The 105,784-nt window shown below is 39.4% G+C and overlaps 4 protein-coding genes and 1 non-coding gene across 9 annotated transcripts; 3 read left to right on the plus strand and 2 right to left on the minus strand.

The window, feature by feature from the left end:
• Positions 1-1,899: 1,899 nt before the first annotated feature.
• Positions 1,900-27,184, minus strand: LOC117306925 (sortilin-like). The gene is made up of 21 exons (XM_033791503.1): positions 26,822-27,184; positions 23,414-23,473; positions 21,917-21,981; positions 21,103-21,205; positions 19,903-20,076; positions 18,926-19,070; positions 17,876-17,929; positions 17,689-17,759; positions 16,808-16,894; positions 16,021-16,081; positions 14,933-15,006; positions 13,700-13,879; positions 13,076-13,181; positions 11,418-11,586; positions 10,051-10,235; positions 8,451-8,634; positions 7,784-7,900; positions 6,995-7,097; positions 6,251-6,366; positions 5,763-5,862; positions 1,900-4,762 (listed from the first exon to the last, which is right to left on the minus strand). The coding sequence occupies exons 1-21, from the start codon at positions 27,134-27,136 to the stop codon at positions 4,748-4,750; spliced, it is 2,484 nt and encodes an 827-aa protein (XP_033647394.1). The 5' UTR covers positions 27,137-27,184; the 3' UTR covers positions 1,900-4,747.
• A 2,008-nt stretch (positions 27,185-29,192) lies between these two features.
• LOC117307230 (ATP-binding cassette sub-family C member 9-like) lies at positions 29,193-76,484 on the plus strand. The gene is made up of 32 exons (XM_033791915.1): positions 29,193-29,237; positions 31,350-32,022; positions 33,172-33,417; positions 33,814-33,987; positions 35,308-35,469; positions 37,265-37,420; positions 37,951-38,085; positions 39,060-39,222; positions 40,454-40,494; positions 40,990-41,262; positions 42,532-42,642; positions 43,536-43,614; positions 43,827-43,932; positions 45,074-45,172; positions 46,220-46,385; positions 47,260-47,397; positions 48,254-48,485; positions 52,637-52,848; positions 53,963-54,123; positions 58,619-58,688; positions 59,215-59,372; positions 60,521-60,613; positions 61,371-61,473; positions 62,303-62,416; positions 63,732-63,843; positions 68,034-68,161; positions 68,952-69,030; positions 69,799-69,907; positions 70,375-70,478; positions 72,999-73,132; positions 74,604-74,666; positions 75,548-76,484. The coding sequence occupies exons 2-32, from the start codon at positions 31,381-31,383 to the stop codon at positions 75,683-75,685; spliced, it is 4,701 nt and encodes a 1,566-aa protein (XP_033647806.1). The 5' UTR covers positions 29,193-29,237; positions 31,350-31,380; the 3' UTR covers positions 75,686-76,484.
• Trnas-aga lies at positions 75,159-75,231 on the plus strand. The gene has a single exon. It is a non-coding gene; the product is annotated as a tRNA-Ser (tRNA).
• A 1,711-nt stretch (positions 76,485-78,195) lies between the features above and the next one.
• Positions 78,196-82,085, minus strand: LOC117307231 (28S ribosomal protein S33, mitochondrial-like). Its single transcript, XM_033791916.1, has 3 exons — positions 82,006-82,085; positions 80,805-81,033; positions 78,196-79,161 (listed from the first exon to the last, which is right to left on the minus strand). Exons 2-3 carry the CDS (start codon positions 81,011-81,013, stop codon positions 79,056-79,058), a joined length of 315 nt encoding a protein of 104 aa, XP_033647807.1. The 5' UTR covers positions 81,014-81,033; positions 82,006-82,085; the 3' UTR covers positions 78,196-79,055.
• A 426-nt stretch (positions 82,086-82,511) lies between these two features.
• On the plus strand, positions 82,512-100,021 carry LOC117307232 (8-oxo-dGDP phosphatase NUDT18-like). 5 transcript variants are annotated; one of them, XM_033791919.1, is made up of 8 exons: positions 82,512-82,650; positions 88,240-88,307; positions 92,841-93,110; positions 94,295-94,421; positions 97,076-97,175; positions 98,004-98,144; positions 99,254-99,353; positions 99,684-100,021. In XM_033791919.1, exons 3-8 carry the CDS (start codon positions 92,847-92,849, stop codon positions 99,912-99,914), a joined length of 963 nt encoding a protein of 320 aa, XP_033647810.1. In that variant the 5' UTR covers positions 82,512-82,650; positions 88,240-88,307; positions 92,841-92,846; the 3' UTR covers positions 99,915-100,021. The 5 variants fall into 5 exon arrangements, with proteins under 5 accessions (XP_033647810.1, XP_033647813.1, XP_033647808.1 ...); XM_033791922.1 differs by lacking the exons at positions 82,512-82,650; positions 88,240-88,307 and adding an exon at positions 89,600-89,623; XM_033791917.1 differs by lacking the exons at positions 82,512-82,650; positions 88,240-88,307 and adding an exon at positions 90,993-91,019.
• The last annotated feature ends 5,763 nt before the right edge of the window (positions 100,022-105,784 follow it).

The following is a 105,784-nucleotide window of genomic DNA, read 5'->3' on the forward strand; positions in this document are numbered from 1 at the left end:
TATACTGCATTAATCAAAAATCTTGAATTAAAAACAATCTTAATTGTTAGAATAATTTACGTTAAAACAAGTAGAGAGCAAATGTATGCTAGAGACATTGGAACTAACAGATGCATTCTACGAACCATGTTGGAACTAGGACACACTATTGGTTGGTACCCTTACTTAGGGTGCGTTCGATAAGTGTCCATGTGTTGACATGTTGACCCCACGGTGCTCACTTTGTTGAGCCCCTGACAAGAGCTAAATGAACTATCACTCACCCTCTCATAGTGACGTCATGCACCTGGGGCCAGCCCCAAGTGACCCACTCCATAAGCAGGGCACTTGGGACTGACCGGGGTGAGCCCCTGGAATGACGTCAAAGCTATTTGAACGTACCGGGAGCAGACCGAGGTCGACCCAGGGAAGCTAATCTAACGCACCATTAGTGTGCATGGTGGCAAGTTGTCATCAACAAGCTAATAATAATATGAATCAAGCATATTAAAGGCAGTGGACACTATTGGTAATTACTCAAAATAATTATTAGCATAAAACCTTTCTTGGTGACGAGTAATGGGGAGAGGGTGGTGGTATAAAACATTGTGAGAAACAGCTCCCTCTGAAGTGACCTAGTTTTTGAGAAAGGAGTAATTTTCCACGAATTTGATTTCGAGACCTCAAGTTTAGAACTAGAGGTCTCGAAATCAACCATCTAAACGCACACAACTTCGTGTGACAAGGGTGTTTTTTTCTTTCATAGTCATCTTGCAACTCCGTTGACCAATCGAGCTCAAATTTTCACAGGTTTGTTATTTTATGCATGTGTTGAGATACACCAAGTGAGAAGACTGATCTTTGATAATTACCAATAGTGTACACTGTCTTTAAGTGAACTTGTGTCAATTGAGATAATTTCTTGACATTACATGCATCATTACTTGAATATATGGGTAAACAGTTTTTGACAACTCAAATAAAATTTGTAACCCAAAACACTCCCAACAATCGTACAGTTCCAAAATCCAAAATGTATAGCCTTTCAGTAAGCAGTTACATGCAAGTCTTAGTAAAATATTTTACACATGTTCTTGAATAAATAATGATTACAGAACCAATGCCTAACAATGAGTTTGGTTGGTTGGTTGCCACATTTTACTATTTACTATTATTATATAAACAAAGGATGTCTCATAAGTGAATTCGTAATCACTGTAGCTCACAAGCCTGACATTGCCTGAGGAAACCTGTAAACAAGGGTGCTTGCTATCGCTATGTGAACCAGAAACACCTGGGTTAACTCCTACTCTTCCACGCCAAGTGTCCTGGGTTCCTTTCCTAGTACATTGGACCTATGGCTTAAAGGCAGTGGACACTATTGGTAATTACTCAAAATAATTATTAGCATAAAACCTCAATTGGTAACGAGTAATGGGGAGAGGTTGATAGTATAAAACATTGTGAGAAACGGCTCCCTCATCTGAAGTAACGTAGTTGTTAGAGAAAGAAGTAATTTTCAACGAATTTGATTTCGAGACCTCTGAAATACATTTTGAGGTCTCAAAATGAAGTATCTAAAAGCACACAACTTCGTGTGACAAGGGTGTTTTTTCTTTCATTAATATCTCGCAACTTTGAAGATACACCAAGTGAGATACACCAAGTGAGAAGACTAGTCTTTGACAATTACCAATAGTGTCCAGTGTCTTTAATGTCCTATGAAAGTCTCAGGAAATAAACTTAAATGCACATTTCCTGCTAGATAAATACATATCTCCACTTTTGTTTTTACATAGTTGACACTTTCTGAAGCAGATAAAAACTGAACAAATTCAATTTATTTTTAGAGCATTTTGTTGGATCGACGTTAAACCAATGTTGGTATGAGAGAGATTGGCTGTTGCCAGCTTGGTGTTTATACAGTTATATCCCTTTGTGGGAGTTCCCTTGATGGGAAGATCATTCCAACAAACAAACAAACAAACAAATGGTTAGTTACAGGATCAATGCTCGAAGCAAATATTGCGTTCTACTCAATTATTACTAAATATTTGCCCTTCACCGACACAGCTATTTAAAAACATTACATTCTTTATGAATTTTTCTAAATGAATTTCAATTAGTAAATGTATATTGTCCCCAAACCAAAATGGAAGAAACTTTAAATAAATAGTGAACTTGCGGGTACAACCATGCGTAAACTTCTTTTGAGGGAGTGTCGACTCTGAAAAGAGCCGGTGTGGTCATGGCGTTTCAAATAGTATACTCGTTTTCAGGAGAAATAGTTTCTTCCTATGTATCCACACCATGCAAAGCCTCAATCAAACAATATGGAAGCGACTGATCCCATCGACAAACTTAACTGTCTCAGACAATTAAAATAAAACTGTGAAATTGATGTACATAAATTAAGAAACACATGCAGTGAGCTACAACCAATACCAAACATTCAAGCATTTCAATTTGAAGACCTGTATTTCAACACAAGCTAAAAAAACAAATGAACTTAAGGATTATTGATGTAATGCTAAGCATCTTCCTAAAGTGTTTAAAAAAGAGAGAACAAAAATTGTATTAAAATTGTATTAAGTTAAAGCCGATTCCACCTTCAGACCTACAAGAATTGCTGTATCAGTTTATTACATGTATTTACAAACTATATCCTTCAAAATGTTTAAACACGCCCTTATTAGATAAAAAAAAAAACCAATGAATTCAAAATAAAATCGATTGAAAATATTTTTGACTGAGTGAGGGTGCTTTCCGCAGTGAAATTGCTTGCATCACATTCTATATTGACTGCCTGTATGTTACTTTCTTGTATCAATGGCCAAATAGATAATATTGACAAAACCAATGAAAAAACAGTTGATTTGTTTGATGTGCATCATATAAATTCAATCACGCTCTCACAAGGTCATAATAACTGCGAATTCATCACTTTTTAAACTCCCAATCGCAAAACCACAAAATGATTGAAGTTGAACAATCTAGAGCCATGTCCATACCCCATACATGTATATGGAACACAACAAGGTGCACAGTATTGATGAACTGTGTTAATATTAACAAGTGAGAAAAAAAAACCTGCTTACCAACCAAAAGGACCAACGTGGTTTGAATGCAAAAAATAGGTAATAGCCTAATGCGTTACGACCCTAGCAAAGTCCTCCTCGGAGGCTTACTGACAACACAACAAACAAGAACAGGTCACTAAGTGAAACAAAAGCAGTGAAGTGGAAACACATGAATGGAGAGAGGGAGAGTCAGAAAGCCCCCAGAAAGCGAGGGCTTTGCTCTTTTTTTTAAAGACTCTGCTTGGAGAAAGACTCTGCTAGGGTCGAAACATCAGGCCATTAACTATTGTTTTTATAAAAGCAAGTAACGCACTCCCCCCTTTCAAAATGGCCGACTACTCCACTATTAATCTAGTAGGCCTAGGGCCTGTAATATTTGAACACAACTATAATACAAGTGCAATAAGTGATATTCACATTCGGTTATCATGCATTTATTCAAATGACTTGTGCTGAGCACCCTCCATAGTTGTCTCTGATATTCTGTTAAAGGAGCAAACCATCTGTGATGAGTTCCCAGTCCGACATGAAGCCACTAGTGTAGTGACGAAATGTCAATGAACAATTTGTGAGTTTTTTCTCCATTTTTCATCCATAAATTGGAATTGGTAAAGTGAACATCTTCACTGAAGTGAGTATGCCTTATTCTTGTTCTGAGTGTATTGTTCTCAGGTCATGCCCTCATAGTTTGGGCGTGAGAACAGTGAACTTTGGTCAAGAACACAGCGCTCCAACTCAACCAATAAGTACAGATATTAACAATACATTTCATCCTCGCTGAGTCTTGAATTGTGACAGCCGGCCATTTCAAAACCCAAATACATTTCTATAATTTTATGTCTATAGCTGGTAATAATTTTGGGAAAAGTCAGTTTTCTTTGTTCGACACAAAATTAGTAAAAAATTTACCCAGTTATTTTCCCATGTAGGTTTATACCTTGATACCTCTAAGTTTCTGTTAGACTAATCATTGCACCATACATACATTAGAAAAGGCACATTGATTTTGTGTGCAAACTCTTCCATTATTTGATATTACACCCCTCACACACCAACAGAATTGCACAAAAATATAATCATTAGATTCAGTGAATAAGTAAAGGTTATCCATGGGGTAATGTGGTAATCCACTAACCTACCGAAGCGGCCTCAACCTTTAGGCAACTAGTTTGATATTTACTTTCAAAAATAGGCCACCAAGTTTCTTTAGCATATTAGAAAGAGAAAAGGCACAAATTGTTTACTTGTTAAAAAAAAAAAAAAAAAACATTATAAATTTACGGCCAATAGTAATGCAACAGTGTTACTTTGTTTTGCATTTAATTTAACCAGAACTGACCATTTTAGCTTCAACATTGATAAATAAGTCCAAACTCACGATGATGATCATGAGTCTATTGTAAGTGGTGGGTAGCGGTTTTATGAGTCTTGAGTAGCGATAGATATCTTGGAGTTGCTCAATGAGTACTACATGTTGTGTTGATAACACCCTGAGTTCCTCTGAGTGTTTTGAGTATTGATGAATACCAGATATTAACAATACGTTTGAGTTTCTCACTGGGCCTTGACAGATACCTTATTTTAACGAGTCTTGAGTTTTGAGTTGTACCTAGTGCAGTGAGCGTTGGAAGGCACTCATCCACTCATCTCATCTTGCAGAGCAGAACGACTACTCAATATAAAACCAGCTACTCGAGCATTTCCTGTTGAGAAATCAAGCAAAATGGATGTTATTGCATACTTCGTTATTTTTTAGTGCGAAATTTAAAGACCTGCTTGAACGAACATGTCAAGTCGTGAACGTTGCTGAAAATGTTTTCAATGAATAAGGAAATCAAGTCATTCGATTATAAATAGGTTTTAATTGTGTAAAAAAAAATCATTTTGAATGCCCTTATCCAGAGCTTTTCTGAGAGATTTGCAAATCCCCTTTACGTAATCACTCTCAAAACATCATATTTAAGAGCTCCAATTTGCAAAGCCACTTTGTTGCAGCGTGGAGGTACAGCAAAGTAAACTCCCAGACATGACGTCAGCAGCATTGTCCTTTGACTTGCGCCGTCAACGGTAGAAGTGTTTTTAGTTGTTCAAAACCTTTATGTTGGGGCCTAATTTCTTAATCGATAATTACTAAAAATTCAGAAGTGTACACATATCAAAATTACATTAAAATGGTTAACAAGTGCATTATAAACATGTTAAAATACCATTTCCGGTGAAAACAATCCGCCCAGGTAGCTGTTTAAGATCGTTATTTTGTGCCTGCAGCTCAAAATGTACGCAATGCATCCTTCAAGTTGTGTCCTCTTGTAACAGCTGCCTGTTTTCAGAGGTAATTTAGCCAGTCCCAGCGACCTTGATAATTCTTCAGAGACCACAAGGTTTGACCATGGACCAGGTAACATAGTGACTGGCTTCTAAGTTCTATGTTGCATTAGATTGCCTGGCCGCTCAAGTCTACGCTCAGCATCCGACACTACTCGCCTCATGGAACCTAACTCAATCACATTTTGCTCCTCACACCTGGAACTCTCCACCTCAATTTGGAAATCTGACTCTCTTCAAACATTTAAGAAGTGTATAAAACATTCTCTATATCCTATTTAATGCGCTGCGTTCTTGACGTAGTGGCGCTATAAAAATGCCCTGTGTGTATGTACAGTATGTATGTATGTAATGAAGTTAATATGAGTTTGTTCGTACCTCATCTGATGAGTCATGGAATGTAGGTTGAGTTTCTAAATCAATAATCTTGTCCAGGGCATCTCCTTGACTGAGCTGAGAGTAGCGATACGACTCCAAGCTGTGGAAGTAAATAAATTGAATCAAATGTTTTCGATTTGAATTGAAACAGTTCATTCACAATTAAAAAATGTATTCATGGGCAGAGGCGGAATTAACACATCTGTTCTTGTACACATTTAATACAAATGTTTTTTTGTTTTTTTTATTAACGGGGGAAGTAAAAATAGCAAATCAAAATTGCACTTTGTAAACCCTTATAAGGTGCTAAATAATTGGGTCTCAGAATTCATCACTGCAATAACCTATATTTAAGCGCCTTGGGTACCTTGTTTGGTGCTATATAAGATGTATAAGACTTCAATATTATTATTATTATTATAAACAAGACAAGGTGATACCGCAGAATGTCAAGAAGTGAAATGTTTGTGATCAACTGTGAAACTTACTTTTGTTTATGGCAGGGCAGCTTATTATGTCTGTGTAGAAGAAAGAGCAGACCTCCGGAGAACAGAACAAGAACCAGTAGAATCATCACAATGGCTGCTGTCTTAGGTGCACCCTCCTGATTGGTGGAAAAATGGATTAATTATCAGATATTTTATCAGTTCAACATCCATTTAATATAAATGTTCGTGAGATTTGGCATTAAACTGTTTCCATCTTGTTAAACTATTTCTGTGACGCCACTCTATTGGTGAAAGTTTAGATTTTTTTCACGAATCTACACTTTGTTACGAATCTACAGTTGAGTGTAGATTCATGACAAACTTTAGAAAATAGTTCAACTTGAAAGTTACTGTCTTTTCAAATTAAAAGATAGCATGAAGTGCAACCAAAACACAGCTGAAAATATGTTATTACTTTAGTGAAACCATTTATCGTTAGCTGAGCAAACTGATGTTGATATTTAAAAAATGTGACCAATTGTCGTTTGACAACGTACGCTAGTGTTGTAACTATTGAGAAATCCAATTCATTGAAACTGTTATATAACCAATGGGGGGAATAGTTGAAGTCAGAGAATAAACTCTAAAGTGTAGATTCGTGAATACAATGTACTCGTCTTCGGCTCATACATTCCATTCACGAATCTACACTTTCTCGTCCATTCTCCTTAACCGAACTTTCTAGCATTTGTCTTATTCTTCATGTTCTTAGGAAACCACTAAACTATTCCTTAGTTATCTTACCTGGTTAGCTGAACTAACGTTTTTACATTTCTCTTGAAGTTTATTAAAGCTCCGCTCTGGCTCAAAGCCGTAGACACACACATCGCCAGGAATCTTACGATACCTACCACAAATAGAAACCAAAAAATTGCAAATAACTTGTATTGAAATTCTAGTGTAGTTAAATACTTTAGACGCCCTTCGGTGTGAAAAGCGCTATATAAAAAAAAATTGTTATTTTTATTATTGTATTATTAATTGTACTGCATTAGAGACACTGGACACTATTGTTAATTGTCAAAGACCAGTCTTCTCACTTGGTGTATCTCAACATATGTGGAAGTGTCGTGGCCGAGCGGTTAAGAGCACCGAATTCAAACTCTGGTGTTTCTGATCAGCAGAGTGTGGGTTCGAATCCCCAGCCGTGACACTTGTGTCCTTAAGCAAGACACTTAACAAATGCTTCGTCCTTCGGATGGGACGTAAAGCCGTTGGTCTCATGTTTTGTGTAACGCATGTACAAGAACCCAGTGCACTTATCGAAAAGAGCAGGGGTTCGACCCGGTGTTCCTGGCTGTGGCTGCTGGATGCGCCATAGCACCTTGTAAACCCTTAGAAGGTGCTAAATAATTGGGTCTCAGAATTCATCACTGCAATAACCTATCTTTCTGAAAGTTTGTATATATGCTTGGCGCCTTGAGTACCTTGTTTGGTACATACTTGCGCTATATAAGACTTCGATATTTTTATATTTTTAATAACCAGCTCTGTTTCACATTAATCTCAGGTATTACAAGCAAACTATCTTACCCCCATGTAGTGATTTGCTCCTCCACTCCATTTATGCAGATATCAAGGTTTGAAGGATCTATACCAGGGCTGACTTCACATTCATCACTGGCAATGTCACGACTGAACCCAAAGTCACTACATATCAACAAAACATACAAGTAATTAGTGTCAATTATGTGTTCTGGTAATGGATATATGTAGACGCATTGCACAATGCACATCGCATTTGCACGCGCGTTTCTTTGGGGTTCAAAACATGCACAAAAGGATGTTACATGTGTTTACACGCGCAATGGTTCGTAAACATGTGGACTATCCTTTTGTGCACATTTTGACCCCCAAAATTGTGAACAGGAGATATGCGTGTGTGCGCCTGCGCGTTGTGCCGTTGTTCTATACATTAATAAGGGAATCAATGTGTGGTGAAGAGGTTTTCAACTAGTGGTTTAATCCCAACGAGGCCTGGTTCTTGATAATTTTACCGAGACGAAGTCAAGGTAAATTATAAAGAACCAGGCCTCGGGGGGGTTTAAACCACTAGTTGAAAACCGATTCAACACACTTTATGGGAAATACTCATTTATATAGTGATTTAGTTCGCCTAGGCTGCCGTGTAATTTTTGTATAACATTTTTCTGTTGAATGAATGAATGAATGAATGAATGAATGAATGAATGCTAGTTACCATTCATAGTCATCTTTATTGCAGAGACACGGCTCAGAGCGCTTGGGTGTGTTTTGATGAGAATAGCTCAGACGACATCTTGAATCTGGCTTCACTCTCTCAAAGGTTTCTTTCAATCCAAGAAGGCAGCCTTTTTGGTTATTGGACTCATGGGGAACCCATTCTATCAAGTTTGATGCTTTACCTGCAAAAAGATAAGGATTGTGAGGAAATCAAAAACTTTGGTAACAGTGCATTATTCTTTAGTTGCAGAAAGACACACAAATAAACAGAATATAGATTACATGTAATACTTTAAAATAGGTTGGTACTGAGATGTTAATGATATCTGATACAACTGATCGGTTGTGACATTTGTGTCCTTGAGCAAGATACTAACTATAATTGCTTCTCTTCACCCAGGAGTATAAATGGGTACCTGCGAGGGTAGAGGTTGATATTGTAAATGAAAAAACATTCGGAGCGCCACGGCAGCTCAGGGCTGTATACTCCCTATTGGGAGCTGAGAAAGATTAAAGGAATGTTATTGACCCAATGACCAGGGCACAAATGTAAAGCACATTGATACGGTTATTGTAAAATGCGCTATATAAAAATTTGTTACTATTATTATTATTATTACTGATGACTTTATCATCTTAAAGGCACTGGACACTAATGGTTACTTAAAATAGTTGTTAGCACACAAAAAACTTACTTGGTAACAAGCAATGGGGAGCTGTTGATAGTATAAAACATTGTGAGAAACGGCTCCCTCTGAAATAGCGTAGTATTCAAGTAAGAAGTAATTTTCCACTAATTTGATTTAGAGACCTCAGAATTAGATTTTGAGGTCCCGAAATCCAGCATCTGAAAGCACACAACTTCGTGTGACAAGGCTGTTTTTTCTCCCATACATGTAATTATCTCGCAACTTCGACGACCAATTGAGTTCAAATTTTCACAGGTTTGTTATTTGGTGCATATGTTGAGATACACTAAGTGAGAAGACTGGTCATTGACAATTACCAATAGTGTCCACTGTCTTTAATTACCATAGCTTACAATATCTGATCTTGTGCCTAGATATCACAGTTTACGGGGTACTTAATGTTAATTAACTATTACAGGAGCAAAGCTTTGTTTAGGTCAGGAATCCATGTCCTTCATGCATTGTGCCTAATACATAGTGCACAATCCTTCTAGATAACGCAGAATGCGATACAGATTATGAAACTACATGTATGTGCTTTGCTTGGCATGTATTTTCATCTATAAGAAATTGTATCAGGAATACATTCGCTACAATTCCAATTTTTGAGGATAAATAGGTTACCAGTAGGCTATATTTCTGACTGACAGTGGGCATTTGGTGTGAGTTATTCTATTGACCCCTTGCACGCGCGTCACACGCGGCGACTGATGCCACGCTCACCATGTTGGTGGGCAGTTAGGTTTACATGTATTATCGTCGCGTCGCCTAAAATGTGCACTTCACTGCATAAAACAGCATAGAGTTATATATGAAAACGCACCGTGAAATTGCCCACCAGTATGGCGCGCACATTCAACATTTTTCTGATGATGACATCAGGTGAGTTGGGTCAATACATGTACTTACATTCTGTTGTTAATATAGCACTAAAATCCACAGTGATTACTCTCCATTTGCGATCTTGAGGTCCGAATCCCCAGATGCTGATGTTAAGTGACTTGGCGCTTGGTTCGGGTAGTAGTCCAGTGATGGTCAATGGTTCAGAATAAAACTCATATTCATTCCAACAATGACCCTCATCATAAGAAAACCTACAAGATAACAAATAACATAAGTGATGTTTGAAGCTTTGAATAAGGGAATAAGAGTGGTGAGGTTATATACATGTAGTTGGTTTGCAGTAAGCTTGGGCGATATCGATTTATTTTATTCACGATATATAGCCGACATTATATCGCGATATTCGATATAATCGCGATTAATTAAATTTGACATCATCAGTCTTCAAACTCCAAGTGAAAGTTGTAGAAGAGACAGTCATAGCATAAGAGAGGTGTTCTAATGACCTATTCTTCTGGTTTTACTCCAAACCTATGGGGTGCAAGATGTCTCAGCTAGCAAATACATCGCTATATTTAATCGATATCGCGATATATCGCAAGTATCGCGATATAATCGCGATATATCGATATTTCGATTAAAACCAAATCCATCCGATATCGCAATCGTTTCCAAATTAATATCGCGATATTCGATAATATCATGATATCGCCCAAGCTTAGTTTGCAGTAACACCATGTGCGTATCTACTTGCCAGGTAAAGTTGTTCTTTAGAGAACAGTCTTTCTTTATTCTACTACTGCGGAGTAGATTGTTCGGGTGTTCGGGTGTAAAAAAGAAAATAGGCTGGGACTACTACATGTACTTTAGCTTATGGATCGTAATTAACTGTACCTACGTGGAGTCAGTTCTTAAATTGGTCTCAACGTTTCGACTAGCTTGCTCTAGTCATCATCAGGAGACTGACGATGACCTCACCATGCAATGCCTCAAATCCTATATAGTGGTGCTGCTCATTTAAAACCTTGCAGGGTTGTGGCTGTGTGAGAGAGATCTTTTATCGCATATGGCCAAGACTCTGCAAGGTTTTAATAGAACGTTCAAGACCGAGTCGTCACCCTTTTATTCCCATTCATAAATGCCCTTAGCAAAAAAAAGTTGGAAAATCTATTAAAAATTTGTTGTAAATTTCCAGTTCTTATCACGATCTCATGCTCCGTTTCGTATTAAGTTATAATAGTTTGTGAATTCCATACAAAATTAAACAAATTTTCAAAAAGATAACCCTATTTAAATATTGTTTTACTTTGTTCAACATGTTCAAGAATTTTCTGTGAACCTTTAATGTTAAAAAAAAAAAACATAAACCATCTTCAGTTTAATAAAAAATGACCGGACAAATTAATGTTATGTTGCAATAACCATTTTCTTACTTGATAGTGTTTGTAGAATCCTTTTCAGCAGGTATAGCAAGTAGCAGGCCTCCATGGTTGGTTATTGTGTAATGATGGGGTCCCACTAAAGCTCTAGTCCAATTATAACCCCCATCGTTGGATACAAATACATCTGGTGCATGGGTCTCCAAAGAATCAGCTACGTTTCCTGTAAACAACCAATAAACAGTAACTAATAATAATAATAACTAGTTCTTACATTGTGCATTTTACCTCAATGTGCTTTACATTAGTGCCCTGGTCATTGGGCCAATAAAATTCTTTTAATCTTTCTCAGCTCCCTGGCATGCCTGGGTAGTATACAACCAGAGCTGTCGGGCGCTCAGAAGGCTTATTCAAACACAATATCAACCTCTACCCTCGCAGTTACCCATTTATACCCCTGGGTGAATAGTATACACATAATGAATGTTTATGAGTGCAATGGTGCAAATATGTTCATGAGTTGAAAGATGGAATGTTCTATTCAACGAGGCGGAGCCGAGTTGAATGGAACATTCCAGCTTTCAACGAATGAACATATTCGCACCATTGCACGAATGAAAAACATTCATTATTTGTTTTATATAACATCCAAGTAGATCTTTGTCATTTTGATTGAAAGATACAACTTTCAAAACAAACAAAGCGTAGGCCTCCAATTTTTAATTGTAGAAGACGAATGCTAGTAATTTTACTTATATGCCTTGCTGCGTTACCGAAGACAACGCGCACGCAGTGATGTTTTTACTCAGCTTTTTCGTTCCATCCGAAAAGTACCATTGCACGCTGGCAGCGTGCAATGGTACTTTTCGGATGGAACGAAAAAGCACGGTGAGTGACTCAGCGTGCAATGGTACTTTTATTTGCTATCACGTGACGGACAATCCTCCAATCAAATGGAAAGGATCTGCTTGGGTGTTATATAAAAGCAATTATAGTAAAGTATCTTGCTCAAGGACACAAGTGTCACGACCGGGATTCAAAGCCACAATCAGATGACTTAACCAGCAGAACTTGAATTTGATTGCTCTTAAAGGCAGTGGACACTATTGGTAATTACTCAAAATAATTATTAGCACAAAACCTTTCTTGGTAACTAGTAATTGGGAGAGGTTGATAGTATAAAACATTGTGAGAAACGGCTCCCTCTGAAGTAATGTAGTTTTCGAGAACGGAGTAATTGTCCAAGAATTTGATTTTGAGACCTCAGATTTAGAATTTGAGGTCTCGAAATCAAGCAACTTCGAGTGACAAGGGTGTTTTTTTCTATCAATATTATCTTGTAACTTCGATGACCGATTGAGCTCAAATTTTCACAGGTTAGTTATTTTATGCATAGGTTGAGATATAACAACTGTGAAGACTAGTCTTTGACAATTACCAATAGTGTCCTGTGTCTTTAACTGCCTGGCCATGACACCCTAGTTAAAATGTCAGCATTCAAACTTCCTCTAGCTACCAGGATAGCTCGGTGATCTAGCAATATGCAAAGGTTGTGGGTTCGAATCCCAACTGAGTGATTTGCCTGTGGAATTTTCACAGAACTCAGGAAAGTACTGAGTAAACAGTGGTTAATATACGTCGGTGTAGGGTAAAAGCAAATTATGTTCTTTATCCCCGATGCAAAACTAAAATCTATTAGATTGGCAGCTTACCATGAGCTAGTATGAGTCCAGTTGCATTAGGCTGGCTGAGTGGAGCAGACGGAGCATTCACTCCTTTGAACTGACTGTAGTGATTATGAATCTGGAGATTACAAGACTGTAAAGAAAAATAACAACATGTAAGCCATCAACTTAAAATACTAACAACTCAAATACAACATAAATTAAACTAAAACTACAAATTAGCTAGTTGGTTTAGTTTTCTATCCCCTTCCCCTATACTTTTGAAAACTGGTCCCCCTCCCTCCTTTTTGTTTTAGGTCAAACATATTTAACGAATAAGCAGAGAATTTTTGCTTGTGCTCCTGCGTACTCCATGTTATAAACTAGGCATTAGTCGCTTGCACAGCTAGCGCAGATATTCGGCACTTGCACAGTAAACGGAAAATTCGGCGGTAAGCAGAGCCATGGAATTGGGCCTTGGTCTAAAACAGCACCAGCTATGGCTTTAAAAGATGTTTAATACCGGGTAAAGATGGTCATATGACACCTTACAATCAAGGACTGCCTAAACTGTCGGGGAGGGGGGTATGTAGAAATAATAAATAACAAACTAAATAGATACATTTTAAATATTTTTTACAAAAACAAAATGATTAAGCAGCATGAGCTCACCGTAGCAGAATCTTTACACTTGGAACCTTTGGGAGCCTTGACTGGTTGCCACACCCCACCTCGGTCAAACGTAATGACTGTATGTACACTCTGGTCGGTACTCTCTACTTGACTAGCTAGGTAAACACCACGAACTGACGTCACTCGGTAAAAATCAGTAATTGTAGAACCTTCAGGGAACTAAACAAAACAAGAAATACAACAGTTAATCTTATATAGGATTTGAGGCATTGCATGATGAGATTATTTGGTTCGCAGTAACACCATGTGTGTATCTACTTGCCAGGTAGAGTTTGTTCTTAGAGAAATGTCTTGCTTAATTCTACTCCCGCGGAGTAGATGTTCGGGGGTTCGGGAGACTTCTCAGTTCTAAAAAAAACTGTCCTGCTTTTTTAACTATTACCGGGCGGATGGTAAAGAAAATAGGCTGGGACTACTTTAGCTTATAGGATCGTAGTTAACTGTACTACCGCGGCGTCAGTTCTTACATTGGTCTCAACGTTTCGACTAGCTTGCTCTAGTCATTGTCAGGAGACTGAAGAGGTAAGAGAAGAGTGGGCTTAATCTTGTTGCTACTGGTTTGCAAAACTTTGTATTAAACATATTGGTGTAAATACGATTTGTAAAATGGGTCAAAATGGATCATACTCTATAATAGGGGGTATCTTCAGGCTTTTGTCATCTCGTTTAAACATCTGCACCATGACGGAGGTGGAATAATCTTTGAATATATACATTTTTTTCCCCTGATTTTATCAATGTTGGGAACACCCTTTAAATGAAATGGTCACAATGAATGCGTTCTTGCTTACACAGAGCTATGGGGACTTTGACACGATGAAACAAGGTCCCCAAAACCCCTATTCTTTGTTAAACTGGATCCCCACAATAAGATTCTTTAAAAAAAGGAATAATAGAACACCAATAGCGAGTCCCATGAACTCTGTGTACAAAACTTTTAGTGTGATGACATACATACAAATAATGGAATACAGAAATGATGTGCAATCGTACAAATTGTCTATAGACCGCATTGAATATGAAGTCACCGTTCAAATATATGCCCTACAACACTGTGAGCATGTGCGTGGGTGTGTGCGTGTATGTGCCGTAGAAATAAAACCAGGAATGCTGCGTGCTGTGTACATTGATGTACACGTTTGGACACGCACGCGGTTATTCAATATGGTCTATAGATTGATTGTACATGTAGTTGTGTAAAAGGCTTCCTACCAGATGTTGTTCCAGTGAGACTGAAAAAACAATCCCATCTGCATCAGATGTGTAGAGAGTTCCAGCACCAGTATCTATAGGAGATATTCCAATATTAATTATCAAGGTGTTAACAATAACAATATAGGACAGGTAGATGTCAAACAAATCTCGATGACAAATTTTTATTAGATTTTTGCTGGTCTGTATTTCTATGAATGGTACACAGTTCTTCAGATGCACTAAAGACATGCCAATGCAACCCACTGAGTGCTCTGTGGTGTACATAAGTGGCTGGTTAAATATCATGGTTTCTCCGACACCCAATCTCAAACGAGGTAAATTAACGGCGGGTTAAACAAAAACTTGTCCCGGACGGTACCTGCTGGTTCAAACTACAAAGCTGGTCATATTAACTCCATGGTTAAAGGCAAGTTGGTCTTTAGAACCGTTCGATCGTTTTAACCCTAAATAAATGTAGATGTACAGTATACTATAAAACTAACCTGTACAAATTTAAAGGAACACATTGCCTTGGATAGGTAGAGTTGGTCTTTGAAAAGCGTTTGTAACCGTTTGTTAAAAAATGCATATGGGTAGAAAGATGTTGTAAAAGTAGAATACAATGATCCACACAAACATGCTTCTAAATTGCATAGTTTTCCATTTACCTCGTCGACTAACACGGTCGGCCATTTATGGGAGTCAAATGTTTGACTCCCATAAATGGCCGACCGTGTTAGTTTGCACAGTAAAAGGAAAACCCCGCAATTTGAGGCAAATTTGTGTGGATCATTGTATTCTACTTTTGAAACATCTTTCCAACCATATGCATTTTTATAAAAAACGGTTACAAACGCTTTTCAAAGACCAACTCGACCGATCCAAGGCAACGTGTTCCTTTAATTTAAAAAGGTCACGTTTTTCACATGTCGCCAAAAACCTGTGCATAAAAACTGACATCTTTTTACGTAACCACATTCCTTTGACAGTTGGAAGTGAAATGTTTCTTAAAATGCTTTATACTATTGAAAGCTGCTGTAGGCTTCTAACCCAAAGTTTTGATTGTCATTATTTTAAAGAGTGATAACCAACATGACCAAACTTACCTCCCTCGTTGTCCACATGCATAAATACCATGCCTTCATTCATGTCCAACACAGAAAAGAACTACAGAATAAATGCATAGAGAAGTGTTAGTTATGTGAACATGCTAGTTAGAGCCCTTTAGGAATATCCAAACTGTAGGTTTCTAATCTTGTCAACTTCATTCCAAGCCAATAATGAAACAAATCTCACACAAAAACCATCGCCCTAAGCCCACCCGTCCTTAACCCCATCACCCCAAACCCACCCGCCCTAAACCCCATCGCCCTAAACCCAACTGACCTAAAGCCCTTAAAACCCTAAGCCGGACTGCCCAAACCCAATGGCCATAAACCCCAACTGACTTACCCGTTCATTGTTAACTACAGGTAGTTGTGTTGTGTTCCATGTACTGCCATCATCCTTAGACACATACAGCAGTCTACTGTTATCACCACCACCCTAAACCCACCCGCCCTAAACCCCAACGCCCTAGACCCCACCGCCCTAATACCGACAGACTTACCCTAGCATTGTTAACTATAGGTAGTTGTGTTGGGTTCCATGTACTGCCATCATCCTTAGACACATACAGCAGTCTACTGTTATCACCACCGCCCTAAACCCCATTGCCCTAGACCCCACCGCCCTAATACAGACAGACTTACCCTATCATTGTTAACTATAGGTAGTTGTGTTGGGTTCCATGTACTGCCATCATCCTTAGACACATACAGCAGTCTACTGTTATCACCACCGCCCTAAACCCCATTGCCCTAGACCCCACCGCCCTAATACAGACAGACTTACCCTATCATTGTTAACTATAGGTAGTTGTGTTGGGTTCCATGTACTGCCATCATCCTTAGACACATACAGCAGTCTACTGTTATCACCCTGTGGATTGAATACATGGTCAATGTTACAGATCTGCAGGATTTGAAACTTTGCATGGTGGAAGTAAGAGAGATCTGCGGTAATATGCCATGTGAATATCTCTTTTGGGTAGTGTTGGTTCTGAAAACCGCCGATTCTTTTCAAAACCAACACTACTCTAAAGAGATATTCACATGGCATTACCGCAAACCTCTCCCTGATGTTATAGATCTAGTGATCTGTAAAATAAAAGGCTCCACTTACTCTATTTGATGAAGAAGAACTGAGTGAGTTGTGTCAAGTGTAAACTAACTACTTCTGTTGATTAGTATACAAATACTGACTGCTTCCAGTGCTATGATTAGTTATAATAACCGTATTTATAACGCACCTTTTTCAAAAGGATGCAAAGCGCCAGGTATTTACTGCAAAGTTTGAATGATTAGACCTAACCCTTAGCACCATGTAATGGTTTACTAGGTGCTGTGGCGCAATATGCTGCCAATCCAGCCAGGAACACCGGCGTGAACCCCTTTTTGTTCGATAAGTGCACTGGGCTCTTTTATGTGCGTCCACAACACACAGGACCAACGGCTTTACGCCCCATCAGAAGGACGAAGCAATGGTTAAGTGTCATGACTGGGACTCGAACCAACACTCTGCTGAGATCCCACATCCGACACTTTGTTATGACATCAGTCAACCTGGATCAATACAGTGTTATTTGTGTTCTGATTGGGAAGTGCTTATTAATGCACAGATCTACGCTTAGAATTCAATAAATAACAATGACTATCCAAATACAAATATCTGACCTGCAACCCATCCATTGCTGCAAACACAAATTTTCCCTGCACTCCAAAGCTGTAAATGTCATCCTTTATTTCTGAAGATAAAAAAATAGTATTTAAAATAAGAATTTAGAAAGTAACATTACGTTAATGGATTATCTATATCGCATATTCTTTTCTTGAAAATCAATTTTTTTTTTATGACACTTACTTTTGAAAGACTTGCCATAGTCTGTTGACCTCAACATCGTGTATGAAGGAGATTCTAACAAAGAAAAAACAAAGAAATCATTCATTATTGGACAGTGTCTTATAACGCAATACTTTTGTATGTCTAGAAACAGTTTCAGAATGTTCCTTATGGTTGGGTCAGTTCACCAGTAAACCAAATTTGACCCTAGGCGTTCCAATGTGTAGCATGCCCAGGTAGGCACTTACTGTCTGACTGTGCCAATATTTTTTCTCCCATACAAAGAGGGATAAGAGGTACTGGAACTCATGCTCCAAATTGTTCTTTTTGTGCACACACAAGGATTAGCAGAGTACAATGGGAGACTTTGAGGCGCTAGGTGGCAGCAGACTTACCAGGTAAATTTCCATTGCTGACGTAGTTCTGAGCATGCGCACATTACCAAGAACAATGGATTTTACCTGGTAAGTCTGCTGCCACCAAGCGTCCCAAAAGTCCCCCATTGTTTAACATTGTTTGGCAAGGCCCAGGTTCCATCATACCATGGCCGATATTGGCATGATATTTGGCCCTAGAAAAAAAGTAGGAACATTTTATCTAAAACAAAAGCTGATGAACATGTACACATACACATGTACAGTGGGTGCATTAAATTAGCTTCCCTGGGCGACCCCGCGGTGCTCATTCGTGTGAGCCCCTAACAAGAGCTAATCAAACGACCACTAACCCTCTCGTGGTGACGTTATGCACCTGGGGCCAGCCCCAAGTGACCCACTGCACAAGCAGGGCACTTGGGGCTGACCCGGGTGAGCCCCTGAATGACGTCAAAGCTATTCGAACATACCGTGGGCAGACTGGGGTTGACCCAGGGAAGCTAATCGAATGCTAACCCTTTATCTAACTGTAGGTTTTGATGAGTTTTTCAGGCTATTTAATAACAATTTCCCTGATTTTTTCCGATGAAAAAACCCAATCTGATATCAGATTAAAGAAAGAGGGATATCATGCCTGAATAATTCCAAAATTCTCATTATTTTAATTCAGTCTTCTCACCTGTTATTCCAAACTTACCATCATTCTGTTTCTCTGCATTGTCCAATGTTGCAACAAACAGAGTGCCTGGTTCCATGTCTACTGTTCCCCATGAGTAAATCATCACATTCTTTCGTACTGATGTCCAACTTTTACCAAAGTCATCAGAAATCCAAACCGAAAACTGGAGAAAATGATGTACAGATTTATATTACAGTAAATTGTAATCCAAGTGCTATGCAACACACAGTAAAGATACGACTGAATAATACTAGAGTTCCGACTCTAGCACGTATTGATACATCTGTATAGTATACTGCCCTAGTAGAGTTTTTACTTTCAACCACAAAGTTATACGTAAAAAGTATGATTAATTAAAGTAGAATAACCAGGACACTTTGATACAAATGGAACAGTTATTACTCACAACTGGGAAACATGAATATCAATTATAAGCACAATAATCATCAAATATTGTATTGTATTTATTGACCAAACCCACAACGGACGAGCCGCCAGTTACACGAAAGGATGTCACAATTAAAAATATTCATATAGCCTATATAAAATAATATGTACAAAGTTAACAATTCATATAAAAACTAATTCAATCAGCATGATGATGCAGACACCTAGGTGTAGCCCTATAGACCCCTTGCAATTTGCACAGCGTACTCACATGTGCCTATCCTTGGTGTCATTTTGGGTGTTAAAATTGTATACAAACATGCACAAAAGAGAGTTGACACGCAAAATTACGTGCATTGTTTGTAGGCCCGTTCTCTATTGTGTAAGAAATCAATAGCTCCCCTTGCATAACGTGAAACGCTACAGGTACATGTACGCTGAGGTCACGCGCATGTATTTACACACAGAGAACAGCTATTGTCCAATGATCTGCCTCCTTTTTGAGAGTGTGACGTCGAATGCAATGGGTCTATAGCCAGATAGCTGTAGCAGCCAATTTGGACAAAGCCTAAGCAAGGATTGAGTGATTATTGAGGGTAGTAACTCACCTCTTGATATGGCGAATGTGCCAATAGCTTATTGGGGTCTGTAGCATGGAATATGATAGCTCCATCTAAGTAGAATGAAGCAACCTTTTTCTGGAATGTTTGTCCACCATCTTCTGTGATGTACAAGCGAGTCTGAGTCTGCGCCATATCCTCCATGTACGATACTAGAATAATCTACAAATAAATTAGAAAATGTAGCAAATTTTCTCATCATGTTATTCAATTATGTTATATTATACAGTGAGGCTATTAACTGCTCAAGTGAACCTTAACGACAGTGGACACTATTGGTAATTATTCAAAATAACTATTAGCTAACAACCTTACTTGGTAACGAGTAATAGGGAGAGGTTGATAGTATAAAACATTGTGAGAAACGGCCCCTCTGAAGTGGAGTAGATTTGGAAGAAGAACAAATTTTCCACAAATTTGTTTTTGAGACCTCAGAATTAGATTTTGAGGTCTCAAAATCAAGCATCTGAAAGCACATAACTTCAGGTGACAAGGGTGTTTTTTCTTTTATTATTATCTCGCAACTTTGATGACTGATTGAGCTCCAATTTTCACAGGTTTGTTATTTTATGTATATGTTGAGATACACAAAGTGAGAAGACACGTCTTTGACAATTACCAATAGTGTCCAGTGTCTTTAACTGCTCAACTTCATTATGAGATTACATGAAGTCTTAGAGTAATAAGAAGAGGAAATCAGCTGATCTGAGAAAAAGTTGCATGCCTGTAGACCATCAAGATTGCCCGGTAGCTAGAGGCAGTTCAAATCCTAAAGGTCCTGGGTTCCAATCCCATCCGAGTAATATGCCTGTGATTTTTTTTCACAGAGCTCAGGAAAGTACTGATTATACAGTGCTAACAAACGTGGGTGTTGATGGCTAAAACAAAAGATAATATTCTGTTTCCCTTAGATACAAATTTGTATCTATTAAGTCTTAGAGTTTTTTTACTCTTCTATAAATTCAAACCTATACATGAATGACTCACTTAAAAAAATGTACTAAAATACCCGCTTATGAATTCAGCACAGGCCCAAATGACCAAGACACAATTTCATGGCTCTGCTTACCGCTGAATACTGCGCTTACGATCACCATTACTGTGCAATCGTCGAACTTCTGCCCTAGCTGTGTAAGCGTAGAATGACATAAAGAAATAAGGTGGTTTCACTAGTGTGGAACTACTTACTTTCTGGGGGTCGAGAGAACTCTTAAAGATTCCATTGGAAGATCTTATAATGGCTCCGTCTATCAGATCATTGATGCTATGGAAGGTTACACCAAAGTCTTTACTGCAATACAATGAAAATAATAACATCTTAATTACAAGTATTAATTAGCACTGCATCTTGTGTATCACTCACATCTCAGCTCACACTGCACAAATTTAAACAAAAAACTTTTTCCAAAGGAAATAATATTGCTTTGTCCTCAACTACATGTAGGTCTTCTTGATCTTAAATGTCTTATCATCTCCTGAAATTACAACACATCAAAACACTAAGACCATGAAGACAACCAACTTTAAGGGTCTGGGTACTTATTGTAGAGCACAAAACACAATGTCCACAGATTTGCATTAAACTTACACAGTTTGAAGATAATGATGGTAGAAAGCTAACCTTCAAATATTACTTGCTGAGGTGCTGTAGTTTTTGTGAAATGAGTAAAACAATGTCAAGGAAATAATGTTTTTCTCAATGAGACGAAGAATTATTTTTGTGACTTGTTTTGCTCATTTCTAAAAGACTACAGCACCTCAGCATGTAATATATTCTGGGAAGCTGTCTACCATCATTATCTTCAAACCGTGTACGTTTAATGTAAATCTGTGGACATTGTGTTTTGTGCCCTACAAAAAGTACCCAGACCCTTTAAATTGTATTACATTCTGAATAAAACAATACTGAAAGAATGGATACCAACAGCATGCATGTGTTTAAGTAAGTACAGAGATTCAAAATAATGGAATAACTTATAAGGAGAGAAAACAGTTAGCCAACCTTATCCACAGCTTGGACTGGGCTGCAAAAAATCCATACTCCATTGTAGTTAGGGCCAATAGCTCCTGTTACACATCAATATAAGAACATTGCATTGTCAGACAACTTGCATTCCTATTTAAGCTGTGAGAAACTTGTAAAAACCCAAGAACATTAAAAACCCAAGAACATTAAAAACCCAAGAAAGAACAACCTTCTTTGAAACCAGGTCATTATTTGACAAACACCCAACTGTATGCCTGATGGACAGACAAACACACAATTGTATGCCTGATGGACAAACACACAATTGTATGCCTGATGGACAAACAAACAATTGTATACCTGATGGACATACACAAAACTGTATGCATGATGGACAAACAAACACACAACTGTATGCCTGATGGACAAACACACAACTCAATGCCTGATTGACAAACAAACAACTGTATGCCTGATGGACAAACAAATACACAACTGTATGCCTGATGGACAAACACACAACTGTATGCATGATGGACAAACAAACAACTGTATGCCTGATAGACAAACAAACACACAACTGTATGCCTGATGGACAAACAAACACACAACTGTATGCCTGATGGACAAACACACAACTGTATGCATGATGGACAAACAAACAACTGTATGCCTGATGGACAAACAAACACACAACTGTATGCCTGATGGACAAACAAACACACAACTGTATGCCTGATGGACAGAAAAACACACAACTGTATGCCTGATGGACAAACAAACACACAACTGTATGCCTGATGGACAAACACACAACTGTATGCATGATGGACAAACAAACAACTGTATGCCTGATGGACAAACAAACACACAACTGTATGCCTGATGGACAAACAAACACACAACTGTATGCCTGATGGACAGAAAAACACACAACTGTATGCCTGATGGACAGACAAACACACAACTGTATGCCTGATGGACAGACAAACAAACAACTGTATGCCTGATGGACAAACACACAACTGTATGCCTGATGGACAGACAAACACACAACTGTATGCCTGATGGACAAACAAACACACAACTGTATGCCTGATGGACAGACAAACACACAACTGTATGCCTGATGGACAGACAAACAAACAACTGTATAGGCCTACCTGATGGACAGACAAACACACAACTGTATGCCTGATGGACAGACAAACACACAACTGTATGCCTGATGGACAAACACACAACTGTATGCCTGATGGAAAGACAAACACACAACTGTATGCCTGATGGACAGACAAACACACGGCCGTGACAACAAGAACAAGAACACAAATAGTAAATCCAGAGTGACAAAACACCAGGAAATGGCTCAGAGATGGCATCAAACGATAGCAGGCGCCATTAGGAAAACTTGATTTCTTTCATCACACGTAAAACTTGTCCCTGGTTTGTAACTCCTGCAGTGTTGATCAATAGCAAGAACCTAACGTCTTACACTTAGACTACCAATGTAAGCTTACATGTACGCCATACCTTGCCATCAGTTCCAGTCCATATCATTGCCAAGTTGAAGTTACTGTCATTAAACTGATACTGCAAACAAACAAACAGAACAAAAAATTAGCATCTTTACCCCACTTAAAGACACTGGACACTATTGGTAATTGTCAAAGACCAGTCTTCTCACTTGGTGTATCTCAACATGCATAAAATAACAAACCTGTGAAAATTTGAGCTCAATTGGTCGTCGGAGTTGCGAGATAACTATGAAAGAAAAACACCCTTGTCGCACGAAATTGTGTGCCTTCAGATGCTTGACTTCGGGACTTTAAATTCTAAACTTGAGGTCTCAAAATCAAATTCGTGGAAAATTAATTCTTTCTCGAAAACGACATCACTTCAGAGGTAGCCGTTTCTCACAATGTTTTATATAATCATTCTCTCCCCAATGATTGCTACAAAGTGAGGTTTTATGCTCATAATTATTTTGAGTAATTACCAATAGTATCCACTGCCTTTAATAAACTATAAATAAATCTACAACTACATGTTTCTTTTCCAATGCTGTGCAGTTTATTTTTATAGTGTAGCAAGTACAATGGAAATTATGAGTGGGTTTTTATTCTTGATCAACCCCAAGTTGGTAAAACCACAGAGCAATGCACTAGTTAATTGCTCCATAGCAATAAGCCTCTTTGAGGTATGGCGGACAACACTGTAAAGTTGTGGTTGTGCGTATTGACCATAAAAAAAGAACGTATGTTATTCAGTGAAGTGCGCATTTTAGGCGACGCAGCGTTTACACGTAAACCTAATGACCACCAACATGGTGAGCGTGGCATCAGTCGCGGCAATTGACGTGCGCGTATCACGTCCGCCATACCTCAAAAAGGCTTATACAAACCCTTACAGCATGGGGCTACTAAGGGCTCTACCGCTCTATGCTTGACCTGAATTCATGGCTGTACATTGTTATAGTAATTTGGATTGAACAGAGAAAAGTTGACAAGAGCGAGACTTGAACCTGTGACCCCAAACAAAGATATTGAACAAATAGGGCGACCGCTCACATAGATACCTCAGTCAGTGGGTAGAGCACCAGTACGTAATCTGGAAGTTGCAGTTGAAGTCCCACTCTAGTAATTTTTCTTTTTTCAACCCAAATTTTTAAAATAATTACCCAGCCAGTTTCATTTGTGGTTTATTACTTGACATTTTGATCAAACTCCAGTTTCCTCTTCTTGAACAGGCGCAAGTCAACCACTTCCTTTGTTCATAGAGATTCAAATTACATTTTGAGTTAATAACAATTCTTTTCCTGTTTTGTTTAATGTTTCGTTTCCTTTTCTAAACTTGCCAAAATGAAAGGGTGAACTGAAATCACGAGTGTCCAACTTGAGGGCTGAGATGCATTTTTACAATGCAACAACTGTAAACTGTAAACCAGTCAGTGCTGGAATAATTATAACAATACTACATGGGCCCCAATCATTTTTTTTAATTTGACGTTTTGCACACCCGAGGGGCGTCTCAAAGCGCTTTCAACAGTGTTACCTGTTAAACCCATCTCACATGTCTCAGCCCCCTTGGGTGGGTACAGCCTGTGCAGCCAATATGCCCTACTGCTAAGCTAAATTAGTCACAAGAACCATTTCTGCCCTCAAGAGTCACAGGTACCAATACTCCGGGGCATGCTGGGTGGAGAAGCAATTTTTATTTAATTAAGTGTCACGACCGGGACTTGAACCCCACACTTGATCCTAACCCTACAATGTAAGCCTGCCCTACTATCAGTCGGTCCTACTTCTTGCCGTCAACTCGCCGACTTGCCGTCAACTCGCCGTCAACTAATTTTCATGCCATCAACTCATTAAATTTACATGAAAAATCCATAAAAAGGGGCACGGAAGTGTTAAGTCTAGGCTAAACTACATATTTCTCATTGTTTCTCATTGTTTTTCGGTATAAAAATTCATTCACAAAAACGACTTTGTGTTGATAAAAAAAAAGTTCCAATCATTGACATCTTGGGCCAAGACTAATCCATATGAAAAAGCGGCGACGGTTTTGCTGCTTCGAGATAATTTTTTCACGAGTAAAAAACTCAATTTTTTTTCCGAAATATGGCCTAAAACTAACGCGAATTCTCTTTGAGCTGATACTTTACAGTTCTATGCTTCTTTTGTGGATTTTAAATGTATATTGGAGGAGTTGACGTGGAGTTGACGGCGCAAGTGAGTTGATGGCGAGTTGACGGCAAGTAGTAGGACCCCTATCAGTGTTTATCACAACCTAGTTCTAGTTTCTGCCAGTGCCCACAGCACTACATCAGCACTATAGCTCTCACACGGTCAACCCTTCAGGGAGCTAGACTGACGGCGTAGGTCTACCTCAAGCCCGGTTCATACTTCCTGCTGAATGCGATTTGAATTTTGACGTCACAATTTCGCAACAAATAATTTGCAACAGTTGACTTGTGCTCAAGTCCCGTGAAACATTTGCTGCAAAAATAGCCATGTGACGTCAAAAGTCGCAAGAGGAAGTATATTCGCAGGTAGTATGAACCAACCAAGGCCTACTTCTAGAACTATGAGGTTGATCGTTCCGCTATCGTCTTGTGGAGACTTTAGCAGAATGAACCCATTGTTCTAGTACTAGGCTAGGAGTAATAAACCAGGCTCACTCATCACTCACACTACACTACTCTCATCTCATACTCCATCTCCACAATTGGTTAAGTCAGCAAAATATCATGCCGGATACATCAACGCTAACTCACTAGTCAGTACCGGTGTGGAGGTTTCGGTCTTCTGCTGTGTTCAGTTTTCCGGGTGACGTAGCCGGACATTTCAGTAGTTGTTCGAACGGTTTTAGCTTTCCGGCGTGTTCAGTTTTCCGGGTGACGTAGCCAGCAAAAAAATACCGCCGCGAGTACCCTGCGAGTACTGTAGTTCAGTGAAATAAAAATAACTAAATAACTAAATAAATAAAATAAAAAACGGTAATAAATAAATTTAATAAACTAAACCAGAATAAAACAAAAAATCTTCTGATTCTCTGACGCTCCTTCGGTATATGTACCACTGGTTAAATACAGGATAATTTGCTTGGTCTTCACACCAAATTCTCTCATACGATCCATGCGTTCGCCGCTCGTTGTACCCGTGGATGCCGCCATGACAGCTACCGGAGAGTAACACGGATGACTCAATACGGCACTAAAAATTGACTACTTTCATTTGCTGTGCGCAGGCATCACATGACGAAATGTTACCGTATTTGGTCATTCGGAAAACTGAACACAGCGGAAAGTTGAAACCGCCACACCAGGTAGGTACATGCAAGTAAACATCAAATAAAGCTCGGCCTATCATTTTTATAATTTTTTTATATCAATCATTCATTTATTTTTGATTTAGTTAGATTAGTGTTTAGCCTTACAACTTGAGTATGTTTTTTAAGCTGTGCTTGAGCATCATTGATGAGACACAAAGAATCTGTTGACGAAGATGTGCCTCCTCCTCCTAGGTCGACGTCCCTGGGAACTCTTCTTCTTTCACGTCCCTCAACGTTTGTTTTCACTTTCTCATCAGCAGAGTCAAATTGCCCTTGGGCTTGGTGGACTTCATCCGCTGCATTTATTGCATGTATTCGGTCCCGAATTCCTTGATTCCATTCAAACACAGAGCTGGAGCAAGTGACAATCAGCATAAATACTACGAAAACTGTACTCCGATTTATCTTAGGAAACGCCATAATTCATTGACTTGTTTTGAGTAGATGACGATGTTCTGCCTGGCTGGATTTTTAGTGTAACATCTCCATATATCACCGTACCTGGTCACGTATTCAACAACAGAGGGCGCTGTGTAGACAAAGCAGCAGCAGATTTATGAGTGCGCAACCAGACTGAAGTGAGCACCAAATTTTGGCCCAACACCAAATTTGGTGATGGCAAAAAAATTTGGTGCTAGCACCAAATTTCGATATAACTGTCAACGACCGTCATTACCCGTCGAAGACAGTGCGGAAGGATTGTACACGCGTAAGGTATGGGTAGATTCAAAGCCAAGAGTTCCATCTTAATTAGCAAAAATTATTAATTTTTATTTCATAAATCTATTCCTCATACCTCTGGCTATATCAGATTAGCGCCCCAGAGTGTTAAGTCTGCTAAATTAGCTCAGCCCAACTAAATTAATCAGGGAAGATTTTACGAATTTGTGTACTTTTACGCTATACTTATATAACAAGCGCGTAGGGTATGGGCAATTACAAAGCCAAGAGTTCCATCTTAATTGGAAAATATTATTAATTTTTATTTCATAAATCTGTTTCTCATACCCCTGGCTATATAAGCCCAGCGCCCCAATGTGTTAAGTCTGCTAATTAGCTCAGCCCAATTAAATTAATCGGGGAAGACTTTACGATTTTTGGTACTTTATACGCTGATACTTAGACAACAAGCGCATAAGGTATGGGCAATTACAAAGCCAAGAGTTCCATGTTAATTGGAAAATATTAATAATTTTTATTTCAGAAATCTGTTCCACATACCGCTGGCTATATGAAATTAGCGCCTAAATGTGTTACGTTGGCTAATTAGCTCAGCCCAATTTGATTGATAAAGGAAGAGTTTACGAAATTTGGTAATGTATGTGCTTTTATGCTAATACATGCGTAGGGTATAATTATGCAAAAACGAAACAAACGAATTCCAGCTAAGTTGGAAAATATTATTCTTATTTAAATCATAAGTCTGTTCCTCATGCCCATGGCTAAATGCGATCAGCACCCCGACGTGTTATCTTGCCTAATATTAGCTCAGCCCAAACCTTACGCTTGTTCTTTGTATAGCATATATACAGCGTTAAAAGTAGAAAAACTCGTATGTTCTTCCTTGATTAAACTAATTGGGCTGAGCTAATTAGCAGACTTAACAAGTTGGGGCGCTAGTCTGACATAGCCAGAGGTATAAGGAATAGATTTATGAAATACAAATTATTAATATTTTCCAATTAAGATGGAACTCTTGGCTTTGTAATTACCCATACCTTACGTCTTTGTTCTAAGTATATACTGCGTATACAGTACAAAAACTCGTAAAATCTTCCCTTATTAAATTAATTGGGCTGAGCTAATTAGCAGACTTAACAACTTGGGGCGCTAGTCTGATATAGCCAGAGGTATAAGGAATAGATTTATGAAATAAAAATTATTAATATATTCCAATTAAGATGGAACTCTTGCCTTTTTATTTTCCCCTACCTTACGCATACAGCGCAATACAGTATCAAAATTCGTAAATTCTTCCTTGATGAAATTAATTGGGCTGAGCTAATTGGCACACTTAAAACACTTGGGCGCTACTTTGATATAGCCAGGGGAATGTGGAACAGATTTATGAAATACAAATTAATAATACTTTCAAATTTAGATGGAACTCCTGGCTTTGTATTTGCCCATACCTTACGCATACAGTGCATACAGCACCAAAATTCGTAAATTCTTCTTTGATTAAATTAATTGGGCTGAGCTAATTAGCAGACTTAACAAGTTGGGGCGCTAATCTAATATAGCCAGGGGTATGTGGAACAGATTCATGAAATAAAAATTAAGTATACCTTCCAATTTCGTTGGAACTCCTGGCTTTGTATCTGCCCATACCGTACGCGTGTACAATCCCCTTGCACTGTCTTCGACGGTCATTGACGGTCGTTGACAGTTTTTTTGAAATTTGGTGCTGGCAACAAATTTGGTGCTCATCACCAAATTTGGTGTTGGGCTCAAATTTGGTGCTCACTTCAGTCTGGTGAAAGCGCAGGGCAACAACTTTAGTTTTTAACTTAGTTGAAAAGTAAGTAAAGTATGATATATAACTTATTTTAATGTTATTATGACGTGAGACTATTCAATGAGGTAGACATTTAACTCATTGTGAAGTGTTTTACTTTAAGAGCTTATAAAACATCGGTAAAATGGTGTTCAATTCAAGCCTTGCAATGTGAACTCCAAAGACCGCTTTCAATTCAGTAAATAGTGGACGCAATCGTTGAAAATGGGCCCTTTAGTAATTTACGCGGTGTGTCTTTTTCATTGCATGAGTTTGAATTTGCGCAGGATAGCTCGGACGCAAACTTCGAACACGCGCGGTCTTTGCCGCCCCCCTCGGATGTTTTTGTAAAGTTATCGAATGAAAAAGTGGTGGTGCCATACGGTGATAATTCAATTTCAAATGTTCATCATTGATAAATGAGTTAAGTTTTAACATTTCCCCCAACAATTGTAATATGTTATAGTCTTATTATTACTAGTTAATCTGTCTGGTCATCAAAATAAGTATTGCAATTACCGCCGCACTGATTTTTGTGATGAATTGCCGAAACTCGAAAGGCACTGTGGGCGTGGCGGGGTTAAAAAAGCCCCTTGGAAAAGTTTCCGTATGGCGCCACCACTTATTCATTCGATATGAAATAATATAGTATCAAATTTACCTCAATGAGATAGGCCTATCCCTTTTTGTAAAAATGAGTGAAAAAGTGGTGGCGCCATACGGAAAGTTAGCCAGCCCCTTTTCCATCCCACAGTGCCTTTCGGCAATTTAGCAAAATTAGTCGGGCAATAAACCTTAGAGTAAGTTCTAGAAAAAGTTACGTAGAATTTCTCAATTTCAGAAATGACAGTAAGCCGATTAAATTTCAGATGGTAAACAAAATTGAAGAACACAAATTTGGACAGCGCGTGCACCGACCTCACAGTGCGTTGCTTCATACATGAAGTCTGCACTATACCTGGAAGAAGAAAAAGAAGAAGCGCCATGTAAAGTGTCTTCCAGACTTCCATTCAACAACAGCACAGATACCGGCGACAAAAATACAAGCAACAGAGCAGGCAAAAGTGAAGCACGCCAAAATGCAATATTCACCCAAATATCTGTTTATATAGTTGCAACACAGGCCTGGAATTCCATCTTCGAAAGGGCTAGGCCATTTTCATTTTGCAAGGGGCAACATTTGAAAACCTTTAAAAAGCCTCTGGTAAACTTTCGATGGGGCACCAAGACCAAGACCAGTGGCATAGGAGGCCATGGCCTCTGTGGCCTGGCACCCTCGTTCCAGGTCTGGCACCCTCCTCCAAGTTTGATTTATTCACAATAAACAATGTTGCATTGTTGCTGGCACCGGCTAGGTTTATTTTCTACCTCTATGAGGAACTGGGAGCGATTCCGATGGGTGTTAGTGTGCATCAAGCATTAAACTTGCTTTAGACGACAGGTCCAGCGCACTAAATTCAAAGAGTGTGGGTTCGAGTCCCAGTCTTGACACTTGTGTCTTTAACCAAGTAAGACACCTTTAAGTGTCAACTATCGCTTTTTCATTTGGACACATTGTGCCACAACACCTTGTAAACCGTTACAAAGTAACTGATAGTGAGGCCCAAGACAGTTTAAAGTCACTGGATACCTTTGTTAATTGTCAAAGACCCGTATTCTCACTTGGTGTACCCAACATATACATTTTTCCTTTGGACACATTGTGCCACAACACCTTGTAAACCGTTACCAAGTAACTGATAGTTAGGCCCAAGACAGTTTAAAGTCACTGGATACCTTTGGTAATTGTCAAAGACCCGTATTCTCACTTGGTGTACCAAACATATACATAAAATAACAAACCTGTGACAATTTGAGCTCAATCGGTTGAAGAAGTTCCGAGATAATAATGAAAGATAACCCTCGTCACACAAAGTTGTGTGCTTTCAGATGCTTCATTTTGAGACCTTAAAATCTAATTCTTCAAAGGGAGCTGTTTCTCACAATGTTTTTTATACTAGCAACCTTTCTCCATTACCAAATAAGGTTTTATGCTAATAATTAATTTGAGTAATTACCAATAGTGTCTACTGCCTTAAAGGAAACACAAATATTAGCCCAATTAGTTACCAAGTATTTTCTCCTTTTATTTGACAGGGTACTGTGATTGAATGAATAAACCAACACCATGTCTTTGGAGAGTGGAGATACAGCTGCATCCTGGCAATGGATCTGTGGTGTCAACTCATCCGACATCTCCCTGTTTCATGACTTTCAATGGGACAAGGAACACGTGTTAAACAATACATGTTTGATTGATGTTGTGAACGCTAGTCCCCACAGCTTATCTCTTCTAGTCTTCTTTGTCATACTGCTTGGAGTAGTCTGCTTCAACTACAAACGAGTCACCCCAAAGTTCGTCCTGCGTTTTCCTAATCATTCAGTACAATGGATTCTGATGCTTTTGGTTATAGTGGTACAGTTAGGAGCGCTATCGGAAGGTATCCTGACTGATGTTACGTACAGGTATAGTCAGTATGTGTCGGTCTCTACCCAACCTCATCTGTACGTACCAGGAGCAAGCGGCTTCTTAGCAGGTATCTTGGTCCTGGTGTTCAGTCACACAATGGAGTTATGGCGAATGGCCAACATGATTTGGCTGCTGTTGATGTATTGGATGCTTGCAGTAGCTGGCCAGGTTGCTCAGATACTTGGCTTGGTGTATAAGGATAAAGCGGACGTCAACATCATGAGATTTGATTTCTGTGTGATTCTTCTTGGCCTCTATGCTCTGCTGGTTATAAATACCTTGAATATCATCCGCATAAGGGTCAGTATCAGTCAAACTAATGTTATATATATCCAGGGCCAGGCCTGATACTTCATGGAGGCAACAGAGTCGGTTGCCACCAGGCTCCCTGGTCATTGCCTTGGTGCCCTTAAAATGCTCCAGTAGAAATTTACAATTTTCTCATAGGGTGCCCTTTAACAAGGAGAAAATGCCTTGGTGCCCTTGCCCTTTCAAAAACGAAGCATACAGGGCTGCAGGGCTACGTATGCTTCGTTTTTGAAAGGGCAAGGGCACCAAGGCATTTTATTCTTGGTAAAGGGCACCCTATAAGGAAATTGTAGATTTCAAGGGCACCAAGGCAATGACCAGGGTACATTGAGGCAGTTGAGACATTGAGGCGATTTAAGGCAATCGCCTTCATTGCCTCCTTGAAGTATCGGACCTGTACATATTACTTTGGTCTAACACACTGTACATTAGTTGACTTGATTGCCCTAAACAATCTTGCACTTTTTCAACATTGAACCAACGGGAGACTTGGGAGTGGTAGGTGGCAGCAGACATACCAGGTCAATTTCCATTGTTTATGTAGGCCCTTTCAAAACCACACTTTTTCGCCAGATTCGGCTCAGGCTAGCTAGGCACTCGCAGTTGTTCAGGCAGTTACACAACCTTTGCGTACTCGCTCAGGGCTTCAGACCAGAGAATGGAGCCTGAAACCCAATCCAAAGTCGAAGCTGTTGATTTGTAAAGGAACACGTTGCCTTGGATCAGGCGAGTTGGTCTTTAAAAATCGTTTGAAACCGTTTGTTATCAAATGCCTGGTTAGATAGATAATTTAACAATAGAATATAATAATCCACACAAACATGCTTCGAAATCGCACGGTTTCTTTAAACATGTTATAGGTCGCGAACTAACTCAGTCGGCCATTTTATTGAGTCAAAATTTTGACTCCACAAAATGGTTGTGGGTTCGAATCCCTGAAGCTATCCACTGGCTTACAACAGTCACTGTGTTGTCCTCTAGGTACTGAATCACAATTTTTTGAACGTTTCATTATTATAGATATTTTACCAATGTTTGTATGAGAGAGATTTGCTGTTCCAGCTTGGCGTTTATATTCCCTTGACGGGAAGATCATCTTTAATAAAAAAAATTATATTCACACTGAATATCTCCTTACAGGTGTGCTATTGTTGCCTGGAAGGACATAGTAACAAGGCCATCATGAAAGATCTTCGTCGTGACAAAATGTATTACATGGAAAGATACTCAAACTTCTTATCTGATAAGACCTACTGGTGGGTGAATTGGATTTTAAGACTCGGTTACAAGCGACCGTTGGTTCTTGAGGATCTTGGATCATTGCCTGAGGAACACTCAGCCGCACAAATCCATCGCAAGTTTGCAAAGGCCTTCAATCTACATAAGGTTTGTGTTTAAAGACACTGGACACTATTGGTAATTGTCAAAGGCCAGTCTTCTCACTTGGTGTATCTCAACATATGCACAAAATAACAAACCTGACAAAATTTGAGCTCAATCGGTTGTCGAACACCCTTGTTACACAAAGTTGTGTGCTTTCAGATGCTTGATTTTGAGACCTCAAATTCTAAATCTTGAGGTCTTAAAATCAAAATCGTGGAAAATTAATTCTTACTCAAAAACTACGTTATTTCAGAGGGAGCTGTTTCTCACAATGTTTTATACTATCAACCTCTCCCCACTACTCGTCACCAAGAAAGGTTTTATGCCAATAATTATTTTGAGTAATTACCAATAGTTCCACTGCCTTTAATGATGAATTGTTCTTAACTATTATTACAGGATAAGGATCACCAGCCATCTTTATTTAAAGTCTACATGAAAGTCCATGGAGCAGTTGTGGCATTTGCCCTGGTGCTGAAACTCATTGCTGACCTGTTGATGTTTGTGGGACCTGTAGCATTGACTGGTATCATCCAATATGCAAAGATTATTTCTGAAAAATCGCCACCAGAGGTAAGCTATGGCTCGGATATAATAAGAATAGTGACGAAGCGTAGCGCATATCCGTCACTCAGTGACGCTCAAGGCGCTTTAACATACACTTTTTCCTGCAAGGTATGTGGGATTACGTTTGAAATGTTAGACCTATTCCTTTTACATACTGTAGCACAATGTAATGGTTTTCACTGTGCTGTGGTGCAATATGCTGCCAATCAAACTAGGAACATCGGGACGAACCCCTTCTGTTTTCGATAAATTCACTGGTTTTTGTTTTATGTGCATTACACAACACACATGACCATTGGCTTTACGTCCCATCCGAAGGACGACGCATCAAGGGTAAGTGTCTTGCTTAAGGACACAGGTGTCATGACTGGACTTGAACCCACACTCTGCTGATCAGAAACACCAAAGTTTGAACGGGTGCTCTTAACCGCTAGGCCATGTGTTGCTTATTACATTACAAACTCCTTGCTTTTCTCTTACGAGTAGAGTACATGGGTTTGTATTTTTGAATTATGACCGTTCATCTGTTTTATTTAGCCCTCGAAAAAGACTCCGCTAGGGTCAAATTATTGTTAGGCCATTTAAAATATTTTAGTTAAGGTTTATTACATCACCTTTGTTAACTACTTGGACAAAGTTTGTATAGTGTTTCAATTGTGTTTTGTGTTTTATTTTTGTAAATTATTCTTTTAACACTGAAAATCGTAGATAAAAATCAGGAGTTGAAAACTGCATTTTTGTGTGAGCACTGTTCCACAGCTTTGGAAGGAAAACAACACAGATAATAACTTTATAAGTTTATATTTAGGGTAATTAGAGCCTTATATATGAGTCTCCCCATGCTATTTTTAGAACATACATAGTACAAAATAAAAATAGCTTAAAGAGAGTGGACACTATTGGTAATTACTCAAAATAATTTATAGCATAAAGCCTTTCTTGGTAGTGAGTAATGGGGAGCTGATGATAGTACAAAACATTGTGAGAAACGGCTCCCTCTGAAATAACGTTATTTTCGAGGAAGAAGTGATTTTCCCTGAATTTTATTTCGAGACCTCAGAATTAGATTTTGCGATCCCTAAGTCAAGCATCTGAAAGCACACAACTTCATGTGACAAGGGTGTTTTTTCTTTCATTATTACCTCGCAACTTTGCTGACCAATTGAGCTCAAATTTTCCCAGGTTTGATTTTTATGCTTATGTTGAGATACACCAAGTGAGAAGACTGGTGTTTGACAAAATTGTCAAAGAACTATTGGTAATTTTACCAATAGTGTCCAGTGTCTTTAACAAACCATGAACTAATTTCCATATGATTTGATACAGGTTTCAGAGGAGCCTCATTTCATCAGCTTGTCGGAGTACTTTGCAAATGGCTACATTCTGGTAGTGGTTGTCTTCCTTGCAGCGATTGTGAGACTTCTCCTTCTTCATTTGTTTGATTTCCGGATGCAACTTGAAGGTTTTCACCTCCGTTCATCATTACAGGTGTGTTCATTTTGTAGCAATAATAGTAATAATAATTAAAAGAAGAAGATGAAGAAGAAGAAATACTTTAAGAGCGCAATTCAGTACTGCAAGTACTCTCAAAGCACTTTACAAACAATACATATAAACAAATATTATACAAAAGAAGTCTACAAATTAATTCTTATAAAGCGCACATATCTACCAACAATGTACTCAAGGCGCTGAGTTTATATACAGTCGACTCCCGTTATTACGAGCTCGCATGTAACGAGGTTCCGGTTATTACGAGGTTTTTTGCCGGTCCCGAACTGCCCCGTGCGTGTTTCAATGCATTAAAATATGGATTATACGAGCACGGAAGTAGCGAGAACACGAGTGGCTCAAAACCACCAACGGTTTAGTCACTGACGACAATCCTTCTTAATTTCAAAAACATGCCGCTTACTTAATAAATTCATGTCGGCGAACGCACTCGGCAGTATTTGGGGGTTCTAATGATTATTCCTTGCTCGTATCATCCATGCAAAACTTCAAAAACGTCACCGCTGTTCGAGTTTTTTTTTTTTAGTAGAGCCCCTTTTTCAATTAAAAATATTGTTATTAATTCAATAATAACAATTCAATGAATGAAGATTCCCCCGTTTCCAAAAATGTTTGCCCGTCCGGAATATTTAGTTCAATCACATCAAAAGATAGAGATGGTTTAAAAGACACAGATACGCAAAGATTTTATTAAATCAATAATATAAATCAAAAAGAAAATTATTTTAAGAGACACAGATACACAAAGATTTAATGAATTAAATACTGTTATAAGAATTAAAAGGAGAAATTGAAAAATGAAACAAAACAACTGGATCGGAACAGCTAAAAAAGGAAACGGCAAACAACTGAAACAAGCTCCTTTATACAATCATCACTCCCTTCAGTCCATGTGCAACGGAACTCCAGAAACATCTCGCTGGTGTCCCACGCTTGACATGCTGTTATCATGATACTCCATGTCGATCACCAACGAAAATGAACGTTCAGTGCATGCATCATGTTCATACCATGCGCTACGCGGCAGAATCCACTCGCTCTGAACGGCAAGTTGACATCTCTTTGCTATATTGTTATCATAAATTGTACAAAATATTACATTTCCCTGATTAATCACTCAATAAAAGACATTTAGCAATGATATTCTTGTGTACAAGATGCTCGTAATAGCTGTTCTGATAAGCAAACAGCTCCGTGCAGGCTAACACAAGTGTATATGCACGTACACGTGTTGTGTACAATGTATATGCACGTACACGTGTTGTGTGCATGCACAATGATGACGTGTGTATCTATATTTAGCGCGCTGCGTTTATAACGAGGTTCGGATAATACGAGGAAAATGGGCCAGTCCGGTGGACCTCGTTATAACGGGAGTCGACTGTACAAACTTTCAGAAAGATAGGTTATTGCAGTAATGAATTGTGAGACCCAATTATGTAGCACCTTATAAGGTAACGGAGTTTTAGAGAAAGAAGTAATTTTCCACTAAAATATTTGAATTTAATTTTGGGCCTCAAAATAAGATTTTGAGGTCTCAAAATCAAGTATCTGAAAGCACACAACTTCGTGTGACAAGGCTGTTTTTCTTCCGTTATTATCTCGCAACTTTAACAACCAACTGAGTTTAAATTTTTCACAGGTTTGTGAAATATTTTGTGCATACATGTATGTTGAGATACACCATGTGAATAGACTGGTCTTTGACAATTACCAATAGTGTCCAGTGTCTTTAACCTTGCTTGTTTTGTATCTGCATTGTTACTTTCAGACTATGATATATGAGAAATCAGTACGTATTGCAGTAACGACCATCTCATCTGGTGATATGACAATGGGGGAGATCAACAATCATATCTCAACAGATGCACAGAATTTGGGAATGTTCCTTAACTTTGGACTCAATGCAGTAACGTTACCTATAATGGTAAGTACTTCAGTGTACAATTGTTGCATGCTGTGACTGGGTCCACATGGCGTTTTGTACACCCAATGGGGAAAATGGCACCTGAGTCAAAGCCGAGGGTGCCATTTTCCCCTGAGGGTATACAAAACCCATGGACCCCGTCACAGCGTGCAGCAATTGTTTTGTTATTACTTGGTAACATTGTTATTCGCCTTCTCAAACATAAATTGTCATCTTCAAACATTAATTACGACGAGTATGCAAAGTTTCACTGTTCCCTCAAACCCTGGCTGTTTCGTACTGAACGCTGGAAATCTACCAATGCTGGGAACGATCAAGGTATTGTACACCGGTTAACAAAACTCATGTTACCCGCCGCGCTGTGCAGCCTTTGTACATGCGTTTTTGTTGCACGTCAGGTTTCTTGACCAATCAAACTTCACAATTTGTTACCGAGGTATAACAAACATGTATGCAGCATTGGTATGCACCAACTTTAGTGGATTAAACAACCCAGAATTGACAGTGCTATTGTTTTTTCCCTTTTGTAGCTTGTCGTAGCTGTGGTGCTTTTATATGTCAACATTGGTGTTTCGAGTCTCATTGGCTTATCACTCTTCATTTTAGTTCTTCCACTACAAAGTGTCATGGCTGCATTTGTAGCAAAGATAGAAAAAACAGTCTTGGTAAGTTGTTTTCAATTTCATCAAGTTATCTGCATTTATAACACACCTCTTGATGGTCGGTATTCTGGTTGGCTAAAACATGGTCACGTGCGGTAAACTCATATAGTCTAGTCATCGCGCGCACGTGTTTTGCAGGAATAGTGCCCACTGGGCACTAGCTTTTGAAAATAGTGCCTGATTACAGCACCCTCTCTTGACATGATCCGCGAACAGCAGCTACAAAACTTCCTTCCTTTTCCATATTTCTGTTCTTATATTTTTTCACATTTAACACCGAGGTGTGTAATAAAACACATATTGAGTGGCATAACTAGTGTATGTCTATTCCCCCTCGGGGCTGTGAGTGACCAGAAGAGGAATCCAATGTATTTCCCTCTTCTGGTTACATCATTGCCAGTCAATATGTGTATATTACAATACTTTACTTTTAGTAATAATAATACTATTGTTATTATTGTTTTATGTTTACTATTTCTTTGTTTACCATTACTCTGATGAGTATAAAGCACTGTAGACTCTGTACTCTCCCTAGTCTTGTGAGGCACTGTACACTATTGGCAACTGTCAAAGACCAGTCTTCTCACTTGGTGTATCTCAACATATGCATAAAACAACAAACCTGTGAAAATTGGAGCTCAATTGGTCGTTGAAGTTGCAAGATAACTATGAAAGAAAAAACAGCCCTTGTCACACCAAGTTGTGTGCTTTCAGATGCTTGATATCAAGACCTCAAAAGAATTTTAAATCTGAGTTCTCGAAATCAAATTCATGTAAAATTAATTCTTTCTCGAAAACTACCTCACTTCAGAGGGAGCCGTTTCTCACAATGTTTTATACTATCAACCTCTTCCCATTACTTGTTAAACCAAGTAAGGTTTGATGCTAATAATTATTTTGAGTAATTACCAATAGTGTCTACTGCCATTTAAGAATCCAATACTTATGGTACAAGGTGATTACTATGTTGATTGTAGGAGTTTGCCGACAGTCGATTGAAATACACTAATGAGATGTTACAGAGTATGAAGCTACTCAAGCTGTCTGGATGGGAGGATATCTTTACTGATGCTATTGAGAGCATTCGGCATAAGGAGATTAATGGCTACTTTAAGATACTCATCTCATACGGCCTTATCTGTAAGTACATGTAGTTCTCATTTGTATTTTTTATTTTTATGGTTAGCTTGTGCGTAAAGCGCTCACCTCTAACCAAGGTGACCCTGGTTCGATACCAAGTCAGGGCCATATTTGAGTTGAGTTGTGCATTGGTTCTCTGCTGTGCCACAAGGGTTTTCCAGACCATCCGTTTTTTCTCCCTGGGGAAAATCAAACACTATCGATCTTGGCTGTGCTCTGTGGTCATAATGGGTTGATGTGGCTGGCAGCCAAAGGCGCCCTTGCATGCCTGCTTCTCGAACCTGTTGTAGCCGTGTCTTTTGCAATTCAGCTCTTAGCTGCGAGTAAGGATGATTAGCCTCCCAAATTGTTAATATTATTACAGACACAAAAGGCCCAAAGGCCACTTCAAGGTGTGGGCTACAATTATTTTTGTCCAGGGGCCGTTTCCCCCTAGTCCTAGGGCTGAAACAGGGTTACCGTATTTACAGTTCCTTATTGGAACTGTCCTTATGTGTAGGGTCACAACATATTTAATAAAAGTTGAAAAGTATTTCTCAAAGATGAAGTGAGAGCTTGTGTTTTCCAATAGGAAATCACAGCAAATTTTGTGAATTATTAAATTATAAAAGTATTTCATATGAAATGCAATGTAGTTTAAGTGTGCATAATGACCTTAAAGACAGTGGACATTAATGGTAATTGTCACAAACTAGTCTTCACAGTTGGTGTATCTCAACATATGCATAAAATAACAAACCTGTGACAATTTGAGTTCAATCGGTTGTCGAAGTTGCGAGATAACAATGAAAGAAAAAACACCCTTGCCACATGAAGTTGTGTGCTTTCAGATGCTTGATTTGGAGACCTCAAATTCTAAATCTGAGGTCTCGAAATCAAAACCGTGGAAAATTACTTCTTTCTCGAAAACTACATTACTTCAGAGGGAGCCGTTTCTCTCAATGTTTTATACTATCAACCTCTCCCCATTACTCGTCACCAAGAAAGGTTTTATGATAATAATTATTTTGAGTAATTACCAATAGTGTCCACTGCCTTTAACCTGAGACCAGAAACCCTAGTGGCAGGAATCAACTATTGAAAATATTGCAAATGAAACAACCATTTGATAGCAGAAGGTGTATTTTGTCTCACTTTAAACTTGTTAAACCAAATCATTTCCAAGCCTTACTTATAAAACTATGTTAGAAATTGACAACTAAGTCCTTGTAACTGTGTTTTAATTTGTCAGCTGGAAGCTCAATGGCAACACCACTTCTTGTCACTCTCTTGGTAAGTCGAGTTTGAGTCCATTGCAAGGGTTCTAATGCACCAGTGTACAGTGTATTATCAAGATTTTAGAATCTCATGTCTGATTTAGAGGATTCTGGTACTTTTTTAAAATCTCCACAGATTTACATTAAATTTACACGGTTTGGAGTAATGATAGTAGTAATTTTCCTTTCATTATTACTTATTGAGGTGCTGTCAATTTTGAGAAATGAAAAAAACAAGTCACAAAATAATGTTTATCTCAGTGAGACGAAAATTATTTCAGCATGTAGTTATAATATTATACTATAACATATCGTAACTGGTTAACACGTTTTTACATGCTAAAACTGAGACAAAAATTATTTTTGTGTCATTGTTTTACTCATTTATCAAAGATTACAGCACCTCACAGGCCACAACATGTGTAATATTTGTACACTATAACATGTATAACTTGTACAAAGAACGACAGAAGTGTAAATTGTGGTATCATTTAATGATATTTTCTTGTAGTCGTTTGCCGTGTACCAACCCATAACCGGAGAGACTCTAACCCCTGCTAAGGCCTTCTCTACCTTGACTCTCTTCGCTCTCCTTGGTGAACCTATGATGATGATCCCACAGTCCCTCTATATGTGTACTAGTTGCTTCATTAGTACAAAACGGCTACAGAAGTTCTTCGCTGCTACTGAAGTTAAAAATGAGGATAGTAACTCCAGTAGTTTATTGGACTCTGCCGATGATGGAACAATTGGTGATCAGGTGGTGGGTCCGGCACATCTGCAGGTAATAGAAATAATAACCCGTTTTTATATAGCACTTTTCACGCCCAAGGGGTGTCTCAAAGCACTTCCCTGGTCACTGGGCCTGAAATCATTCCTTAAACCATCTCAGCTCCCTGGGGAGTATACAGCCTGTGCACAATGTATGCGCTACTCGGCTAAACCAATCACAAGAACTATCTCTGCCCTCACAGGTACCCATTACCCCTGGGTGGAGAGAAGCAATTATAGTTAAGTGTCTTGCTCAGGGACACAGTGTCACGACCGGGATTCAAAACCACACTCTGCTGAACAGAAGCATCAGAGCTTGAGTTCGGTGCTATTATCCACTCAGCCACGACACCCCACAGGTGGCCTCCTCTAAAGCATACAATCAAAAGTTTTCTTTTTGTTTCTAATTGGAGACTTTGAGACCCTGGCGGCAACAGACATAGCGGTCCTGTTTTTGCGGCTGAGGGCATGCGCACACATGCTCAGTATTGCGCATGTAGGTCTGGGCACGTGCACTATTGTGAAAAAGGACCGTCTAAAAGTCTCCAAATATCTCAGTCAAAATTGTGACAGTCACATGCACAATCCTGTCCCCAATTTCATAGAGCTGCTTAGCACAAAAACTTGCTTAGCTTGAAATTTCTTTCTTGATAAAAACAGGATTACCAACCAAATTTCCACGTGATGTTCATGATAAGCAAACAACAGATGAATACCAATAACAAGCAATATTTTTTACTCGGGGTGGGGGGGTACTGAGTATACAGTGCTTACATACATCGGTGTATGGGTAAAAAACTAAATTTATATCCTTTATCCCCGATACAAATTTAACATCTATTATATCGTTGCGGTTTCGCTGCCAAAACATAGGGTTCGGAACTGCCTCTAGCTATCGGGCAATCTCGGTAGTCTAGTTGGTAAGACATTCCTCTAGAATTGCAAGGGTCGTGAGTTTGAATCCCACCTGTGTAATATGCCTGTGATATTTTTCTACAGGACTCGGGAAAGTACTGAGTATACAGTGCTAACACACATCAGTGTAAGGGGAAAGTACCGAGTATACAGTGCTAACACACATCGGTGTAAGGGGAAAGTACCGAGTATACAGTGCTAACACACATCGGTGTAAGGGGAAAGTACCGAGTATACAGTGCTAACACACATCAGTGTATGGGTAAAAACAAAAATTAATATTCTTTATCCTGATACAAATTTAACATCTGTTATAACATGGAATTGTTTGACCCACTGAATTGACAGTTGTGTAATTTTTACTCAGGAACATGAAATTGAGACTGATGGTGACGTTCCCTTGCTGTCTTCAATAGTTCTAGATCCTGAATCATATACAACCACAAGGACACCACTCCCTGATCACTTAGCAATAAAGGTAAGCAAGATCCAAATCAATAATTCTGCTAATACCCCCATTCACACAAGGTGTAAAAGTGGCCGAGAGCGTGGCCAATCATGGGCCAATCGTGGGCCAAACGTGGGAGGATCTTGGTTGGGTCAGGGTGTGGTTGGGTCGGGATTGGATCTCCTAGGCCGGGAGGCTGCATTCTCTTTCAATGCTTGTTTTGAACGTGCTCAATAGTCGTAGCTGGGTAGTAGTCAACAATAAGCCAGGAAAAGTAGTAGTGGCAGCATTTTGGTAAGATCTCTTCGCTCAGAAGTAAAACAATCGCTTTGACGTCATCAGTTGAGGTGCAATCGTAGTGGCAGCGAGTGGGCAACACTTTTGACCTAGAAGCAGTTCCGTCGTGGTTGCTGGATTTTGAGGCAGTAGTGCCCCCAACTACTCTTTGAAATCGGGGTGATCGGCATCGTCTCTGAGGGTCGCAAAGCTGTGTGAACGGGGTGTTACTTTACTTACATCTACCTTGTTTTACATGTTTCCTACGGTGACCCCGGCGCAGTTTGACACTGTCCCTATTCCACAGGGTTCCAGTTGCACGTTTCAAGAATACCCAAGGGTTTTACCGCTTACCCCTACTCCAGCGCAGGGGTAGCTATTCCCTGGGGAATGCCCATTTCCCGGGGCAGACAACGGGGTAAAGCGATCATAGGGTGAGACGGCTGCTTGTTGTTCCCGAAGGCAACAACAACTGAAAAGTTGGCTTATAGTATAGGGGAAAGTATGAAAAATGTGTTGCCTGTTGACTTTACAGATGTACAAGTCATGTTTAACTATTTTATAGTAGTCCATATGGTTAAAGATGTGTGTGGCAAATTACAGCCATGATAGTTCTTGATAGACCCGCCTTTGTTTTATTTTTCAAGATAACATCTGGTAACTTTGCCTGGGGGAAGGAATCTGAGAGTCTAACTCTCCGAGATATCAACTTGGATGTCCCCAAAGGTAAGGAAACTAAAATAATTCATAGGTCATTTATCTTCTACGTCGTTAAAGGCAGTGGACACTATTGGTGCTTAAAGATATTGTTATTTTCAAAGACCATGAGGACAGCTTTGTTTGGTATTTTCTGTTTCGGTAAAGTTTGTGTTTATTTCAAACCAATGTTACTTATTCAATGTACTTTGCTTTTATGCTATTCTTTGTATCGAATGCAGGTAAACTGACTATGGTGATTGGAGCTGTTGGGAGTGGCAAGTCCTCATTACTGTCTGCCATACTGGGTGAAATGACCACAGAGTCTGGGAGTGTTCAGCTCAACAGGTCAGTACATGTACACTTTGAGGTCATTACTGTCCTCTTATACTGGGTGAAATGACCACAGAGTCTGGGAGTGTTCAGCTCAACAGGTCAGTATATGTACACTTTGAGGTCATTACTGTCTGCTATACTGGGTGAAATGACCACAGAGTCTGTCAGTGTTCAGCTCAACAGGTCAGTGTATGTACACTTTGAGGTCATTACTGTCCTCTTATACTGGGTGAAATGACCACAGAGTATGGGAGTGTTCAGCTCAACAGGTCAGTATATGTACACTTTGAGGTCATTACTGTCTGCTATACTGGGTGACATGACCACAGAGTCTTTCAGTGTTCAGCTCAACAGGTCAGTGTATGTACACTTTGAGGTCATTACTGTCCTCTTATACTGGGTGAAATTACCACAGAGTATGGGAGTGTTCAGCTCAACAGGTCAGTATATGTACACTTTGAGGTCATTACTGTCCTCTTATACTGGGTGAAATGACCAAAGAGTCTGGGAGTGTTCAGCTCAACAGGTCAGTACATGTATACTTTGAGGTCATTACTGTCTGCCATACTGGGTGAAATGACCACAGAGTCTGTCAGTGTTCAGCTCAACAGGTCAGTACATGTTCACTTTGAGGTCACTCTTTGAGGTCATTTCTGTCTGCCACACTAGGTGAAATGACCAAAGAGTCTGGCAGTGTCAAGCTCAACAGGTCAGTATATGTACACTTTGAGGTCACACTTTGAGGTAGTTACTGTCTGCCATACTGGGTGAAAGAACCATAGACTTCCAATGTCTTATGTGTTTTCCAAACATTTTTCAAACCTTGAGATCCCATCTACTTTGCTTTATCATGTGAAGAAAATAAAACAGGACCCACGTCCATGTGAACGATGCAGCTTCAACAGTTAATTGTCTTGCTTCAGGACACAGGTGTCATGACTGGGACTTAAAGTCATACTGCTGATCAGACCAGAGCGTGAGTCTACAAACCCGGCCATATCTCATTAGGCCCCCTGCCTCCCCTTTAGTGTTGGTTCTGATTGACTGTCTTCTGCCTTACAGTTACATTGAGCGGGGGGGCACCTTTATTATATAGTTACGATTTTTACCAGAGACTAAAGTTGTTATTTATGACTTTATTTGTTTGTTACAGCACCAGCAATTCTATCGCCTATGCCAACCAGAAACCGTGGCTTCTGAATGATTCAATGAAGGATAATGTTCTGTTTGGACTTCCCTTTCAGAGCAACAGGTGAGTCAAGCAAAATAAGGTCATTACATTTGGTAAAATATTATACTCATATTGGGTGCGTGTGAATACATTGGCGCAGAATCTAATCACAAGCTATGGGTTATTTCTGTTAAGAAAAATAAAAATTAAAAATAAAAATCTGTACGATTTCAATGGGCATTTAGGCTGTTAGGCCGAAACCCCTAACAAGTACCAGTTATTATTAAGAATTTCATTTATTCGTCATAACAAAAACAACAATTCAAAATACAAAATAACAAAGCAAAATAGCAAGGACAATAAACCAATGGCACTTGCCTGGAATTAAAAAAGTTAACTGGCTACATTAATCAATATTTATAATCTAAGAAAGTCAAGATTACAAAATGCAGCACTAAAATATTTACATGGTAGGCTGTTACTTGCTAACGAGTATGAGTTGAGGGGGTTGAGTTTCGGAGTTTGAGTTTGCAAGCCTTCTCATGAGAGTATAGGCCAATCCTGGCAGATATTTGACGGCCACAGTATCTGCATTGGAGGGATGCTTCCTTGGGATAAACCGCTTTCTCGTGACGCAGCATCCTCCTAATACATGAAAATACACACACACACACACAAAAAATAAAAAGAAAAGAATATATTAAAGACACTGGACACTATTGGTAAATGTCAAAGACCAGTCTTCTCACTTGGTGTATTTCAACTTATGCATAAAATAACAAACATGCGAAAACTTGAGCTCGATTGGTTGTCGGAGTTGCGAGATAACTATGAAAGAAAAAAACACCCTTGTCACACGAAGTTGTGTGCTTTCAGATGGTTGATTTCGAGACCTCAAATTCTAAACTTGAGGTCTCGAAGTGAAATTCGTGGAAATTTACTTCTTTCTCGAAAACTACATCTCTTCAGAGGGAGCCGTTTCTCACAATGTTTTTAACTATCAACCTCTCCCCATTACTCGTTACCAAATGAGGTTTTATGCTGATAATCATTTTGAGTAATTACCAATAGTGTCCACTGCCTTTAAAAAAATAAATAAAAACATGTGAACGTATTATTACATTTCAGATACAAGGAGGTGATTCTATCTTGTGCGTTGCAGCCAGACATTGACATCTTACCGGCTGGTGATCAGACTGAGATTGGAGAGAAAGGAATTAATCTTAGTGGAGGACAGAAACAACGAGTCAGTGTAGCTAGGGCTATGTATGCTAGAAAGGACATCGTCCTTCTTGTAAGTAATCTAGTACTCTTGTCTTAAAGACACTGGACACTATTGGTAATTGTCAAAGACTAGCCTTCACAGTTGGTGTATCTCAACATATGCATGAAATAACAAACCTGTGAAAATTTGAGCTCAAACGGTGTTCGAAGTTAGAAAATAATGAAATAAAAAACAGCCTTGTCACTTGTCACACGAAGTTGGGTGAGTTCAGATGCTTGATTTCTAGAACTCAAATTCTAAATCTGAGGTCTCAAAAACAAGTTCGTGGAAAAATACTTCTTTCTCAAAAACTACGTTTCTTCAGAGGGAGCCGTTTCTCACAATGTTTTACACTATCAATAAGGTTGTATGTTTATAATTATTTTGAGTAATTACCAATAGTGTCCACTGCCTTTAATCGCTTTAGATATTAATTTAGATAAGATTTGTACTAATTCTAATGACTCAAACACTGCACCAAAAAGAGAAATTTCTTAAGGCATTCTTGGACTACTCCTTAAACCTTAAGATAAAGGGCTATATAAAAATTGATTATTACTATTATTATCTTTCTTGATTCCTTCAGGATGATCCACTATCAGCCTTGGACGGCCATGTTGGTGCTCAAATGTTCAATGATGGCATTCTAGGATTACTAATATTATTATTAATATCTTTCTTGATTCCTTCAGGATGATCCACTATCAGCCTTGGACGGCCATGTTGGTGCTCAAATGTTCAATGATGGCATTCTAGGATTACTAATATTATTATTAATATCTTTCTTGATTCCTTCAGGATGATCCACTATCAGCCTTGGACGGCCATGTTGGTGCTCAAATGTTCAATGATGGCATTCTAGGATTACTAATATTATTATTATTATCTTTCTTGATTCCTTCAGGATGATCCACTATCAGCCTTGGACGGCCATGTTGGTGCTCAAATGTTCAATGATGGTATTCTAGGACTACTCCTCAAGAAAGGACAGACTGTTGTATTAGTAACGCACCAGCTGCAATATCTCTCACACGCTGATAAGGTAAACCTTTAAAGGGTCTGGGTACTTTTTGTAGGACAAAAAGCACAATGTCTACAGATTGACACTAAACTTACACAGTTTGAAGATAATGATAGTAGAAAGCTTTCCTTAAAGGAACACGTTGCCTTGGATCGGTCGAGTTGGTCTTTGAAAAGCGTTTGTAAGCGTTTGTTATAAAATGCATATGGGTAGAAAAGTGTTGTAAAAGTAGAACACAATGATCCACACAAACATGCCTCTAAAATGCACGGTTTTCCTTTTACCTCGTCGACTTACACGGTCAGCCATTTATGGGAGTACTCCCCTAAATGTGATCAACAGATAGTGGGCTCGACTCCTGGTCGTGACCCTTGTGTCCTTAAGCAAGACCCTTAACTAATTGCTATGCTCAGCAGATAGGTAAATGGGTAGGTCCCGTGTGTTGTGTAATACACATAAAAAGAGCCAGTTACTTGTCATTGGAGATGATGCTCTTCTTGTTGGCTTAATATTGTGCGGGGACATATCACTATATTCACCAACATTGATTGTTATACCTCGGTAACAAACTGAAGTTTGATTGGTCGAGAACCAATCACGTGACGTGCAACATGTCGGGGGAGTCGAGGGAACAGTGAAGAATTGTATTAAACTATGTAATAATGTTTGAAGATGACAACATAACTTTGAGAAGAGGAATAATCATGTTACCATGGTATAACAAAACAATTGTTGCACGCTGTGATTTGGGTCCATTGGTTTTGTACACCCTCGGGGGAAAATGACATTTTCCGGCTGGAGTGTACAAAACGCTGTGGACCCTGTCACAGCGTCCAACAATTGTACATGAAGCGCTTTGATTTGATTTATTGCATAGATTGTGATCATGAAGGATGGTAGAGTTGAGAGAGAGGGTGTGTTGGCCGACATTGCAGAAGCTGAACCTGAGCTATACAGTCAGTATGAGAAGTCTGTGCATAACAACACTGACGATGAAGAAGAATCACAGACGCAAGAAGACCGGCAAGAATTGATGAGGCAAATATCACGTCAGACATCTCAACAAAGGAAGCGCCTTATATCACAAAACTCGCTAACATGTTTGGAAGGTACAGAGATTGTTTTTTTTATCTGTGTTTTGTTTTCAAATAATAACACTTGGTTCTTATTATCTCCGCCCAGGGGTAAATGGGTTCTTGTGATCTGTGTACTCCCCAGGGAGTTGAGATGGTTTAAGGAATGAAATAAATGGCGCAGTGATCAGTCGTTGACTTCACCAAGCTTTTCCTAATGCACTTTATCAAAACTATCCCCGGGAATATTCAGGGATGTCTGTCCCGGTCGTGGTTTTTCTAGGTGGGATGAATTGTTAATTAGTTTCTCTCCTGGTCGGCTGTCTCCCGGTGGTGGGCCACTCTGTCCCGGTCTTTGTTTATACTCCCCTGCTGAGCTTTCTGCGGTTTGGCGCTGATAAGATCTCACACCCTCCAGGGCTTTTCAGCAGCACAGGGCTTGAAATCTATCAACTGTGATTTTTTAATAACCTTTGCCAAAACAATAATGTTCCAAACATCAATCTGTGCTACTAGTTTTTGGAATGGTAGGATGGTGTTTAAATAACTTGTATTACAATTGATCCCTTATTGTGACCAAACCCCATCATGAATATAGTTGTTTGATTAAGCATCATCGTGACACAATATATTTTTTACTCACGTGAAGGTTTTTTGTACCCTTCATGGAAGAAGACTGCATGGGAAACCTTAGTAAGGAACCACATATGAACTACACGTTGATTGTTTTTGAAACTGTGATACTTAGTTTCTAGCTCTATGGTTTGAGAGGGAGGGTTACGTACTACCATAGAGTTAGGGTACTACAATCGTCATAAAAGTTGTGCAGCATAATTAGCAGGACACAATAGTGTAGCGATATGTATTCACACGATTAGAAAAACAGGTCAAAGTTCTTGCATTTCTCCAGCTCAAATGTCAAAAAGCAACAGTTTGAATGATTTATTAACATAAATAAACAACTGTTTGTTCTTACTTTGCAAGTAAAAAACATGAGTTTAGTTATAAAATCCCAAGTCACCATCCAGGTTCAGAATAAACAGGCAGTCCAGCACACGTGTGTGACAACAGCTCGTCCAAAGCAGTTGTGTGCATAGGCCTACAATGCGTGTGTGTCTGTGTGGGTGATCGGAAGCCACAGTCTCAGAGACAAGTGTTTCAATAGGCTGTTGAATTTCCACATAGCGCGTAAGAATTGTTTTTATTGGTCGATTTTGCCCTACTGCCTGAGCGGTGTAAACAAGTATTTAAAATCGCGGAAGAAAGCGTTAGTCGTCGCCGGTGATTTCTTATTAATTTAGCGTCGGTTTTTTTGCGGGAAAAAATAATCGTTCCCTGCATGGAATACGCCAGAATTGCTTTTGAAAAATACTAGTGTTGCAGACCGGTCTGAAATAGTTGCATGCTCATTGGAGGCATAACTTTTCGATTGATACGTTTATAATATAGAAGCATTTTAATAGTATTTAAAAAATGTTTGAAGTTGCTTTCATTCAACACTGTTAAGTTATTGATAGGGCGGCTAAATCATTGAAGGGTGGCGGGGTGGGTGGTTGCGTTCGTTTTTAGGGGCGGCTGACTTTGAGTACAATGGATATAAAAAGGTACAGTGCCGCAAAAGAAATAATGTAATGATGTTTGAAGTACTGTGGGGTAAACATATTTGAGACTTGCACTTAAATGTGGGAATTTGTTTTGTTAATTGGTTAGAAATGTGAACGGTGTCCGAAGTGTGTAGGATTATAAACAAAACAAAAACGCTTCAAATAAAACTCAAAGTTAAATCCAAGTCCGTTAATGTTTACACGTAACAAATCAGTATCAAAAAAGTACAAAACAAACCAACTTTGCAAATAATTAAAGTGTTTTCATCACGCATACAGATGTAGTTCTTTTACAATATTTTGAGAGAAGTGTTTTCATGATGTCAACCAGAATTTACCAAAATGCTAATTGATAACTGCATAAAAACTACTTGTGTAGATCCCAGTTCATACCCCAGTGTTGGCTTTATCTGGTTGAGAAAACCCCAAGCAGGTGACCTCGCTCAGTGGTGACCGCAAACAAGGCTTCCAGTAGATAACGATCTGAGTGCTTGCGGCTAATCTTAAAGAATGTAAACATACAGCTCAGCTGTCAGTGAAGTGTCCCGGAATAATCCCGCTATGAATTTGAAAGCTATACTAATTGGACCGGGAGGAAAAACTTCCCCGGGTTAGAATATCCCTGTGTTTTCCCGGGGATAGTTTTGACAAGGTGCCTAACTTGGGATGAATCTAAGGACTTACATGTAGGACGAGTTAAGTTCCGTATCCTGTACGTTAGGACACATTAAACCCATCCTAAGTTAGGATGAGTAACTCGTCCTAACTTACTTTTTATGAAATCGGCTGCACAGGTAATAATGTTGGAAACGCTTTGAGACGCCCTTCAGGTGTGAGACGTCCCTTCAGGTGTTAAACCCATCCTAAGTTAGGATGAGTTACTCGTCCTAACTCGAGATTAATCACAGCTTTTTATGAAATCGGCTGCACGGGTAATAATGTTGGAAACGCTTTGAGACGCCCTTCAGGCCTGTCAGGTGTGAGACGCCCTTCAGGTGTTAAACCCATCCTAAGTTAGGATGAGTTACTCGTCCTAATTCGAGATTAATCACAGCTTTTTATAAAATCGCCCGCAGGGGTAATAATGTTGGAAACGCTTTGAGACGCCCTTCAGGCCTGTCAGGTGTGAGACGCCCTTCAGGTGTTAAACCCATCCTAAGTTAGGATGAGTTACTCGTCCTAATTCGAGATTAATCACAGCTTTTTATAAAATCGCCCGCAGGGGTAATAATGTTGGAAACGCTTTGAGACGCCCTTCAGGTGTGAGACGTCCCTTCAGGTGTTAAACCCATCCTAAGTTAGGATGAGTTACTCGTCCTAACTCGAGATTAATTATAGCTTTTTATGAAAGAGGCTGCAGGGATAATAATGTTGGAAACACTTTGAGACGCCCTTCAGGTGTGAGACGTCCCTTCAGGTGTTAAACCCATCCTAAGTTAGGATGAGTTACTCGTCCTAACTCAAGATTAATTATAGCTTTTTATGAAAGAGGCTGCAGGGATAATAATGTTGGAAACACTTTGAGACGCCCTTCAGGTGTGAAGCGCCCTTCAGGTGTTAAACCCATCCTAAGTTAGGATGAGTTACTCGTCCTAACTCGAGATTAATCACAGCTTTTTATGAAATCGGCTGCACGGGTAATAATGTTGGAAACGCTTTGAGACGCCCTTCAGGCCTGTCAGGTGTGAGACGCCCTTCAGGTGTTAAACCCATCCTAAGTTAGGATGAGTTACTCGTCCTAATTCGAGATTAATCACAGCTTTTTATAAAATCGCCCGCAGGGGTAATAATGTTGGAAACACTTTGAGACGCCCTTCAGGTGTGAGACGTCCCTTCAGGTGTTAAACCCATCCTAAGTTAGGATGAGTTACTCGTCCTAACTCGAGATTAATTATAGCTTTTTATGAAAGAGGCTGCAGGGATAATAATGTTGGAAACACTTTGAGACGCCCTTCAGGTGTGAAGCGCCCTTCAGGTGTTAAACCCATCCTAAGTTAGGATGAGTTACTCGTCCTAACTTGAGATTAATTATAGCTTTTTATGAAAGAGGCTGCAGGGGTAATAATGTTGGAAACGCTTTGAGACGCCCTTCAGGTGTGAGACGTCCCTTCAGGTGTTAAACCCATCCTAAGTTAGGATGAGTTACTCGTCCTAACTCGAGATTAATTATAGGTTTTTATGAAAGAGGCTGCAGGGATAATAATGTTGGAAACGCTTTGAGACGCCCTTCAGGTGTGAGACGTCCCTTCAGGTGTTAAACCCATCCTAAGTTAGGATGAGTTACTCGTCCTAACTCGAGATTAATTATAGCTTTTTATGAAAGAGGCTGCAGGGGTAATAATGTTGGAAACACTTTGAGACGCCCTTCAGGTGTGAAGCGCCCTTCAGGTGTTAAACCCATCCTAAGTTAGGATGAGTTACTCGTCCTAACTCGAGATTAATTATAGCTTTTTATGAAAGAGGCTGCAGGGGTAATAATGTTGGAAACACTTTGAGACGCCCTTCAGGTGTGAAAAGCACTTTTTAAAAACTGGTTATAGTTATTACTGTTATTATTAACTGAAATATGTGTATTGTGTACAGAGTCTGATGATATAAAAGGGAAGTTGATTGAAGATGAAGAGAGAGAACAAGGGTCTGTGTCCTACAAAGTCTACTTATTCTACCTTCGGAGCACCACCCTGCCTCTAATGTTAGCCGTGTTCGCTGCTTACACACTACGTACTGCATTCGAGGTGGCTACTAGCTTCTGGCTTTCTAAATGGGCCTCCGACAATGTGAATCCAGAACTTAATGTGAGTAGTAGGTGTTTGGGCCTTGAGCTTCACTATTGAAAGAGTACAGCAATGCTCCTCTGGTCCCATGTTCATAGAGCTGCAATTTAATGTGAGTAGTAGGTGTTTGGGCCTTGAACTTCACTATTAAAAGGGTACAACAATGCTCCTCTGGTCCCATTTTCATAGAGCTGCAATTTGATGTAAGTAGTAGGTGTTTGGCCTTTTAACATTACTATTGAAAGGGTACAACAATGCTCATCTGGACCCATTTTCATAGAACTGCAATTTAATGTAAGTATTAGGTGTTTGGGCCTTGAACTTCACTATTGAAAGGGTACAACAATGCTCCTATGGACCCATTTTCATAGAGCTGCAATTTAATGTAAGTAGTAGGTGTTTGGGCCTTGAACTTCACTATTGAAAGGGTACAACAATGCTCCTCTGGACCCATTTTCATAGAGCTGCACTTTAATGTAAGTAGTAGGTGTTTGGGCCTTGAACGTCACTATTGAAAGGGTACAACAATGCTCCTATGGACCCATTTTTATAGAGCTGCTCATAAAGCACAACATTTGCTTGAGTTACAAAATCCATGCTAAGTATATTGTAAAACCAGATTACCGCCCAAGACTCCATTCAACTGTTATGCTTAGTATGCAACAGCTTAGCACCAGTCACAAGCAATGTATACGGCAGTAAAATGTGTAAAGTAAGCAAGCTATTTTCGTTCTTAAGCAAATTTTGGACACCTTTGGTAATTGTCAAAGACCAGTCTTCTCACTTGGTGTATCTCAAAATATGCACAAAATAACAAACCTGTGAAAATTTGAACTCAATTGGTCGTTGAAGTTGCGAGATATTAATGAAAGAAGTTGTGTGCTTTCAGATGCTTGATTTCGAGACCTCAAAATCTAAACCTGAGGTCTCGAAATCAAATCTGTGGAAGTATACTTCTTTCTCCAAAACTGCCTTACTTCAGTAAGGGAGTCGTTTTTCACAATGTTTTATACCATCAACCTCTCCCCTTTACTCGTTACCAAGTAAGGTTTTTATGCTAATAATTATTTGGAGTGATTACCAATAGTGTCCACTGCCTTTATATGAACAATGTTATTACACTCTTTATTTGCAGAGTACCAGTAGTAGCTACTACGTAGGAGTGTATGGTGGATTGACTGGAGGTGCAACTATCTTCTCATTTATTTCTAGTGTGGTACTAGTATTTGCAACAATCGCCATTGCTAAGAAGATCTTCCTCAAGATGCTACGCACCATTGCTCACATGCCTATCAGGTAATAAATAATACAAAGCATTTATACAATTGTGACCCTCTCTAATACTTAAGAAAGTCGTATAAGGATAGAGGCTAACGGCAAGTTGTTTTCTTTACACTCGGTGCACCATTTTATTTCCTGAAACAGACGAAGACAAAATACATGTTGTCAGGTCTTCGCTGGAATCATTATATTAATTAACTTATAAAACAAATAATCACAGGACAGTATTTATGTACAAACAGTATTAAATGAAATCGTAAATGGCTTTAAATAAACAGCTATGTCTCAAGATCATGACATGTGATTTTCACATCATGCGCCATCTTGATTATCGATGGAAAACAACAACTTAAATGCAACTAAAACTTGGCCGATGCTCCTGATCGGAAATGTTTTAAAGAACAAACACTTATAGATAGCAACTCTTGTCAAATAAACTACAAGGGTATAGTTCAAGAAATAAATAATAAACTTGTATTCAGAAAACTAAACCGGGACAAATCTTTAGTCCGGCAATCAATCAATTCCATTAAATCTCTAATAATCTCGAAATGAATAAAAATAGAATCAATAGTGGTTGAAGATAAACACCAGTTTACAATAATGTACATGAATGATGATTTTAGAGGGAAAATGTATGAAAAATAAACCAAAAGATTATTACCTGAAACAGACGAAGACAAAATACATGTTGTCAGGTCTTCGCTGGAATCATTATGAGGGTGGCGGCGGAAGCGCGCGAAATTGAAATGCTTCTCAAGAGAGGGCGCTTCTCATGAATAATTAAATGTTACATATAAGTAAGTGCAATAAAAATAACAGTGGGGGGTACAATTTCTATGACCGTCACACAATAATAATAATAATAATAATTAATAATAATAAATTCTTATATACATGTAGCGCATTTCACAATAACCGTATCAATGCTCTTTACATTAGTGCCCTGGTCATGGGGCCAATAATATCCCTTTTAATGTTTCTCAGCTCCCTTGGGAGTATACAGCCCTGAGCTGCCTGTAAGGCGCTTGTGGCTTTTCATACACAATTTCAACCTCTACCCTCGCAGGTACCCATTGATACCCGCCTGGGTGAAGAGAAGCAATTATAGTCAAGTATCTTGCTCAAGGAGATTCGGGACATCATCCTGAAATTTAATCTGAATTACCATGTGTACGCAGACGACACTCACGTTTAAATCTTCTCAAGAAAACGCCAATGCATCTATTGCAAGACTTGAAAAATGCATCCAAGAGATTCATCGTTGGACACAACAAAACTTCCTGAAGTTAATGATGATAAGACAGAGTTCCTTCTATTTGGGTCACGTCAACAGTTAAATAAGGTTTCAGTGCCATACATCTCCATCGGTGATGCTCGGATAGCTCCCTCGCTGAAAGCTCGGAACTTAGGGGTTATTTTTGATTCATCGATGACACTTCAGCCACACATCAACAACATTGTTCGTTTATCATCATATCACATCAGGAATATAGGTAAGATTCGCAAGTACTTGGACAAAAGTGCCACTGAAAGGTCATTCACGCATTTGTTACTTCTCGTCTTGACAATTGCAATGCTCTTCTCTACAGTCTTCCTCCTAACAACCAGATTTCCCGACTTCAACGGCTCCAAAATACTGCTGCCCGCATTGTGACACTGTCTAGAAAATCCTGTTCTATCACCCCCATTCTGAAACAACTACATGTACACTGGCTCCCTATCTCTTAGCGAATCATCTTCAAGCTGATGCTCATTGTCCACAAAGCTCTTAATGGCAAGGCTCCCCACTATATTTCTGAACTGCTTCAAGTTTACACTCCATCAAGGAATCTTCGATCAAGTTCTATGCTTCTCCTCATTGAACCCAAGTCTCGACACTTAAGGGGTGACAGGTCTTTTTCTTCAGCCGCGCCACGCATCTGGAACTCTCTACCACTTAATCTTCGATCTTGTCTCTGTACCGCAAAATTCAAGTCTCTTCTCAAAAATTATCTTACATGTATGTCACAGGTTTTCAATGACTAATTTTGTTGTATCTGTTTTTCTTTGTGTTGTGTTTTGTTTTTGTTTTGTTTTTGGTTTTACTGTGCCTTGAACACCCAGCAGGGCGGATATGTGCGCATTACAAGTCTTATTATTATTATTATTAAGGACACAAGTGTCACGACCGGGATTCGAACCCACACTCAGGTGACTTAGCACCAGAACTTGAATTCGATGCTCCTAACCACTCGGCCATGACACTCTACAATATAGCGCTCTACGGAGAACAGAGCGCTTTACATAAGACTAAGACAAAAAGAAAAACAAACGAACTAGGGTGGGTTGGGGTTCCAACAGAAATGTCTTCAGGAGGCTTTTGAATACAGGCAACGAGATCGCCTCTCGCAGACCTGCTGGAAGCTCATTCCATAGACGCGGGGCAGCCATGGCGAATGAGCTATCCCCAGCTTTACCGCTAGTTCTAGGAACAGAAAGCTGGGTCTGATCAGCTGATGAGCGGAGTTGTTGCCTGTATGCATCAGCAGTATTAGAGTTGTGGTAATGTACAAGTTCAACCAGTTATGATGGAGATTGGGTATGAAAGATTTTGTAGACATGAGTAAAAATGTTTGAAGGTTATGCGTTCTTTAACTCAGAATAGATGGATTGCATATAATAATAATAATAATAATAATAATAATAATTATCAGTTTTTATATAGCACTTTTTCACACCATAAGGGCATCCCTCAGCGTTTCCAACATTATTACCCCTGGTCACTGGGCTTTAAATCATTCCTTAAACCATCTCAGCTCCCTTGGGAGTATATAGCCTGTGCAACAATTATGTACTGCGAAGCTAAATCAATCGCAAGAACCATCTCTGCCCTCACAGGTACCCATTTACCCTGAGTGGAGAGAAGCATGTACTTAAGTGTCTTGCTCAGAGACACAAGTGTCATGACAGGATGTCATTGACCACCATCTTTGATGAAAACAATGGAAAAGTGCACACGTGTTCGCGATGTGCACGACTCAGGGCCAATGGTAGCCTTTCACGCAGGCATGATTAATCAAAGATGGCAGCCACTGCGAGGGGTCTATGTCGATGCGGAGCATCGGATGATGGCCCTCCAAACACGTTGGTCCTCCGTTGCTGTACGCAGTTCTTCCTGACGCAGTCCAGAGTCCCGGCACAAGGTGTCCACATAGGTGGTTTGTGGTCTACCTCGGGAACAGTGACCTTGAGTAGGGGCCCAAAGCACAAGCTTGCTCACTGCCAGCTCAGCATGCCTGAGACGGTGACCTGCTAATCTCAGCCTTCTTGCCCTAATCTTGGTGCTAACTCTCGGTAGTCCACCATAGAGCTCCAGCTTTGTAACATGCCTCTCCCAATGAACCTGTTTAACACAGTGAAGCATTCTTGTATAGCAGCAGTCCAGTCTCTTCTCTAGACGACTGGCTAGTGTCCAGGACTCGCATCCATGCAGCAGTACTGATTCCACAGTGGCAGTAAAGAACTTCACCTTCAGGGACTGGGACATCTGACTTGACCATAATGCTCTTCATGGAGTTGAGTGGCTTCCAGGCAAGAGCGATACGACATTTCACATTTTTCTCGGTGTCGTTAAAGACAGTGGAAACTATTGGTATTTGTCAAAGACCAGTCTTCTCACTTGGTGTATCTCAACATATGCATAAAATAACAAACCTGTAAAAATTTGAGCTTGATCCGTCAGAGTTTTGAGATAACTATGAAAGAAAAAAACACCCTTGTCACACGAAGTTGTGTGCTTTCGATCAGATGCTTGATTTCGAGACCTCAAATTCTAAACTTGAGTACTCGAAGTCAAATTCGTGGAAAATTACTTCTTTCTCGAAAAGTACGTCACTTCAGAGGGAGCCGTTTCTCACAATGTTTTATACTATCAACCTCTCCCCATCTGCCCATTACTTGTTACCAAAAATGAGGTTTTATGCTGATAATTATTTTGAGTAATTACCATTAGTGTCCACTGCCTTTAAGCCATGAGCCCAAGTGTTTGAAATCTGTTACCCGGTTCAGCTCTGAGCTGTATCAATACCTCTCATCCCTAACCCCTGGAAAAGATGCACTAGAAGCAGCTCTAGTAAAGTTGGCCTTGGGGACAGATTTCGTGGAGCTGCTTGGCGGCCGATTTTGTGCTTACTGTGTGCGATATCCATTTCACAGCGTTGTTATCGTAAGCACACGAAAATAAATGACGTCACAATGCAAATCCATGGTGTACGTGCAACATACATGTAACCGCCTAATTTATAACAAAATTTTCTGCTGCAGTAAGCACAAAAGTTTGTCATCGGTTTGTCACGTTTCTCTCGTGACCCAGATGGCCGAGCGATCTCGAACTTCTACAAGTTTGTAAGTTGATGTATGTGGTGGATTACATAAGGTGCTTACACTGCCAGCAACTGTTTTGTTAGCAAAAACCAATTCTGTAATGTTCCTTTAATTTATAACTTACAACTATATTGATGTCTTACAGGTTTTTTGACACTACCCCAGTTGGTCGTATAATCAACCGCTTTTCTAGTGATATAGAAGTTGTTGACATGGTAAGTTGAATAATAATAATATCAAAGTCTTATATAGCTCACGTATCTACCTACCTAACAAGGTACTCAAGGCGCTGAGTATATACATGTACAAACTTTCAAAAAGATCGGTTATTGAAGTTATGAATTATGAAACCCAATTATGGAGCACCTGAGAAGGGTTTACAAGGTGCTACGGCGCATTTAGCAGCCACATTCAGGAACACCCGGGGCTCTGGGTTCTTTTACATGCTTTACACAACACATGGGACAGGCATATTTACATGGGTGAGATTCGAACCCACGACCCTTGCAATTCTTGAGCAGTGTCTTACCAACTCGACTACCGAGATTGCCCAGTTGCTAGAGGCAGTTTGTATTTGGCAGCGGTTACCACAACGATATAATAGATGTTAAATTTAAAGATAAGTAGGGGCAATGCCAATACCAAATTTAGTAGAGTAATTGACATAAAATCATCAGGGATTGTTCTTATTCAATGAAGAGTCTTGGATCTGATCTACTGTTTTTCTTATCATTGATGCAGATGCTGATGTTTAACATTGATTCCTGTATGATCGTGTTACTGATGACGTTGTCTGCTATTATCATCAATGTTATTGTGACGCCTATCTTCATTGTCATTATACTGCCTGTCATTATTATGTTCGTCTTTCTGCAAAAGGTCTTCTTAACTACTTCAAGGTTTGTAACTACGTTTTCCTAGCATTTGTTTGAACCTTGCGACAGTCTGTACCAACAATTTGTCTCCCGACGATGGTCAGGAGACTGACGATGACTAGAGCGAGCTAGTCGAAACGTTGAGACCAATTCAAGAACTGACTCCGTGGTAGTACAGTTAATTACGATCCTATAAGCTTAAGTAGTAGTCCAAGTCTATTTTCTATACCTTCCGCCCAGGCAATAGTTAATAAGCAGGACAGTTCTTTTTAGAACTGAGAAGTCTCCCGAACACCCGAACAATCTACTCCGCGGCAGTAGAATAAAGCAAGACAGTTCTCTAAGAACGAACTCTACCTGGCAAGTAGATACAAACATGGTGTACTGTTACCACAAATCAAGTATATATATTGTTTCCTCACCATGCAATGCCTCAAATCCTATATCATAATAATAATAATAATAATGACAATATCTTGTATAGCGCATTTCACAATAAACCGTATCAATTTACATTAGTCTCCTAGTCATTGGGCCAATAACATCTCGTAAATCTTTCTCAACTCCCTGGAGAGTATACAGCCCCGAGCTGCCATGGTGCTCAGGCGGCTTTTTCATTCAACCTCTACTCATACAGGTACCCATTTTTTACCCCTGGGTGAGGAGAAGCAATTATAGTATAGTATCTTGCCCAAGGACAGAAGTGTCACGACCGGGATTCAAACCCACACTCCAGTGACTTACATGTAGCACCAGAACTTGAATTCGATGCTCTTAACCACTCGACCATGACACTCTACTAGAGCAAGCTAGTCCAAATGTTGAGACCAATTCAAATACCTACTCCGCGGTAGTGAAATTAACAAAGAGTAGTCCCCTCGATCCACTAAAGCAAAAGTAGTAGTTCCAGCCAATTTTCTACCTTCCGTCCAGGTACATGTAGTAGTTAAAAAGCAAACTTGGCATGTGACCATAGAACACACAAGGCGCAGGTAGTGATATTAGCCGTGCAATATAGGTTTTTATCACTACTCCATTCTGCGAATCTGATTGGAGAACTTGTGCGTACTTGAAGATAATCAGCAATATCTCAAAAACTCTCCATCTTTTGTAACGACATTTTCACTGGTTTATGTTTCTGTTTTTGTTTACATTGATATACTTGTTCTTAGGGAGCTGCAACGCATAAACAACATAACTCGGTCCCCCGTGTATGCATTTTTCTCCGAGTCACTTGTGGGGTTGTCAACCATCAGGGCATATCGGTAAGTATAATAACTTGAAAAGTACTGAATATACAGAGCTAACACACATCGGTGTATCGGTAAAAACAACAATTAATAGTCTTTATCCCCTACGTAAATTTAACATCTCTTATATCGTTGCAGTACCCGCTCACTGCCCAAACATAGGATTCGAACTGCCTCTAGCTACCGGACAACCTCGGTAGTCTATTTGGTAAGACACTGCTCTAGAATTGCAAGGGTCGTGGGTTCGAATCCCACCCGAATATTACATGCCTGTGATATTTTTTCACAGGACTCGGGAAAGTACTGAGTATATTAAAAATGTCCTTACTGCAGCCCTATGAAATTGTACCTCAGAGTAACTTGGGAAATGCCTTTCTTTTTTGTAGCATGAACACTGTTTATCTTATATTAATTTTGGTTTTTACCCATACACCGATGTGTGTTAGCACTGTATACTCAGTACTTCCCGAGTCCTGTGAAAAATATCACAGGCATGTTACTCGGGTGGGATTCGAACCCACGACCCTTGGAATTCTAGAGCAGTGTCTTACCAACTATACTACCAAGATTGCCTGGTAGCTAGAGGCAGTTTGAATCCTATGTTTTTGCAGTGGGTACCGCAACGATATAGACCAAACGATAATGAGACCAAAATCATTAATCTAGCCAACATGCAAATTTAACATTTGTTCTCACAATAAACAAATTTTTACTAAGTACTTAGTACTAACATGACTCATCTGTTAATTTCAATTTCATTTCATTGATATAGATCGCAGAGACGCTTCTTCAATAAGATATTGAAGTATGTTTCCGATAACAATGTTGCCTATGTGTATCTGACTGCCTGTAATAGTTGGCTGGGTGTTCGATTGGTAAGTCAAGTATAGTCACAATCTAGGCCAATTGGCAAAGGCTACTTTCACCAAATATGATTTCTTCCTTCTTTATTCTGATTTCCCATTTTGTTGTCAGTGGAAAAATCAGAATAACTGTGTTTGAATGGTCTGAAAAGTCTATTAAAGCCAACACCATACACATGTAGGTCAGCCTTTGTTTTCATTAAAGACACTGGACACTATTGGTAATTGTCAAAGACCAGTCTTCTCACTTGGTGTATCACAACATATGCATAAAATAACCAACCTGTGAAAATTTTAGCTCAATTGGTCGTCGAAGTTGCGAGATAGTAACGAAAGAAAAAACACCCTTGTCACACGCAGTTGTGTGCTTTCAGATGCTTGATTTCGAGACCTAAAAATCTACTTCTGACAAAGCAAATTACTTCTTTCTCGAAAACTATGTTACTTCAGAGGGAGCCGTTTCTCACAATGTTTTATACTATCTATCATGTCTATAGCTCTCCTTTACTCGTTACCAAGTAAGGTTATACATTGTGTGCTAGTAATTACCAATAGTGTCCACTGCCTTTATAGGATTTGGGTACTTTTTTGTACACAAAACACAATTGCAACAGATTTACATCAAACTCACACAGTTTGAAGATAATGGTAGTTGAAAGCTTCCCCTAAAATATTGCTTGCTGAAGTGCTGTAGTTTTTGAGAAATGAGTATAACAATGTCACGAAAAAACGATTTACATCCTAAAAAAAAATCGTCTCCTGAGATGAAAATTATTGTTGTGACTCGTTTGACCGTAAAATGCTTTTTATCCATATACTATAATGTATTGTATTATTTCAGGATTTTATAGCTGCATTGGTTGTCTTACTATCTGGAATGAGTACATTGGTAGCAGCCTCGTTGACTGGACTTGATGCTAGCCTTGTAGGTCTTGCTATTAGTTATGCATTGCAGGTAAATCGTGTTACTATACTATACAATAATATGGAAAGGTTTGTGGTAACACCATGTAATGCCTATCTCTAATGAGTTGGGTGGTTCTGAAAAGAACCGTTGGTTTCAACTCAACGTTTTGATCAGTATGCTCTGATTGTCTTCTGGAGATTCTCAGTCATATATGAGGTATAGTAAAACAGAATATTACATGAGTAGACTCAAACAGATACTATATGAAGATGTTGTAATTTATTTCTAACCATTGTCGGTACACTTTATTATTATTATTTTTTTTCTTCAGAAAAAGCTACGAAATTTCAAACATTGAATGAAACCTAATTCTTGTTCAAATTCTAGTCTACACGTGTGACTGATACACCAACAAAATGTGAATGATTTATTCTTAACTTTATTGGAAGATTAGTAATATGATTTATTCTTAGCTTTATTGGAAGATTAGTAATATGATTTATTCTTAGCTTTATTGGAAGATTAGTAATATGATTTATTCTTAGCTTTATTGGAAGATTAGTAATATGATTTATTCTTAGCTTTATTGGAAGATTAGTAATATGATTTATTCTTAGCTTTATTGGAAGATTAGAATATGATTATTCTTAGCTTTATTGGAAGATTAGTATATGATTTATTCTTAGCTTTATTGGAAGATTAGTAATATGATTTATTCTTAGCTTTATTGGAAGATTAGTAATATGATTTATTCTTAGCTTTATTGGAAGATTAGTAATATGATTTATTCTTAGCTTTATTGGAAGATTAGTAATATGATTTATTCTTAGCTTTATTGGAAGATTAGTAATATGATTATTCTTAGCTTATTGGAAGATTAGTAATATGATTTATTCTTAGCTTTATTGGAAGATTAGTAATATGATTTATTCTTAGCTTTATTGGAAGATTAGTAATATGATTATTCTTAGCTTATTGGAAGATTAGTAATATGATTTATTCTTAGCTTTATTGGAAGATTAGTAATATGATTTATTCTTAGCTTTATTGGAAGATTAGTAATATGATTTATTCTTAGCTTTATTGGAAGATTAGTAATATGATTTATTCTTAGCTTTATTGGAAGATTAGTAAACAACAGTGTTTGAGCCTTTCAGTTCAGAAAGTCTCTGCTTGGGGTCAAAACATTGGGCCCTTCACAATCATTTTTACATTATCACTTTTGTGGTTGTAAACACATTTAGGTCTCATGCCAAAAAATAGGGTTAAATATTTTTATGTTTATCTGTGAATAACATGAATTGTCTAGGAAAGTTGAAGTTAATTTGGATGTCAATTGTGTCTGTACATTTTGAATCCACAGATCTCTGGTTATTTGAACTACTTGATGCGAATATTGGCAGAGATGGAAATGCAAATGAACTCAGTGGAAAGAATTAAGCATTATACTTCACTCACACCCGAGTCTCAGGAAGGTTTGTACACATAATATCAAAGTCTTATATAGCGCACGTATCTACAAAACAAGGTACTCAAGGTGCTGAGTATATACACAGTGATGAATTCTAAGTACCAATTACTAAGCATCTTCTATAGAGTTTACAAGGTGCAACGGCGCATACAGCAGCCACAGCCAGGAACACCAAGGCGAACCCCTTCTCTTTTCGATCAGTGCACTGGGTTCGTTTACATGCGTTAAATAGATACGTGCTCCCTTAAACCGTCAGAAAAAAGCTCTTTAACTGCTCGGCCATGACACCCCAGTTTTTCACCCATTGGTGCAAAGTTGTAGTATTATAGACGATGTGACCTCTAACATCGGTCGAAAACCATAACATGATTCGCATGCATACCGCCGGGCAAAACCTTTGTGTTTTGGCAGCCAGCTAGAAAGTGTATGCAATCTTACCATGACTATGCGTCTTTTTGCCCGGCGAAACATGACGTATACTGTGTTTTGTCAACAGAGGGCGGTTTGAATGTAAACATAATAAATAATAATAATAATAACCTTACTTATAAAGCGCTTTTTACAAAAGCGATACAAAGCGCTAACGAAATACAAAAGCAACAAAACAAAAGATAAACTACATGCTTGTCAGACAAAACAATGCAATTAACAATGATACAATCTAGAGTAACTTAGGATAGAGGTGGGTTTTTAATTGGGATTTGAAGGAACTCAGGGAATTGGCTAAACGAACAGATTGAGGGAGACGATTCCAGCATTTTGGCCCAGTTGCAGCAAAAGCTTTAGATCCTACATTGGTACGTGATCGTGGGGCATTCAATACAACAGCTGAAGTGGATCTTAAATTATACAGAGACTGGCGGGTATGGAGAAGGTTGCCCAGATAAGTTGGAGCTTGGTTAGAGAGTGATTTATATGTGAGTACTGCGTTCTTATATTCAATCCGTTGCAAAACTGGTAGCCAATGCAGGGTCTGGATGAGAGGTGATGTATGCGTGTATTTCGGTTTCTTGTAGATGAGACGGGCAGCTTGATTTTGAAGGAGCTGTAGCGAGTGCAAGTTCTTTGTTGATGTTCCATAGAGAAGGCTATTGCAATAGTCCAACCTTGAAAGAACTAGTGCTCGAATTGCTGCATGTGTACAACTAGCATCAAGGTACTTCCTGATCAAAGTCAGGTTACGGAGGTGAAATTTAACAGTTCTTGAAATGTTTGCCACCTGAGCATCATGAAGAAGACGATCATCAAAGATGACACCAAGGATCCGAAGGGATTGTGAGGGTTCAAGAACAACATCACCAAGTGTCAACTTGACATCAGTGAGCTTCCGATGATGTGCTTGCGATGCGACTACCAGGAATTCGGTTTTGTCTTGGTTGAGTTTAAGTTTATTGACAGTCATCCAGGTTTGAATGTCTCTGACCACATGTATCAGCTTGGAGAGTGCACCTTGGATAGAGTCTTGGGAGCCTGGATCACATGTGAGATATATTTGTATGTCGTCAGCATACATGTGATAGTTAATATTGTGTTCTTGGAAGATATTGGCAATCGGTTGCAGGTACAAAGTGAACAGCAGGGGCCCTAGGACTGACCCCTGTGGGACTCCATACTCAAGTTTAACCTGGGGAGAATCTGAATTGTCAATGGCAACGGAGCATGTCCTGTTCTGAAGATAGGACACGAACCACTGTAAGGCGAATCCGGAGAGTCCAAAATGAGTGTGAAGTCTTTCCGTTAGAATGGCATGGTCCAGTGTATCAAACGCTGCTGATAGGTCAAGGGACAACAGGAATGTAGCTTTCTTGTCGTCCAAGGCGCGTGATATGTCATTCTGTAAAGATAGTAGAGCTGTTTCAGTGCTGTAGTTCTTTTTATATGCAGACTGTCTCGGGTTATCAAGATGATTCAGATCGATATACTCGTGCAGTTGATGAGCAACAACTTTCTCCAAGACCTTAGCGAGAAAGCGAATATTGGAGATTGGCCTGTAGTTACAAAGGCTGTCTTTGTTCAATGATTGTTTCTTGAGAACAGGTGTAACCGTTGCTTGACCAAGACAGGAAGGGAAAGTACCACTTTCCAGCGAGGAGTTGACGGTCTCTAGGATGATGGGCATGAGTACAGGAATGTGTTTCTTTACCAGCCACGTCGGTAGAGGATCAAGGGAGCAGGTTTTATCAGGTAGTTTCCTAATGACATCTTCAAGGTTGCTGAATGTTACCCGATTGAATGATGAAAGCTTGGTGTTTGGTTTAGCGGAAACTAGACCAAGAACAGATGCGTGGACATTGAGATCATCGATGCACTTCCTTATATTCCTCACTTTATCAGTAAAGAAGGAACAGAAAGCAGAAGCAAGTTCCACAGATGATTCAGCGTTGGGCAGCACACGTTTGTTCTTGTTCAAGAGTTCGTTAACTGCTTTAAACATGTCCTTCGGTGAAGAGCACTCGAAGATGTCATGATAGTAGGCCTGTTTAGAATCAGATACAGCCGATGCCACTAAAGTCTTTGCTTCATGATAGGGTAGTGGGTCACTTGCAGGGTTTAGTCTGAGGGCTTTCCGCCATTTCCTCTCAGCTCGCCTCTTCTCACGCCTAGCAGCATCGACATCATCGGTATACCATTTTGGGCAATGACGAGTCATTGATTTTCTTAAGCAAATTGGAGCATGCTCATCGAGAACACATTTGATGATGTTATCAGCATCAGATATAAACTTGTTTAAGTCATCAGTCATTTGAACCCCACTTAACTTAGAAGAGAGATCAGCGGAGAACCTTTGGTTGTCTAGATTGCAAAACTTGCGGAACAAAGTGGGCTTGGATTGAAGAGTTTGTTTCTTTGATTGAATTCTGCAACTGATTGTGTAGTGATCGGATAGAAGGCAGGGATCAATCTGCACAGAGCAGAGTAGGTTTTCATCCTCCCTGGCAATAGCTACATCAAGAATATGACCACCTCTGTGAGTTGGAGATGAAACATACTGGATCAGTCCTGCTGTCCTGAGCAAGTTCATGATGCGTGCAACATCATAGCGACTGGGGCTGTCAAAGTGTATGTTCAGATCGCCGAGAATTAGCAATTTTCCTGGGATCTCGTTGAGTGCATCAAGAAGAAGTTCACATTCCTCCAGGAAGGTAGATGTTTTAAGGCCGTTCTGACTAGATGGTGGAGGCCTATAGGTCACAACTAAGTTCATTGTCCTTTGATGATCGGTAATGATACAATGCTCTATTGTCTCATAGGTACGGGAATCGAGTTGATGAAGTTTGAGGTGGGATTTAAACATTGCTCCCACACCTCCTCCACGTCCATTAGCTCGTGGGACATTGATGAAACTGTAACCCGGTGGGGTCATCGCACCAATGAGAACATCGTCATCATCTCTGAGCCATGTCTCTGTGATTAGCATAATGTCAATGTCGTTGCTTATAACGTAATCCGCGAGAGATGATGATTTATTACGTACGGATCGTGCGTTCCAACAACAAACATGAATCATTGAAGAGAGTTCCACATTTGCATTGAGTATGGTATGCATAGGCAGCTTCACGGTGGTTCGATGTCGATGCCGCTTGCTGCCCGAATGGCAACCCCTGTATCTGAGGATGCCATTTTCCTTGAGTCTTGATAGTACAGCAGTAGATAGTGCAGGTTTTGCACATTGAGTATGGCGAAGATCATACAGCTTGGATCTTGAATAGTGAAGCTTTTCTTCCATAGCTATTGACCAGTGAGGCACGATCAAGTCCTTGTGAACAATAGGAAAGTCACTGTAGAGTCCTTTGTCAAGGGGATAATCACCAGAACAGATGAATGGAGCAGTGTTTTGTATAGGCCCCAACCAGCACGAAGCTACATGTAGAAAGCCATGCACTTGGAATAGTGCATACAGAAATGTGCAAAGTCGAATCCAAAACATGTCCAAAATAGTCACTTCCAGTGAGTTAGAAAGTCCAGCAAGTGTCCAGTAGATGGTCAAGTTATTGATATAACTTCTGGTAGCAGAATAATGACCAGGAACAACAGATATTACAAAACATGACATAAAGTTCAGGAGAGCAATCCTGGGTGTGGCAGCCAAAGATAAAGCGCCTAAAACATAGGTCACATCAGCTATACTAGGCTAGTTTACCCAGCATATTTGAGATTTCTTGTTGATGTCTGATTTCATTTTACTTTGCCCAGGTATGGAACCCCCCCTAGACTGGCCTAAAAGAGGAGAGATCGATCTGATTGCAGTTAGTGCTCGCTATGCTGAAGATCTAGACCCGGTTCTAAAGGATGTTAACTTACATATCGCTGCTGGACAAAAGGTAACCTTTTTACGTGTTTTTTAAGCTTCTTTTTGTGTGTTAACAAATCTTTCTGGTCTTTAAAGACACTGGACACTATTGGTAATTGTCAAAGACCAGTCTTCTCACTCAGTGTATCTCAGCAAATGCATAAAATAACAAACTTGTGAAAATTTGAGCTCAAACGATTGTTGAAGTTGCAAGATAATAATGAAAGAAAAACACCCTTGTCACACGAAGTTGTGTGCTTTCAGATGCTTGATTTCGAGACCTCAAATTCTAAATCTGAGGTCTCAAAAACAAATTCGTGGAAAATTACTTTTTACCTGCTTACTCGAAAACTACGTTGCTTCAAAGGGAGCCGTTTCTCACAATATTTTATACTATCAACCTCCCCCCATTAATCCTTTCCAAGTAAGATTTTATGCTAATAGTTATTTTGAGTAATTACCAATAGTGTCCACTGCCTTTAATATGAAATTTGGACTCTTGAAAAACCTGAAGGACCAGTGAAAAGACAAGCTAACTGGCCCAAGGGTCGATTTCACAAAGAGTTAGGACTAGTCCAAACTTATGACTTTTCCTAGGAGATATTAAACACGTATGGCTAGTCCTAAGTTAGGATGAGTAACTCCTCCTCACTCGAGATAAGACTAGTCTTAACTCTTTGTGAAATCCACCCCTGCTGGCTAGTCACTGAAAAAGTTAAGGGCAAACCCTTTATTAGTATCTGTGATTGGCATAATTAGCAGATTTAAGGTGAAACTCGCGCACTGTATGAATTGTTGATATAGAGCATCGTTGGTTGCAGGTTGGTATTTGTGGACGTACTGGCAGTGGCAAGTCATCTTTAACTCTGACTCTATTGAGAATGATTGATATGTTTGAAGGTGAGTTACAACATGCTGTCTCTTAAGGCCCGGTCACACAGGCCCCGATAACGAGAACGAAAACGAGAACGATAAAAATGCACGCCCTCGATTGGTTCAATTGCTCCATGCAGAATACGCCCACGCTTATTCAACCAATCGAGGGCGTGCATTTTTATCGTTCTCGTTTTGGTTCTCGTTATCAGGGCCCGTGTGACCGGGCTTTTACAATGTCTTTCTGCTTAAATAACGGCAATCCAACTTCTCAGCTGCGAGAACCCACACTCTGCTGATCAGAAACACTAAAGCTTGAGTCTGGTGTTCTTATGCACTCGGCCCGACACGCAACCCAAATTAGCCTCCCAAATTATTATTACTATTAGTAGTAGTAGTAGCATCTTGTATCTGTTAAGAGCAAGATTGCATAGGAATTAAGACTCAGGTTTGTCAACCATTCTTGATTAATATATTTGGTTTGTGGTAACACCATGTGCTAGGTAGAGTTTGTTCTTAGAAAAACTGTCTTTCTTTATTCTACTACCATGGAGTAGATTATCAGATGTTTGGGAGACTTCTCAGTTCTGAAAAGAACTGTCCTGCTTTTTAACTACTACCCGGGCGGAAGGTATATAAAAATGGGCTGGGACTATTACTTTAGCTTATAGTATCGTAATTAACTGCACTACCGCGGAGTCTTGAATTGGTCTCAGCGTTTCGACAAGCTTGCTCTAGTCATCGTCAGGATTTTCTTGATTTAACTTGTTGTATTGTGATTTTTACACTAAACAGGTGAATTGAGGATAGATGGAATAGATATCCAATGTGTATGTTTGACTACATTAAGAAAACGCCTGTCTATCATACCTCAAGATCCTGTTCTCTTTAATGGCAGTATCAGGTCAGTATTATGAAATAGGATATTTAACAATAAATGGGATATTGAAGAACAAATGGGATTATTAACAATATACCTTATGCATTGACATCATCCTGCCGCCATCTAAGAGGTAAAATGGTGGCGAAACAATCAAAGCGCGCAGATTTGTCCGCGCAGCGCACAGGATTGGCCAATGAACAACCTCAGTTTGACCTCTAGGTGAGGGCGCCCTACTGTAATGATGTCATGTGTATAAGGTCTATAACTGGGATTATTAACAATAAAGTTTAAATAAGTTTCCTGTAAGGAATTCAGACAAGCCTTTAGTGTCTTGATTAACGGTGTTTGGCGAAGAAATAAAGGGTTTCATGGCCGAGGGGTTAAGGGCATCAAATGATTAAGCCATTGGGGTGTGGATTTGTTGTTGGCAGTTGCTAGCGACCACCTTGTGCATGAAACTGTCTTATTGAATCCTTGTTATATTTCAGAATGAATTTAGATCCATCAGAGAGCTTGAGTGATGCTGAGTTATGGACTGCTCTAGAAATAGCTCAACTCAAGAATGTAGTGACTGATCTCCAAGATGCACTAGGTTGGTCTCCCTCTCTACTATATCTCATTCCAACATTTTCAATTTGCAGTACTTCTCACAAAGTATCTTATAAAGTGGTCTTTTTTAGGCACCTGCAGCACAAATAAATCTTTGCAACAACACAAACAAGGGTGCTTTGTTTTTGTCATTATTCTTTTGCAACTTTGGTGACCAAATGTTTACAGATTTGTTATTATACATGTATCCATATAAGAAGGAACTATAAATAAATAGTAACCTTGCGGGTACAACCATGTGAGTGTTGGCTCTGAAAAGAGCCGGTTTGGTCTCCACGCTTCCAACAGTATACTCTGTTCGTCTTTATGCTCCTTAAGATGAGCAGAGTATACTGTTTGAAACGTCAAGACCAAACTGGCTCTTTTCAGAGCCATCACTCACTCATATGAGATTTACACATGACTGTACCCGCAAGTTTACTGTTTATTTGTATATATATGTAAGATTTGAAGTATATATATGTAGGATTTGTTTATTTGTAGCTCCTTCTTATTTCTCCACACCATTCAAAGCTTCAAACGATACTTTGTATGCAAATGTTGGGATACACCAAGTGAGAATACTGGTCTTTGACAATGACCAAAGTGTCCATTGTCTTTAACACAGAGTTATGATTCAATATGATGCCTTCTATAAGACAGAACTGCTAATGACTCTGTCCAAGCCTGAGTCCAATCAACAGTAGATAATAATAATCATTAACCATTCTTGTATAGCGCATTTCACAATCACAGAGAAGTCTCTATAAGCTTTGAGATGAAAACAAAGAGAAGTTAAAGATAGACAATAGATACAAGTTAGTAAGTACATAAAGGGTATGTTCAGACAGCGCACTAACTTAGACCCGAACCGGTTTAACTTTTACGAGCAGCGGGGGGTGGTCGTAAAAATAAAAACGCATTGCGTTCAGACAGCACAGAGTTAAACCTGATCTGGTTTATCTTCGGTTTTAAGAGGTCAAAGCAGACGCGACCCCATTGCTCTAACATCCGGTTTTATTCATCAGATTCACGCACCGAGCATGCCGAGATACCGAGTGCCCCATGCCCTGGACGATCATCAGAACATATTAAAAATGACGCGGAAAACAGTTTTCCCGCTGGGAGGATGTGGGCACTTAAAACAAACATGAACACGACTCTAAAACAAATAATTAAACAAACAAAATATTGACACAAACTGCCGAGAAAACTCACCAAAATATTATCCATATTCCATGACACAGAACACGTTTCCGATTTAATTAATACTTTTAGTTTGTACCTCAATCAATTGGAAGTTGCGATCTCTCAAAAGCTGTTGCCGCGATTTTTATTCCGATTCGTTCATAAAGACAACTACACACGTGCAAGTTGCGTAAATACATGTACTTTGCAGTATTTTCCCAACTTCCCAACGTGTGGTCATTGCTGGCGAAGGGAATTTCCCCTACACACAGCCTCGCAACCACGGCAGTTCATTCTCCTAATTTGAAAGTACAGCACGAGAGTAACGGTTACGGCAATAGAAAGGCACATCCACGGGATCGGTGATGGATAACTATGGGATATCAAAGAGTGATCACTATGGGATGGCAGCGCTGTGCATGTGAGAAGCATTAAAAAAATGCTCCTTCGCTGCGCTCGTAGTATGAAAAACAGTTTCAATTTATTGTAGGGACACTCAACAAAAAACGCTTGGAAAGTATAATTTTGTTTCAGAATTTAATAAGTCATGGGCGTGGGCCGTTGTTAAACTGCATACACAGATTGAGAGGGTTTCGCCAACTCGGTAAGCAACAGAAACCGTGTACATGCACGCCGGGTCCTGGGCGTGTGCATTGAACCACACAATGGGTCGTCCGTTGCGAGTTAAAACCGGATGTCATTCTGTCCACACGCAGTGTTTAAAGATAAACCCGAACTGGTTTAGACTTAGACCACCTCGCTGGACGGTTTAAGTTTTGGGGTTTAGACCCGATCCGGTCTAACTTTTTTTGCGTTCAGACGCACAAAAGTTGAACCCGAACCGGTCTAAGTGGACTTAGACCAACTTTAGTACGGCGTGTGAACGACCTCAAAGACAGTTAAAGCATACCGATCGAAACGTTGAGTTGAAACCAACGGTTCTTTTCAGAACCACCCCAACTTATTAGGGATAGTCATTACCGCAAACCTTTCCATATCGTATTTCCACCAAGCAAAGTTTCAAATCCTACCTAAGTGCATAAAGGAAAGTTTAGTTGATACAGAAAGAAATACTGCAGGCTACCGCAAAAATAAATGTGTTTTTAGCTTGGTCTTAAATGAATTAAATGTTGGCCGTTTTCCAGAAGACTATTCAAAATACTGTGCTGCTACTGCAAAAGCTCAGGGGTGGATTTCACAAATAGTTAAGACTAAGTTAGGACTAGTCCTAACTCTTTGTGAAATCGACCCCTGGCCCCATCAAATAAAAGAGACTTGGATTTTGAGCGGAGATTACGAACTGGATGGTATTATAAGATTTATCTTGATGATTTAGATTTCAAGGTGTCTGAAGGCGGTGATAATTTCAGCATGGGTCAGCGTCAGCTCTTCTGTCTAGCTCGTGCCTTCCTCCGTAAATCACGGATATTGATCATGGATGAAGCTACAGCTTCTATTGATACAGACACGGTAAGAATTCCACTCCATATTAATACTCAGAATTAATGAAAGAAGATTAAATAAGGGAATAAAAGGGTAGCGACCAGTGCTTAAACTGCTGTTTAAAACCGGCAGGGTCGTGGCCGTGCGATAAAGGCCTGAGCCGAAGGCATAATAAAGTATAAACTCTGTAAAACTTATCTGTTTTCCGACATCCTTGAGCGCTGTACGTGTGTTGCATTTTTTGATTGGACAGTTTTCCGGATATGCATTTGTGCGCGTAGTAGTCTTGGTGCAAGAGGTTTCTCGTTTTCCTTTCACACACACTGCGGCCAACTCACCAACAGCGCCCTCATCGCCCGTAAAGAGAAACGTCTTGCACCAAGACTAGCGCGTAGAATGCATCTATAATTATCTGAAAACGGCTCCAGCTATCAACCCTCAAACACCCTCACGTGATGCGCTCTCCATCAATAGGAGTAGCGAAACTGTCTAATGTATTTATGCATGATAAACTAATTTGGAACAACCGGTTCAGACAGGCACTCTAGAGTCACGCCGAAACATATTATTGAATTTAGTACATGAAAAGTGTGAAGTCAGAAACAGTTGAGAGCGACTCAGGACACACTGGACGACGAAAGATCGTCTGATGCAGTTGTTTGTAGCAACTCTGGAGTGTCTTGGTTTCAGACTTCAATCTTGTCATGAGACCTAAAATTTGAACCTGAAAACAAAATTTATTTGGGTCGACCTAGAGTGGCTCCTAATCTATTTGGTTTGACGCAACTCTGGCGCGCCTGTCAGGTGTAATATCTCTTGTTTCTAGTGGTTTTATATAATCAAGACTTCATGCTAAGCAGCAATGCATCCAAACAGTACATATAGATAATTCTGCTCATATTTCATTCATATATTATTAAAGGCAGTGGACACTATTGGTACATGTACATGTATAATTACTCAAAATAATTATTAGCATAAAACCTCACTTGATATCAAGTTATGGGTAGCTGTTGTTCGTAAAAAACATTGTAAGAAATGGCTCAGTAGTTGTAGTTGAGAAAGTTGTAATTTTCCACGAATTTGATTTTGAGACCTCAGAATTAGATTTTGAGGTCTCAAAATCATGCCTCGAAAGCACACAACTTCGTGTGACAAGGGTGTTTTTTTCTTTCAGTAGTGCAACTTCGATGACCAATTGAGCTCAAATTTTCACAGGTGTGTTATTTTATGCATATGTTGAGATACACCAAGTGAGAATACTGGTCTTTGACAATTACCAATAGTGTCCAGCCGTTGTTTTCACAAAGAGTTAGGACTCGTCTTATCTCAAGTTCTTAGGATTAATCTTAAGGTCTGCATGCTACAGTGCAGGGTTGGGACTCGTCCTAAGTCCTAACTTAAGTTAGGAAGAGTTTTGTGAAATCGACGGCAGTGTCTTTAATTTTATTCCTTTACTAATGCTGAACGTACAACTTGAATTTCTCTTACTTTATAGGACAAAATGTTACAAGAAGTTGTTGCTACTGCATTTGCTGACAGAACAGTTCTCACAATTGCTGTAAGTACAGTATATTTAATAAATTTTGGTTTTACCCATATACACCTATGTGTGTAAGCACTGTTCACTCGGTACTTCCCCCGAGTTCTGTTGGTAAGACACTGCTCTGGAATTGCAAGTCATGGGTTCCAATCCCACCCAAGTAAAATGCCTGTGATTTTGTTTTTCACCGAGCTTTGGAAAGTACCTAGTAGGCCTATAGAGTGTAAGGGGAAAACCCAAAATTAACAAAGTATACACCGATGTGTGTAGCACTGTATACTCAGTACTTTCCCCGAGTCCTGTGAAAAAATCACAGGCATTTTACTCGGGTGGGATTCGAACCCACGACCCTTGCAATTCTAGAGCAGTGTCATACCAACTAGACCACCTAGATTGCCCGGTAGCTAGAGGCAGTTCGAATCCTATGTTTTAGCAGCGGGTACTGCAAACGATTTAAATAGATGTTAAATTTGCATCGGGATAAAGAATATTAATTTTTTTGGTTTTCTTTTCTAGGTGGTCTAGTTGGTATGACATTGCTCTAGAATTGCAAGGGTCGTGGGTTCGAATCCCACCCGAGTAAAATGCCTGTGATTTTTTCACAGGACTCGGGGAAAGTACTGAGTATACAGTGCTACACACATCGGTGTATATGGGTAAAAACCAAAAAATTAATATTCTTTATCCCGATGCAAATTTAACATCTATTTAAAGTATACGCCATCTGATTTTACAGCAAATACTAAATCATTCCTTCCCAAATTATTCCGTCATGAATCATTGAGCTTCCTGAATCCTGAGCTATTGAAGTGTTGAAAATTCATGACCTCCGATAAAAACTCGTGGGTAACTCTTTTTCAATCATCAAGGTGACAAAAATATAAATTTTGTAATTTCAGCACCGAATATCCACCATTTTGGAGTCGGACATCATTCTGGTTTTGGAGCAAGGGAGAATTATTGAGCACGATACTCCAGCTAATCTTCTAGCCGATGAAAACAGTGCATTTACTGCACTGGTTAACACCACTCATTGAAGTAACTACCGGTACACTCGAATGCTGTGTTCCCATTGGACTTTTTATTCCGCTGCTACGGGGAAAGTTATCGTTGGTGTAATTCTGCATTCCCACATAAACTCGTTCTTCGCAACAATGCATAGCATGGTACAGCTGGGTCGCAGTAGGATAACAGGTTAGAGCTGTTCCCAATGTACTTTTAGCGGCACTGTTAAGTTACCGTGGCTAGGCGAAAGTGTCCCGCGACCGCGACCTCTTTCGACCCGTTAGTTTTACATCCATGACATCACGGTACCGGTAAGTTGATAGGGAGGGCGGTTTACCAAGCGTCCCCATTCGATTTGATGTTTTCATTTTACAGAAAAGTCGCAGTACTTTAACAAAACAAAAACCATTGGGAATAAGGCTTAAGGTATATTTAGTTGTAACAAATGGACGAGAATCCAGATTTATGATTTTTTACAACCATCTCTGGTAACCATGATCTAAAATCTGTTGTCATTAATGTCCATTCATAAATACCCCAGACAGTATCGCTACTCCTATTGGTGGAGAGCGCGTCATGTGGGGGTGTATAAAACAGTTGATAATGACCAGCTGGAGCTGTTTATAACCAGCTGGCTTCTGCGTGTTGGGCGCGTGTACGCCAATATTGTTGCGTGGAACGCGCAATTCATAGCTATTAGTAACAGCGCGTAAACTATTTCTAAGCATGCGCGTAATCTTTTTCTAAGCAAACGCGCATAATCTATTTCTAAGTGCGCGCACGTACACACAACCCACGCGCATCAGAAAGATTCTTCACAAAGTTATTGAAAAAAATACTGTCAAAGAGTCTATTATTGTATTTTTTTAACGTCGTTTTACAAGGGCATTTATGAATGGGAATAAGAGAGTAGTGACTCGTTCTTAAACGTTCTTTTAAAACTTTGCAGGATCGTTGTCGTGGCCCTCGCCTTTGGCTCGGGCCTTTAGTCATATACAAAATAGAAGTTATGTATACAAAAACCAAAAACAAATATATGCATCTTTTTATTTGAAGTGTTTTTATAATATGTAAAGTCTTTCACAGTTGATCAAGAGATCTAAAATTGATTAATAATAACTCGTACTGCCTAAGTATGCTAACAATGTGTATTTCTCCTATTGTACTTAGTTGTATAGCCAGAAGAAGTGTAACAAGTCTTATTTTTTTAATAAGTAAGTTGTTGATTGCTTTAATAATTTTGTGTTAATCTATTTTATTTCTTTAACCATTTAACTATAAATCTTATTTTGTAACAATTGACTTATGTGTAAATATTTGGGAATGTCATATAGATACCCACTAGTTACCTTTTTTTTTGTTTCTGTTATTCAGCTTAGTTTCACAATCAACTTTAAAACTGATTTAAAGGCAGTGGACACTATTGGTAAACTTACTATGTCCTTTCATATGCTTGATTTTGAGACCTCAGCTGAGGTCTCATATCAATTCAAATATTTCAGTGTAAAATTACTTCTTTCTCAAAAACTAAGTTACTGCAGAGGGAGCTGTTTCTCCATTGCTCGTATTTTGAGTAATTACCAATTGTGACCAGTGCCTTTAAGTTGATGTATTTTTTATTCCCGGGAACGAGTAATAAACACATCTAGACGCAATTTTTGTACCAAAGAATTTTTTATTGATTAGCTTGTAAATTATCAAAAGCTAAATGACAAATTTAAATTTTCTCTTATGAATGGTGGTGTATACAGCTTATCTCAAAAGTTGTTTGGATAATGGTTTAATGTGTATTTTTATGCAAAGTGATAGAAACACTCTCTAGGTTTGTAGCAACAAAATAAAACAAGATATTTTATTGAAAACATTTTGTTGTGAGTCTGACCAAATAAATATTGATAACTGCTTAACTTTGTTTTTTCCAACAGACATACATAGCTGTTGAATGTAAACTGAGTAGAATAATCAAAGTTTATAGTTGAATTTGGATACAATGTTTCGGATGGTTTGGGATTCACAAAAACTACCTTCACTTATCAAAGTCTGATCCAAACAAAGAGTTCTATTAATTCTAAGCTCAATTTACCAGGCACCAAGGACCAACTTGATGCCGCTGGTTATCACAGAATTCAGTCTGCGGCTTATGCCACATATATACAATTTTTCTTTAAAAATGACACTTTTAAAAGCGCAAAACTCTGTGGTAAGCACAGGCGAATGCCATGAAATGGGTACCAATTTTGAAATCATCACTTCAAGTGGTAAACAATACTGAATTGTTACAAGGCTTAGCAGTAACAACTGCACAATACTCTCTATACATGTGAAAGTGTCGTGGCCGAGTGGTTAAGAGCACCAAATTCAAACACTGGTGTTTCTGATCAGCAGAGTGTGGGTTTGAATCCCCAGCCGTGACACTTGTGTCCTTAAGTAAGACACATACCCATTGCTTCGGATGGGACGTAAAGCCGTTGGTCCCATGTGTTGTGTAACACAAGTAAAAGAACCAGTGCACTTATCGAAAAGAGAAGGGGTTCGCCCCGGTGTTCCTGGCTGTGGCTGCTATATGCGCAGTAGCACCTTGTAAACTCTTAGAAGGTGCTAAATAATTGGGTCTCAGAAATAATCACTGCATAACCTATATTTCTGAAAGTTTGTATATACTCAGTGCCGTGAGTACCTTGTTTGGTAGATACGTGCGCTTTATAAGACTTCAATATTGTTATTATTATGTTATTATGTGGACAATCAACTAGAGATAGATCAAGTACATTCATTTTACTCAATCATAAGTCACTGGCCTTGATAAAAGCGCTGATGAACTATTGAGATCCTTGGGTGGGACTGTCATATCTACATACATTTACATTTAGCAGAGAAAACAATGTATGACAAATCAATTATGGCGTGTCGTGGTTGAGTGGTGTCGAACCCAAGCTTTGGTGTTGTCAGCAGCAGAGTGGGAATTTGAATCCTGGCCATGACACTACAGCCCTTGAGCAAGGCGCTTTAACCATATTATTGCTTTGTAAGGTTGGGAAGGTAGTGCCCTCCTGGTGGATGATACCCACACCTACATCTCAAGCTGGTGTGATACGTCTTCAGAAATGTTTTTTTTTGCTGGCGTAATTATACAGATACAGATAGAGATACAACCTTAGGGACTGTGAAGGGGGATAACCCTGTTTCAGCCCCAGGAGTAGGTGACAATGTGCCTCCGGTGACTGTTAAGTGTAGGCCGACCTTGAAGTGGTAAGCGGTCTCTCAAAAAAATGTTTTTAAATGTCAAGTGCTGAAATATTCAACACTTTGCACCTGTGGCTGTTGTAAAGGTCATATATCCTGAGTTCCACTCTGATTGGATGAGATCGTTTCTGAATACAATACAGTGAGCTTTAGTGTTCATCATTTCCTCTTCATTGCACGTTTTCCTTCTCCCTTCTTTGGAGGTGCCTTTCCTTTCAGACGAGCAACTCTCTTCATCTCCTCACTGAAGTCTGCATGTTCATCCCTGTCAGTAGAAGAAACACCATCGTTACATTTTATTTCACTAAGTAGTCATAAATGTAATAGTCGTAGAAGTAAAGATACTGTGTTAGCGACAACATCAGAGCCCTATTTCATGGCTCTGCTTACCGTCAGTAATGAGTTGGCGCTTGCAGAAGCAGGGAATTCTGCGCTTACGTCAAGCGTATTTCACAGGTTAGCAGGGAATTTTGGCTTGTGCGCGTGCCTACTCCACGTTAGGCATTCTATGCTTACACAACTAGCGCAATTTGGAAAAAAGGTGATCGTAAACAGAGCATGAAATCGGGCCCTGGTTGAATCCACTTTCATATATATTCTGGTTGTGAAGTCAACGATTCTCAGTAAAGCAAACATTCTAATCTTGTGGGGAGAAGACAAGGAAGTAAGTTTCAGTTTTAGATGTGGGAGTTAAACCTAAGGGAAACATTCCATGGGAAAACCCATGCAGTCAAGTGGGGACTGAAAACCCAATCCACATAGTACCCCTGGTGGGATTCAAATCGGGGTCCTAGAGGTAGAAGGCGAGGAAAGATACCACTACGCCAACACAGGCCTGATACCTCGCGGAGGCAACCAAGGCGAGATACCACTATGCCAACACAGGCCTGATACCTCGCAGAGGCAACCAAGGCGAGATACCACTACGCCAACACAGGCCTGATACCTCGCAGAGGCAACCAAGGCGAGATACCACTACGCCAACACAGGCCTGATACCTCGCAGAGGCAACCAAGGCGAGATACCACTATGCCAACACAGGCCTGATACCTCGCAGAGGCAACGAAGGCGAGATACCACTATGCCAACACAGGCCTGATACCTCGCAGAGGCAACGAAGGCGAGATACCACTACGCCAACACAGGCCTGATACCTCGCAGAGGCAATGAAGGCGAGATACCACTACGCCAACACAGGCCTGATACCTCGCGGAGGCAACCAAGGCGAGATACCACTACGCCAACACAGGCCTGATACCTCGCAGGTAGAGGCAACCAAGGCGAGATACCACTACGCCAACACAGGCCTGATACCTCGCAGAGGCAACCAAGGCGAGATACCACTATGCCAACACAGGCCTGATACCTCGCGGAGGCAACCAAGGCGAGATACCACTATGCCAACACAGGCCTGATACCTCGCAGAGGCAACCAAGGCGAGATACCACTATGCCAACACAGGCTTGATACCTCGCAGAGGCAACCAAGGCGAGATACCACTATGCCAACACAGGCTTGATACCTCGCAGAGGCAACCAAGGCGAGATACCACTATGCCAACACAGGCCTGATACCTCGCGGAGGCAACCAAGGCGAGATACCACTATGCCAACACAGGCCTGATACCTCGCGGAGGCAATGAAGGCGATTGCCTCCCTGGTCATTGCCTTGTCGCCCTTGAAATGCTAAAGTAGAAATTTACAATTTCCTCATACCGACATGGAGAAAATGCCTTGCTGCTCTTGCCCTTTCCACAAATTAAGCATCAGGCTTGCCAACCCAATGGCCTATTCTGCATGACATGATGAGTATACAGTGCTAACACACATCGGTGTATGGGTAAAAACCAAAATTAATATTCTTTATCCTCGATGCAAATTTAACATCTATTATGATGAATAAACTTACCTATAAAGACCTAGAAATCTGAGTGTTTTCATCAATTTGTATACTTCATTATGAGGCGGATAATATTCCACAACTTCTGTCCGATGTTCTCTTGGCTTCTCACTCATCAGCTGCACCACTTTCATTGATTGAGGGGTTGTGGGACGGAAAACATCACCAAAAATACGAGCACTAAGTCGTGCCATTCTTCTTGCATAAAGAGACGTCATGATGGATGAAGTAGGCCTACCTGCAACAAAAAGTAATAAATTAATAATAAATAATAATAAAAATTAATAGACTCCTCAATTTTTTAAAGAAATATTACTATTTAGTTAGATGCCTATGTTTGCATCGGGATTATTCATTTTGGTTCAAATCTTCACTGATTAGACTCGGATCTCACAATCACGGATGTCGGACACTTCGTACCTTTGCCATTTCGTACCCTGGACACTTCGTACCATAACCAAATTGGTCACTTCGTACCGTGGGCGGGGTACGAAGTGACCATCAGCTGAGTCACTTAGTACCTTCATTAAAATGTGGATTCCTCAATAATTTAATGTCCGTTGAGATAAAGTTAATAATACTTAATTACTATTTAAGTTAATTACCGCCAAGGGCAAACATCTTCCGCAAATCTTTTTTACAAATATTTTAAAGTCAAACAGTCACGTAATGAAACATACGTTGTAAAAAAACATAACACACCGCGCAAATTACAAATTACAAAGATTGCGCCCAACACTACTAACACTAACAGTTAACACTAACAGACACAAATTGCAGTCTTGTGAGTTGAGTTGAATAGGCCTACATACATGTATCCTGGTGTCATGTGTTTTCAGTAGGATAACAGAAAAAAAATTCACAATCAAAAACTGAATGGTTTTTTTTCAAATCATCTATCCAATAACACTTACACTTCATGGTGTGTTGAAATTTTTAAAGTTTTGGTTTTACGTTGCAGGATACATGTAGGCCTATTCAACTCAACTCACAAGACTGGAATTTGTGTCTGCTCCATGGTTAGTGTTAGTGTACTGTTAGTGTGAACTCTGAACTTACTGTGGGGACAGTGTTAGTAGTGTTGGGCGCAATCTTTGAAAATTGCCACTTTTGTAATTTTACCGATGTTTTATAGGCTATAGAAGTAAAACAGAAGTTAATTTTCTACCTCCATGAATAGTCTCACGTCAAGTTATTATGTCATACTTACTTTTCAACAAGCTAAGCCATAAATAAAATGTTGCCCTACGCTTTGATGACTCTGCTGTGTATCTGTGCTGCTCTACTCTGTCTGTGTTTCGTCCCAACTCCAGAATTGTCCCAACTGTAGTTGGGCTGGTCCCAACTTGAGTGTTACAGTTGGGACGGCTACTCCAGAGATCTGTAACTAACTAGTCTTGTCTCGTGTTAATTTGTCACAATTTTCCCCAACATAGAGGGCGCTATCACTCATGAAGGGCAAGAAGAGCACGTAGAGCGGTCGTGTCGTGAGAGTTGTTCTTGAGTGACTGCGCCCTCTACGTTGAAAACATGGTGACATATCAACACGAGACAAGACTAGTTGATTACAGATCTCTGGATCCATCTATAGTTGGGATGTCACAAAGGTCCCAACTACAGTTGGGACGATTCTAAAGTTAGGATGAAACAACTGAAGGACCGCGCCGTGACCTCCCGTGACCCAGGCCAGCCAACCGTTGGGTTGGGTGTCACGCGTGCATGCTGCTTGTTATGAAAAGTAATGATGTCAGCGCCCATGCGACGGATGATGTGAAACGGTCCTTTCCTTAGCCAGTGAAAGTTGACAAACAACTACAGCAGTGGATTTTCGAAATGTGTTTCCGACTAAAATAAGGTAAGCTACTCATTCATTTACTGCTTACAATACATCGTAGGAGTAGGAGGTCCTGTTTTCTAGGTGTCCCTAAAATCGTGGCAAATCTTTTATTTACCTCTCTCTGTGCGCGATGTAAACAGTCCCTACCCTAGCTAGATACAAACATTTTGGTTTTATTTGCCAAGCAAAGAGTCTCCTCTCCCTTGACCAAAACTGAGGGATAACTTTACGTATGGCGCCACCACTTTTTCATTCGAAATGAACAGTATCCTGGTGTCATGTGTTTTCAATAGGATAACAGGAAAATTGTTCACAATCAAAAACTAAATGTGTTTTTTTTCAAATCATCTATCCAATTTTTAAAGTTTTGGTTTTACGTTTCGAGAGACAGTCCGCCATTAACAGTGCTTATGCATGCATGACATTGGAGCAACGTCATATATTTTCACACCTTTCATTGGTTGGTATTTTATTGAATATTCAGAAGCTAGTATGGCGTGCAAAATAAATCAAAAATATTATTCAATTACTACTTAACAAATTTCATTACATTTTTGTCCTAAGGCATTTTGGCTACTCTATTTAGTATTAGAATCCCCCCCTTGAAACACACACACTTCATAACAATCCGTTTTCCCCCATTTCAGACCAGTAATGTTTGGTGTCAGGAGATAAGAAACCAATCTATGATATTTTCTCTTTAATGTAGACTTAATATTCATTACGCTTATCGGAATTTGTTACAGTATGCAGTAAATTAAAAAAAAAAAAAAAAAAAAATTCATTTTCACTGAAAATATTTTAATATTTTTCCCACATTTGCACACCATAGAATCTCAAATAGTAACCACCTCACGTGATCCATCTAGTGACTAAAGCAGAATGAAACTAAATCTAGCAGATAGTAATTTTGTTTTTGAACTTTCGAGGTTGGATGATGTTTCTTTGACTCATTTGAATGTTGGCATAATAATGCACTAGTGATTAGTACCAAAAATCATTCATTTTATAAATTTGTTTGAGCATTTTAACCAACGACAGGAAACTTTTTCTCAGCATGATTAAGCCTTATGAAAATACAGACTGTGAGTAAACTGCATAGCTTCTGTCACCGGTGCAGCTTGCACAATCTCGCGGTAAACGTGAATCAAAGTTGGGAACCGAAAACATATGAGGGTTGATAACGTATGACGCTACGATAATATAATTGACCTCAATGAGATATCCCTTTTTGTAAAAATGAGTGAAAAAGTGGTGGCGCCATACGGAAAGTTATCCAAAAAAAATTGCCCATTGAAAAAGGTTGATCATTCTGAACATTCTGGGAAAAAAAATATAGAGCCATGTGCCTTAAATTATTTTCTAATATTTGTTGAGATTTTTTTGTTAACCCTCGTACTCGTATCAATATTATTATAAATATTAAAATTTAAACATCAGCTTGGTGATTCAATTATCACTTTTTATTTTTACGCTTTTTTATAAATATTAAGGGGAATTTTTTTTATTAAAAATAAATAAAAATCAGATTTAAAAGCCAACCATTATTCACACTTTTTATTTAATTTTCATTTTTTTTGCAAATTACCTTGGTAATTTTTAAAAATGTCATAACAAACATTGTGAATAAAATGAAGACAACTGCTGGCTATAGAGTCATACACAGAGTCTCACAGAACACTTGCAGTCACTGCAGATATTTCTTCAACGTATGTCTGAATGCCAGTCATCTCGCCCCCTGGTAAAGTCGCCCCCTGCAAAGTCGCCCCCTACAAAGTAGCCCCCAGCAAGCTCGCCCCCTCCGTGTACAAACTCGCCCCCTCACAATGTCGCCCCCTTCTAAGTTGCCCTCCCGACACAGTCGCCCCCCCGACAAAGTCGCCCCCCAACAAAGTCGCCCCCAACAAAGTCCCCCCCAACACAGTCGCCCCCTATGCATTTTTGGCTATTGTTTCAATGAAGGGAATCCTTAAAGAATTTATACATTTTTGCTGAGGATAAACCACAATTTTTTACAAACATTATTCCGTTGGTAAACAGTTTTTTTTTTTTTTTTTTTTGAAGTTTTTTTGTTTTTAACTTGACTCAAGACAGGGGATCCTAGGCCTAACTAATTGAAAAACAACAAATTTGTACAAAAATTCTCCCGTTGTAACAAAGTATTTAATTGAAAATGTAGTTTTCTTGTATTTACTTACACAACCTTTACACTTACCTCACTAAATAAAAGCCATAACTTAGGCTAATGAACATAAAAGATTTCTCACCAAAATATACTGTGAATATACTGTGATAAAAAAAAGCATCAAAACTAAAATCAATTCACAAATAAACGTAAAACATATCTTCGTAAATATTATATTGCAATCACCAGAAACCCAAAGTATTTTCGCTGTTTTCAAACATCGAGTTTTCGACTCGTGGGATCAAAACTAATTGTTTTACTAATTTCTCAAAAAGTATAGCAATTCAAACAAAAATATTTCAAAGGGAGTTACCCATCATGACCATCTTTATACCATGTAAAAAAGATCCGATAAGAAGTGGTCAAGACCACTTCTTATCGGATCCTCAAGACCACTTCTTATCGGATCCTCAAGACCACTTCTTATCGGATCCTCAAGACCACTTCTTATCGGATCCTTTTACCGCCCACCAAAGACAGACAAACTCTAAATCTTCATCAGCTCAATGACTCTCTGGACAGAATAAAGCAAAAATCCAAAACTGCTGTCATCGTTTTGGGAGGTTAGACTAAACAATGCGTGTGCGCTGTCCATTAACATTGCCCGGCATTCACTCATAATATGGCGTGCACGCACTGCAGCAATACAACATGCATTGTGTACTATATAGTCTTGGCACTTGGGCTTGGTGCAAGACAATACATGTGTGCACTATCACTCAACTGTCGCGATCCCCTGCTCTCCTAGCCGCGCACATTACTATCAAACAATAGTGGACGCTGTTGGAAAACTTTAAGATCACCCCATCACACTCACATGCTGGATTGCGACTTACAGAAATGCCCTCTATTGGTGGAATAGTTGCGACATGTTACAGCTAAACTGGGCCTATGTTGTTACCACTACATTACATTTACTGTAGTAAATGTTTTGTAGCAAAAGCATGGTTTAAAACTGTACAGGTCTATATAAAAAGCATAAGTCTAATAATAATTGGCCTATCTAATCATTCAGAAAAATGAATTAATAATAAATGTTACAAAAACAATACAATAAGTAAAACGAGGGGTAACAAAAGCTGGTTTAACAAAAACAATGAAATAAGTAAAACGAGGAGTAACATTAACCTGGTTTACTACCTTTAAGCCATAATTTGGAGGAATTCTGAGTAGGTTCCTGTTTATGAAATGACAATTGACTCTTCGCCTTTTCAACTTAGTTCCCAGTAAATAACAGGAATAGGCCTTTACGTATACATAAATTGTAGAGGGGACGTGTCATGGCCGAGTGGTTAAGAGCATCGAATTCAAGTTCTGGTGGTTAAGTCACCGAAGTGTGGGTTCGAATCCCAGTCATGACACTTGTGTCATTGAGCAAGTTACTTTACTATAATTGCTTCTCTTCACCCAGGCGTATAAATGGGTACCCGCGAGTGCGAGGGTAGAGGTTGATATTGTGTATGAAAGACCCCTCAAAGCGCCACGGCAGCTCAGAGCTGTATGCTCCCCAGGGGGCTGAGAAAGATTAAAGGGATGTTATTGGCCCAATGACCAGGGCACTAATGTAAAGCGCATTGATACGGTAAATTGTGAAATGCGCTATTTAAGAATTTTTTATTATTTCAATAAAAATTGGTTTCCAAGTCAGAATGTGTAGGGACTTGGCTTCTTATAATATAACGCGCTACTGTCACACAGTGATGCTCAAGGCGCTTTAACAATGCTTATAAATGTTTCATTTTGGGAGCCAAATTACCTTAAAGGGAAGGTACATGATTGGTAATTACTCAAAACAAATATTAACTTAAAAACTGACTTGGTAACGAGCATTGGAGAGCTGTTGATAGTATAAAACATTGTGAGAAAAAGCTCCCTCTGAAGTACATATGTAGCATAGAGTTTGATTAAGAGGTTATTTCTAACTAAAATAATAAAAGACTGCTGAAAGCACACAAATTCGTTCAACAAGGTTTTTTTTTCTCTCTTCATTTTCTCGCAACTTCGATGAACAATTTGGTTCAACGTTTCACAGGCTTGTTATTTTATGCTTAAATGCTGGGATACACAAAGTTAGAAGACTGGTCGTTGACAATTACCAAATGTGTACTTTCCCTTTAAGACATGGTGCATGTCCAACTGCCCTGAGTTGCCTATTATGTGTAAAAGTCAGGGTATCTGGTATGGTGCAACCAAGTTAAATCCTGAGTAATAATGAGGTCATGTGAATTGGGTCATTGAGAACAGCATCCCACAATGTAGGAACACACAAGTTAAAAACACAAAACATTGCAATAAAAATAGTACATTACATGTACCTGGGAATGGAAAATCAGAGAATTACATTTGAATGCTGACACATTATCATTATTGTAATCCTACACAAAAAAAACACTTGTTGACACCATTGACATGTTTTGTTAAGCGGGCAAGTTTCTGTTTGACAGCCAATGCAAGAGGCAAGTTTCTGTTTGACAGCCAATGCAAGAGGGAACCAGCTTATATTAAAGACACTGAACACTACTGGTAAGTGTCAAAGACCAGTCTTCTCAAAACATAACAAACCTGATGTATTTCAACATAACAAACCTGTAATAATGAAAAAAACAGTGTTTTATACTATCAACAGGTCTCCATTACTCGTTACCAAGTAAGGTTTTATGCTAGGGTTATTTTAAGTAATTACCTACATGTGTCCACTGCCTTTAAGCAATGCTGGTCTATGGTCCACTTGGTACCAAGTTTGTTTTCACAATATAATACAACAGCCTGAAACAACAGTTCTGAGCAAGTAAAAGTAAACATCCTTTGTAATTGGTGTTTAAATTACATCCGGGCCCATTGCATTGTTATTACGAGGGAACCAATTATGTGTAGGCCCCATTCTGACTTGGAAACCAATTTTTATTGAAATAATAAAAAAATCTTAAATAGCGCATTTCACAATTTACCGTATCAATGCGCTTTACATTAGTGCCCTGGTCATTGGGCCAATAACATCCCTTTAATCTTTCTCAGCCCCCTGGGGAGCATACAGCTCCGAGCTGCCGTGGCGCTTTGAGGGGTCTTTCATACACAATATCAACCTCTACCCTCGCACTCGCGGGTACCCATTTATACGCCTGGGTGAAGAGAAGCAATTATAGTAAAGTAACTTGCTCAATGACACAAGTGTCACGACCAGAATTCGAACCCACACTCCGGTGACTGCACTTGTAAGAATTTGAATTCGATGCTCTTAACCACTCGGCCATACTTTGAGTCTGAGAGTCCAGGATGACCAAAAGTAATGTGAAAGAATGACAGGAAAAAGCTACAACCGGTTATTTGCTGCAAAAACAAATAAATTATACGTCCATTTCCTGGTGCATTTTTTCAACCCTGGGTTTTTCTTCACTCCTCGTTCTTTCTGTTTCTGACTGTAGATCTATCAGAGTATGAACTTCAAACTGCAGATCATAGGTGTATGAACGAATGGAATACATAAATACAGGTGAGTTTATGCATATATATAGGGAGGTGTCCATGAATATCTACCTAAAAAGCTAATTGCTTGTCCAAGGTGTGATAATAATAATAATACCCATTTTTGTTTAGCGCTTTTTACGCTCGCGGGGTGTCTCAAAATGTTGCGACATTATTACCCTTGGGGAGTAGACAACCCCTTCTCTTTTTGATAGTGCACTCTGGGTTCTTTACCACCCTACACAACACATGGGGCCAACGGATTAACGTCCCATCCGAAAGACAAAGCAATGGTTAAGTGTATTGCTCAAGGACACAGTGTGACGGCTGGGGATTCGAACCCACACTCTGCTGATCAGAAACACCAGAGTTTGAATTTAGTGCTCTTAACCGCTCGGCCACGACACTTTCAAAAAGTAATACAATGTACCTCATACCATAGACCCCTTGCAATGGCCGTCCTACTTAAAGGCAGTGGACACTATTGGTATTTACTCAAAATAGTTATTAGCATAAAACCTTACTTGGTAACATGTAATGGGGAGAGGTTGATAGTATAAAACATTGTGAGAAACGGCTCCCTCTGAAGTGACATAGTTTTCGAGAAAGAAGTAATTTTCCACGAATTTGATTTTGAGGTCTCAAAATCAAGCATCTGAAAGCACACAACTTCGTGTGACAAGGGTGTGGTGTTTTTTCTTCCATTCTTCCATTTTATGCATAATGTTGAGATACACCAAGTGAGAAGACTGGTCTTTGACAATTACCAATAGTGTCCAGTGTCTTTAATGAAACTAGCATGCTTGAAAGTCTACCAGTGGCAGTCAATTACGTCATGTGCAAATACCTAAAGTCCAAATTCTTAACATTGATCAAAATGGTTATTCTACACAAAATGGTGAAACCTATAAAGCCTATGCAAATGTATCCTCTATTTTGAGGTGTTAATATTTAACCCAAATCCCACTTTCTAGGAACCAGTTTCTCAAAACTTTGACAGAATTTATTGATTTATGATCGTGAAAAAATGTGTATTCTAGTTGTTTTCAATAAGTTTCCTGTTTGGGCAGGGAGTCATAGCTCATAAATATTACACAACAGGAAGTGGAGGGAAGCCTTGGGTAAGGTGATATTATTTATATACATTTCCTTCAAATCATCAGGAAATGAACGCGGTATCCAGGTTTTTATCCACAAACGTGTCTTTTTTAGAGCATGTGTAGATCAGTATAGTAGAATCACCTGGCTGTGTGCTTGATATCATCACACATTCATACAGTGTGCATTAAGCTTTGAGTAGGTATTGAAGTCAGAGCAGCTTTAAATCGGTTAGCAATTTAGTAGGTATGTATGAACGCATTTTAACATGTTTTTTTAATCTTTTATCTCAGTTACTGTAACTTTTAGTACAAACATTTCAGCTTTTTTAACCATTCATTCAAACCAAGTTTTTTATTTCTTTATTTTATTCAAATTCCTGCTATTGCATACTTTTGCTGTAATTTCTTGCATACTCCTGCAGCTATTTACAAGAAAAAATACATATGTAGTTCATTAGCATACTTTGCCATTGTTTTCTGCATAATTTTGCTATATTGTTTATTTTATTGCCTTTATTTAATACCTTTAGGCACTGACAACTATGCAATTCCCTAAATGGTATCATGTAGGTCATACTCATTATTGATAATGACAAATTATTATTAACTGGTTTATAAAAAAAAATATTCATACATACCTCTACAGTTTCGCTATTTCTATTGGTGGAGAGCGTGTTACGTGGGTGTGTATAAACCTTTGTTTATGACCAGTAAAAAGTGTTGAAACATGGGCGTGACACGCGAGCTTACACCTGACCTTATAAGACAGTTTCTTCATTCCTATTGGTCGAGAGCAACGGCTGAAACAGTTGTGCCACATCACGCGATACGCGCACAGCATTCCCTTATAAGGAGTTGTTTACTCGAAAGCGACGGAGGGCTTTACCATTTCATAGCTGGAGGGGTGTTGTGTTGAAAGAAATCATTGAACAATTATAATTTTTGCATTTATTTTACTTTTTGACCAAAAAGTGTTGATGTTTTTGACCGAAAATATATTTATGAATGGGAATCAAAGTGTGTTGAATCGGTTTTCAACTAGTGGTTTAAACCCGCCGAGGCCTGGTTCTTGATAATTTACCTCGACTCAGTCTCGGTAAAATTATCAAGAACCAGGCCTCGTTGGGATTAAACCACTAGTTGCAAACCTCTTCACCACACATTGATTCCCTTATTCAAACTTGGCAGCCAGAGGCTGAATTGCGTTTAAAATATAGAGAGAAAAAAACCCATTAAGAAGTATTAAAATAGCTATTTAAGTACAAAACACAAAATTGATTGGAAACAAACAAAGCAAGGTTATGTATTACTGGCTAAGGTAGGATGAGAGATTCCTTAACAATCCTGATTGTCAAGTAATATGGTTCTATAATAATTGAAATCACAATTGTCTAAATTCTTTATGTAGGCCTATGTAGTAAATGCTATTTGAGAGGGAATAATGTAAACCCTATTCAAATAAAGTACATGTACACTATAGACAAATACATCGTGATGTGATGCTGTGTATGCATAGGCCAGACTGTCAAGCAATTATAAAGTACACTATAGACAAATACATCATGATGTGATGCTGTGTATGCATAGGCCAGACTGTCCAGCAATTATTTGCTTGTCCTTGTCATGTAATGTTTATCTTGGTTTGTATAATGTTTGATTCTTTCTCTCAGTTAGTAGGGACCCTTTTCCCATTCAGCCCAAATTTACATTTGTTCATCATAGTTTGATCATACATAAAATGTTGAAGAGTATGCAGCTATACATAGTGTTTTGAGGCATTGCTTGTTGAGGTACGTATCGATGTATTAGGTCCTATTCAGTTTGTGCTAATACCGTGTGTATATTTACTATGCTGTGTGGATTTGTTCTTTGAGAATTTGTCTTGCTATTTATTCTACTGCCGCGGAATTCGGGAGACGTTCTGAAAAGAAATGTCCAGCTTATTAAGTACTACATGTAATTGGGCAAGTAGGAATTCAGCCGGGGTTACTACTTTCGCTTAGTGGATCGAGGGGACTTCTCATTATTTTGCTTCACTGCCACAGAGTGAGTTAATTGGTCTCAACTAATTGCTCTAGTCATCTTCGGGCAAATGTCATGAAATAGGTGCTACTGTTGCTTTACATACATGTAATATCCACTGGGATTTATTGGACCTGCCTATCCTGCATAATAATAATCATTATAGTTCGGGCTTCTTATATAACGCTTACATCTGTTACTCAGTGACGCTCAAGGCGCTTTAACATTCAGTATTTTCCTGCAAGTTCTGTGGGACTACGTTTGAATTATGAGACCGACATTGTACTCCTTTTACATAGCACCATGTAATGGTTTACAAGGTGCTGTGGCACACCAGGGCGAACCCCTTTTAGATAAGTGGACTGGGTTATTTTACGTGCTTTACACAACACACAGGACCAAAGGCATGGTTAAGTGTCTTGCTTTTAGAGTACAGGGGTGTCACGACTGGGACTCAAACCCACACTCTGCTAATCAGAAACACCGGAGCTTGAGTGCGGTGCTCTTAACCGCTAGGCCACGACACGCCACAGACACGCATGGACCTCGTCAACCACCAAGGAGAGGAATGCCTTCATAAAAGCATCTTACGCACAGCCAAGCCAAGAGAGAGATTAGTACAAATCCAATAAGTCAGCATTTGAAATTTATCAAGAAGACTGATTATTAGCATCTACATGTACATGTACTTTAGGCTTGCATATGTGCTAATGGAAATTGAAAACTACTGTAAAAAGTATTTTGGTTCCTAGCAATTTCCTTTTACTTTTGAAACTGTACAGTTGCATTTCTTTAAGTGTAGTTTTAATAAATGATTTATTACATATAGAAACTTGACATCAGGTTTCAGGGAATACTGTATTTCAATGGGTTGTATGAGTCATTTTCCAACTGTCAGTTTTATATTGGAGAGTTTCATTTACTAACAGAAAAAAACTACTTTTGTATTTGGCTGTATGTATTGTTGTTGCTTTTGAATACTTTTTTTCTTTAGTATAGCCCTTTTCACCCTACTCTATTCCCCGTACATCCCCGGGGAATAACGGCCAGCCTTTTTACACTAAGATCGATTTGCCCCCGGTCTGCCCACGATCTGCCACGGTCTGCCCTGGCAAATGGACATACTGTACCCCTGGAATAGCCACCCCTGCTCCAGAGTACATATGTAGGGGTTAGCTGTGTTTTTGAATCGTGCCACTGGAACGCCTTGGGAAAGGGACACGGTGTGAAAGTGCAGATGGGTAACCATGGGGGTAAAAAAGGTCCCGGGCCTCCGCGGGCTATACCGTACTCCTTGTGAACAAGAGACAGTGTAAAAAAGGCTTGTAGAGTGTATTTAGTAATGGTGATATAATGGCTTACATCCTATAAAACCTGTCTCACTACTTTGTTTTCTTCTCTCTCTCTCTATCTCTCTCTCTCTCTCTCTCTGTATGCAGTACACCATGTCTGATATCGAACACTGTCTTGGTAAGCTACTAACAGGCACTCCTCCCGCTGCACCTATCCCTAAGTATGACTTAATGTTCAACGCACCAGCGAGAACCCACCAGCGCCCTCTAGTATTGAACGATAACTTGGGTATTATAGTAGCAGCAGTCATCCTGGATGAGGATTATCGAGTAGTCTTAATTCAAGAGGCTAAGGAGTCTTGTCATGGGCGCTGGTATTTACCTGCTGGACGAGCAGAACCGAATGAAACACTTCAGGTAGGTTTCCTGTTTTATTGTGTTTATCTTTTCTTTTTATACAATTAGGTAAAAGAGAAACCTAACTGTTGGTTTGTTTTCCCTATTCATTGCCAAAAACGAAGACATTAAAGCCATTATACACTTTTGGAACAGAAAAAATATATAAAAGTTAACAGATTTACAAATAACTTACAGGGTTTACAGAAGGTAATGGTGAAAGACTTCTCTTGAAATATTATTCCATGAAATGCTTTACTTTTTGAGAAAACATTAATACAATTATCAATTCTCGTTATCAAGAATTAAGGATTTATTTAAAACACATGTCATGACACGGCGAATCGTGCAGAAACAAGGGAGGGTTTTTCCGTTATTTTCTCCCGACTCTGATGACCGATTGAGCCTAAATTTTCACAGGTTTGTTATTTTATATAGGAGTTGTGATACACGAAGTGTGGGCCTTTGGACAATACTGTTTACTGAAAGTGTCCAATGGCTTTAAAGTTGCATTAAAGGGTAGCAAAATGGGCAGGCAGGATTTGAGGTTTATTTGAGAATTAATGTAATCTCACTTGATCAATTTTTTGCTAAAAGAACTTACGTTGTAAAGGCAGATTATACTTTGGTTATTGTCAAAGACCAGTAGTCTTTCTCACTTGGTGTATCCCAACATTTGCGTAAAAAAACAAGCCTGTGACAATTTGAACTCAGTTGGTCATCAAAGTTGCTATGGGTGAAAAATTACCTCTTTTTCTTAAAGACAGTGGACACTATTCGTAATTACTCAAAATAATTATTAGCATAAAACCTTACTTGGTAACGAGTAATGGGGAGAGGTTGATAGTAAAAAACTGTGAGAAACGGCTCCCTCTGAAGTGACGTAGTTTTCAAGAAGTTTTCATTTTCCAAGAATTTGATTTCAAGACCTCAGATTTAGAATTTGAGTTCTCGAAATCAAGCATCTGAAAGCACACAACTTTGTGTGACAAGGGTGTTTTTTCTTTCATTATTATCTTGCAACTTTGACGACCAATTGAGCTCAAATTTTCACAGGTTTGATATTTTATGCATATGTTGAGATACACCAAGAGAGAAGACTGGTCTTTGCCAATTACCAATAAGTGTCCAGTGTCTTTAAACTTAATTACTTCAAAGTGGTTGTTTGTAACCATGTTTGATGTTGATGTTCTTCTTTTCTGTAGGAAGCTGTGAAGAGGGAAGTTATTGAAGAAACAGGGTTGATGTTTGAACCATCATCGGTTGTACTTGTAGAGAGTAATCATCTATTTGGATATTGGATCAGATTTACATTCATTGGTCATATAACAGGTACGTCAGTATTGTGTCTAACCTAAGACCGACACATGATGGTTGGTAATTAAGAGCAATACCTGAAGGTCCAAGACCAAGAACGAGACTGTAACTTGATGGTCCAAGCCTGAGACCGAGACCCGATGGTCCAAGACCTGATGGACCAAGACCAAGACCTGATGGTCCAAGACCTGATGGTCCAAGACCAAGACCTGATGGTCCAAGACTGAGACCTTCTGGACCATCAGGATGGTCAGGATGGTCCAAGACCAAGACCTAGACCCGATGATCCAAGACCAAGACCTGATGGTCCAAGACTGAGACCTTATGATCCAAGACCAAGACCTGATGGACCAAGACCAAGACCCGATGATCCAAGACCAAGACCTGATGGTCCAAGACCAAGACCCGATGATCCAAGACCAAGACCTGATGGTCCAAGACTGAGACCTTATGATCCAAGACCAAGACCTGATGGTCCAAGACCAAGACCTGATGTTCCAAGACTGAGACCTGATGATCCAAGACTGAGACCTTATGATCCAAGACCAAGACCTATACCTTATAATCCAAGACCAAGACCTGATAGTCGAAGACCGGGACCTAATGGTCTAAGACCTTGGCCCTTATGATCCAAGACCTTGGCCCTTATGATCCAAGACCAAGACCTGATGGTTCCAGACCAAGACTAAGACCTGATGTCTGAGAACAAAACCTGATGGTCTAGACCAAGAACTAGACATGATGATCAAAGATCTCTAGAAACTTATGCATGAATTTCACTTCCTTTATGACGTTGTTTTTATTGTGTGGCACCAGGGAAAGAGAGCAAGATGCATAAAATGGGTCTAAGGCGTTATCCACTTTGGCATTGTTAAAGGCAGTGGACACTATTGGTAGTTATTAAAGACTAGCCTTCACAGTTGGTGTATCTCAACATATGCATAAAAAAACTAACCTGTGAAAATTTAAGCTCAATCGGTCATCGAACTTGCGAGATAATAATGAAAGAAAAAACTACCCTTGTCACACGAAGTTGTGTGCATTAGATGGTTGATTTCGAGACCTCAAGTTCTAAACCTGAGGTCTCGAAATCAATTTTGTGGAAAATTACGTCTTTCTCGAAAACTATGGCACTTCAGAGGGAGCCGTTTCTCACAATGTTTTATACCATCAACCTCTCCCCATTACTCGTCACCAAGAAAGGTTTTATGTTAATAAATATTTTGAGTAATTACCAATAGTGTCCACTGCCTTTAATGGATAATCACTATGGTGGGCAGGGCTTACTGGATTGCTCTAAAACTGATAAGTGTAAAGCACTGTCTATTTGGCTTTGTCCTATTCCTGCGGCAAGAAATATTTCAAATTTGAGGGGTTCCTGTGTATTTGCGTAGGTATCTTGAAAGTAATTATTTAACATGCTTCAATGGCGTACATCGGAAATGGGCAATCTACAATTGATTTATTCAAAATTTATTATGAGACCCTGGTTGTGTACAATGGGTAGAAACTGGACATTTAATGGAACATGTTTCAAAGTAAGGGTGCATTCGATTACATGTAGCTTCCCCTGGTCGACCCTGCGGTGCTTTATTTGGGTGAGCCCCTGACAAGAGCTACACACAATGTAATCGAACAATCACTCGCCCTCTCCTGACACCTTTGACATCAAGCACCTCGGGCCAGTGCCCCAAGTGACCCGCTCCACAGGCAGGGCATTGGGGGCTGTCTTGGGTGAGCCCCTGGAATGACGTCAAAGCTATTCAAACGTATTGGTGGCAGATCGGGGTCGACCCAGGGAAGCTAATCGAACGCACCCTATGCTTCCTCATCTGCTTGTATTGCTTCACTTTTATAATGATAGATAGTAAAAGTAATTTGACATCTAATACTTTCTAATATCATACTGAAACCCTGCGGTTTATCAGGTTTATCGCTTTATATTTGAAGTTGTTGAAACTTGATTTCATGTCACACAAGTGAGATTTGATCGGTCATGGTCATGATTGAGATAAAATCTTCATTAGTACTCTTCATAACTAATTGATGTTGTTTATCTTCATACATGTACCAATCATAGCTTGTTGTCTCTCGTCAAGTAGAACAAATGGTTGAAGAACTGGTAACTGTAGAGGAAGAATAAGATCCTGTATCCTGTAGCGGATTTCACGAAACGCTAGGATTAATCCTATCTCAAGGGTTCAATGTATCCTAACGTCAATGAATACGGAACTTAAATTGCCTAAGTCCTAAGATGAATCCTAAGTTAGGAAGAGTTTGGTGTAATCAACGGCTTCGTTCCTTGGACACAAACCTTCTTCGAGTACTCCTCTCTCATCACTCCTGGGGAAACCGTTCTTTCTCTAGGTTGGGTCATTCACTATGGAACTCACTCCCCATCAAACTGAGAAAGGAAACTTCATTCAACTCTTTCAAGAACAAACTCAAAAGCCATCTCTTCGAACAAGCTGTTTCTCCTTATGTTTATGTTGTTTTATTAGTTCCTAGTTGTAAGCATCGTTAGGATTCCTGCGCCAGGAGTGTCACCTGTGACAGACATGGCACATTATAAGTTTCCCATATTATTAAGACATAAGATAAAGAATGTATTGTGCTTTGTACCTTAATCTTGAAGTTAACTGTTTTCTTATCCACTTGTTTTGGTAAAGGTGGAAGATTAAAGACACTGAATGAGGCAGATAAAGAATCCTTACAGGCAAGATGGTTTAGTGTTCCAGACATAAAAACTGAAGTCGGAATCAGACTAAGGTGAGAATGCCCGGTCCAAAGGACATTTTATGGTTAAATCCTGCATATATGTAGAAAAGGTTAAAGGGTAGAGTATAACTTTGGTTTCTGCAGCCGTTCGATTCTTTTAGTCGCACATAAATGTAGATGTATACAATGTGGACATTTTATTTGGAAAGGTGGTCATGTTTTTGAGATGTCGCCAAATTTGTTTGAGTGAATATGCTCATGCAGGAAGACTAATCCCTAATAGGAGTACACAGTCTGAGATTGTTCCTGAGCAGTAACGCTTCTCCGTCCGATTCAGGGTTTAGTTCATAAGGTTGACCTAGGAGCTGAAATGTCAATATACCGTGTGTCTCAAAAAAAACTATACACTTTTGAAATGGCTGCCGAATATTAAATACATGATTCTGGGGGAAAAGGTTTATATGTATGGGTAGCTTATGGACTCAACTTTCATATGACACCAACAGGTCTGAAAGTAATTCATGCTTGGGTGAGCACTGCTAACTGAAGAATAAGTAGCCGACATCTTGGAGTGAATTTTGTAAGCTCCAAAGGACTTACCTCTCACAAATGGGATGGCAAATTACTGCGCAACCTAATGTTCATACCCTTTACAAAAGTGAGCAGGGCTCACCCAAGCATGACATTATTTTGAGACTTTTTGGTGTCATATAAAAGTTGAGTCCATAAGCTATCCATGCGTATAAACCTTTTCCCCCACAATTATATATGTTTTATTCGGCAGCCATTTCAATAGTGAGTTTTTTTTGAGACACCCTGTTCTGTTCAATGATGGATGAATGTTTAACATTTGACTATTATTCTTGTTGTTTTATTCAGAGCGCATGATATAGTCATCTTGATCCAGTCTGCAATAAGCTACCTACAGAGAGATCCTCTGCATAGACATGCAGCACTCTTGCCAATACATAACGCACATAAGCAAATGTGTATACGGGCTATGGTTGTCAAGCGTGATCAGTAAGTTAAACTTCACATATAATAATAATTATACCCGGCTCTTATTTTGGGCTTGATCACAACCCTAAGGGTGTATCAGTCTTTTTTCCTGCAAGGGAATGTGGAGCTTTTTGAAGTATGAGATCTACTCCTTTATAGCATCATGTAATGAGTTTACAAGGTGCCAGGGTGCAAAATGCTGCGGATCAGACCAGGAACACCAGGGCGGACTCCTTCTCTTCACAAAAAGAGCACTGGGTTCTTTTAAGTGCATTACACACCACACGAGACCAACAGCTTTGCCTCTCTTCTGAAGGACGAAGCAATGGCTAAGTGTTTTGCTTAAGGACACAAGTGTCACGGCTGGGATTCGAACCCACACTCTGCTGATCAGAAACACCAGAGCTTGAATCCGATGCTCTTAACCTCTAGGTTCATGACACTTGTGTCCTTAAGCAAGACACTTAACCATTGCTTCGTCCTTCGGATGGGACATAAAGCAATTGGTCCCATGTGTTGTGTAACGCATGTGAAAGAACCCAGTGACTGTTGAAAAGAGAAGGGGTTCGCCCCGATGTTCCTGGCTGTGGCTGCTGTATGCGCCGTAGCACCTTGTAAACCTTCAAGTTGGTAACTAATTGGGTCTCAGATTCCATCACTGCAACAACATCTTTCTGAAGGTTTGTATATACTCAGCGCCTTGAGTACCTTGTTTGGTAGATACGTGCGCTATATAAGACTTTGATATTATTATTATATTATTATTAGGTCTTGTAGAGTAGATATGTGGTAGACACATGTACTATTTTAGTTTCTGATATTTATTATTTGTACATGTACAGTATATAGTGTGTTTTCGCCAGAAAAGAAACGGTGCAGAACTGTTAAATGAGTTGGACGGCCCTTGAGTTGCATATGTTTAATGCAAGGTTTGTTGCACCCTTTAAAGTGTTGGATTTCCCTCTCTCAAACACTCTATCGCATAGACGGCAGCTGGGGTCCTTCGTGCTGATCTCCTCTGTCTACGCTTCGTAGCTAGGTTCCAGAGTATGTCAACCTCGCTTGGTAAACCCAGTTTCTCGATCTAATTTGCAAGTTCGTTAACTGGTTTCTATTTTTTTCCCAATCAGAGCTGAGTTTTACGTCTTGCTGTGCATGGAGGACAAACCACATTTCCCGATAGTGAAAGGGACATCCATTGCAGAAGAAGCACTGCGGACAATTGACAAGGTTAGAAATGTAACAACAATTTTGACCAGCTTGTGATATCCATATGTCAGTATTTTAATGATAAAATGTGTGTTAGCACTGTATACTCAGTCCATGTACTTCCCCGAGTCCTGTGAAAAAATATCACAGGCATATTACTCGGGTGGGATATTTATTCTAGTCATTGTAAAAGCAGCGGTTAGCTGGGGATTGGAACCCACAACCTTGTGATTGCAAGTCCTGCAGTCTAACCACTGGACCATGACATACATGTACATGGTGCAGGGTGGTAGTTTAGTGTTAATTGAATTACTCATTTGTTTCTTATTGTTTGCTTTAACTTAACACTAGGAGATCTTCACTGCCAGTACTGGTTGTTTCCTACGTGGTTTGTTGTGTATTGAGCACATGGGTCGTCCCCATGGCTCAGCAGATGGTGTGTGCCTCAACCTACTCGCTGTAACAGACTTCCAACGAGAACTGAAGAATCCCAACTATATATGGCATCATATCGCTAACCCTGAACTCAAAACCGTCTTAAGGAGCAAAATACCATCGCAACATTGTCTCAAGTGTCCTTAGAGATCTTCCTGATGGAAGGGATTATTTAAATATGATGGGTGTGTTCGATTAGCTTCCCTGGGTCGACCATGGTCTGCCCCGATACATTCGAATAGCTTTGACGTCATTCCAGGGGCTCACCCAGGTCAGCCCCAAGTGCCCTGCTTGTGGAGTGGGTCACGTGGGGGCTGGCCCCAGGTGCATGACGTCACCATAAGAGGGTGAGTGATTGTTCGATTAGCTCTTGTCAGGGGCTCAGCCGAGTGAGCACCACGGGGTCAAACACAGGGAAGCTTATCGAACACACCCTAAGTTACTTACTACAAAGTGATCATATCACAATCTAGACCCCTTTTTACACTACTCCAGGCCTGATACTTCACAGAGTTTAAAGGCAGTGGACACTATTGGTAATTACTCAAAATAATTATTGCCATAAAACCTTACTTTGTAACAAGTAATGGGGAGAGGTTGATAGTACAAAACATTGTGAGAAACAGCTCCCTCTGAAGTATCGTAGTTTTCGCGAAAGAAGTAATTTTCCATGAATTTGATTTCGAGACCTCAGATTTAGAACTTGAGGTCTCGAAATCAAGCATCTGAAAGCACACAACTTTGTGCTACAAGGGTGTTTTTTCTTTCATTATTATCTCACAACTTCTATGACCAATTGAGCTCAAATTTGCTCAGGTTTGTTATTTTATGCATATTGTTGAGATACACCAAGTAAGAAAACTGGTCTTTGACAATTACCAATAGTGTCCAGTGTCTTTAAATCTCCAGTAGAAGTTTACAATTTCCTCATAGGGTGCCTTCTCACCAAGGAGCAAATGCCTTAGTGCCCTTGCCCCTTCAAAATTGAAGCATACAGGGCTGCTACTCTGTTCCCCATGAGAAATCTTGGGGTATAACGTCAGCCCTTTCACACTTTGATCACATTACCCCTGATGTACCCCCAACAAATGAACAAACCATGGCAAATAGCCATCCCTGCTCTGGAGTAAAGGGTAAGCGGTAAAACCCTGTGGTATTCTTGAAACATGCACCGGAATCCTGTGGAATAGGGACCTAGGAGGGGACAGTGTGAAAGTGCGCCGGGGTAACCATGAGTCTTAAAAACTCATGGGGCCTCCCCAGGGTCAGAGATTCCAGTGTGAACAGAGTTCAAAGGTGCACACTGCTGTTTCTTGATTTAAGGGAAAAACCTTGTTTCAATGGTTTTTATTTTATTCTTATTTTTAAAAATTCCATCTCTGTGTGTAGAACTTTAATCTTATATTTTGTTCTGCACATGTACAGTTTGATGTGCAGTTGATAAGACACACACCAGTAACACCTTATATTCATAGTGTGATTTGGTTTTGATAATCCTTTGGGACATCCCCAATCAGTTTTCTGATAAAAACATTGGTATCAGCTTTCAGTTTTTAACTTGAAGCTAGTGCAACAATTCTTGATGCTATTTGAAACTTTGTTGTACAAACAATGTACAATAGTTGACACTACAGCCAAAATACACAAGACATATGTATTAGTACATTACATATAGTTTGAGATTAAGTTGCCTGAAGCCGAATCCGGGCTCATACTTCTTGCAAATGCTTCGTGCGATGCGATTTTCATTGCATCACAAAGGGTATTGATGGTTGCGTCACCAAAATTCGCTTCGCATTGGGAGGAATATGAACTGCGCTTTAATCATAAACTGCAGGACATTCTAAATACATGTATCTCTTCCATATTCTCCTATACTGCTGCATCCATTTAGACATTATAATGTTCATATCCCCCCCCCTCCTCCCTCCATAATGGCCTTAAAAAAAAGTGCAGTTTGCAACATCGTGCTTTTGGAGTTTCCTTTATCGTAATCTCCACAAATGCCGAACTGTGTACAAGGAATACAAATATATATATATTTGCAATATTTTAATGCTTATGTAACTATATTGTATATATGAAGTTAACTTTTATTTTTTAGGCTTAAAGATAGAGAGCCAATTGTTTTTTATACCTTTCCCGCCTAGAGTTATGCTTATTTTTTTTCTTCTTTCTATTTTTGCATGAAGCTTTCAAAGTTCTGAAATACTAGAATTCCTAGTGTAGTATCTGATATGATTGACAAGTTAGACCCCTTATTTAAACCTTGCAAACGTTTTAAAGTATTTAATAAATCGGTTTAGTTATATAGACAGCTTGATGCATGGAGAAATACATCTCAACAAGTAGTTTGAAACTTGATCTCATTTTGATGAGAATCTTAATTTCTGGGTACTTTTGTTATAATGCAGGCATGATATTTTTCCTACTAAAGTCTGATTTGCGATTTCTTTGCCTTTTGACAAATTAGCCAAATTGCTATTAAAATGTAGCCTGAAAAGTATATGAAAACCAATACCACATGTACTACACTACAGTGTACATTTTGGTCTGCCCTTGTACTTAAAATTATCCTACTTTTTTCCAATGGCCAAATATCATGCCTGTCATGACCACAAGGAAATGAGTGTTATCACAGTTCAAGGTGTTGCTTCATCTTATTCATGTAACAGGGTACAAAACAGTTAGTACCAAACAGTTAGTACCAACCCTTATTAGCTCTAGGCCTAGAACCAACCCTTAGTACATGTAGCTCTAGGCCTACGTACCAACTCTCATCAACTCCTAGTCATGGTGCAAGACATTCTTGTTGAGTTGGTAAAACTCGATGGTAATAACATAGGCCGCATACACTCAACGCTAAACTTGTCGCGACGACATGTATCTCACTAAAAGAGCTGCTTCTGTGAGCCGCGATCCCGCTAGCCTGAACATCCGACATCTCTCATCGAGGCTCAGGAAAAGCGTACCCCCTTCAATTTGCACCTTTTACCTAGGTTCATATGCAGACAACCGCAAGTGCAGCTGCCAAACGTCACCTCGGACCAATCGAAACACAGATATAGAAAGTTTACGTCACTGCACATTTATCCAATGAAATGATTGTATCCAATGAAATCAATGGTTCTGAAAAGCAAGTACCCATCTTATCCTTGCGGATAAAGACAGGGGCCCAGTCTACGACCGCTCCAGCAAGAGTGTTTTGAGTGTGGTTGGGTGATCTGGAAGCTTTCTAACAGCGCTCTCCATAGTTCATGTAGTAATGTGCGCAGCGAGTAGAACAGTTGTTAGAAGTGTGTGCGGGATCGCGATAGTTGAGTGAATAACAATGTCTTGCACCAAGACTAATCTACTCTAGTACCGACTCTTATCAACTCTAACCTCAAATGAAGTCCTCATCCAACAAACTTGCCAATCTTAGACACCTTTCTTTTTTGTTTTTTTCATTGTGCATGTGATTAAAAGTACATTATACCACAAATACATGTATACTCTAAATGGGTAGCAAAACTAACTTATGTCCTGAAATTGTGGGCACTTTGGAATAGTTTTCCCCAAGTTTAACTCGCAGTAATACTTTCTTGTAAAGAACATGCATGTAGTTATGTTTTCAAATAAATACTATGTACATGTATACCTAGATGTAGGTAGGTTGTGAATGTTGCAGGGATTTTGTTTTCATTGAACATGATGGTATATTTGAACTCTTTAGTTAAGTGTGGCAAGAGGGTTGACTTATCCAAATTGTACAAAGATAAAACACAAGTACCAAAGTCTCTTTTGCTTTACCTGGGGTCGATTTCACAAAGAGTTAGGACTAGTCCTAACTTGGGACTAGTCCTAGAAGATATACAAATTGCATGGATAGTCCTAAGTTAGGACGAGTAACTGGTCCTAACTCGAGATGAGACTTGTCCTAACTCTTTGTGAAATCCACCCCTGGACAATTTGTTTTGTTGTTGCTGTGCCTAAATTTCTCCCACTGTTTTGACCAAATTTGGAAGGGCAGTTTTTCCCCTGTATTGTTTTAAGACATACTCAAGACTAATTGCAGAACGGGATGGTCGCCTGAACATTTTGAGCTGGATTAAAGTTCTGGAGCACCAGCCCGATCAAACCCGTCCATGAAGTTCGGACCCTAAAAATTAACGTCCACTCCATGTTTTCCTACAGTTTAAGCCTGTTCGGCTACACTTTTCAGACATAGTGATGGGGGTATATACCTTTATCGTGCTGCCTCCATCTTGGTCATGTTCCATATAACAATAATGAATGCTAATAATCATTTTGCAAATGGGAGCCAGACTACTTTGTTCTTCCAGCCTCGGTTTGATTACATTGACATCAATGGGGAAAATTCAAGATGGCTGCACCGTGATAAAGGTCTATAATCAAACACAAAAAAAAGAGACTACTCTGTTGTTTGTTCATTTTGCTTTATTGGCTACATGTATTATAGTTTTATTTTATACTTTAATAAAAAGAAAGTACTGATAAAAATATTTAGTCTTCTAATTTATTCATTTTAATCAATGACGGTTATTCATTCAAAAAAAAAAAAAATTATAAAAGCGTGGCATTTTTATACTACAAAGAAATATTATAACACCCCACACAGTGTCACTGCAAATTCTTACAATATTGTCCTTCCACCTTGCAAATCTTCAGGTTATATTTAAAGGGACACTTTGCCTTGGATCGGGCGAGTTGGTCTTTGAAAAGCATTTGAAACCGTTTGTTTTGAAATGCATATAGTTAGAAAGATGTTTTAAAAGTAGAATATAATGATCCACACAAATGTGCCTCGAAATTGCACGCTTTTCCTTTTACGTTGTGAACTAACACGACACGCCATTTTGTGGAGTCAAAATTTAGACTCCATAAAATGGATGACAAGGGACCTTTAACTTTGATATCAAACCATTTATTCCTATAGACCCATTGCACAATGCGCATCACACTCACACGCGCATACTCTGTCTGCCATTTTGGGAGTCAACATTGTGCACAAATACGACAAAAGATTTTACTCCCAAAGTGAAGCGCATAATTGTTCGGAGGTGCGTTTCATGTTGCACAAGGGGGTTATAGAACTCAATAGACCCCAGACATGCATAACACGAAACTCTTCAAGTTCGCTGAGGTCCATGCAAGTTTTTACGCACAAAGAATAGCTATCGTTCAATGATCTGCCTCCTCTTGCCTCAGGGATGTAGCTTCTTGCGAGTGTGACGTCATATACAAAGGGTCTACATGTATAGTGCTAGAAATAATGTAGGGAGCTTCAAATCTTAAGAGACCTGTCAGAAATTGGAAGACCACTCCCTGCATGATGCTTATCCTGTATCAATGTGTCAAGTGAATCACAGTATGAACACTTGACAACTTGTCCAACTGCTAAAGCCCAGTTCAAACTTCCTACAAATGCAAATGCGATACAAATATATTTGCATTAAATAACTTGCAACAGTTGAACTGTGTTCAACTCCTGCGAAATATTCGCTGCGAAAACAGCCCTGTGACGTCAAATTTCGTATCACATTCACATCTGAAGGAAGTATGAACCGGGCTTTAATGCTTATCACAGCTGTAGTGATCTATTGTTAAATGCAAGTGATGCAACAGCAATTTATTTGTACATTTGTATAATTGCAACATGCAATAGCAGTTGACTATTGACATGTGCTTCAGTTTTGTTATGGGCAGCGCCATCTTGTTTTGTCAGTTCTCTGCTTGAGGATGGTTTTTTGATGCAACAGTTCTTTGCTCCTTCCTTGGACTTGATAACTTGTTTTAAGCTTCATTAAGGGTTATCAAGAAAACCCTTATTGACTGTCATTACAACTGTGTACCACAAGACTTCGCTTTGAGTACTTTGGGGTGATTTGAAGCCTCATTGACCTGTGGAAAATAGACTGAACCTTAGCTGCAATTTGTGTGGTTTGCAGTTGGTTCTACTGTCGGTGACTGACACTTCGACAAGATGGATGGTCATATTTATCAGAGATTTTGAG

Source organism: Asterias rubens, chromosome 2 (assembly GCF_902459465.1).
Source record: "Asterias rubens chromosome 2, eAstRub1.3, whole genome shotgun sequence".
Lineage (NCBI taxonomy): Eukaryota > Metazoa > Echinodermata > Asteroidea > Forcipulatida > Asteriidae > Asterias > Asterias rubens.

Excerpts from the sequence above, each read along its gene's own strand:
- LOC117306925 (XM_033791503.1), bottom strand. The coding sequence starts at position 27,136 with ATGGCGTTTCCTAAGATAAATCGGAGTACAGTTTTCGTAGTATTTATG. Across the intron at positions 19,071-19,902 it reads CACATTCGCCATATCAAGAG|TTTTCGGTTTGGATTTCTGA; the intron begins GTGAGTTACTAC and ends CATTTTCTCCAG. Across the intron at positions 17,930-18,925 it reads TGCAGAGAAACAGAATGATG|AATCTCCTTCATACACGATG; the intron begins GTAAGTTTGGAA and ends TTTCTTTGTTAG.
- LOC117307230 (XM_033791915.1), top strand. The coding sequence starts at position 31,381 with ATGTCTTTGGAGAGTGGAGATACAGCTGCATCCTGGCAATGGATCTGT. Across the intron at positions 47,398-48,253 it reads ATCTCTCACACGCTGATAAG|ATTGTGATCATGAAGGATGG; the intron begins GTAAACCTTTAA and ends TTTATTGCATAG. Across the intron at positions 60,614-61,370 it reads TCAACCATCAGGGCATATCG|ATCGCAGAGACGCTTCTTCA; the intron begins GTAAGTATAATA and ends TCATTGATATAG.
- LOC117307231 (XM_033791916.1), bottom strand. The coding sequence starts at position 81,013 with ATGACGTCTCTTTATGCAAGAAGAATGGCACGACTTAGTGCTCGTATT. Across the intron at positions 79,162-80,804 it reads AGATTTCTAGGTCTTTATAG|GGATGAACATGCAGACTTCA; the intron begins GTAAGTTTATTC and ends TTCTACTGACAG.
- LOC117307232 (XM_033791917.1), top strand. Across the intron at positions 93,111-94,294 it reads AACCGAATGAAACACTTCAG|GAAGCTGTGAAGAGGGAAGT; the intron begins GTAGGTTTCCTG and ends TCTTTTCTGTAG. Across the intron at positions 97,176-98,003 it reads GAAGTCGGAATCAGACTAAG|AGCGCATGATATAGTCATCT; the intron begins GTGAGAATGCCC and ends TGTTTTATTCAG.